The sequence below is a fragment of the Podarcis filfolensis genome, assembly GCF_964270895.1.
Source record: "Podarcis filfolensis genome assembly, chromosome: 2".
NCBI classification, from domain to species: Eukaryota; Metazoa; Chordata; class Lepidosauria; order Squamata; family Lacertidae; genus Podarcis; species Podarcis filfolensis.
This window is the reverse complement of record NC_139605.1, coordinates 81,767,867-81,879,607: the sequence shown is the minus strand read 5'-3', so window position 1 is coordinate 81,879,607 and position 111,741 is coordinate 81,767,867. Positions and strand designations below refer to the sequence as shown.

The 111,741-nt window shown below is 45.2% G+C and overlaps 4 protein-coding genes and 1 long non-coding RNA gene across 16 annotated transcripts; 3 read left to right on the top strand and 2 right to left on the bottom strand.

Annotated features, from left to right (window-relative positions):
* Positions 1 to 286: 286 nt before the first annotated feature.
* Positions 287 to 4,666, top strand: DNAJB1 (DnaJ heat shock protein family (Hsp40) member B1). Its single transcript, XM_083597605.1, has 3 exons — positions 287 to 963; positions 2,826 to 3,394; positions 4,038 to 4,666. The coding sequence occupies exons 1-3, from the start codon at positions 753 to 755 to the stop codon at positions 4,266 to 4,268; spliced, it is 1,011 nt and encodes a 336-aa protein (XP_083453731.1). The 5' UTR covers positions 287 to 752; the 3' UTR covers positions 4,269 to 4,666.
* Positions 4,667 to 6,497: 1,831 nt separating this feature from the next.
* On the bottom strand, positions 6,498 to 9,148 carry LOC310755206. The gene is made up of 2 exons (XR_014544227.1): positions 8,130 to 9,148; positions 6,498 to 7,354 (listed from the first exon to the last, which is right to left on the bottom strand). It is a non-coding gene; the product is annotated as an uncharacterized lncRNA (long non-coding RNA).
* Positions 9,149 to 10,115: 967 nt separating this feature from the next.
* GIPC1 (GIPC PDZ domain containing family member 1) lies at positions 10,116 to 40,577 on the top strand. 4 transcript variants are annotated; one of them, XM_083597610.1, is made up of 8 exons: positions 10,350 to 10,556; positions 12,186 to 12,290; positions 19,135 to 19,470; positions 19,769 to 19,954; positions 23,814 to 23,994; positions 37,476 to 37,588; positions 38,184 to 38,265; positions 38,513 to 40,577. In XM_083597610.1, exons 3-8 carry the CDS (start codon positions 19,186 to 19,188, stop codon positions 38,662 to 38,664), a joined length of 999 nt encoding a protein of 332 aa, XP_083453736.1. In that variant the 5' UTR covers positions 10,350 to 10,556; positions 12,186 to 12,290; positions 19,135 to 19,185; the 3' UTR covers positions 38,665 to 40,577. The 4 variants fall into 4 exon arrangements, with proteins under 4 accessions (XP_083453737.1, XP_083453735.1, XP_083453736.1 ...); XM_083597612.1 differs by lacking the exon at positions 12,186 to 12,290 and adding an exon at positions 11,300 to 11,391; XM_083597611.1 differs by lacking the exons at positions 10,350 to 10,556; positions 12,186 to 12,290 and adding an exon at positions 10,116 to 10,269.
* A 25,680-nt stretch (positions 40,578 to 66,257) lies between these two features.
* Positions 66,258 to 85,898, top strand: PTGER1 (prostaglandin E receptor 1). Of its 7 annotated transcripts, XM_083597596.1 has the most exons (7): positions 66,261 to 66,563; positions 70,909 to 71,018; positions 73,817 to 73,886; positions 74,690 to 74,850; positions 77,017 to 77,301; positions 82,390 to 83,245; positions 84,058 to 85,898. In XM_083597596.1, the coding sequence occupies exons 6-7, from the start codon at positions 82,418 to 82,420 to the stop codon at positions 84,340 to 84,342; spliced, it is 1,113 nt and encodes a 370-aa protein (XP_083453722.1). In that variant the 5' UTR covers positions 66,261 to 66,563; positions 70,909 to 71,018; positions 73,817 to 73,886; positions 74,690 to 74,850; positions 77,017 to 77,301; positions 82,390 to 82,417; the 3' UTR covers positions 84,343 to 85,898. The 7 variants fall into 7 exon arrangements, with proteins under 7 accessions (XP_083453728.1, XP_083453722.1, XP_083453725.1 ...); XM_083597602.1 differs by lacking the exon at positions 74,690 to 74,850 and having other exon boundaries at positions 66,258 to 66,563; XM_083597600.1 differs by lacking the exons at positions 66,261 to 66,563; positions 70,909 to 71,018 and adding an exon at positions 72,577 to 73,462.
* Positions 85,899 to 86,334: 436 nt separating this feature from the next.
* On the bottom strand, positions 86,335 to 104,983 carry LOC310755195 (transitional endoplasmic reticulum ATPase-like). 3 transcript variants are annotated; one of them, XM_083597594.1, is made up of 18 exons: positions 104,841 to 104,983; positions 101,590 to 101,701; positions 100,106 to 100,278; positions 99,299 to 99,441; positions 97,929 to 98,059; positions 97,313 to 97,444; positions 96,228 to 96,330; positions 95,775 to 95,908; positions 94,186 to 94,321; positions 93,730 to 93,842; positions 92,702 to 92,866; positions 91,910 to 92,032; positions 91,534 to 91,746; positions 90,481 to 90,659; positions 88,765 to 88,894; positions 88,380 to 88,538; positions 88,004 to 88,155; positions 86,335 to 87,119 (listed from the first exon to the last, which is right to left on the bottom strand). In XM_083597594.1, exons 3-18 carry the CDS (start codon positions 100,270 to 100,272, stop codon positions 87,014 to 87,016), a joined length of 2,286 nt encoding a protein of 761 aa, XP_083453720.1. In that variant the 5' UTR covers positions 100,273 to 100,278; positions 101,590 to 101,701; positions 104,841 to 104,983; the 3' UTR covers positions 86,335 to 87,013. The 3 variants fall into 3 exon arrangements, with proteins under 3 accessions (XP_083453720.1, XP_083453719.1, XP_083453721.1); XM_083597593.1 differs by lacking the exon at positions 104,841 to 104,983 and adding an exon at positions 104,013 to 104,348; XM_083597595.1 differs by lacking the exon at positions 104,841 to 104,983 and adding an exon at positions 103,770 to 104,192.
* Positions 104,984 to 111,741: the final 6,758 nt, after the last annotated feature.

The window sequence follows — 111,741 nt, the reverse complement described above, 5'->3', positions numbered from 1 at the left end:
ACAATTTAAGAAAGGGATCTGCAGGGCTACAGGTCCTACGGGACCTTCACTTCAGCATCTAGGTGTGTTTGGATTACAGCCGCCCTCACTCCTGACAAATGGCCCTACGGTGACCGAGGGACGCAGAATCCTGGCGTCCGACAGGTTCCCTCTCGCTGAATAAGTTATATGAGGGCCCTCTGCGGATTGGCTGGTTTGGATAACAACAAAACGGGGGCGTGGCTTGTGGGCGGAGTTCCTGCTCGCAGGTGATGGCGCACCAGCGAGGGCGGGGCCTCGGCAGGATCGTTTTCATTGGACGGCCCGTAGCTTCTCATCCCGACGCGGGCAACGCGCATCCCGCAGCTTCGCCGGATTCGTCCGCGCCCGGCGAGCGGCCGCCGCGGCATCCAGAACTCTGGAGAATGCGAGCCGTTGGTGTTGTAGAGAATGCTCTTCACCTCCGCAAATAAGGCCGAGGGCCGAGGAGGGGGCGCGAGATCTCGGCAACCGTTACTTTCCCCACCATGTGTGACGCAAACCCCGTTGCCATTGGTGGAGCGTAAGGGGCTGTGGGCCGCGATTGGCGAGGGCAGAAGGGGTGGGCGGGTTTGGGGCGGAGAACGTTGTGGCAAGCTCTGGAAGATTCCTCCGCCCGCCGTATAAATAGGGAGGGGGAAGCGGCTGCCGCCGAGCTATAGCCTGGGCGGCCGAGCGAGGAGAGAGCTAATTGAGCCAGTGACTGTGAGAGCGAGGGCACTCGGCGACTGGCGATGGGGAAGGACTATTACCGGATCTTGGGCCTGACCCGCGGGGCGACTGAGGACGACATTAAGAAGGCGTATCGCAAGCAGGCGCTGCGCTACCACCCGGACAAGAACAAGGACCCGGGCGCCGAGGAGCGCTTCAAAGAGATCGCCGAGGCGTACGACGTGCTGAGCGACCCCAAGAAGCGCGAGATCTTCGACAAGTTCGGCGAGGAGGGTGCGTGCTTGGGGGGCCGTGGAGGGAGAGGATGCTTGGGAGGAACGGGTAGAAGCGGGGCTCTCGGGACCGGAGCGAAATCGGTCCCCCATGCACGTTCACACGGCTCCGAAGTCCCGCAGTGGGCTCGCAGCCGTTTGCTCTAGACCGGGTTCCCGAGTGTCTTATGTATTGTATATACCGCCTCTTAGCTGTTGTCTATTATTCTTTTATATGCGGGAAGAGAATGGGCGAGGAGGTGGAGGGGATCTGCTTGTAGTGTAAAGGACGGGATGCAAAATAAGCCCCGCTTTTTGAGGCGTCATGGAGTCAGGATTAACGCCAAACTGACAGTTTTTCATGTGTTGGAGCAAATGGAAAGTTGAAGTTGAAACCGTGTGGTGTATATAGTTTATACGGTATACAAAAAGCACAGGGCAGTCGAGCCAGCGTCCTTGAATGGGACGAGATCATTAGAATATTATTTTTTTGCACTTACGTAAGCTAAGCGTTTTTTCCTCCCGCAGAAGTTGTTTTGATACCGAAGAGTACAGTCAAATAGTGTCACCCCCCCCGTCGTAACTTTCCTCCTCTCTCCCTCCTGCCCCACCCTTGAGCGATAACATCTTCTAAAAATCTCTGCTTTTATAACTGATCAACTCTGCCATTTAGCGCTGTTAGGAAGGATTTCCCTGTAGAGTGGCTTTTGGAATGACTGTTCAGCAACTAATCTACCAGGACTGGTTTTCCAGGATAGGTGAAGGGAGGGAAAAGTAGGTGAGAAGAAAGAACAAGTTATTTTACTCTGTCCTGGAAACTAGCCAGATGAGTTGCCATCTTTGAATTGTTCATATAGTATTAAGGTCACTCCTTAAAAATCCACCATTACCTTTCAGGTTCTTCCTGTTTGAGAAACCTACTTTGAAACAAAGTGGAAATCATTTAGGCAGGGAAGAAAGTGAAAAAACTTTATGTAGGATTTAGCTCTATTGCTTTTCTGAGGATCTGTCATATTTTCAATAATAAACTTGTTCCAAGTACATGCTTTCCAGCAACTTAGTATGCTTTTTTTGAATTGTTTGATTTTTTTTAGAAGGAACTAACTATTGCCTGCATTCATAGTAAAATGCTTAGCAGTTTCCTGTAACATCGTTGGTAACATGTATTGACAGGATAAATTGGGCTGCATGACAGGCTTTCTAAGATAGGTGGAGCCTTTGCTACAAAAAGTCTTCTAGTACTTGCTAGAAGATTCTAGCATACTCGTCATGCTAACCTTTTCTTTACAAATGTTAGTTTTTATTTGTAGGTCTGTTCCCAATAATATTTATTAATGTCATGTTAAAGACCCATTTGTTTATACAGGCTAAGGTGAAATGCATTCTAAGTGGTGCTGTGTTTGTGTAGCAGCATGGATTCAATTATTGATAATCTCTACAAAGTGTGAAGGTTAGCCAATGTAGGGCCTTCCAGATATTGCTGGATTGCAGTACACATCAGCCCCAACCAGCATGACCAACGTTGAGAGGTGATGGGAGTTATAACATGGTGGAGGACACGGCATTAGCTACTCCTGAATGGTTGAGTTCTCAACACACTGCACTTGAGAAAATGGAGAGAAAGAAGGCTGCAACAGTTCTGATAAAATCTTTACTTGGCATTTCTTTGCTAGCACGTGCTTGGCCTTTTGATACAGGACTTCCTTAGAAGTATTTGATTAAATTCCAGTGGTGTTCTCAGAGTTTAGTAAATTTTCGTATCACAGTAAAAGAGGCACTGAGGAAGACGTTTTGAAGATTAGGAGTCCTAATATAAATCATGAGAGAGCATAGTTCAGTAATTGCTGAAAGAGATTAATTTGTGTGTCCTTGTATGTATTTCAGGACTAAAGGGAGGTGGTCCCAGCAGCAGTGGAGGAGGAGGTCCCAATGGCACTTCATTCACATACACCTTTCATGGAGATCCTCATGCCATGTTTGCAGAATTCTTTGGTGGGAGGAATCCTTTTGATACCTTTTTTGTCCAGAGGAATGGCGATGAAGACATGGATGTTGATGACCCCTTCACAAGCTTTCAGAACTTTGGTAACATTGGCTTTTCCCGTTCTCGTGGGGGCGCTGAACATATACGCAAGAAACAAGACCCACCCATCACTCATGAGTTGAGAGTATCTTTGGAGGAGATTTACTCTGGATGCACCAAGAAAATGAAAATTTCTCATAAACGTCTCAGTCCAGATGGGAAAAGCACACGCAATGAAGATAAGATTCTAACGATTGAAGTCAAACGTGGCTGGAAAGAAGGAACAAAGATTACATTCCCCAAAGAAGGAGACCAGACACCAAACAACATTCCAGCTGATATTGTATTTGTTTTAAAAGACAAGCCACATAACATTTTTAGAAGAGATGGGTCTGATATTGTATATCCAGCCAAAATCAGCCTCCGTGAGGTAAGTGGAAATTCCTGACTTGTTGCTGATTAATGAAGTGGGGAACAAAGGGTTGGATTCACCGAACATGCCCTGTCAGCAGAAGTCCTAGGCAGGGATTTCTATTTGTACAGTGGGGGTTGCCTCTGAAATTGGCTCGGGGGGGGGCATTCAGAGAAGCCCAGAGCTTTGTGGGGAGGAAGGGGGGGTCATTCCATCAGGCGAGCTGTAATTCTTGCACAGATGGATTGTTCATGATAGCACATTGAACTCCATCTGAAGTTTCTAAATTACTAGATTTTGAAATGGGTAAAAATTGAGCATGTTCCAATCTATTTCCTACACATGATTATAGTAAGTGTTGCTATATTGTGGGCAAACTATTAAGAGTATACTTCATCAGAGCCTCATGGGGAGTGCACTGAGGAAGCAGATCATGATACAGTAGCAGCAGCATGATTTCAGGCACAGTGAAATATTATGGGATGCTGACTGTATATGTAGCTTCAATGTTTAGCTCAAGAGTTGTCAGCATTTCCTCCTGTCTTCATGAACTCATCAGTTGTCATAGGCCCACTAAAAATACTTGGGTTCAATGGGAATTACAAGAGGGAACTATTTACTGAAAAAGGTATTAACTTCTCTGGCTTGTGTTTGTGTTTAGGCTCTATGTGGCTGCACTGTGAACACACCAACACTAGATGGTAGGAACATACCAATGGTATTCAAGGACATCATTAAACCTGGAATGAAGCGAAGAATTCCTGGAGAAGGTCTTCCATTCCCCAAGAATCCAAGCCAACGAGGGGATCTTATTATTGAGTTTGATATAAGATTCCCAGACAGAATTCCACAGTCTTCAAAAAGTGTCCTAGAACAAATCTTGCCAATATAGTAAGACAGACAGAACGGGACTGCTGTGCCTTCAAAGCAGAGGAATTGGAACTGGAATCAGGATTTCAGAGTCACTTTTGGCAGTGGGTAGGGAAGTTAACTTCATGTTGCTAAAAGATTTCTGGGAAATCCATTCTTGCAAGATGAACATTGCACTTCTCAGTGACTTTTGGCCCAGGTTGTCATTGCTCAAAACATTTACAGCAATGCTCAGTTACCCAAGAGAAGGAATTGGCAGAACATCTTTTAATTGAACGTGGAAGACGACAACCAATCATAATTCATGCCTTCACTTAGTTGGCTAACCCTACTTGGGCATGTCACATAGGTCCTCCCATAGGAAGGAGGAGATTACAATCTAAACTGGACTTCAGAAGTAAACACCTCCAATCTCTTGTTTTTGCTGTACTGTGTCTTATTGCATTCTGCACTATCTCATTCCCAGGGCGGGGTACCTTTCATGTTCAGTTTTCTAACTTGCTTGTTGCTCTTAAGGGTGCCCTTACTAAGCCATTCTAAAATGGTGCCATGTGTTGAAGCTCCTGGAAGGGAAGGCATCCTGAAACCTGGCCATAAATTGCCCTTTCCGAGAAGGTAAATTGGTGGAGTACGGCCTGCCCTGTTAAGCAAGCAGGATGCTGCCTTATAACTTCTGGAAAGCATGTAAGAAGTTTACAGGTTTTTTCAGTGAAATCTTTGACTTCTTGCCATACACTGTTAATATGTCAGACTTGATCCTGGTTGATTGATTGGACTGGCAGAAAAGATGTAAAATGTTCAGTTGAAGACATTCTTTAATAAATATTTCAGTAGGTGATAACTATTGAAACTGAAAAGAGTAAAGCATTAGTCATTTTTCTTAAAGGTATTGTTTCTAGTAAAGGAACATGTATAGCCTCCTGTAAACATTTTTTTTTAAAAATATAACTAGTGTAAACAAACCTAGATGTGAGTGTTTATTGGTTCATGGTCATGAAATAAGAAACTTGTCATACTGACCTTCTTTCTTCAATGTTCTAGGTTTGAAAAATACCAAATTAATATTAAATAGCTTAGTTTATGGGCTTAAAATTAAAATGGAATGCATTCCAAGCAATGAAGAAATGCTCTTTAGCTACAACATAAATCCACAGCTTCTGCTGGATCCTTGTCACTAAAATCTCTGAACAGGCATTCCACTGTGCTATCTGATCCTAAAGAGGGATTAAATGGAAGGAAAATAACTGATTATTGCAGGCAAAGCTACCCATTTCTTCTAGAAATGCAACCTGTTTAATTTCCTCAGCAAGATTGCTTCTTCATTCCTCTGCGTGATCACAACTAGTCTAATGAATAGCAATTGCAAACCGAAGGGCCTCTGTGTTGCCATATGGTCTTTACATGTTCACTAAAAAATCTCACTGTTACGTCAGAAGTTCTGTACAGTACCCACTGTGTGTCTGATAGACGTGAATTGCAAATAATGGGTCATATACATTATCTCAAACTAAAATTATCTGTCTCTTGTACATAATGATGTGTATGTGCCAAAAATAGCTTGTGAGCACCTTGTTTCTTAATAGGCAAATGTAAGTTTCTACAGGAAAAAGCTAGAGAATTCATCTTCAGGTGGCGGGTTGGGATCTTACGGGCATGCACCAGTAGCATTTCCATCATACGAGTATAAGATTAAGAGATTTAAGATTACTGGGCATGTTGTTTTAATTTGGGTCTCCAGGGAACTGAAATTGGTCACCTTTAGGAGGAAGCAAGCCAGTTACAGAGCTATGTGTGGGAGTGTTCTCCAATTGATGGGATTTTTTCCTTCGGTGCCTGAGCTGTTATTATATTTATACCCTGCATTTCCCCCTGTTGGGGCTCAAGGCAACTTAGAGATAAAAACAATCACTTAAAAACATAAAAACAAACATTAATAGACATAAAACTATACACATATATAAAGTTGGTTTAAAACATACAAATAATTAAAAACAGTACTGCACCAGCCCTTTTTAAAAAAGCAGTCAATTCCCAAAAGCCTGTTGGAACAAGATCTTCACCTGCTGGCAAAAGAACAAGAAGAGAGCCAGTCTAACTTCTCCAGGGAAGATAAAACCTGACATCATTTAGCTGCATCAAATGCAACACTTCTGAATATTCTATCATCAGTGCAGTGCTCTAGAACTGCCACATTGGCTACAGCATCTTTTGATTCACATCAGAAAAGGTGGGAATGAATATTTTTATATGATTTCTTTGTTTTGTTGCTCACTCTAATACGGTTCAAGCAACAGCTTCCACGTAATTCATGTGAATGTGACAACTGATTGCACAGAATCACAATTTTCATTGTTGGTAGCTATATGGGATGCACCCCTAACTTCACTACAGATAGCAAACGAATTCAGGCTACACTACAGATTCTGCAGTTACTTAGCTCTTTATGAAACATATATTCTTCAATTTGGCATACCGGTAGGTAAGCTAAGGAGATTGATCAGGCAGGGCCTGTCTCAACCTCTTCTGTGTTGGAGCTGCTTCAACTGTCCATTTGAAAAGAACCCATGTGTGCCAAATGGCTTGCAACCTATGTGTTTATTACACAGGATGATTGAGTACTATTTCAATGGTTAAGCAGGCGTTCACTATAGCTTCCTATGCATATATCCTAATGCAGGAGCAGTGAGTGTAACATATATAGTTCATGATATTTCCAACACTTAAGTAGTTTGTAGGATTTTTGTCATGATGTCGCTGTCCAAAGACAGGCATCTTACACAGTTGTAATGTCATTAAGTACAAGGGGGGGCGGGACTTCAGATTTTTAAAGTATTGGTTTCCATGATTATGAGATAGCTGGGTTTTTGAATCTAGGTTAACTTTTTTATTAGGCAGACAAAAGTAGTGAGGTATGAGGACCCAAGAAGCAAAATATGACGGATGAAAATGGATGACCTAAGCTTGGATCTTCCTTTATTGTAAATACAAGCAGTAAAGTGAGTGAATTTTTTTTATTGTAAAATAATACATGTGTGGTCTAAGGAGGTGTATCTGCATTCTGGTCAAGACACAGCATTGGTACTATATGCATGTAGTCCAATAGGATTCCTGCAAGAAGTTCAGCAAGAAGATGAAGAGGCTGTTCAACACAATTTTAAGGTATCTGCTGCCGCCTTCATTTTGATGTTTTTTCCTTCTTCCTCTCCATACCATGGATATATTGGCAACAACTCTACCCTAATACACTACTGTTTATGGCTGTGCTTCCTATAGTCTCTCAATACACACAGATTTTTTTCTAGTGACAATTTAAGCTACAGGGAGTAAAGGCTAAGAATGAAAGCAAACCTTCCGAAGTATTGACTGCCAACTGGTATGTGCTATTGCACCAGCCTCATCCAAATAAGAATTCTTACCGTAAACTTTGCTTAAATTTTAAGGTTTTGTTCTGCATTCTAAGAAATCTCTTCATTTGCTTAAACTCAGTATTTAGCTCCCTGTTCCCGAAAGTCCCAAAGGAGCCTAGTCTATGTGTGCAGCAGGAAGAGGCGGGTAGATAAGTATGTGCTGGATCACATTTCTAAATTCTTTGCTATGTGAAGAATTCTCAGTTCTCTACAAGTTGAAAAGCAGCATAACAGAGAGCAACAAGCTGTGCTAGTTTTTAACTTGCTAAATATTTTATATGGGGGCAGGAAGCACATTCCAAAATGTGATCTGACAGCTGAAGCGATTCAGTCTGCTGCATGTGTGAGCCATATGAGCTTGAGCCAAACAAGTTCCAAGAGATTAATTTTAGGAAGCTCAACTAGATAGCAGCCAAGAAGAGTGACAGGGGCTTGATGCTACACATGCAGAATATGGAGGTAAAGTGAACTCTTACCAGTTCAGATGGTAGGCCAGGAATCACATTTTTTTTCTATCTGAAGAAAAGCAGTACAGAACAAGTAGAGCACAGGCTTGAGTTGAACTTCTTTTCCTGGTATGTTAATTCTTAGTGCCTAGCTCATGCGTGGCTCTCCAGATGTTGGCGTCCCACTCCATTGGTCCCAAACAGCACAGCCAAATGGGAGGGACGATGGGAGCTGCAGTCCAATACTATCTGCAGGGCCACAAATTCTCCATTCCTGGCCTAGGCTGCTAATACGGTAATCTGTGGTATGGCCAGGGCTGGGCCTGTCCATACAGACAGGCTGCTGCCTCAGGTGGTAAAACCCAAGGGGTGCCTCTGCAGATGCATGCCCCTGCTATCAGAGAAGCGGCTGTGGCGGTTTCTGGGTTTTAGAAAGATGTTATTTGAACCTGGAAGTTGCAGCTGAACAACCCCAGAAAGCGAGGCTTCAGTGGAGGTGGGCAGTGCATGAAGCATGTGCAAGGTGGCAAAATGGGACAGGCCACACCTGGATATGTCACAGAATAATGGCTGGGTATTTCACAGCCAAACCTATCTGGTACAAATGTTAGGAGTCTACAGGAGTGGACTATGGATGCCATCTTTGGAGGAAGAGCAGGATAATCATGGCTAGCCCAATACATTTTGCTACCTGAAATAAACCAGCAAATCTCTCCCTTAATTTCAAGGTGCACAGCATCACTGAACATGCACAGAACTGAGATTAAATCAACATACCTCCCCAGCAGTACGTAGGTGAAACATAATCAACACTACTATGCTGACTGTCTTCTCATACAACCAAAGATAGCCCCACCCTGCAAATTCAAAGTACTATGGCAGAACCCAGGGCTAGCCCAAGGCATTTTGACACCTGAGATGAACCAGAAAATGGTGTGTCCCTACTAGGGAAGATGGGGAGAGTGAAGATATGTATCAGGAACAAAGGCGGGAGGAGGAGACCAGCAGTGCTTCCTATTCATAGAGAGGCGGGATCTGCTGCCCCTGTGGATCCTGCCACCCAAGGCAGTTGCCTCACCTTGACTTGTGGGTGGGCTAGCCCTGAAAGAGCCACAGCTGTATATTAATATGCAGTGCTTTTTTCTAAAAATAAAAATGAGGGGAACTCTCATTTTCCTACTCCTATTGAAATACTGCCCCTCAATGAAGCCAAACTTAGATTCACAAAATGTTTGGGGGTATGCGGACCCGTGTCCCCCCCCCGGAAAAAAACCACTGATTATATGACACAGGGTATTATTATATGACCTATGCGTTTGCGAGTGCTTTACTGAGCTTCCCTGCTGTCTCGCTTTGCCTAATGGTAGGACTGGCGCTCGGGATACTTACTCAAAGGCAAGCACCATTATGTTCACAATGGGCCGCCCCAACCTATGATAATTCTGTCACGCCCAATTGATTTCAATGGCATTTTAATCCAGATTTCGAAATCACCAAGAATTGGGAGATTCCCTTCGACGCAGTGAAGGAAAAAGTGGGTGTGGGTGTGATGTGCGTCGTGGTGAGCGGATGTTGACACCCCGTTTCTGAAAGTGGGCAAGACGCCCTCCCTCGGTTACCAGTGGGCTGTGACATGTGGGTCCCCCCCCCGGGAGCCTTGGACGCCACCGCTGCCCTCCAAGAACCGCCTCTCCTACGGCCTAAAGTGGAGGGAGAGGCTTTTGCGGGACGAGGAGCGGGGCTGGTTTCGCGTGAAGGCTTTATATGTTTCGATCCTCTCGAATTCACAACAGGTTCCGGGGCGAGGCCGAAGTGGTGAACTCCGGTCCGCCCCTAGCCTAGAGAAAAGGCGTGATCGGAATAGCGCACCTTCCCACCCCGGCACTCGGCTGCTAAGCGCCAGGCACAGACAAGTCTCCCCCTCCCTCCACCCGGGGCAGCTAATTCGCCTCCGGCTCAGGCCGCGCCCGGCCTCCCGCCTTCCCATTGGTTCCAAGCGCGCTGTAGTGACAGAATTGGCCACTAGAAGGCAATGAGAACGCGGACGTGAGCCGGGTGCGGGCGGGGGGAGGAGGAGAGGGCGCTTGGGCGGGTTCAGGGCCGCGGGCAGTTATCCCCAAAGCCCTTCCTGGATGGTTACTATCCACCTCTCCCCCCCACTTCGAGGATGGTATGTTCCACCCGCTCTGCGTTTCTGCTCCGCAACCCCATCCCACCCCTTCCATTGCATCTCGAAGCTGGGGGTGGCGGCGGTTGTGTGGAACTTGATACGAAGAACCCGGGATGTTCTCCTTGCTTTGGGAGGGCAACCTGTGATTAGCCAAGGAAGGAGGCGAAGCGCGCTCCAATTGGCTAGTAGGCGCGGTTTCTAAGTCCCGCCTCCTGCTGAGGGACAGGCCTGGCTGCGCGGGGTTGTAGTTTGGCTGAGGGACGGGCCCGGCGAGGAAAGGGACGCTGGTAAGGAGGAGGAGAAGGGAATGGACGTGCCTTGCCTAAGGAGAGGGGCTCCGGGGGGAGGAGTGTCGGCTGCGCTGCGAGGGAAGGGAGCTGGGGGGGGAGAAGTGGGGGCAGCTCCTAAGAGGAAGCGAGATTTAGGGGTGAGGGGGAACCCAGGAGTCCTGGCATCCAGCGCTCTTCCCCCCAACCCCCACCCGGCGGGAGGGAGCTTCCTGCCCGTTTGCAGATGCAAAAAGCCCCGCCGGGGTTGCCTGGATACAAAACACGTAGGGAAAGTAGTGCCGTTGCCCCTGAGACAGCCTGCTCTTGAGAGGAGTTGCCAGCTGGAGCGGCAGCCCGGACTCCTGGGTTCTCTGAATGGAGCCCCTGGGTGTGTTGTGACTTGGAATTTCAGGGGTTTATTTTCCTGCACATGCTCTTCCCTCACCCTCTGCTCCCTCTTCCATTAGTAAAAGGGGGTAGGCGATTAAATAAACGCCCATGTACGTCCGCTCTGTACTATTAAGTTAGGTGAGGAGTTTTTGAACTATCCTGCTACGTTCAGAGAATATAAAATAAGGTGGTTTAACAAGTGCCTGATAAAGACCCACCTGTTTCAAAGTGTGCTGAGTTCCATGGTTCCTGCTGTTCCTGATGCCAAGTGGGATCAGGAGAGTGTATGGGTCGGTGTCTCTGTGTTATCATTGATGGGAGGATTGAGTTTCACTACCGAAACTGACTTTTCTGTTTTCCTTTTATTGTAGTGTAGGAATTGAGGGAAACTCGGTAGCAACACCCAAATGCCTAGTAGCAGAGGAAACTGGCTTTCCTGTCCATTTAACATCTCTCCAGTGAGGTCAGCACCCCTGCTTTCTCAGGAGACTTGAGAAGCTGGGGGGGGGGGAATGCAGTTTTGTCAGATCTTTCTCCTAAATTGTGTACTATATGCCATTCTCCTGCATTATGGGCTTCCATCTTCCCTAACTGACGGCTCTTTTGCTGAATTTAGAAGGTGTTCCTCTATGCTTTTAATGATTGGCTCAGTGGTATAAGGTGTTGGACTTTTGTCCTTTTGTTGCTGTAGGTAATCTGTTGAGGGTGTTAACGTTTGAGGAAGTTGGAGAAAAAAGATTTGTGCTCTGTAACCTAGGTGCTATTCAACAACTGGCAAAACTGGCAAGTGCTTCCATTTCACTCTTCAGAGGCATTCAAAAGCTTACTACTCCTTATCTAGGTCAAAAGGGATGCACACAGTGTGTTCCATTACCATCCCTTACCATTTTATCAAGGAAGGGGTGGGTAAGTGCTTGGCAGGCATAACCTGTCACCAAAGTTGTGCGAAATCTAGCAATACAGCACCATACACATTTATTCCCTCCTGTGGCCACCATGTTCTGTTCCCCTCCTGCTGACCATTTAAGCCTAATCACTGATTCTCCTCTGGCTTTCTACATTTTGCAAAATACTCCAAATTCTTTGAAATCTTAAATTTTGCAGGTAGAATAATGATGAAAAAGGATTAAATGTGGGTGAATGTGCATAATATGTTCCAATAACAGGATATTGGTGACTTTGTATAATGCATTCAGTATACAGTATATTTCAGTTACTGGTGAGATATGAATTGGCCTTTTCATGCAAATTCCTCAGGCCTGCCAGTTCACACACTCTTCCCCACCTGATGTTAGGGCCCTTCCTTCACTTACTGCCAAGAGGTCACTGGTTCCTGAAGCAGGAAACTGCGCCCACTGTAGGGTGAGGTGCCATTTGTGAGCAGAAGCAGGGAGGAACCCCGATGATTCTGACCATCTTTCCTTTCCAAATACAGTATTCATCAGAAGAGTAAAACAAAATTGCTGAAAGGTCTCCCCACCCACCTCTGTGTTGATGTTGGTGAAGTAACACTGTCGCTCACATGCTTTCCTGCTGTAGGATGTAGCAACTGTCTGGTATAATGTACTTATAGTATTAGAAAAAGTAGGCTAGCTAGGCTCTAGCTCTGCTGATAAGGATTCAATGGTAATTGTGGATCACAAATTGAATGTGGTCTGTTGCAAGAATAGCAAAGGATTTTCTGTGATGCACAAAGTATTCCGTCCAAGTCATTTGAAATAATACTGTGCCTTCATTTTGATCCTGTTAACATGCAGGAGTAATAGTAAATACAACCCTCTCCCACCTGCCCTTTGCTACTTTCTTCCTGTTATCTCCCTTCATCTTTGTCCTCCCAGTCTTACATAGTAAGCCATCTGGGCAGGAGCGGCTTTTACACGTGAGGTCAGTGCAGTGTCTCACATAGACAATAAAAAAGGTTAAATAGTAGTGATGGTAATAACAGCTAGTGAGGCTGCTGGTAATGAGATGCACTTCAAAGGGAAATACTTCAACTGCAATCCTAACATGGGAGAAAATCCTCTTGGACTCAAGGGGATACCGATGATGATGATGAAATTTGTACCCCACCTATCTGCCTGGGTTGCCCCAGCTAAGTAAACGTACACACAGTACTGGAGAACCTGGGGGATAGGTGATGACAGAAATAAATATGTTTAAGTTATAGGGTGTGCAAGCACATGGATTTTGATGTTAAAACGAACAATTAACAGGTGGAAGTCAACCAGTAGTGTTTCTAACAGCAGGAAACAAAGGCTTTGTTAAAAAATTAGAAAGCAAATCCTTAGCTGTAAAAGCAGCAGAGATAGGAGGCTAGTTAGCTAGTGAATTCACGGCCATCTTCACTGGAGAGTTTAAGAGGAGGTTTGGCAAGCCTCCTCTTGATTGTTTAGGCCTAGGTGAAATAATTCCTATCTTAATACAGAGGCATTACCACAAAAATCCATTTGAGGCCTCCAGTTATTCAAGGCTTAGCATTTGAACGCCTATCCTAGTCAGCTGCAAAGAAATCTCTAGTTCAGTATGGAATGTCAACAAAACTTGAGTAGGATTTATGGAGCAGATCTCTGAAGTTATTTGGCCCTCCCCAAAACTATACATTGTGCTTTAAATTTTGAAATCCTTAGGATGCTTCATGCTAGTTTAAGTTTAGATGTGTCAGTATTTCAAAATGATTTGTTTTATAGGTAAAGATTATAGCTTTAGGGCTTTCAGCCTTTTGCCTTCTGCATTTCTGCCAAGATGGGGCCTTGTCAGCACTTTGTCTCCTGTATGTCTGCTGTCTAGACAAATTAAAATTCAGCACCCATGAGGAGTCTTGTTTAGAGCTAATTCCATGACCTGTAAATGCCTATAGTCTTGATGGGTTTACGCTCTGGAGTGTGTGATTATATTTTTCATAATTGCTTGAAATGAGAATATTGTGAATCAGGAAGACTGGGGAGGCCCCCATTCAAATCAACGTTGAACTGTGAAGCTTCCTGGGTCAGCTTGGGCAAATCATCATCTTGCAGCCTGACATACCTCAAATGGGTGCTGAGAATAAAAGAGGGAGGGGAGGAATACCAGGGCTTTTTTAGGGGGAACTCAGAGAAACTCAGTTCCGGCACCTCTCAGGTGGGTTCCGGGCTGCCACCTCTCAGGTGGATGCCATTGCCATTCTAAGAGAATGAGGGAGGTTTTCATGGTGAGTTCCAGCACCCCTTTTTCTAGAAAAATAGCACAGGGGACCATGTTTATCTCAGTGAGCCCCTTGGAGGAAAGACGGGATATGAATGTATTACTGAAACAGGGATAAGATCTTATTCTCTGGCAGACTTTGGGAGAGAAGTCAAGGGAGCCAGATGCAAGTGCAGAATAGTGTAATGATCGCTGGGAGCTGAAAATGATGGGACAAGCCAGACCTCAGTGGAACTTGCAGCATAAAAGGAGACAAAATATTGCTTTGAAAATAGTTACTTTTGGCAGTGTTTGAAGGGGAAGTGTTGTTGGCAGTAGTGTTCTGGCAATGCTGAAGGCTGTGCTTAGAATGTGGAATGCCTTGCCCTGTAGTTTGCTTTAGCTGTTCTTCAGTGTGGAGCACTCACAGGTTTGGCTGCGTTCCCTTGCTGTCCCACCCTCTAGGGAACACCCTGTAGCCTGTTTCTCTGCTCTGAATCAACTTGCAAAGGCCTGCTCCACCCTGATCCCAGAACAGAGGCGTCAGAGGCTTGCTCCTGCTGCGCCAGTCCCAACACTTGCATGTTCCCAAGGACTGGTTTGGAGATGCACATACCAGTAAATTAGCAGAAAGGTTAGGATCTTGTGTCCTGCTGTATTACTCAAGGGCCTTTTCCTTTAGGAGAGAGTCATGTTGTTGGACCCAAAGACTATTTTAGGGTATCTTTGTTATGTGATTTGTCTGCATTATGCACAGTTTTTAACTTGGAGCAATAATTTGTCTCCTGTTAATACACACAGACACTTCTAAACCGAAGTCTTGACAGTTTGACTTTTTCTTCCTAGTTATTTCTAATCTTTGGTTTACTGTATTTAAATCTTAATCTGATAGTGTTTACCTACTGGTGGTTCTTGTTACAATTAGTTGTTAACTTCCTACAGAAAGGACTTGGGTACTTGTATTATTCATTATAAACTTTTGTAACCCACACAAATGTGTACCTGTGTGTTATGGAGCGATGAGCAGTACTGAACATGAACCCAGACCTGAGATTTGACAGTGGCTTCTTGTACTGAATCCAGCTTTGAAATGCCCATTTCATAGCTGAAAGAGAGCAAAGCATGCTCACCTATCAGAGTTATCATTGACTATTAATCATGGTTGCTGTATATTACCCTCCAGGATCAGAGGAAATATACCTCTGAGTACAAGTTGCTGAGGAGCAAGCATAGAAGAGGGCTAGTGCCCTCATACGCTCATATCCTGTTTGTGGGTTTCCCAAAGGCATCTAGCTGGCCACTGTTGAAAACGATACGTTGGACTTGATCACTCTTTGGTCTGATCCATCAGGGCTCTTCTTGTGGTCACAGCCATTGTAACTGCTGTGTTGGAATATCATGTGAGCATTTCAGGTGCCTGTTGGATATAGCCTGTGGGGAGAAAGATGAGAGACAACACCCCTCTTTTTGCCCCACCTCTAAACAAACCTGGCCTGTACTGTTGTGTGGCCTTGTCATTCGATTTTAAAAAACACATTTTAGTGGTGAACTGCTCCCTAGTGTACTGCTTCAACATGGGAACATTGTCTTGCCTTTTAAAAGTGGTGAATGTTAGGATGCTTAATCTCCCACTGTTTGCTTTTACTTCATTTTCCTTCATTCTGAGGATGTGCTCTTCCTCTCTTGAGTGCTGCAAGTGTGTTTTGCTGGGAGTTGAGGTTTAACAGCAGCAAATGGCTGTGCAACTAGACTGCTGCCCAGAGCCCGATCTCTACAACCTTAGTAGTTCATGGCAGATAATTAATATGTCCCAATTCCATTTCATAGATAAAAACCTCTTTAGGCTTATGGAGGCAGTTAAACAAGTACGCATATACAAACAGCTAAAAGGTGTTTGGCCAGTATTCACCTCTGGACAATCATGGAGTGATAAAATCCAGGTGATGAAACATCGACGTCATCTATCTAAAACGGGATTTATTTTCTACTCATTAACCCCTTTCCCTGGTTAATAGAAAATGTGCATCATCTCTGTGAACATTTTCTGGAGTAAGCGACATATGCAGTGGTTGACCAAGGCATCTTTAAATTACAGTTTCAATGTTAAAACAAAAAACCCAATTCATATATAGCCTCAGTGCAGCCTGTCACTGGTAACTTCGAACAACTGGAATGTTCTCTCTTCAGCAGACAGCAAAATCTTGTCTCTGTGATGCAGCCTCCCAACTTGAATTCAACAATAGGCTTTCTGTGTTTCACAACATTTCAGGATCTTATAAGCCTTTCAGCAAGCAAAACTAGAAACCTCTCGCTTCAGGTGAAGCTCAGAAGTCAGGAGATAAAGTCAGATATAACATGGCAAAGGGATTAAAGTCTAGATCCATGCTCCTATATTCCCCATTTTGTTTCCTGTGTGTGTGTCCACTCACCAAATAGAGTTCCTGTAGTCAGACAACCACAAACAGAATAGGCATACGTATCTAGAAAGCTTGAGCTAACTGTGACTTACTGAGATGCAGGGCAGAAAATCTTGCAAAATGGAGAACTTTCCTGTGATATGCTTCTCTGTGGAAAAATTTCCATTTCATAAGTTCATTTGTGACAACTAATGGATGTCAGTTGCAAGTAAATATTAGGTAAGATTGGCAATATCAGAGTTTGTAGCTTCATTTATTAAATACAAGTTAAGCAAACATGCTAATTAGATCATTCTCTAGGGAAAATTTCCTGATGCAAACTGAAATTTCCCTATGCAAATTTGCATAGGAAAAACCACTGGAAAATTTCCAATACAATTTTTTTTTAAAAAAACTTGCATTGTGACTGAGTTAATTGTACATGTTAGGAGTATGTTAGTAATTCTTCTTGTTTGGCGATCACTCATAGCCAAGTAAGATTGTCTTCCATGAACACGGTCTTAACAGTGAGTCTGTTGGTGACTGTGGAGGTCAATTCTGGATCCACACATCCTTCCACAGTGGGGATATAGGTTTCCAGGCAGGAGTTTATCATGGTGAGGATTTCCCAAACATGCCTTCCTCTTAGCTTGTTTCTCCCTTTTGTCCAGAGATTGTGCTTCTTCAAAGTCCATTACACCTTAGGTAAAGGCTGTTCTCGAATTGGAGTGCTTACAGGCCAGTGTTTCCCAGTTATCAGTGCTTATACTACATTTTTAAAGATTTGCCTTGAGAGTGTCTTTAAACTTCTTTTGTTGTCTACCGGTATTTCGCTTTCCATTATTATGTTGGGAATAGAGTAGTTGCTTTGGAAGACGATAATCAGGCATCCAAACAGCATGACCAGTCTAACAAAGTTGATGTTGAAGAATCATTGCTTTGACACTGGTGATCTTTGCTTCTTCCAGTACACTGACATTAGTTAGCCTGTCTTCCCAAGTGATGTGTAAAATTTTTCAGAAACAGTGTTGATGTAATCTTTTGAGGAGTTGGAGATGGTGTTTATAAGTAGTCCACGTTTAACAAACGTACAGTAAAGTTGGTAGTATGATAGCTTTGTAAACAAGCAATTTGGTTTCCCTGAGAATGTCCCGGTCCTCAAACACTATGCGCTTCAATTGGGAGAAAGCTGCGCTCACATAGCTCAGGCGATGCTGGATTTCGGCATCAGTGTTGGCCCTTGTGGAAAGAGAACTGCCCAGGTAGGAAAAGTGATTGACATTTTCCAACATTACACCATTAAGTTGAATTTGTGGTGCTGCAAAGGGGTTGTTTTGTGCTTGTTGGTGCAGCACTTTGGTTTTTTTGATGTAGAGCGATAGGCCAAGCTTTCCATAAGATTCTGTGAATATATTTAGGATGGTTTGGAGGTCATCCTCTGAGTGTGCGCACACTACTTTGTCATCAGCATACTGAAGCTCTATGACGGAAGTTATTGTAACCTTACTTTTTGCTTTCAGCCTACTCAGATTAAAGAGCTTTTCATTCATTTGATATATGATTTCTACTCTGGTGGGGAGTTTCCCTTTGACAATGTGTAGGATCATGGCGATGAAAATAATAGAGTTGGGGCAATAACACAACCCTTATTCATATGTGTGTGTTGTATGCCAATTATAAAAAGGAACTGTACAAATTAATGGTATCATAGCTGGCCTGTTTGTTGTTGTCTGGTTCAATGGATATTGTTGTTTTACATGCTGTACTTCCATAATAGAGTTAACTGTGACAGCTGGTCTGGCTGTTACATTTCCACAGGAACATAGGAAGCCACCTCCTACAAAGTCATGCCATTGGTCTAGCTCAGTAATTTCTATGCTGAATGACAGCAGCACTATGGGGTTTCAAGCTGCGAGTCTTTCCCATCCCTGCCTTTAGACAGCAGTGATAGAACTAGGGTCCTTCCACATATAGAGCAGATGCTCTGCCACTGAGCTACAGCCGTCCCTTTTTCCCAAGCAAAGCCCAGTGGGATACAGAACTCCCACGGTAGTTGTTTTCCGTCTCGTGCCTATGAGTTGGAACTTGTGGCGCTTCTGTGCAAAAGCCATGATGTGATTGGGATCTGTGTACATACATAGATTGCCTGGATAAAACCCTAGTTTCCACAACAAGGCAAAATGTCCCCAAGAAACACATATCCCAAAGCCATTTGCCAAACTGAGAAATCATAGAATCGTAGAGTTGGAATGGAGCCAAAGGGTCTTCTAGTTGAACTCTCTGCTGCGCAGGAATATTGAAATGCTTATAAATGGGGGAAAGCTTTGTTTCCTTCCTTGCTCTTCACTCTTTTCAGGCTACCACAAGGGGCTACCGTAGATAGGTGTGAGCAGGCAAGCCAGTAAGATTTTGTTGTGATCTTATTTGCAAGACTACTTTACTTACAAACTGTGTCTACCCGACCTGATGGCACAAACAGAGAACTGCTGTTGTCTAGTGATATTAAGTTCTATACCTGTTTCTGGTCCGGCTTCCTTTCTTCCTTGTTGGAAAAGTGCTCCCTAGAATTCAAGATAATGCGTCTTTCCAGAGGCTTGCCTGTCCTTTTCCATTTCCTCCTTTTCACCTTGTGCTCTCCTTTGTGCCCCTAGGTCCATACCTTGGGCGACTGACCCTCGCTGCTGACTGGCCACATCTCCCTCATGCCGCTTGGACTAGGCCGACGGAAGAAGGCCCCACCGCTGGTGGAGAATGAGGAAGCCGAGCCCATTCGCAGTGGCCTGGGCGGACTGGGGGTAGGCAGCGTTGGTGTGGTTGGCGGGGCACTTCAGCCTGGCCTCCCCCCACCCCCTGCCAGTCTCCGCCCTCGACTTGTGTTCCACACCCAGCTGGCCCACGGAAGCCCCACTGGCCGGATTGAGGGCTTTACCAATGTCAAAGAACTGTACAGTAAAATTGCCGAGGCCTTTAAAATCTCACCAGCCGAGGTAGGCGCAATCATCATGTTTTCCTGGGTGGGAATGCCCGTTTAGTGTTGGGAATGGCATGGCTAACTCAGCTTGGGTGGGGCAGGTGCCAGGGTCAACCACAGTTTGGATTGGCATGAGGCTGTGTTTTAGTAAATATCTGGGAGCTGATGCTGGAGGTCTGTCACCAAAAGCTTCCAGGTCTCTTACCTCTCGAACTGAAGGAGCAGACCCCACTGGTGCACTTTGAGTACTATCTCTAAAAGCAGTCAGGATGCCTGTAACGTCAAGTGCTCATGCCTCCTTTCCCATTATCTAGGTGATGTTCTGCACCTTAAATACCCACAAAGTGGACATGGAAAAACTGTTGGGTGGCCAGATTGGCCTAGAGGATTTCATCTTCGCCCACACAAAGGGCCAGAGGAAGGAGGTTGAGGTGTTCAAATCGGAGGAAGCCTTGGGCCTGACCATCACGGACAACGGAGCTGGCTATGCTTTTATCAAGGTATCTTTGGGTAGGCTCAGCTTGTGCTGCTCTCCTACTGAATTCTTGCTGCTGTTGAAGGAGGGTGTATGGTGCTTCCATTTTGTGGGTGTGGTTTTTTGTTTGGTCCACTGTGTTGCTTGCATTGTTCTTTCTAATCTATCAGCTTCAGGGAGGCTATTTTAACTTTCAGAGGTTTCTTTCCAAGAAGCCACTAAGCCCAGTGCTTACCCTAATCCTCATACTGTGAGCTATGAATCTTCCTTGATCTGAACCTTTCTGGGAGCTAATGTGTCTTATGGGAACTAGGGAGTCCAACCCACCCATTCCTAACAATTACCCTTTTTTCCTTCCCACTCTGGCTGAGAATGTATTCTTTTACCAAGTGATTGGTAAAAGCTCCCTAATACACCTGCTGGCCTTTTCTACGTGAAACATGATAACCAGGTTATCTATCTTCTAGGGTCTGAACAGAAAAATCCTGATAAACCAAGTAGTCTAGAAATGCTAAGCATTTGGGGTGGGGGTTTTTTAAGGGAAAAAAGATGACCACAGAGCCTAGGGCTTGCCAATCAGAAGGTCAGTGGTTCGAATCCCCACGACGGGGTAAGCTCCCATTGTTCAGTCGCAGTTCCTGCCCACCTAGCAGTTCAAAAGCACATCAAAGTGCAAGTAGATAAATAGGTACCACTCCGGCGGGAAGGTAAACAGTGTTTCCGTGCGCTGCTCTGGTTTGCCAGAAGCAGCTTAATCATGCTGGCCACATGACCCGGAAGCTGTCTGCAGACAAATGCTGGCTCCCTTGGCCTATAGAGCGAGATGAGGGCGCAACCCCAGAGTCATTCGCGACTGGACCTAACAGTCAGGGGTACCTTTACCTTTACCTAAGAAGGATATGATACAGAGATTTTTAGTTATATAAAAGTTTGAGGAAGCAGATAAGAATTTCTTTTATAGATGCTTTGGGGCACTCAGTTGAATTAATTGGAAGTAGATTCAAGTGAGAGAAGAAAATGATACAGATCATTCATTCAGTTTGCTGTCACAAGATAGGCTGATGGCCACTGACTTGGATGGCTTTAAAATGAGATAGGACAACCCAAGTATAATAGCCACAATAGCAAAATGGAACCTCCAGTTACTGAGGCAGTGTATCCCTGAATATCAGTTGATGGAGCTAACAGAGGTTTATTGCTATTATAGTTGGAAAAGAAGTTGTACTAGCTAAATCTTTGCTTTTGTCCAGCATTCGTGTTCTTACTCTCTTTAAAGTCTGTGCTAAAATTATTTGAGTAATATGATAAGAAACCATAAATTATGCTATGTGGAAATATATTCAATCTAACTGAATTACTGTACTTATTTACATAGTGGACAAGTTAGCACATAATGCTTATGGTTTATAAAAGCATGGATTAGCATTATGTGTGAATCCTGTTCAGTGGCTTAACAGTAGTTCATTTACTGCCAACATACCGTGAGCTAGGTGAAACTATAGTTGGGTTGGTTTGGTTTGGTTTGGTTTGGTAACCTTAGTTTGGTCTTTTTTTAAAAAAAAAAATCAGTTTTCAAAAATTTACAAACAGATACACTACAGACACATACATCCAATACAATTACATATTTGACTCCCCCCCCCCTTTTGTGGTTTCTTAATTTTAGTTTTTTACACTGCATTTTCTACTTTGCTCCATTTTTATGATAATCTTCTGTTTTTCCTCAATAATATTTTTAACTGCTTGTTTTAAGTTAATCCTACAAATGAACTTACTTGCATACCTAGATTTTTCAAATATTCAACAAGTTTTCCCCAGTACTACTGAATACAGAAGCTTGTCCACCTGACTACACTAACCCAACCCCACTCCATTTTCTAACTACCAGTAGAATAGTTATTCTGTTCTTTCTTCTTTAAAAGTGCATGTGGTGGTGGTGTTGTTTTTTTGTGTGTGTGATTCCTCAGGTTCTGCAGGAATATTGGATTCCACTTTTCAGGTTATATGTTCCTAGACACTTGGAGCAGAGCTATACCTCTGATACAAGAGCCTCAATCCTCTTTGTACCCTTGCTTATGTTCCCTTCGTACGGTTGGTTCATAAACTAGGGATTAGCTAGTTACATTCTGGAAAATACTGGAGCCTGCTGTACTTTCACAACACTCATTCTCTCCTGGAGTAGATAACTTTAGACCACCTGCCACATGGCCCTGTTCCAGCTTTCTTGTGGAAAATAAGTTGTGGCTCTGCTTGAGATGGGTGTTTTCTCTTGGAGCGGTTGGAACTTCCTGGGAGCGTGGCAACCTGTGCTTTCTCAAGGAGGTGTAAAGGAGCTGTAAGACTAGTGGCAGTTTGGTATCTTTGGACAGAGATGGAAATCTTCACGTGGCATTGGGCAGAGCTGCCACAGTACCTGCCTTGTAGATAATAAACAGTTGCTGTCTCCACCCAGGGTTCATCAGCTTCTCAGTCCTGGAGGAAGTGACTGTGTATTATCACAGGATGATCTGAGGGAGTCCCTGCCCTTTTAAAAACAGCACAACACTGCAGTGTTTGTTTTTAATGTGAAGGTTTGTTGTTGCAGTTCTTTAAGCAGCTTTAAAACAGAAATTTGTTCACCATTACCTAAATACCCTGTGAAACAGTATTCAGAACCTCTCCTTGCCAGTACTGGCCTGCTTCGGTTTCAGAAGCAGTCAAAGTCTGTTCTCCTTAGCAATACTCTCCCTTGTTCTGGTCTCTTCCCCCTTTTCTACTTCTCTTCGGGAGGCTACACTTCCTGATAGGTTCCTTGTATCATAAATCACGTGCAACCCCTCTCCATGCTTAATCCAGAGTGATTCTGCTGCACACTTCCACATGCAGTACAAACATGCACAGGCAGCGTCTCACACTCGGTTTGTAGTTCTGGGCATTCTCCACTCTTGCAAGGCAAAACCTGCAAGCAAAGGAATGCTGCCACCCTGTTGCAGTGCAACGCAGGCCGTCTGTCTAGGAACCATGGATCAGGGAAGAGATAGACTCAGGGTGCTTGTTACTTTCAGGTTTGTGTGAAGAAGGCTCTTATTCCTTGGACTTGATGTGTGGGTTATTTGGTGATCCAGAAGCACTATTCCTTTTTCTAAACTGCTTCCAGAAGTATAACTTTGCTTGGTGAGGTGGGGTTATACCTCTTTCCAAGGTATTTGACAATTGCTTCTGCTGGAAACAGGATGCCAGACTGGTTAGGCTACTGTTTGCATCCACCATGAGTCAATTAAATATATAAGTGTAATTATGAGTCACAATCCTCAGGGAAAAAAGCTGCAGGTTCAGCACTGGAGCAGAATGGAGCAGGGTGAGCATTGTATGTACATAGTTTAGGGCTGTGGTGGATCCCAAGGCTGAAAGGTCATGAGACAGGGGAGTTAAAACATGCTAAACACAAAGTTGGGCTTCTCCTCAGAGGTACGTGGTCTTCTCTACTCGGAGGCCTGACAGTAGAGATTTTCCCACATGCTTAAAAGGCACGTGATGCATGTGGCAAAATACTCTCCAAGGAATTGGTCTTGGCACACTAGTTGTCTGGTCATAACCAGGTGTTAGAAAAACATCAATGAAAATTATTCTGCCATTGGCTTGCTTTATTATCAGCTTCACTCTTCCTCTCTCTCACTAACTTGCTTCCTTCCCTGTAGAAATGCAGACAATTGTCCATCATAAAGGTATGGTTGTGAAGCAAGAATGGATGAGTGAGCCTAGGTCAGCTTAGAGTTAGAGCCTGCCTCTATTGCCGTATAGTCTGTCACTTGATTTCTGGACACAATGTCTTCTTGAGGTGGGAAGTGTCAGGAAATGGTTGGGTCTGTATTTGCATCTTGACTGTTTCCATCTGTTGTTGGCAGAGAATCAAGGAAGGGAGTGTTATTGACCGGATCCAAGTCATCAATGTGGGGGACATGATCGAGTCTATCAATGGACAGAGTCTTATCGGCTGCCGGCATTATGAGGTCGCCAAAATGCTCAAGGACCTGCCCAAAGGCCGCACTTTCACACTGAAGCTTACTGAGCCCCGGAAGGCTTTTGGTAAGTGTATTCTGCACACTCTGAATTGCTGGAAAGTGTGTGGGGGGGGGAGATAAAAATACATCATTCAAGAAATGGGGAGTTGGCAGCGTGCTGTTTCTCAAAGCAACTGTAGCTGAACTTTATTTTCACAAGAAATGGTGGCTTTTGCCCTCTTTTAAACTCTGCCCTTCTGGTCACTGATAGGAGATTCAGTTAGTCCCAGGGGCATGTTTCCATTACAAGCCAATCCACTGGTTAAAGGGGAGGTGAAACTAGGGACTCCGTAATTGCTGGAGGAAAATCTGTGCCTTCCCTTGCTTGAGGACTGCAATTTCTTAGACTGCCTCTAAGTTATAATAACCTGGGGTGGGACATCTTTTTTCGCTCAAGGGTCTCAACATTCCCTCTTGACCAACCCTCTGTATGCCAGCCATGGGTATCACCATCCCACAGACTATTGCATGTAATCTTCCATGCAGGCAGTGCTCAAGCAAAATGTCAAGGGTACTTCAACTAACCTGTTGATGTCTTACTTTACAATAAGGTGGCAGGTGTGGATTAGGCATAGAAAATGAAGCTGCAAGCTAATATCTGGCTTTGCCCTCGGTATTTCATCAAGTTAAAAAGAATTTGATTACCTTTGTACTGGAGCTTTTAAGCCAATTTCCATATCAGATTCCCAGTCAAAAGTAAGGGTATATCTGACTTCGTTTTCAGGAGCACAGCATGAATAACATTTGTACACTTTGGCTAATGACACAGGCTTGTCTTTTGGCTTTCGCTGTGGCAATCAATAATTCTTTCAGTGGCGTACATTCCAAACACTTTCTTTAGGAACTCACACATTGGAGTAGGAAACAGGATCTAAGTTTCTATGATGCACACGTTTAAGAGTAGAAAATTCATCAAAAAGAACCTCTGGTTTCTGTGCACCTTTTATAGGCAGGTTTATAGACTCTTCCTCTAAGGAAGAAGTGTTTTAATACTTGGCAACCACCTGGTGTAATAGGAGAAGGTTGACAAAGGGTGTGTTTGAATTCTCTACTTGCAGCAGGCTGGTTTCCTGTTAGCTTCTAAACTGAACTTTGAGCAAAACATGGTTTACATTTTGCTCATGACATGCAAGACAAAATTGTAAGTTTTGCACCCAATACAGACACACAGAGAAGTTTCCATGATGTGTATGAGCCTAGCTGAGGGAAACACAGAACCTTTCTTCTATTCAAAATGCAGTTTGTTTGTGTCAAAGAATTAGCGAAGAGGCTGGGCTCTGTTTCAGTTGGGAGCAGACTCACCTGAGCTTAAAATTAAGGGAAGTTTGCCCTCTTGCAGTGTGTGCTATTTTTGAAGGTGTACTCTATGTCTGTCTTCAACTTCCTGAGGACCTTTTTAAAAGAAAAAAGGGATAAAAGCAATTTTCTATTTCTTATGGATGGGTGGCTATTCTCAATAATGTGTGGATCACACCTGCTGAAATTTAAATCAAGATAGGTGGCAGAATAAGATTTTGAGTAGCTGTAGAGGACTTTGGTGCCCTGTCTCCTCCTCCTCCTCCTCTTCTCTCTTCCTCCCCTTCCCATCCCCTGCCACTCCAAATGACTATCAAATCCAGAATACATTGTGCAAGATTGCATTATTTATACAGCCCATTTTTCTTGCCACAGAATTTAAATTGTGTGCATGCAGAATTATTTTTCAAGTGCTGTGAGTGTATACAGACCAGAAAATAAGTTTATTTATTTAATATATTTTTTATTAAATTTTCAAATTTTGCATTTCAAATTAAACATCTTTTATTATACCATACATTCATTGACCTCTCTCTCCTTCCAAGGGTCATTTAACTTATCCACCATTCCTGCATATTTTGATCTATGCCTCTAATTCTATTTTCCTATCTTACATTATTTCAATATATATTATACTGTTGAATTTACTTTAATACTGTCAGCGTTTTCAACTGTGCACAATTGTTTTCAATATACTCGACAAAAAATTCCCACTCCTCTTTAAATACCTGTTCTTCTTGCTCCCTTATTCTACTTATTAGACCTACTAACTGCATATTCTATCATCATAAGTTGCTAGTCCTCCTTGCTAAGGACCTCCGTCACTTTCCATTTTGGGGCTAGTAAAATCCGAGCCACTGTTGTTACATATATAAATATGTTTTTCTTGACTCTTGGAAACCTCTGTCTGAACAATTCCTAAGAGAAATGCTTCTGTTTCGAGGGGGGGGCGGGAGTTGTTTTGAACATTTTTTTCATCTCATTATATATCATTTCCCAATATACTTTTAACTTTTTTGCTTGCCCACCACATATGGAAAAAAAGTTCCTTCTCTTTCTTTACATTTCCAACACAAATCGGATTCTGCATTATACATCTTAGCCAATCTACTCAGAGTTAAATACCATCCATGGATCATTTTCATATAGTTCTCTTTCAGTGTGTAGCATGCAGTAAATTTCAAATCATTCTTCCAAAGTTTCTCCCAGAGGTTTAGTTTTATATTGTACCCTATATCCATTCCCCAATGGGTCACTGACGCTTTAACCACCTCGTCTTTTGTTTCCCACTCCAATAATAATTTATACATTTTAGACAGTAGTTTTTCCTTATTCAGCAATAACTCTCTTTCAAATTGTGAGCTTCGGTCCAAAAAGCCATTTTTCTTATCTAATTTAAACATATTGTTTATTTGATGATACTCTACTGTAACCCGATCAGTAACTTGGTTCCTTACTTCTTCCATTGGTTTCAATCTGGGTTCTCTCCCTGAAAAGTCCAACAAGTCTCAAAAGGACTCCCTCTGTCTATCCATATTTATTGTCTTAATTGTAATTGCTTCGGTTGGCTATAGCCATAAGGGTGTTTTTCTTTCCAACAAATTCTTACATTTCTCCCAGACTCTATACAAATTTCTCCCAATGACATGGTTCATGAAACTTTTATATATTTTGGCTTTCCCATACCAGAGACATTCATGCCAGCCAAATTTCATATCGTGAAATATGATAATAAGAAAATAAGTTTATGGCACTGGTTGACAGTTGTGCTGTAACACAGCCAACAGATGTCGCTGGTGCTACAGCACCAGCCTTGCACGGTCTTCAGCAGACTGGACATACTATTTTTGTAGAAAGGACTCTTATTCAAATTAGCTGTGGCCTCATGCCCAGGCAGTTGTTTGTAATTGACCTAATTTGCACATTGGTTTCATGAGCATGGTGAAGGTTCAAGCCACAGCTGAGACATAAATTGCACTGGTTCTGTGCACTGATTTTGTATTAACAAAACAAAACATGGGATACTTTTCAGTAAAGTTCTTCAGAAAATGAGTAAGTTTGGGCTTCATATTGCTCGCCTCCTTTCATCTTTACTTATTTTGAGCAACTACTGTTTTCAAATATCTCTTCCAACTATATTATTATTTATTAGGCTTATATCTTCACCTCCCTCCCAAAGGAACCCAGGGTGGCAAATGTGTCAGTAGTTAAACAATACAGTTAAGAGTTTCTAAAAAATAGTTTAAAACAATCACCTACTCTCGCAGCTCATAATTTCAGGGTTAACACTATCTTTTAGTCATAAAATGCCTGCGTAAAAAGGAACGTTTCAAAAATGCCTCCTGAAAATTAATAATGAAGGAGGCAGATGCACCTTCCTAGGGAGGGTATTCCACAAATGAGGAACCACCACTGAGAAGGCCCAATTACGAGTCTCTGCCAATCCCCACTGGTTTCACTGTTGATCGTAGTCTCAATATGGGTGGTAATTGAAGGTGCTTTTTTAGGTACTTGGGTCCCAAGCTGTTTAGGGTTTTGAATGCTAGTATGTTAGACCTGGTAGTTCACACACAGCCCCATGGTCCCATCAGGCTACCCCACTTACCAACCCAAGAGCCACGTTCTGCATGAGCTGCAGCCTCCAGATCATCTTCAGGGGCTGCCCCACATAGAGCTTATTGCAGTAGTCAAGCAGTTGGTCACCAGAGCATAGCAGCTTCCTAATAATGGATATCTGCAGTTTTCAGGATTCTAACAAGCTTGCACAAATGTGGCACAGGAGCTTCGTTAAGCACCTGCACCATATAATTTACATTATGGTTGAGGGAGTTTTCACATGTGCAGTTCTGGGATTTGGAATGTGCTGGCAAAACCTGGATATACATTTAGTTTAAAATCTCTCTCAGATGCATTAACAAAATATATAGTGCACACAAGTAACTTCAGTATTGGGAGAAAAGCCCTGGAGAGGCAGTCCTCGTTTGAAACTGTGGTGCTGCAGTCTTCTCTCGCCAGCAGAGGTCAGGGTGGCACCAGCTCAATAGCATTCTCTACCCTGAGCCAAATCTCTGCTGGGTGGAAGAAACTCCTTTTACACATCCTCTTCCTAGGCAAGCAGAGAGGGTGGCCCTTGCCATGTAGTAAGGTGGAATAGCTAGCTTTGGGAGAGCAGAACTGGTATCTGAATGGAGCAGCAATTTTTCTCAGTGTTGGCTCAAGTGAGCGCAGAGTGGGGTGGGTTTCCCTTCTCTATCCAGAAGCTTTGCTAGGTCTCTAGAGGAGGGATCCTGCACTTAGTCAGTATAAAATGGGAAGGTTATCCATGATGGGGAAGGAGAAGCAGGATATTCTTAAGTGACCCAGAGGAGAACTGAGGAAGTGAGAGGTTTGTGGAGCAAAACTTGGGCTGGACTTCCCTTGAAAGAAGATGGGCAGGAAGCTCCATGTCGAATACACAAAGCTCAGGTTTTCATTTTATCTCCTGCATGGTGAAGACTCCTGCTCTTAACAACTGTGTTCTGGGTAGGATCCAGCTCCCTTTTGGTCAGAGCCTTGTGCTGTCATTATATTCCTCTGTGGCTGGTGCATTAGGCTGGTTGCCATACAGGATGTCTTTGAATCCTGGTACTAAGTAACCTCCCTGCGCCTGTAGTGTTCTACTTAGCAGAGAGAGCCTAAGATCACATTGCTGGGTAATAACCGCACCTTGGAGTTCTGTGTCTGCGGTGCATCCGCTATGCTTAATGCTTCTTTGTGTTACCCAGAATAGGTCACGAGCAGTTCCAGTTTCTAAATGCATTGCAACCCCTGCTGTGTTTGCAGCACAGCTTATCCATCATTTCAGTCTGCCTCTGCCACTGCAAGTTTCTTCCTCCTTGAGTGACTCACCAGACAGTTCTGGGAAGGATGATTTTCCACTTTCCAAGTTATTCCTTCCTTGGCTGTGGCTGTTGTGTGTGTGTTTGTTCTTCACTTTCATCTCCTCTGCTGGATTAATATTTGTTAGTGCTTCAGGAATGGTTGCACTGATTCCCTCCTCTCCATCATGCAATACTTGGATGTGAATGATGTTCTTTGCTAAGCTGGCTGGCCAGCGGGGGGTGAGGAGAAGAAACACAGAGGAAGAGAGAAACAGAATTAGCACTTTTCCAGTAGAACAATTTTTCCTGTTAATTTTTGGAACCACCAAGTCATCCCCAAATGGGGTTCCATTTATTGCCTAGACACTGGATCATTTTGAAAGCAACCAATGTTGCTCTTTAACCTGCACAGGTATTTCGCAGGTTAGGAGAGCTGAGCTGTGGAATGATTCATTGGTTCCAGAAACAGGGCTTTTGCTTTTGGGATTTGCCAGTGAGACAGCAGCTTGGTTCCAACAACTTGGAACCATAGCGAACAAACCGGTTCTTCTTCCCAGTAAGCCTTGGTGCAAGCCAATACTTGCATAGTCCCTAAAAGAGCCTCATTTGAATGTCTGTTAGCCCCTCTCTCAGTCTGCCTTAGGACAGTGACATTTTATTTTCCTCTTCTTTCTTGCTTTGCTGACCGTTTAGATGAAGAGTTTATGGAGAACTAGAAAATTTGACTGCTATCTTGTGATACTTTGCTTGGCCTAATAAAGGTATTGCCTTAATAAAGATTTTGGAATTTTTCTTCAGTACAGCATTGCTACCTATACTTCTTCGGAGAGAGATATCAGTTACCATTTGAACTCATTTTGTTGTCTGCCTTCACATAACTGTATGAGTTAGGGCATAAACTCTTTGACAACCATCCACATGTCCAGAAAATATATATTTTACAGTAATAACACCAAAGTATTTTTGCTGCAGATAATAAACCGACAGCAAAGTTACTGTCAGGATGGCCTAATAGTATGAATAAGCTCCAACAAAATTTCATATCCTGACATCTTTATAACTTTCCCCCTAATACTTCTGGGATCTACTTGTTTTGAATTTAATGTTGTAAGAGAAATAAACAGGCCACTGACTAGCATTTTGATGTAAAAATAAAATGGCCATTAAAAAAATTATCCAGGTGCCAATTTTTGATGCAGTCGAATGTGTTAGCTGGACCCTTGGTTATGGCTTGGTCTACATTGTGGAATTTTTCATTTCTCTACCAGTATGTGGGACTATACGGTCCTCATGGGCCCACCCTGAAGTAGAGGTCTCTTTCCCAGAAATCCACAAGTGTTCTTTCCACTCATGCCGTAAACCGATTTGAGCTATTGCCTGCTAACTGCCAGGTTCCATCCTTAAACACTTTCATCAATCTCACATCACATATTTGTTTAGACATTGACCCTTTATGTTGGAGCAATGAAAGAATCTCCTGGAGCTGCACTTCCCTTGCTCTTTATCTTTCTAGTTGGTCTTTTTGGTAAAGGCCAATTACTGCAGTCCTCTTGCTATAACAGAGATATGATGGAGGGGGCACTGCTAGAATTGTCCCTAGGCGAATAAAATGGGGGTTCAGGGTGAACAGTCTTAGTCTTGGGAAATCAATACTTTCTCTCCATGCCCTCGTTCTGTGTGTGCACTTTGGTCCTACTGCTTTTCCGTTCCTTTTCATTGGTATTTTAGCTGGCTGTTTAATGCACGGTCTACATTGATGGGCTCCTCTGAATTGCTGTGTGTGTGTCCCCACCCCACCCCTTTCAGATTAGCTATTTCACTGGCTCTCATTGCTCTTCAGAATGAAGGTGATGAAAAGGTTGTTGACGTCTGGACACCTAGCCAAGTCTAAAGGCAGGGGCCAGCCAAGAATACTGTGAGTCTTTGTCGCCCAGTTAGGGTTGTATCATTCCTTGGAATGTCCCCACAATGGAGCTGAAAGGGCAGAGGCAGGAAACCTACAAAGAACAGGGCCAGGAACATCTGGGGATAGTACCCAGCTTCTGGCCAAACACATGTCCCTGCCAGACCAGATAGAACAACCGAGCATTTTATGTGTACTGCTTCTGTCTATGCATTCCCAGCTCCGCCGTAGGGAGCTGTAAGCAGACTCTCAGCAGTTGAGGAGGCCCATGTAGGGTCTGTGTATAACCTCATGCTGGCTGCATGAAGCAGTGGAATTGGACCTGAGTGAATGTTGTTTTTCCCTATTTTGTGTGTGTATGTGTTAGAAACTGTTGCTTATAAATTATGGTTAGGAGAGCAGTCTGTGTAAATCCTTTGCCCTTTCCTTCTTAACCGAGAGCACCTCTTCTCTGTGGCCAAGTGTACTCCTCAGGAAGGGAATGCAAAGCAAGAGCCGCTGCAGCAGAGGAAAACTCATTCTCGTGTCTGTCCCCATGTGAAAGCCAGTGGGCCAGTTTGGAGACCACAGCTCCTGTGCAAGTCTGCCCTAGCATCATAAAACGCAGGGAGGCAGAATATAGAGAGAGGTCCCATTGCTAGGTCTGCATCCTGGTCTTTCCTACAGGCAGCATGTCAGTTCTCAAAGTTGGTGTTCAAGGTTAGCCTTGCCAGTTATTGTCTGTCGCGTGGCTCTTTAATTGTGCCATACGTTTGAGCTCAGCCCAAGCCCATCACAATGTCTAAGGGCAGTCTGCCGCCAAGATTACAGCCTTTTCTGATCTTAAACCTGGCACAGCCGCAGCCCATAATGTGCTAATTTGCACTTGGAGGATAGTGGAATGCTGGAGGGATCTGAGGGTGGGTGTGCTGGAGGCTTGGAGGAGCCAGGCAGCTGCTGCTGGGGATGGTGCCAGGATGTCATGAGCAGGCAGTTGTTTTTCTCTGGATTACTGAACTCTGCAAACCCCAGCTTGCTGGACATGGGGCTCCTCTGTCCTTGTTAACTAGAGAGTGGTTGCCTAGATTGTACAATTTGTACCATGCCTCCTTGCAGCTCTGACATTGGGATTATGTGATAAGGCAAAGGAGAAGGCTGACTTCACTGATGGCAGGGGCAGAGTATTGGGTTCCTCTTCTTGCAGTTTGCCAATTGATCTGTAGAGCCTATTCCCAATCAACATGTCTGTCGATACAATCAAGAAGTGTAGTTTCAGAAAAGCACTATTAATCTGTCTTGCCAGTGCCGCCGCCACCCTAGGGTGGCCGGGCTGATGCACCATGAGGAGCCAAGGCCACTGGAGATGAGGCACCTCAGGAAAATACGTATCAGCCATCTGGCGTTACATGTCTTTAGCTGTCCCTGGAGAAAACTCTGCTTATAATTACAGACAACACCACAGCTGTGTGCACATAAACAAGGAAGGAGCACATGTGTGTGTTGTGGAACAACCTGGCAGGTCCTTGGGAGCAGTGTATTGAAGCACCGGATGAATCACATTGGTGTGACACAAGCACGAAGTGTGCTGATGTATGTGGCAAAAAGGGAGGAGTTACTTTCTCAAAGAGAAGAATACTGGCCTGTGCAATCTTCCTCTAGTTTTAGAGAAGGATCTCAGTTTGGTGGTAGACCACAAGATTTGCATGCTTGGGCATCTCCAGTGAGGGCTGGGAAGGACCCTTGTTTGCAGCCTTGGAGAACCTCCTCTCAGCCTGGATCATGGTGAAGAACCAGCAGCCTGCAGTGCAGATGTTTCCCGTAAAGTCTTTGTGACCACATAGGGGTGTGTGATATTTGAGGAGTTGGTAAGAATGGCTCATTCTGCCTTGCCCATTTATGGCATTTGCCCCCTTGTGTGGCCATTAGGAAGAAAAAGTCCCATGAACACAAATTGGATCTTTTTATAAGCCAAATTCCTATGCAAGGGAAGAGAGAGAAGCATGGAGTGGAGATAGCTCAGGAGGAAGATCTACATGACTGAGTATGGCTGATCAAAAGTAGCTTTGGCTTTGGCTCTGCCAACATTTGGCTTTGGAATGCAGCCCCACAAGATTACCCAAAGGCTGGCTATACAGCCTTTGACCTTAAAAAGGCTCCTTGCTCATGGTGTGGACAATTCTGAGCTAGATAGACCAACCTGCTGCCATCTGTATGTTTTGAACTGCAACTCCCATGGTATGAGCCCTGGCCAGTGGTCAGGGATTATGGGAATTGTAGTCCAAAACATGGAGAGCACCAGTTTAGGGAAGGCTGCCATAGAGTGCTGGCCTGGCCTCTCATGCAAATCAGGAATTGCTCTACCTGTCTGGCTGATAGAAGAATGACTGCACAATCTCTCATTATGAATGCAGGCAATTATAGTGAACTATAGAAAACCTAAGTTGTTCCTTTATAAATGAAGAGCTAGGAGCATGTAGAAGAGGTGCTAAGCTTTTGCTCCAGAGCTGCCTCTCACTGTCTCTTTTGGAATCTCTGTTTCTTACTTATTAAGTGTCTGAGTTACTGCATTGAAAGTATATGTTGCAATGGCTTCTCACGTCGATAACAAAAGCATTTCTTTCTCCTCTGGCAATTAACTAAAGTTTTCTATAGAAGTGACTGTTGAAGCCTGTCCTCCAGTTGGAAAGACCTGCTCTAGCCTGGAACATGAATGTAGTCCTCATTAAATTAATGCGAGACACTCACACACTGCTGCCCAAAGCTTGGCCATTTCTTCTTGATTATGCTTACGCAGAAGCACGTGACCACTCTCGTGCACACATCTGCCTTATAAGCTGGCAGACTAATCTTCATGACAAAGGAAGTCAATGCCTCATCCCAGCGACATTCCTAGAATATTGTGTTCTTCCATTCCCAGCCAGGGCTTTAACCTGCCAGTTACTTTTCCAGGACCACACACTGGATTGGAGGCTGCCTCCCACCAATTAGTTGTGTTGGGCATCTGACTTCAGAGAAAAAAGCAAATTCAAAAGCCTCAGCACTTGTTTTAATTCCTTTTTCAAAGCTGCCCCCGTGTCATTGCACACTTATGTTATGACAGAGATTTTAAGCAATTATTTGAACTAATATGAAGTGCTTTTTAGTTCCTTTGGGCAGGAAATCTGCATGGACTTTTGAGCTTATTCAACTAGGCCAGTGTATACCACAGAATATACAGGGGGAAAATAGCTTTGCAGAAGTTTTCCATTTCTAAGCACTGCTTTCCTGCTGATAGACTCAGATCATATGCTGGGTTTGGGAGGATATCGCTGCAGTTCTGTATTCTTTTGCACCATTCATCACCCTTCCATTAACTGGTTGTGAAAAAGAGTGGTGCTTCCATTCCATGAAAGCCTTCCCCAATCTAGTGCCCTCAAGATATCTTGGACAAAATCCCCTATTTTCCCCAGCCAGTTTAGTTGGCTAATCCTATTAAGTGCTTCATTAAAGAATTGATACTTTCCATGTCCCTCCATAAAGTGCCCCATGTTAATGTCATCAGATTAACACATCTGCCACAGACCCTCTGTTCATGTAGTTCAACACAATGTTCTGTGGGCAAAAATGCAAAGTGTCTGAGATAAAATATTATCTCGTGCATTTCCACTGTAAACTATACAGAAAGGCCCACTATATGCAGTGGCCTTCCTGTTACTGCTTGTAAGTGGCGAGAGTGCTTTGGATAATGTTGCTTGGAGGTTAGAGAATACCGTATTTTTCGCTCTATAACACGCACCCGACCATAACACGCACGCAGTTTTTAGAGGAGGAAAATCCGTAGGCATGCCACCCGTAGGCATACCCTCCATAACACGCACAGACATTTCCCCTTACTTTCTAGGAGGAAAAAAGTGAGTGTTATGGTGCAAAAAATACGGTAAGTTTACAAGTGGTATGAACATAAACTACAGGGAAGGAAGCATCCAGATCAGCAACAGGCCAGACAGTTGCAGCTGTTTAAAGAACTGCTCAGTCAGCCAACCCTCCTTATCAGGTACTCGATGAACCACCACAAACCAGTGATGGCAACAGGGGCCCAAAGCAATTGCAGAAGTCGGGAAATGGCAAGGAGATTAGGACATTGTGGCTGATGGTTTCACCACCCTCATACACTGTTCAGAGGAAGTGAGCAAAGACTGCTTTCTCAAGCTTGCAGAATTTGTACGAAACCTTGGCAGAGGTAAAATACTGGCGGGGAAAGAAATGCCCATCCTGTTTGTACTGCGGTTGGGTGCACAGGGTGTGAGCCACCTAACAGGTCCCATCAGCAGAAGCCCTGTGCTAGGACTTCGGCTTGGCAGAGGGGCTTTCCCCTCTCTTCTCCCCGCATAGCCTCTTCAGTTGGCTTGAGGAGGAGGTCAGGAGAACCCCCAGAACTGTGTGTAGGGGGAGGAGAGGAGGGACTCATTCCACTTGCCAGCTATGATGCTTGTGCCAATAGAATGATCAGCTCAGGCAGTGCTGAATTCTTCCACAGTGTCCACTACAGGCTGCTGAGGGACTGGAGCTGAGGGTGTGTGAGAGAAAGACAGGTGACTGCCTTGTGGTTTTCCTTTCCATGTTTCCAGGTATAATGTGAAGAGAACAGTCTGTATTTTGGATTAGGAGCTCACAGATCTCCTTGTAGGAAGTTGTAGAACTTGTGCCCCTCTGCCTGCTGCTGCCCTGCAATCCCCATCAGCCATGGCCAGTGTGAGCAGTGGTCAGGGATAGGGACCAGTGAGAGTTGTAATCCATCAACCTCTGGAAAGCTATAGGTCCCCTGCCCCTGCCATAGGCAGTATGTTCAACAATAACCTGAAAGCGTGGAAAGGTCCACTTGACACACTGGTACAAACCCTGAATTAACTGCTCTTCTGCTCCATGTGAAATGGCCCTCTGCATCTCCTCTGCCCAACATAGCTCTGTTATCACTATCTTGTTTTTGATTATGCTTACCTTGTTGGGGTAGAGTTCTTGTAAGTTTGCTCCCCCTGCTACTGTTCTTGCCCCGCATCTCTCCCTTGGTGTTGACACAGCTGGCTTCTTCCAACATCACTCTTTCTATTCTTGCCTTTAGAAAGAATGTCTAATTCAGACTGTCCTCCATTGCTAGACTTTACCCCCCTCCACTTCCCCTTTCCCTTTTCCTCTATCTGGGAACTCGGTGCTGCAGAGGCGTTGACCCCTTGGCAGGCCATGGATCTAACAGGACAAATTCCCTCTCCCTAGGGGCTTTAATTGATTTTTCGGCTGAACTTAACAGTGCCTCAAGAGGCACGTAGACTCAGAAGGTGCAGTTCTGGCAAGGGCTATGGAAATATGACATCTGCAGGCATGGGAGCTGCTGCTGAGAAGATGTCTTTTTTGTTTTATTTGAGCATTGGGATGTGAGAAGGAAATGGGCCTGATGTGTTTTGGGGATGGATATATATATATATATATATATATATATATATATATATATATATGTCTTCAGCTACGTAGAATGGCATTTCCTAAGCTTGCTTCACAGTGGTCTCCTTGCCATCACTCCCCTGTTAGCTTCCACTGTGGAAGGATGGTCCTTACCATTGCTCTTGCCTACACCATTTCTTGAATGCCTCTCTCAATCTCTGCCCTTTCTTTCTTTCTTTGGTTGGTTGGTGCATGTTGCCCCACACATCATATCCTCCCCAGTTCCACTGACATCCCGCTTACCTATCTGTGCACTTGGCATACTAAAATGTGTTTCTTCCTAGAGTTCTCCTTTTTGAATTATTCCCCCCACCAAACCATTGCTTTTTAAAGTCGTATCATTCTTGTACAGTGGTACCTTGGGTTAAGTACTTAATTCGTTCCAGAGGTCCGTACTTAACCTGAAACTGTTCTTAACCTGAAGCACCACTTTAGCTAATGGGGCCTCCTGCTGCTGCCGTGCCGCCAGAGCACGATTTCTGTTCTCATCCTGAAGCAAAGTTCTTAACCTGAAGCACTATTTCTGGGTTAGCGGAGTCTGTAACCTGAAGTGTATGTAACCTGAAGCGTATGTAACCCGAGGTACCACTGTACTTTGACAGTCAGTGATACTGGCTGGGTGTCACTTGCTTGGAATTGGACTTGGGCAAATTGGTCTTCTCTAGATATGCCAACGGCTTCATGACCGCTTCACAGTGTGTGGTAGTCGTGGAAAACATTTTTCCCTTTTGATTCTGAGCTTGAAGCACTTCTATGTGAACTTCCCGTACATGCATGGACCTTCACCTCTGTGCTTTTGGCACGTGACTGCAAACCGCCTTAAAATGTGGGTCAGTATTAACATGCTGAAAACTGTGTGTTTCTTTTTCATGTTTCTTTTCATGCAGTCACTTCATATGGAAAACATTCTGTTGGGCTTGTTTCTAAGCTGGGACCACCAGCATGCAGACTCTGCAAAAAAGCTCACCAAGCTTTTTTCTTGCTCTGTTCCAGATATGATCAGTCAGCGGTCTGCAGGAGGCAAACACAGCGGGAGCGCTCAGCTTGGCACAGGAAGGGGCACCCTGCGGCTTCGGGCCAAAGGACCAGCTACTGTGGAGGAACAGGTATGTGTTCAGCAAGCTCAGAAATGTAGAGCAGAAGGATCAGCAGCTCTGCTCTGCTCCACTTTTTTCCAAGAGTGGTTTAGAGCAGGTGTCCACAAATCCATCCCCCTCTGGTGAGAGGGATGCCCAGCAGCATATTTTCCCCTGCCCCTGAGCTCTTCCTTGTGGCATGGTTTTAGAGGAAGGGGGAGAAGGAGCAGCCATCTCTCCTGTTTCTCTCATCTCCTCCTCCCTGCTTCTCCTTCAAGTTATTGTGCCGACCAGAGAAGTAAAGGGATGTTATGATGGTATTGGTGGCAAGAAGGATAGTCCAGCTGATACACGCAGCCCTGGGTTGGTACTCTTCCTCACAGCCTTCATGCCTCTTCTGAAGACAGAGTCACATGTGGTCCCCGGATAACCAGCTCTAGAGTCTCCCACTCTCCAATCTCTACCAAAATTCTTCAGCCACATTGCAGCCATTTTGTTCTGCATTAGACCCACTGGCCCTGTCAGCTGGTAGCCGTAGCCAAGTCGCAGCTGGCACCCCCCAAGTTAATAGAGAGGAAAACAGACATTGTTGCTGCTTCAGTCGTTGTGTTCTTCCCCTTCACAGCCATCTGCATTTGAGGAAAAGGCCATCGAGAAGGTTGATGATCTTTTGGAGAGTTACATGGGCATCCGTGACACAGAGCTAGGTGAGTTGCCGCTACCTTTCCTCTTTTAATCTGGAAATAAACCACCCAAAGCAAACTAGTTAAGAGACTGGAGCCTCCCTGTAGATGCTGGCATCACCCCTTGATTTGCACACCTTTCCAATGCTGGAATGGGAGCCAGTGTGAAGCTCTGCCTGTGCCTCTGTCTCAGTTGTTGTGTAGGCTTGTGAGCTGTTTGGGGTGTGGAGGAGATGCTCACCTCTGGCTTTCTTTCCTTTCCCCCACATAGCTGCTACCATGGTGGAGCTGGGAAAGGACAAACGGAATCCTGACGAATTTGCTGAGTCCCTGGACGAGCAGCTGGGGGACTTTGCCTTCCCCGATGAGTTTGTCTTCGACGTCTGGGGAGCGATTGGCGATGCCAAGGTTGGGCGCTACTAGGACTCTGCGCCCTCTGCTGGACCCTGCAGGCAGGACTACTAGGCAGGCCACTGGTGGGCCTGGCACACCACTGTGCCCTCACTTCGATGCTGGGCCACACCTGCCTCCTTTCCCTAGGGGCTGGAGAGGCCCTCAAGCAATAAGTCACCTGCATTAATGACTGGAGTGTAATGTGAATGGGGGCCAGAATCACTGCTGCTGACCACCTCTTTGTGCATGAGGCTCCCTCAGACCTGAACACAGTCTGCTAGGAGTCCCTTGCTGCCAGTTCTTGGCTTCTGCCACTCTGCTCATACAGTTTGCTGTTCTCAGGGAGATGCAGCTGCTCCTTGCTGGTTTCCAGGCCTATCCTTGAACGAGGATATGCAGGCATCCTGATAGGCAGTTAGTCTGGGGGGAATCTCACAGGCACTCTCGGGTGACGGATGAGGCTGGGGTGAGTTCGGATGGGTTTGGACAGCCCTGACACAACCATTTGGGTGGGTGGGCAGGTGCGGCAAAAGCTCCTCACTGTGCATATCTGCACTGCGTAGGCCAAGAGGGTACACACATGCATCCCTCTTATTCCAGCAGGAACATCTTCCGCTGGTCCAGCTCCAATCCATTTTGGTACAATATGCACTGGGAAGCTGCTTCTCTTGCCACAGGTGGACCTCATTTCATAGCTGCTCTCTCTTGCTTGATCCTCATAGCTTGGCTTTGGGTAGTAAATGCGAGAGAGGCACTCAGAAATCAGAGAGCATCAGATTACAAGGTAAAAAAAAAACTGGTGGAGGAAATAAAGTCCCAGACCCCAATCTTGTTTTCTAGAGAGGTCCTTTCCTTCCATGTGGCTAGGCAGTCCTTCCAGCTGAGTTTCAGCTGCTGGTCCTACCCTGCCTAAGAAAGCCTGCCTCTGCTTCCCGGCCCCATCGCCAGCTGTTGAACTTGAATCCATTTTGAGTGGCAGTCTCAAGCTTCCTTTGGTTGGGCATGGCTGAGAACAGCTGGCAGCAGAGACACAAGGCTGTATAGGCAGCCACTCCCCCTTCCCCTGAATGGGTCTGGCTTGTCCTGCCCCCAACCACTTCCCCAGAGGGAAGCGTGGTTTCAAGGCCCACCTCCTCTTTAACCGCCACCCCCCATCTGCAGCTGAGCTTCTTGCCCCCAGTTACTCACTTTGTGGATAGTACAAAGATTGTCGTCCCATGTGACTCACTGGCGATGAGCCATTGCTGAGCCTGTCACACCAGTGGCATTCCCCCATCCCAATTACTGCTGGGAATATTCCCTTACTGGACTGGTTCTGGGGAACTCCTCTGCTCAGGGTGCTGCTGCTTGGCACTGGGGATGTTCCCAGAGGGCAGCAAAACCACAAGCAGCAACAGCAGTAGGTTCTCCTTGCGGTCTGGGTTTGGGCATGTCCTTGTCGAGATCTGTCTTTGACTAACCTGTCCAACTTTGTCATACTGACCTACCTCCTAGGGTGGCCCAGTTAATAATGCCTGAAAAGCTGCCTCTGTTAAATTATTGATATTCTCTCACTGACACTACACGCGCGCACACACACACACACACACACCCAAATGTTGGGCCTCTTCCCTGTACTGTATCCCAATACTGTAGTTCAGGCACTGTCTGGTCACCCTAGGAGCCATGAAGGCCCCCTCCCTCTTCAATTACACCTCACAGCCCCAATCCACCTACTGTATCTCTTTAAGACACTAACCCCAAGTAGGATGTGGAGCCTAGTTGCCCTCGGGACCCACACCTCATGCTCAGAGTGGGTGAGGTTTCTGCCAAGCCTTGCTGCCTTCCTGTGCCCTGGCACTGGAAGCCTTGTGGGTAGACCAGGCACCACATTCTCCTTGGGCATATTTTTGTATTCTATGTGTAAAGCATCTTTAAGATAAAAATATATTGACATTACTAAATTGTTTTTTGCCTGCATGTGTGTTTAAGGGGTGTGTTGTGGGGAGGTGAGGTACAGAGTGCCCACAAGTGGAGTTCTGGCTTATCCCATCTCTTGGCCGACACAGACAAAAATTAAAACTTCCTCTGTGGAGGAAATGGGAGGAGTTGGGACCCAGCCAGTTAGGGTGGTGTTGCAGATCTGGGTAAGCAAGACGGTTCTCTGGTTGCTGCTAAGGGAGAAGTGAGCAAGTGCGTGTAGCAATTACCTCAAAAGAGAGGTTGCAGGTGGCACATTGGGAAAAAGGAAACTACCCAGAGAATTACCCAGTAAAACAACTGCAGTACCCTAACTTCATGGCCAGGTGCAACCTTTTCCTGGGGGGTTTCTATGCTTGAGCCCTGTCAGAGCAACAACATAAAAATAATGTGTCTCGTTTGCTAGGGGTCTGCCTCTGGAGTGAGAGCAAATAACCTCAAAGAAGTCGTTCGATTTCTGCCCTGTGATATTTGTGTTTCCTTGGCTCAAATATTTCTAAATCTCCCTGCTTGGAGCAGTCCAAATATTAAACGGGTTGGTGAGGGCTGGGTTGGAAATGGCCCTGCATGTGAAGTGGAACCAGATGCTGCACTGTGTGCAGCCAGCAATTTCATTTTAATGGGCACTCTGAGATTCTACAGCTCCTAGTAAGCTGTGTAGGCCCTTGAATGCTCTGGTCATGTGGTATTGGAAGGAGTTGCTTCCCCCTTCCCAGGTACATACCAATTCTCCCCCCACCTTAGAATCAAATTAGCAGGGATGTGTCAGATGCCCGCCCTTTGATGGGCCGCAGTGTTGCTTATGGCAGTCTTGTCTTCCAGTCTTCTTGCTGCAACCACTGTACCAGGCCATGCTTAGTCAACAAGATGGAGCTTGAGCTTTCTGTCTCCGCTGCTGGAAGAAGCATCGGGTAGGACTATTGTGGCTATGTTTCTGAGAAGCAACAAGCAGGAACAAACACGCCATCCTGCCGGCTGATTGGGGGCTGGGAAATGGGATGGCTTCCCCCCATGGGAGGCAAGGCGCAAACAATGAGGGGGAAAAGGCCAACTTGTTCATCCCCTGTCAGGATGCACAAGACAATTAGCTGGGCCATACAGGTCTAAACAGGGATTCAGCAAGCCATTGTAGTAACTGATCTGCATTTTCATACATCATGAAACTGGTTCTATACAGGGTGTCTGGGAGCACTCTAGCTGTGATGGTGTTAAGGGTCCAAGTTTGCTCCTAAAATACTGAGAGCAAAGTTACTTGCCCATCCATTCCTTAGCTGCAGCCCTGCTGCCGACATTTTAGTGCAATTCACCCCTGGGAGTGCCTGCATTGAGCTGAATGTGCCACACAAAAGCAATTGGAAGGATGCTTGTTTTGAAGCCTGCATGACGTATATTGCCGTCTGTGTTTTATTTACCTTTTGGTAGTTGGACTTGGACCTGTTCCATCCCTTAAAGTTGTTTTAAAGAGCACAGTAAGAAATAATAGGATGTCTCCCAGAGAAAACCAAGACTCCACCCTTGTAAACAGCTGCTTCTCCATGTAGGATGATGATGCCCTGGAGAAGCTACTCTCCTCATTCCACTCCACCTCACCCCAGAAGCACTTGTAGTCTGCTCTCTCCTACACCCACACACTGTTCTGTGGGTTCCCCTGGTGCATGTGCACACACCCCGAGTCAATTTATTTTTTTTGGGGGGGGGAGCCTTGCTCTGCTAGTGGGAACCCTTGTGTGGGCTTCCATTAGTGGAACTCATTATCTGAATCCTGCTCTGTGTGTTGTTCTGGCTTTTTGGGTGGCTTATTTCAGATGTCCAACCTAGCAACTTTATTTCCTGGTATTAAAAACACACTTCTCTGGACCGAGCACTCAGAAGTAGTGCAAAATCCTATTCCCCGTATATCTTTGGGGGAGGTAATTTTGTACATGCTGCAGAAGGGGAGAGTGGGAGAGAATTGGGTGCAAATGCCTTGCTAAATGGTGTGAGAGTCTTCAGGGACCGCTATTACATTGCAGCTGTTAGAGGAGTTTTTTAAGACCAGCTTGGCAATCCTGTTGGAATGGTGCAGCAGGGACTACTTAGCCTTTGACTTGAATAGGGAAGGGAGAAAAGACACATGCTGCCTTTCAAGAATATAAGAAAAAGATTTGTAGATAAGAACAAAACTCCATCTGGTCTGGTCCCAGCATGATTTCTTTGGAAATTCCAGCAGGACGTGGAGGCAACAGCCTTCCTTTGTGCGTTTTCAGTATGAGGTACTCCAAAGGATGCTTTAGGGATAGGCGACCTGTGGCCCTCCAGATGTTGTTAGACTACAGTACATCTCTCATAATCCTTGACCATTGGCTATGCTGGGCTGATGGAAGTTGGAGTCCAACAACTTCTGGGGGGGGGGTCACAGATTCCCCATCCCTGGTGGCTTGGCTTTCTTTGCACTCAGGTGGTGGAGCTACCATGGCCTTCGTAAAGCAATCAAGAGATAGCAGCCAGCAGTGCTTTGTGGGGGAATGAATTCCACAGATTAATTCTGCATTGTGTGAAGAAGTTCCTTTCATTTAACCTCCGAGGACTGCTTTTACCAATGGTACAAGCAAGGGTAAAAAGAGTATGTGAGGAAGTGTGTTGCATGTAATGATTTGTCATAGTCATGCAGCCCTCAATCAAAATAGGACTTACAAGCATTGGTAGACCTGCTGGTGCAGGAGAGAAGGTGGCTGGGCAGATGGGATGGGGCAAGTGTATGATTGGGGAGACAAGGACTCGCCTTTTTCCCACAGCTTGAATTTGCTCTTGGAGCACTCGAGTGAAAATATTTCCTTGCAGTCAACACGCTAGCTTGGAAGGTGTTGTCTGGCAATTGAGTCACATTCCTGCTGTAAGCAAGCAAGCAAACAAAAACCCTTTTATTTGGATAAATTTGATGAGCAGCCAGATAGAGCACATAGTATTCAAACATTTATGAGAACTAATTTGACACTTCACCCAGCCATAAGAGTCAGCTTTTTCCAGTCCAGTAGTGCTAGGAAGCTGGCCTACAGATGTTCTTGGCTAGCAGCCTCCCTCTTTACCCAGAACTGGTTAATGGTCTGTCTAACTATGATCACCCCCTGTTCTGCTAAACAGGTTCCCATTCTCAACATCTCCCTTGGCTCCTGCTGTCTGTAGGGCCCAGTACCGTGGTACCTCTAGTTATGTACTCGATCCGTTCCGGGGTGCCGTTTGCACCCCGAAAAGTCCGCAACTAGAGTGCCGCTTCTGTGCATGTGTGAGGTGTGCAGAGCTCTTCTGCACATGTGCGCAGGGTAAAACCTGGAAGACTGATGTAACGAGGTACAACTGTACACACAAGTCCTAGGTATGCACTCAAGTGGAGAGATGTTGTCTGTGGGCCTGAAGATCACTCAAATAGGCAGCAACCAAATTATAGTTCAAACTACTTGCCAAATGTGGAAAAGTGGCCCCGAGCCTTCATCCTTCAGAGTAGCTGGCTCCTGCTTGATCTCTCTGTGTCAGGGTATTATAAAGATAGCAGGAAGCTGGGTGTTGCCAAAGTGGGAAAACTTGCAGCACAGGCAAGACATCCATTGCAGTAGGTGATACAAAAAGAGGTATCCCAAAACACAGTGCTTGTGGCAGCACGCCAGCCTGTCATGCACTCAAAGGGCTGGTATAACTCACCTGCTCCACTTGTGTTCTTGCCTTATAAGCATAACCTGCAATGAACTAGAAAAACTTGTCTCCATGTCAAAGCACCCAGTGTTCTGAGGAGCTGGTCAACATCAACGTAATACCTTGGTAGACCTTCAACCATCAGCATGTCGAGAGCTCCAAGATCCTCAGCAGTACTGGTGGGAGAACCAGCCTATACATCTGCTGTGAACTCACAGCCAGCTTTACAAAGAGCAAAGTGGCTTTGTGAATCCTTTCTGCGGACAGAGACCAACACCATGCCTCAATCCGCCTCAGAAATGTGGGCAGTGATGTGCCAGATGGTAATCTGTGGATAGGATTAATGGTTCAGGTGACCAGTTTGTCATGAGCAGGGTTCTATGCAAGACTTAAGGGGGGTGTTCTGGCCTGAAGTGTGGGTTGTGCCATTTGCTAAAAAGCAGCACTAGCACTTTCATAACCACCATAAACACTGGCCAATAGGTCATGCATGCACCATGCATGCCTCAAAGCTCCTTACTCAAGAGTAAAGCAGCAAGACACTTAAAAGAAAGTTATGAAGCAAAATGTGCAGGTACGCTTCTAAGCGATTTACACAAAATGAGCCAGCCTAGTTGCTCCTGCTTATCAGTGTTTTTAGCTGATCAGTGAAGTGAGTTGCTTGGACACCAGCTATAGGAATCCCTAGGGTCCTAAAGAACTATGGCATTTCCATTCCCTTTTATCACACTTTCCCTGCTTCTGTTTTATTTTCTTGGAAATGCCATAGTTCGCCATTCATTTTTTCCTACCAAGCAATGTGCATATTTTGTTATGTGGTTTCAGCCTGAATCCACATGCATGTCCACCCCGCCACCCCCGTACCCCTACACACATTCCCAATAGGTTTGGCATATTTTACCAGAATCAGTACATGTGACTATTTATGAATATATGTTTTGGCTCTTAACCTTATGCCTGATAAGTTCACCCCAGAGGAATAAAGAAATGTTGTTTTATTATATGAAATAAAGGAGGCAGAATATATAGATGGTGCTTCAGGCAGCCAAGTTACATATATGTGATCAGAAAATCACACAGTACATACACACCTCGATCTTAAAGATAAACAGATCCCCAGCTACCCAAAAGCAATGACAAATTGCCACAGTACACACATTAAGAGAAGAAATGAATGGAAAATATACATGCCCCAAAGCAAGCGGTACCGAAGTTTGGGGTCAGAGATTTGTGTCAATCGTGTGAGAGTTAAGCTTTCCCCATTGGCATCCTATACCTGGCTTCCCATGGTAAGTATGAGCTTGTCCAGGGGAAGGAGGAGCAATGATTGTACTCTAATTTATTTTACAACACATTGTGTTATGCCTTGCCCCCATGGGAGCCATTTTGTGACTGGAGCCCACAGCACACTCTCAAAATTTAAAATGTGCCCACTGGTCCAAAAAGGTTAGTGACCTCTGCTCTAGGGTGTGAAGATCAGTGGCTAAGTTGGCTAGGGCTGATGGTAATTGCCATCTGCTAACTGAAGGTCAGCACAACAGTTTCCCCTGGGGTAGAACATTGATGGCTCGGAGAAGGGCCTTCACAGTTGTGGCCTCCAAGTAAAAGACAGTAGGTATGCAGTTCAATTACTTTTAGCAATATTTTTTTCTGAATGCAATCAGTTCCAGCCATAGCAAGATAAAACAGATGACTCTTAAAGAGGCCCTATTTTGTTAGAATTTCCTCTCTGTAGTCAAGCTTGTTGTGCAGTTCATGGCTAGTAAAACTAGACTATGTGTCAATGACGCAAGAAACAATTACGTATCAAGACCTACTTGGACCACTATCTGTGTCTCTGGCATAGACTGGCTTTTAAACCCATTCCCCGACCTTTTCAGGATCTACCACATATATGTTATCTGATTCTCTACTTGAGAAGTAGCAGAATGATGCAATTGTGCCACTTTCATGTGTAGCCAGAAATAGCTGCATGTCAGGATCTCACACACAGAACACCACCTGCCTCTCTTGCCATGCTTTATGTACTCTGAGATATGGCCTCTGGCCAAATACAATATGATGGCTACATGGTTAACTGGAGCCCCACAGCATGACTTCTTTGTTGTTGTTTAGTCATTTAGTCGTGCCCGACTCTTCGTGACCCCATGGACTAGAGCACACCAGGCACTCCTGTCTTCCGCTGCCTCCCGCAGTTTGGTCAAACTCATGTTCGTAGCTTCGAGAACACTGTCCAACCATCTCGTCCTCTGTCGTCCCCTTCTCCTCCTCCATCTTTCCCAACATCAGGGTCTTTTCCAGGGAGTCTTCTCTTCTCATGAGATGGCCAAAGTATTGGAGCCTCAGCTTCAGGATCTGTCCTTCCAGTGAGCAGTCAGGGCTGATTTCCTTCAGAATGGAGAGGTCTGATCTTCTTGCAGTCCACGGGACTCTCAAGAGTCTCCTCCAGCACCATAATTCAAAAGCATCAATTCTTCGGCGATCAGCCTTCTTTATGGTCCAGTTCTCACTTCCATACATCACTACTGGGAAAACCATAGCATGACTTCTACTGGGGGAAAAAAGAATATTCAAACCAATAAATTCTACCCTCCTCCAAATCTTCCCCTCTGGCCTGCTGGCAAAGTAAGATTGCTGGCTTTCAAAATGCTCAATTTCTTAGGATATACAGCTTCTCATTCTCCCTTGCTGAAGCAGTGAAGTAAAATGATGCATGGTGGTGTTGCACCAGCTTTGTGCATTGTGATAAATTACAGCAAGTCAGGAATGCAAATCTGGAATGATTATAACAAACTTTGTTTATGTACCTCTTGACCTTCCCAAAGCCAAGACTGTCTTGGAATTTTCTTCTCTTCCCACTTGGTGTGGCTTTTGCTTGCCCACCACTTTTTTAGATCTCCTTGAAGGACACACACAAACACACACACACACACACCCTCAACAGAGCGATGGAGCACCATTGCACAAACGCAAGTGTTCTGCATCTATTGCTCTTGAGAGCAGGATAGAGCGTGGGGCAGATTTAGTAGCAGCTACTTGGTTTATCAAACGTAAAAAAAAAATCGTAGCAAAGGCTAGCAAAGAGCAAAAGCTAAAGAACTTTTCTGCTGTGCCAAACTCTGCCTGGGGCTGCCATCTGTAAGCTGCAGCCAGTACAGAATGTGGCAGCCTGCCCGCCTCTCAAAGAAAAATATTTTATAAAGTTTATATTGGAATACACTGGGAGGTGAATGGTGAGAATCAATTCCCCCAGTCTCTTTGGATGCTATAAAAGAGAAAGAACTGACCTATGAGCTCAATACTTTGTGTTGCAATGAGATAGGGTGGGTGAAAAGGGTGTGTTGGGAGGAAATAAGGATCCCATTCCATTCGAGCCCTTCCTTTTCATCCCATTCTATTTCTTTGCAATTCATGGACTCAGAGGCCATTCTATAGCAGGCAAGCAAGCAGACATTCTTTGTGTTTGCTTCTTCTGAATCAGGGGGTTTCTTGGAGGGGATCTAGGGGGCCTGAGCCCCAGATTGCCTGTCCCTTCCCCCCCCCTCCATGTTTTTGTATTATTAACAGTCTGTTAGAAATTTCCCATTACATAAAAATATACCACTCTCAGCCTTACACCTTCAATAAAGCCCACCTACCCATCTTTGCCCCTTCCCCCAAACATATAAGTTCCCCTGCCCATTGAAACATTAGAGGAATTTTGAAATCTTTACAGCGTAAATAAACAGTCAAACACAAGAGAGAGAAAGCATTAAGACAAGAATGAATCAACAAGCATAATACCAATAATAATTATACAATACGTACTAATCCTAAGGTCAACATGTGCATCTGACACCTACATTGTACATGTTTTTGGTGACACGCCAAAGCACGCCTTTCCATCCAGGCTTTTGGGAATGGTTGAACGTGAGTTTCCCCTTCTGTATCGTAAAGTGACTTTCCCTATGAAAAGCAGCCAGAAATTGTGTCCGCACGTATAAATTAGCACCTGCAAATGGCATGCATTTTTTTTTGGTCATTGGTCTGTGCCCTTTGTCTTTTAAAGATCTAGCAGTGCCTCTCTGCTCCAAGCAACAGCCCAGCTCGTGATCCTCTGTTGTGGGCTGATGCTGGCCCTGCCTAGATCTGTTTAGCATCATTACAGAGAAGCCACGAGAGGGAAACAGCCAGAGCAGTGAGGTGCTGCCTTCCATCAGCTGAGGCCAGGCAGAGCAGAAGCGGCAGGAGAATGATGCAGCGCATAGGTCACCTGCCAGGTTTTTAAAACTTTATTATGGTTGCATTGACTGTTTTGACTAATCTGATGGTTTGTATACTGCTTTGTGAGGTGGTTGTCCTGCAAAACAGCATGGGAGTCTTTAAAATGCATAAATAAATTTTAGAAATCGGGCATTTGGAGCAGCCTGTTCTTTCTACCGGGAGAGGAAAAGTTGAAAGATAAGGATGTGCTCTGCCCACCCCTTCATACCTTTCTTAAAAGATCTGCTCCAGAGACAACCCAATGGCTTGGTTCAATGATTCCGAGACCTGTTCCTCATCAAGACTGACAGCTCTGGGCTCGTTGAACCATTCGTCTGATTTATAAAGCCTCTCCTATAGCCTCGATGAGGAACATTGCAACATCCTCCCACACTGCCTTGTACTAGAGTCAGATAACAATATATGGGAACACCTGTAGCTTGGTTCAGGGCCTGGGGTGGGGAATGACTACAGACCGAAGAGAGAAAGGCTATGCTCACATCAGCAGCTTGTGAGGTTATTCCACCACCACCACCACCCCAGCTGCATTTCCATGTCACTTTCTTGCTTCTCACACCAGAGCAGGGGGGTAGATGTCTTCACCAGATGATTCAATGCCCCCACTATGCCAAACTCCAATCCAGTGAGGCTTCTGTTTGCACATGCGCCATCGTCTGCACATGTGCAAAAGCTGCCCAAACTGTTCACACCACAATGGAACTGTGGTTTCCATTTTCAAATCCTATGGAAATTGGGTTGAGATAGACCGCATCAAGGAAGAGTATTTCTCTAAAAGCTTCAGAATACATACAGATTGTGGCTAACGGCATATGAGCCCACCTTTAAAAACCAGCAGTGGAGTGCACTGGAGCTGCAGTAAATGGTAATGTGAGCACATCCTTAAGTTCCTGGCACAAAGGGGCAGCACCAGAAATAACAGCTTCCCATTATAGCAGCTGACCCTTGCTTGCCCCATAATTGCTCAGGGAGATGTCTCTCTCCACGGTGAATTCCTAGTGTAGTCTCAGCTCCGCTTCAGTGACAGTCCCAGAGAGAAAAAGAACAACTTTTCCATCCCAAATAGGAAGAAAATCTGCGCCATGGGTGCTGGAATGGACTTGGCTCTTTTGACAGACCTCGACCTTTGACGATCTGTCAGCTGTTCTTGTTCAGAGAGGGCCATGGTGTTAGGACTAGCCCAAGACATTTGATGGCCTCAGGCAAGCAAGAAGAGGACAATTCTGCTCACTTTTCACAGAAACTGACCGGCCTGGCAGCTGACTCTTAGTTCAACACTGATGCTTCAACATCATCCTCCAGTATTCCTTTGGGAGGAAGAGTGGGATATAATTTGCATTAAAATAAAAGATAAATAAATACTGAAGCATGGCCTAAAATGGTCTTGGTTGAACTTAATATAAATTTAGGAATAAGATTCTCCCTGGTGAATTCCAGCAGTAGACATTGCAGTGTTTTTGAGCATAGAGTTTTCCTCCAAAGCGGTCAGGGATAATCTTGCTAATAGAGCTTTTTACCATCCTCAACTCCTGTGCCTCAACAGTAACTTCATCTGCAGAAATTAGGAGCTGGGGTGTTGCTGTGAGTATCTCTACCTACTCTATTTTGTAGGTGCAGGAAGAAGCCAGACTGTTTGCTTGCTATTTTTTTGCTGTCCTCCCCATGATTCCAGGGAACCCTGAATTAGCTGGAAATCATCTGGATTTTCCAGTTTGTTCTAAATCAATAGTAAGAACAGTTGTGACATTGTTTCCTGAAAAAAGCGTTATCTTCTTAGCTCAGCATTAGCATTAGGCATCTTATCACAAGTGAGCCACAGGCCTCTGCTCAGTTCCAGGTAATGGCAGTGAATGCCGCTGAGGCTATGTCTACAAAGGTAAGCAAAGCAAAACCTAATCTTCAGTGACAATTGTGTCAGATTTTCTTGGTGGAATTTCTGCATGTACAAACAGCTATTTTCAGTCATCAGTAGTCACCCAAAGTTAAGAGCTGGTTCCCACATTCATTTTAAGATAAGATATTGGTTGAGTTCATGTAGTGTGAGAGATTTTTACTTTATGACTAGAAAAATTATCACATATATGTATATATGTCTACATTCTGCATTTTGCTGCCTTGTTCAACATATTTTCCATATCCTGGTGATGGTACAGGGCACAAAAATTCATTTATTCATGGCATGTGCAGAAGCAATCATACACCCACCAGTTATATTTCCAGCCATTGTCCTGGGGCCTGATCCATAAAAGTCTCCTAAGGACACCAGCGGCTGGGCTGTTGATTATCATACATCAGGAATTACTGGCAACAGGCCCAAATGTATTTCCTTTCTGGCTATGAGGTCCAGTAGCATATTGTGTGTGGCAGCCCTTAAGAATGCTGGAGAAGCTCTGCAGGATCCAGGCAACATTCCACTGAATCCAGCCATGTCACACCAGAAGCATCTGGGATCTTCAAGAGCAGAATCATTAGGGGCTCTAGTGCAATGTGCTATAAATGCCACAGAAGATAGCCATTTTACTAGCTTGGCATCTATGCTTTCAAACAGCAGCACAACATGCTGGTTCCTAGTAGGTAGAGTATTCCTCAGCAAGGAGATGAATTAACAGGTAAAGGGTAACAGCTTCATCTCTGCATATCAAGTTAAAGGTATAAAGACAGCAACAAAAAATATTATTTATTAAATTTGTATACTGCCCTTCATTGCTGCTCTGTTCTTGAACAGAGCTGTCTTAAAAATTGGTGTTTATTTATTCATGTTATTTCTTAGTCACTTTTCAGGGCCAAGCCCTCACAACTCAAAAGAGAGAGGAGACATTTAGAACATCCAAATGTGAAGAAGCAGTGAGTGAATTATCAATGAAAATATGTGCGAATTAGAGCACCATGCTAAACTCTCTCAAGGAACGGCAACAGTGAAAATGTAAGGTTTTAAAGGCTTCTTGAATGCAAGGACTGCAGGAGCCAAGGAAATGCTTATTGGAAGAGAGTTCTGCAGCTATTAGGCCACCAGCAAAAAATCCCTGTTACGTATTGTCTCACCTGGTTCACACAAGCAGGAACTCAGATGAAGACCTCAAATTACGGGCATGGTCATATGGGTGCAAGCAGTCCTTTAGGTAGCCAGATTTAGGGCCTAAGAGGCCCAAATAAAAAAGACTGCTAGCCCAGGGCCTAGGCAGTGGGACAGCCACCGCTGGGGCAGTTAAGAGCAGCAATGAGGTACTGAAGGACAGATCTGTGTGTGCCCTACAGCCTGCCCTTTATTACGCTGGCCTGTTGCTCTTAGGTACAGTGCGGAGATGCTATCCTATCACCATGCTGAAAGAAGATTAGATTGGCAGTCCAGTTAGGGTCTGTACATGGAATAGGGCTGGGGTGCCATCTTGTCCTTAACATCAGGCAGCAAAATGTCTTGAGCCAGCACCGTGATAGCCAGTGCAATTCATATGGAGTCTCTCAGTGAGCAGCTGGGGTGTCACGCATTCAGATCTCCTGGCCCCCATTAGCTGCGTTTTGCACTAGCTGAAGTTTCTGAACCATCTTCAAAGGTAGCAGCACCTGAAGCATATTTCAGTAATCCAGTCTCGTAGTTCCAGTTGCCACCTTGCCCACCTTTGACAGAGGTTCTGCGCCTTTAACATCTCTACAGAAAGCCAACAGAGGTAGATTGTTCTGACATGCTATGCTAATGAAGGGGAAACCACACCTGCTAATTGTTTTATTGTATTTTATTTTCATAGGAGCTGCTAAAGGCACTGAGGCGTAAAACCTCAGGCAGAGAAATAGTTGCCTACTTTTGCAGCAGCAACCAGAGAGATGTCTACATTCACGTGCACATCCGCCTCTGTACATACCAAACATGCAACTGTTGTGAGCTATTTAGCAGGCTCCTTATGTGTGTCAGTAACAGAACAGGCCCGTTTTCTCGTTGCCCTGTGAACGTCTGGTTCTGTGCTAATTCTCAGGCAGAGAAGGGAGCTCTCCGGAAGAGGGAGGCACTGTTTCTTCAGAAAGAGCAACGTGATTGAAAACAACCCAAAAAAGGCTTGCGGGGCCAGTACAAAGCATATTTTCCTAGTAAAGGAATCCACTTTGTGTTATTTGCTGGAAGAGCTTAGAACATATGCCCTGCACGGTCCTCCCACCCACGTACAAGCACACGCCACATCCACATACATATGAAGTCTCTCAGTGCCTGGTTTTGTTTGTAGAGATGATCATTGCTTCTGCATATTAGCAGACATCAGGTCCTGATATGCCAAATATGGTTTGGCACAAGCATTCACTCTTTACAGCTGAAACCACATTGGATGTGCTTCTGTAACTTCAGAATTCACGCTTGCTGCCTCTGTAGTGGTTTGGTTGTCAGGTCAATCATGCACCCTTGTCACTAACAGTTCTGATAGTAATTTATTTTTCTTTTTTTAATTTTTCTTTTTGCACTTTTTAAATATCCATTATACATAAATTTTTCTATCATATACAGACTTCCCGAACAATCTGTCATTGACATCCTATTACACATTCTTTAGTTTGCTACATCTCCACTGATTATCAATTCTTTTCTCCTTCCATTCATGATCCTTTCTTTTGTCTGCAGAAAAAATTGTTCTGCCAGCAATTTCAAGCGTTATTCTGGAATTTTGACTTAGGACTTCTATTTTTCCATGCTGAAATACTTGGCTGGGTTCCAAAGCATCCTTGACAAACATACATATGTATGCATACCTACACCAACTTCAAGGAAGTACCATACCTACAAATTAAGGATGTAAATCCAAACAAAAGTAAGCACATTAAAATCTGAATGAGCCCAGTAGAAGAGATTTAAGCATGCGATTAAATAAATGGAACTTAAGTGCTTTAACTTCAGCTAGATCAAGCATAGGCAAACTCGGCCCTCCAGATGTTTTTGGACTACAACCCCCATCATCCCTAGCAGTGGTCAGGGATGATGGGAGTTGTAGTCCCAAAACATCTGGAGGGCCAAGCTTGCCTATGCCTGAGCTAGATTGTGCCTAAATGGGGGTTCCCTGAACAATAAATAGAAGACCAAATGAATATAAGGTAGGAATCTATATTGAATAAATATACAGAAAAACAGATTATTGTTAACAAATACAGAGGGTGATAGCCAATGTAACTTTTTAAAAGTCTATTAATTCTGAGTATGCCTTAGCTGGAACTCCCCCAGATAATCTCTCTCTCTCTCTCTCGTTCTCTTGTGCTGTATTCTTCCACAGTTTATCACTCCTCACAAAATTATGGCTGCAGCCAGCCTAGATCCATTTTATGTATCGCGTACATTTTTTTCAATTAACTCTTTCTCCTGAATTCTATAGCTACAATTTTATTCACACTTATCTAGGAACAAGCCGTGCTGAACACAGTGGGATTTACTTCTGAATTAACATACCCAGGCAACTGATGTGGCTTGCCGGGAGGTTAAGGTGAGGCAGTGGTCTCCAAATGGTGAATCTGGGACTCTCTTAATGGCAGGAGACAGCAACCCAGATGTTCTCTCAGACTGAAAGAACCACTGAAATCAATGGGAGCTAACCAAAAAGTTCTAGCATAGATCCTGCTCATTTCTACAAAGCTTGCACAAGAGAGCTCCCTAGTGGATTATGTTGTGTGTGTGTGTATGTGTGTGTGTGTGTGTGTGTGTGTGTGTGTGTGTGTTTTGTTTGGATTTCCTGCTTCCTAGCTCTACCCAGAGAGGAAAACATGCTAGCAATCCAACAGACTGCATTTATATGGATTTACCTGATGGTGTGAAATTGAATGTGAACAAAGAAGAAAGCAGGGAGGGAGTCAGAGAAGGGTGGTACCCCAGAATCTAATCTGGCACATGGCCACCTTTTGCCTACTTCTGCTTCCAGGTACAGATTGCTTGCGGGGTGTCTATAAACAAAATATACAAACTGAGTTACTGTCTTTCGTTGGCTGATACTCCTGATTCTGCTCAGTTCTCAAACCTTTGAACTTGCTCAGCATAACACAGAAGCCCCGTCTATAGCTGACCTTTTGCTTATTGGCGAACCACCATTTCCTTGCATTGCAAAAGATTCTGACTATATGGCTTGTGCTGAGGTATCTCCAGAGGTTGCAAGAGACTCCTTGCCAGAAAGAATCATTCTAAGGAGTAGCCAACATGGTGTCCTCCAAATGGTGTGGACTACAACTCCCTTCATCCTTGACCTCTGACCATGCTGGGTGTAGTTGTAGTCTACAACATCTGGAGGCAGTGGCGTAGCGTGGGGGGTGCAGGGGGGGCCGGCCGCACCGGGCGCAACATCTGGGGGTTAGGGTTAGGGGGTGCAAATCCACGGGTTAGGGGGCGCAAATCCACGGGTTAGGGGGCGTAAATTACTTGCCTTGCCCCGGGTGCTGACAACCCACGCTACGCCACTGTCTGGAGGGCACCTGTGCATTAGGACATTGCTCACAAACAATACGCCTGGACAATATTGGCAATGCTATTATTCAGAGAGCTTTATTTCAATGGCCCAAAATGCTTACAAAATATTTAGAGCTCATATAAGCTTAAGCGCATATGATAGAAGGAGGTAATTTGGAGAGAGCAGGGGAAACGCAAGCTTGTATTAGTTATTAAAAACCTTTGTGGCTATTTTAACTACATAGTCTTCATCAATCACAGGAATAAAAATGCAATAAAATTACATCTTGGGATATATTCATGCATAAACTTTTATGATAGAAGGAGGTAATTTGGAGAGAACAAGGGAAACAGGAACATTTAATTGACTAATTAGTAATTAAAACCTTTGTGGGTATCTGAACTGCATAGTCTTCACCAATCACAGAAGTAAAAATACAATAAAATAGAATAAAGTCTTGGAATATAGCCACACTTTAGAAATCCCACTGTGTTCAATGAGATTCTTAAGTAAGCATGCATTAGAGTGCAACTGTAGACTAGCACAGGTCTGGGCCAGGCCAGCATTTTCAAGCCCATCAGGGGTAAAGATGAAAATGTTAAATATGCAGTGTGGAAATATAATAAGCAGGGGAATGAACATAAGCCATTTCACCCTCGCTCCATTTGGATCTCACTCAACCCCTGTGTAAGGCAGAGATTGGACAGTGGCAAAGCCATATTATTATAGGTGCTACGTACCTGGGTGTGGAGAAACAACATATACCACACGAGATCTTGCACTGAAACATCTGCCCCAAAGAGGCAATCTGCTTTTAAACAACTGAACAGTAGCAAACCTCTTCAGCAGTGGTAGCTGTTGTGGTGTTTGCCAGATTCCATGTCTACATTACATCTCACTTCTGGTGTGTGCATTCTGCAGACAATGGACCAATGATCAGCAGTTCTGCCATAATTCATGCAGATGATGAGTTCTGTTGTGAAGCTGGAAGGAAGCAGCTGGGTAGTCTTACATTACATTGGTCCTCACCCTGCATAGTTTGTTGTGTTTACAGTCAAATTACAGAATTTGGGTTTTTAGGCTATAGGATTTTTGAGATGGAGCAGACATCACTGTATGATCAGTCTACTCAAGCAAATAGTGTAATGTGGTCAGAGAGAAGTCTTGAAAGACCGTACCTCCTCCTCCAGGGTTAGAAAACCGGCATCTTGTGAGCAGACTAGACTACTTGCGCTAACAATTCTTGTAGCAGGCAAGCTAGCTGTACTGACAGCTTCTCTAGCTCTTGGTTTCTTGGTTCACTGAGAGCAAGTGCCTCTGCTCATAAGCAATATAGCCTGGTTCTCTAATCTCCAGAGGACACCACACAGCATAAACCTTAGGTTGAGAGAATGTGTTTCTGTTTATTTTCCTTTGATGTACTATATATACAACTACTGCAATAAAGCCAGTTTTGTTTAAGCCAGTACAAAGCCTGACTTGTGAGGGTTCACGAGGGTGGCAGTATTCCATGCCAAAGCCTCTCCAAGTGAAAGATGAACATATTTTCCCATTCCCTTACCACAGCTCTTGTGACCCACAGTTCTTCCTACTAGTTTTTCCAGTAGAATTCCCTAGTGGTGTTTCCATACATTTCCAAGGAATCATGATTCCAAGGTTTGTGGTGCATTTCCTTCAAATCAACCCTTTATCGTACACGTTTCCTAGGTTTATTTTTAGCATAAATCATGTCTGTGTTTTTCCCAAGAATATCACGTTAAATTAAAAACAGGCTCTGGCCAGTCTCCTTTTGCCCCTAAGCTTAGCTCTTGCATTTGGAGGGGTGAGAATCGCTTGGAGTATAGAATGTTAAGGTTGGTGGAAGTTGAAGCAGGTGTGGAATGACTGCTGGGGTGTGTGTTTTTTGAAGGTGACAACTGAGGATTAGCTGAGCAGAAAAAGCCTGATGCTGGTATTTGTCAGGATGTTGTTGTTTAGTCGTTGAGTCATGTCCACTCTTCGTGACCCCATGGACCAGAGCACGCCAGGATACATGCAGGTAAAAATGGGGAGGGGGCACACCCCAACATCTCCACACAAACTGGCTTCAGATTCTATTATCAGGAACTCTGTCTTATCAAGAGTTCCTGATTGCAAAAGGAACTAGGCACACACACATCCTGATGTGCTTAGAACCCCACTTCAGAACTTCCTTCTTAGCATGGAAAGATCTGAAGTGGAATTGGCGCATGCAGGCTAATGCATTTAGGAGATTACGCATGAGTTTGGCACCCATTCATTTCAGTTTATTGCAAATTTGTTTTCACTGTTGCTCAAATAAACTTTCAGTTTTATCCAGCAGTTATGCTGATATTGCAAGGCTCTCCATCTGTTTGATAGGACTCCCTTTCCTCTTTCCTTGTCCTGCCCCCACCAAATCTGCTCCAGAGGGTTGGAGAACCCCAGAACATATGTGAGGGGTGTTGGGGGAGCATGCAGGAAGAGGGGAAGAAGTCTCATTGTGCAGGCAGAGGTCCTTGTGCTTGTGGGGCAACTTTGTTGGATATTGCCTTATTAACATTGGGTAAATTCCAATGTATCCTCTATTCTGCCCTTCATCAGAATTAAGCCTATTTTGACAACCAGCTGAGGTGCTAGGTACTTATTGCTGAGTGGTAAGTAACCAAAGCATGACATACATTTCATACAACCCATAAGAGAACCATGTGAGGTGGTGAACATGACCATTGGAACTGAGTGGCCCAATTGTCCTCATAATATTGACAATATCAAAAGGACAAAGAGTAGTAATGTGAAGGAGCACATTTGTTTTAAACAAATGGTTTCTGGGGTTAGATAGCAATCATATAGCACAACCCTAATCATGTATTCTCAGAAGCCAGTCCTATTCAATTCAACAGGGCTTACTCCCAGGTATGTTGCGTTAGGATTTTAGCCATCATGCTGGTCCTTCAGAAATCCACACATTTCTGGCCAAAATACCATGAAATGCACCTATGAGGTATTACTGCTGAAGATTCATACCACAACCCCATCAGTCATTTACAGACACCGTTTTTTGTGCCAGTCTTACTGCTTCAAGGATGACTCATAATCCTTGCCAATAATGTGCGCATTGGTCCCACATCTGAAAGAGGATTTTGTGTATTCCGGCCTGGGCTTTTTTTCAGCCGGAACTTGCCCAACTCAGTTCTGTCACCTCTCAGGTGGGGCCATTGCCATTCTAAGAGACCAAGGGAGGTGTTCATGCTGAATTCCGGAACCTCTTTTTCTAGAAAAATAGCACTGGGCTCAGGTATTCAACCATTGTTTATAAATGCTGTCCCTTTCTTTTTGCTGCAGAGAGACCACCTTTTTCTGGTCTTGTGGAGCTCTGGACTAGAGAAGAGGACTTCCGGGTTGGTGCCACTGTTTAATGGCGGATTCCCTCCGAGCTCCGGAGGGAATCGGCTCCGTAGCGTCTGGGTCTGGCCGCTGCGGCGAAGCGGGGACCCTTAAAATCACAGGCGCGGATGCCTGTGAACACAGAGACTCGGCGGGCACCATTTGCGCCCCCCCAATCCGCGACGGAGCCTTTTTAAAGGCTTCGGAACGGAGGCAGGGTAAGGCGTGGTGCTGAGAGTACTCCCTCGTCTACGGAGTGAAGCCGCAAGCCATTGACAGAGAGCGCCAACTTCTTCTAAGAGTGATTGGATCCTAAAACATCAACCCGTGAGTAATACGGAGATTGGAACTTTAAAAAATTTCTTATCTTGGATTTGGAACGAGCGGGAAGGGGCTAAAAAGGAAGTCCACCCCCCCCTCTTTGTAAACAACTTAAAGCAAAGGACTGGGCAGCTAAGGTCGAGAGAATCTGTTTCTTGCTTTTTTTTAACAAAAGATCCTGACCTCACGGTTTGGACATTATAAGAAGATATTCTGGAGGATAAAAAGAATTTTGGGAGCTGAAACTACACCCCCCCCTAGACCCGGGAACGTCCGATGAGAAAGCCTGTTGCACGGAAGATTTTGACAGCTGTCAAGTGAGCTGCTAGTCAGCTAGTTGTCAGCTGGAAAAAGAGAACATTGTTTCTGCTGTTTTTGCTGGTTTATTCGGGATAACTTGTTGAAAATAAGGTTGATACAAAATAACTGGACTTTTGGTTTTTGAGCTGAAAGGAAGATCAAGGAATTAAATCCCCCTAGAGGGGTAACAAGGATACTACATTACAAAAATGGCTGGAGTGTCTAAATTCCAAGCAGAATTGGACAGAGCACTGGTTCTCTTGGGAAACTTACAAGATGAGTACGATGCTTTGTCTACAGAGGTATCGCTATTACACTGGACAGTAAACAACAGCTTGGAGTCTGATAAGGTTTTGAAACAGGAAGCCTATTCAACTGAACAAATAAATGAAACCGAAAGCGTAGACACGATGGAGCAATATGTTCTTTTTGAAGAAAACGAAGGAGGAGATGGAGGTTTGCAGGAGTCAAAGGAGAGCTACAATATGAGGCCTGACATGATGATAAAAAAGGACAATAAAAACTGGATGCGGAAAGCCTGGTTTGATTGGGAATTTGGAAAATGGAGAGATCCTCTTTTGAGGAGATCTGAAGACCTGAGGATTATAAATTTGTTGAAGGTGGAAGCTGGAGCTGTGGGGACATTTGGATTTGAAAGAAATTTGAAACAAGAGTTGGAATACCCCATAGGCTTTGCTTTTGCTTTTAAGTATGGAGGACTGGCTAGAAGCAACACCGATTCTGTTGGGCCGGAGCCCCTCCGAGACCTGGGGCTTAACATCAAGGTTTACCAAAGAGACCGGCAGAAAGGAACTGAGAGAGACATAAGGGCCTCGGACCTGAGATCTCCAGGCTAAATAAATAATATAAAGACTGATGGATATTGGTTGGGGACTGGAACCGGGAGAAGGGTGGGTGGAGGTTGGGAATCCAAAGGGTACATAAGGATAATTTGCATTGCTTTGTTTGTTTTATATTTTGTTAGTGGTAAGGAAATTGGGTAAACCGTGGAAGGGAAATTTTGGTCGACCTTAGGAAAAAGGTTTAAGAATAAATTAATGAGGTATAAGTATTGATGTGTAATTTTAATAAGGTGAAATTGGTTTTTTTTCTCTTTTTTTTTAAATTAAGTGAAAATAAGGCTGTTAAAAATAAATGGAGGAAATGGAAAAAAGAAGTAAAGTAAAATAACAGTATGCTAGAATAAATGTTTAAGTTAAGGTGAAGAAATAAGTTAAGGACTTGCTGAATTGACAATTTAAATTGGAATACAAGAAGGGGAGGTGTGAGGAGGTCTGAGAAACAAGGTTGAGGAAAATAAGTATTAGAAACTGTATGTGTTTTTTCTATTTTTCTGTTTAGTTTCGAATATGCTTTTTTGTGTTGTTTTTATTTTGTTTATTTTTTTGTTTTTGTTTGTTGTGTGTTTTGTGAAAATACCAATAAATATTTAATTAAAAAAAAAAAAAAAGAGAAGAGAGTGGCTGCTCAAGAGCAAGGTGCTTGGACACTGTGGTGGCCGCCAGCCTTTTGTGTTGAGATCCATAAACCTTCACCACCCTGTTGATAGATCCCATGCCTCAGGGGTTGGCTGTTGCCCAGGCAGACACGTCTGGCATCTGTTATGTTTGAGGGAGGGAAGGAAGGAAGAACCCTGGATCCATTCCAAAGGAAAAACCCTGTGCACTGCTTCCTTTCCCTGTCATTCAGGCTGCTTCACTCATATGAAAGAAACAGGGCCTACTGCACCAGATTGGTCTCCTTGTGATGGAATTATAACAATTCTGAATGTGTTCCTTTCTTCCTGGCAAAAAGGCAATGAACAGGAGGTTCATCCTGTGGCTGCACAACTCCCAGGATTATCACTCTGTTTCCAGAAATCCACACTGGCTTCTTGTTCTTGGAGTCTGTATTGTTTCCCTTTCTCTACATATCTGAGTATCCCTGCTTCGGACATTTTACCCTGAGCTCCTATAGAAAATGACAAAATTTGTTGGCAGGACAAGGACCTAAGACTGGCCCCATGGTGTGGATTATTCCATTATTCCTTGTAATGATTGAGAGAGAAAAAGATGCATTGAAAGAAACTCACCTAAACTCACACCGGAGGTCTGTGACTGAGCCTGATAAGACCTCATGAATCCTCTTTACCATGCAATGCACCACATTGCGATCTTGATGATTAAAATGGCCTGGAACTTAGCCAAAACTGTAGAGGGACCAAAGCTCAGTGGCAGAACACATGGTTTTCATGAAGAAGGTTCCAGGTTCAATCCCTGGCATCTTCAGCTAGAAGGAGCAGACAGCATGTGATGTGGAGTCCCTTTGCTGGAGTCCCTGCAGAGCTGTTACCAGTCAAAGTGGCCAATAGTGACACAGATGGATAAATAGTTTTATTTAGTGTAAGGCAGATTCCTGAGTTGCTTAAAACTCTCCCCCGCCCCCATCTGAAACTATAAGGTCGGCACGCATCTTTCTGCAATGTACCTGCTCTCTGCTTCTGGTACACAGAATTGTGGATTACATGGGGGTGGTCATATTTTTGTTTCCTTCCAATCCCATGGTTCCATAAACACATTTACTTGCCAAATACCACTGTCCAAGACTTTGCCCTGACACTGAGGTTCTCAAGCAAGTCACAACTATTTTTTTAATAGGTTTCCCATAGAAGATATTAGCAACCCCCTTGTTTCAAATTTAGGTGCTAGGCAAAAACATGGTGGCTTTCCCACTTGAAGCAATATCAGTGGGGGGAAAGAAGATGAGAGGGGGCTGGGTGACATATAAGGATTTATTAAAAGAAAAAGACCGTGAACTTATATTAAAGAGGTTTGAAGAGTTAGGTCAACAAATAACAGAGTGGTTACAATATTTTCAACTCAATGAAGTCTTTAAGGAAGATAAAAAGGATTGATTTTTCCATATCAAACCTCGCAATTTGAGAATTACTAGGGAATAACAACAAAGTAAGTTCCAGAATGTATAAATTGTTATTAGAATGGGAAACGAAAGACGAGCAGGTGAAGTTGGTGATGATTCACCGGGCAGCTCCTCATTCCTGATGTAGAAGGTTAGCTATAGCATGGATATATAAAGCTGTTGCCTTACACAGAGTCCTGCTATTACTCCTAGTGCTAGCTCGCCGGGATCTTGGCAAAGATCTTTCCTTGTCTGTAACAGGGAATGCTGGGGCTTGCTCCAGAGGTCTTCTACATGCAACACATAGGCTCTGTTGCTGAGCTACAGCTCCTGCCCTTGCTACAACTGTCAAATCTGTCTTTAAAATATATTAGATGATCCACTTAGGACACAGCAGCACAAGGAATCAGGTAGGTCTGGCAGTGATGCACTGAATGAAGACAAACAACAGCCAGTGCAGCCCTTTATAAGACATTTAAGAAATGATTACATGGAACCACATGACTTACCAAGAGTGTCTTGTTTACACTCTCTTTCATGCTAGGCATTGCTTTATTCTCTACTCTACACAAATGTGATAAGGAAGCCTGTCTAGGGTATCTCAAACCCTTCTGTGATTCTCACTCTTCCAAACAGTATATAATTCACCTGCTGTCTATCAAGCTGCTAACACAGCCAGAAAAGACATTAACTATGTATTAATTCTTGAAATCCACAGGGAAACATCAACATTTCTAGTATGTACTAAATGAAGCTGCGAGGATTAAGCTGTGGAGTTGGGAAGGAAACAGAGGAAGGGCTGTTTATGGGGAAATGAAAGTTTGAGCAAAGATTTGCACTGTTGAGCATCACGTCTGTTCAGTAGTATTAGTTTTCAGAACTAATATATAAATTAAGAATAAGGAGCTGGTGGTCTTTTCAGCTGGAGTTATGGCAGTTGGGGTCCAGCAATGTCTAGAAGGCCACAGGTTCCCACTCCTGGTCTAAAACTGTATATATGCTATGCATATGTGGTATGTTTGATAAGGCTCTGGATCCTCAGTAACTATGTATGGCTCAGTCAAAAAATCCTGTGTACAAAATAGCTCTGCGCATTCACATCTGCCTCAGGATGGAGCTATGCATTTGTCCTGACTATTATTTGGAGAGCTGGTCTTGGAGAACAGACCTAGCCAATGATCTGGGATTATGGGAGTTGTAGTCAGTCCAGCAATATGTGGAAGCCCAGAGGTTTTCCTTTCCTTAGGGAACTACATACAACAAGGCTATGGACAGGCCCATGCAGAGGTGGGAGGCAGCTGGGTACACTTGCCATGGGCCTTGGAGGGCTAAGCTGGCTAAGAGGCTCTGCCAGGGGCCTGCTGGACTTATACTGTCATGCCAAGAAGGCCCCGAGCCTCCCAGGATACGGATATTCTCCTTTAAGGCAAATGGCTACTTTGCAACAGCATAAAGGAATTTCAGTTTCTTCCTCTCTCTCTCTTTTTTAATGTGCAGCCTTCAGCGGCTGATTGTGTGCAATCAAATATAGCTCTACTCAGAAACTCAAGGAACAACCCAATAACCTTGAGAGGAGGAAGTACCTACGTAAGCAAATCTCTGAAAGCATGCTCCACCACAGGTCAACAATGTGCAAAGAAACAGATAGTTAAAGATTGTAACAGGGAGTGCTGCTGCTGCAAACAGAACTTTACTCTGGAATGTAATGGATGGAATGATCTTTCCTAACCACCGTTTGTCCGAGTTTCCATGAAGATCAATATATTATCATGGGGGTGGCTGTGATTTCCTGCTGCCTCCAATTCCATTTCACCATTAGTTGCCCATCCTTCCGCCTTTTGCTGTTTTCACTTTCTCTCAGTTTTTAAGGTCTTGATTAATATTGATATACTCATTCTTTTTTTAAAAAAAGTTGTAATTGATTAGCCTATAACTTCATCAAGCCTTGCTGCAGCAACCCTACTCATTCCCACTTTTGGGTGCTGCATGAGGGGTGGCCATTTATAAATCACCAGAAAACAAGACAAAAGAGGTGGCGATTTGCATAAAATTTTTATAGATGCAAATTTAGAAATAATTGCTATAAATTAAATATAACACAATATATCTGATCATAGTGGGGAAGGCTGTGAGAAAGACCCGTGTGCGTGATTAGTCTGCTGTCTGAGGGGCTTGATGGGCAATTTCATGTTCCCTTCCTAGGGTTCTTGGACTGGACAGCACTTCAAATAGAGGACACTATTCCACAGAGGACTGCCCTCTGTCTGTCCTTCAAATAGTGGACTGTCTTTTGTAAAGGAGGACACATGGCCACCCTAGGCTATATTAGTGCTATAGTGAGTAGATACTAACAGCAATCAAGAAATCAAAGCAAACATCTATAGAGATCAAGAGGTTAAAAGTCTCTAGTCTAGAGGATTCCCAGAGGCATCTGGTTAGCTACTGTGAGAACAGGATGCTGGACTTAGATGGGCCATTGGCCTGATCCAGCAGGCTCTTTTCTATGTCCTTATGTTATTTTAGTTGGGGGCTAAATGAAGGATTGCTGCACCAGTGGTAAAAACTTCTCTTAGCAAAGGATTCCTGTACAAAAAAGAAAAGAAAAGAAAGAAAGGTGCCTGGCCTTTACTCTAATTCCTTCCTCTCTTCCGAGCCAGATTTCATGATGGGGCCAGGGATTGCCTGCAGCACAATGTTTATGTGGCATCAGCTCTGAAGTGCCCTTGACAGAAGCAAATAAAGCTTGCATTAATGGACCCCTGGAATACGTTCAGAGCTGGCACTCTTGGCACAAAAGTAAATTAGAGAATAATTTTGCCTCATTCCTGGATGGGATTCAAGTACTGCACGGAAGAGAAAACAGCATGAAGCCTGCTCAGGAAAACCTATAATGTAGAAGAAGGATTTTTATTCTGTTGTGCTGGGAATCCTATCCCGCTTCCCCAACCTCCCAAATAATCGCTGTCCTCAATTGCCAGAAGGACCAAGGAGTTTTGTTGGAATGAAACACAATACAAATCACTGCCAAGATGCAGAAGCAGAAAGGCAAATTTTGCCCTATGCTGGGTCCTGAGAGAAATGGAATTCCTGCCTAGGCCCGGCCCTCTGAAGAGGCAAGGTGAGGCATCTGCCTCGAACAGCAGAAGCCCAAGAAGCAGCACCCACATTGCCTCTGCTGCACCTTCCTGCTCCCTGCTGCATCTGCTGCCAGTGGAAAAGTGGCACTGGTTTCCGATGAAATCTTGCCTGAAGCTGGTGCTTTGTGGGCACTGCTGCATCATGCAGGTAAGAGAGCTGTGGCGCCAGCGGCGGGGGAGCAGGAGCAGCAAAATGGGATGTGCTGTTCCTGTTCCTGCCCTTAGTTATTCTCACAGAATTGGAAGGCCATGATGAAGTTGTGAATATTCCCTTTATCTAATCCTTTTCAAACCTCCCCACCACACTGTCTGGCCTGCTGCTGTATGAACACAGAAACAACCCTCTTCAGAATAGCTGGCTGGTGGTAGCAAAGGCTGTGTGAAATCAGGAAAGGGACTCATGTTTTCCCCTCCTTTTACATGCTCTCTGTTCCCTGTGTTTGTTCCACATGCCAACACGATTCCTCAGGCCCAGGAAGAGGTATGCTGTCTCTAGGAGGATTTTAGCTGCTTTGTTCCCTTGGGAGAAGGATGATGCTTTCTCACTGTCCTGTCAACACAACAGGGGCACAGGAGAAAGTGTTTGCACAAGCTTCTTGTTAAGCAATGTATAAGCCTCTTTCGTTGCAAATTGCCTCACAGACCCAACAGAAACAAAACAGTCTTGGTTAGCTCCTCTGAGTGGACGTTGAAGGAAGGGAAGGATTGAAATACAGATTTTTGGGTTGGTGGTGCCCAGGCTATCGCTTTACTATAATATTAGAAGACCAAACCAAATATTAACTAGCATTAACCAGCCCTCCGCAGAATGGACGTTGAAGGTGGGGGGAATGTTTTTGTGGCTGTGCATGATATTGGGCTGGCAATATCCTTGAGCACAGATAGTAGCGCTTTGTGTTTCAAGATAGGCAAGTGAACTGGCAGTACCTATCAGCTCAGGGCACATAAATACCTAGACCTTAAAAAAAAATACACAAAGATCCTCTGGGACAAAGCAGTAATGAAGAATATCAAACACAAAGGGCCCCAAGAGGAGTCAGGCCCATTCCTACCATTAGGAAGAGGGAGATGACTGCCTCAGGCAGCTATTTTGGTTGTCATGAAAAGGCAGCAAAATGTGAGGTGTTTAAATGATTATTATTGTATTTTTACTCCCAGGGAGAAGCGCTTGTGAGTTTTTCTACTTCGGGTGCCACAATAACTTGGCCAGCCGTGTATACTATGCCGTGAGTCTTTTCAGAGAGGAATCAGTTCCACATTGAGGTCCCTGGGATGGCTGGGGAGGGGGGCATTTGAAAAGTGCTGAAGATCAGTATTATTGCTAATCCAATAAAGCAGGGGTCAGCAACGTGGCACATGCAGGTGTACGTGTGTCCAACGGTACCTGCTATGGTGCCCGTGAAAGTCTTAGTAAACATTCCATGAAAAATCCACAGTGTATGAGAAACTGTTTTCCTACTCAGCTCCTGTTTGCACTGGCTCAGTTTCTCCTACATTAAACATGCCCTCTTCAACATGCCCACATTTGACTGGATGCCAGAACTGAATACCCACCCATGCATCTGTTCTGAACCAAGAGGTGAAAAGAGCTTCTCTCTGTGAGTGAACATGGCTGGTGTAGGTGCCTTCCCCCACTGATGTCTGCACTTAGGGTTGCCATATTTCAAGAAGTGAAAATCTGGGCACAAAAGTTGAGCTTTTCTTTGCAAAATCTTGAGGGGAGAATTTAGTTTGTAAGCTATTTTTTTAGGAGATTCACCAAAATCTACACTTCCAACATGGGCTGCCATACATCTGGATTCACCCACACATTTTAAAAGCAATTCTGCCCTGTTTCTGATGGCCAAATCCCAGCTGTGTCTGATGTATGGCGGCCCTACATTCACTAGTTAGTGTTCCTGTTCCTGCCTCTTTTTCTGTTCTTTTATAAGTGGCAGCCATTTTGTATTATGTCATGGCAGCCATTTTGTGACTGCCACCCAACATTCCAAAAGTACCCACTGGCCCCAAACAGTTGGCAAACCCTGTACTAGAAGGAAGCATTAGGTCTTCTCTGCTAGCAAACAATGAAATTGTGCAATAGAGAGCTTGTTTTATCTGCATGTAGTGAAAAGAGGGTTAGGTTAATATTATTTTATTCATGTTGTGAGAAGCAGAACAGGCAAAACTGAGAGCTCCCAATCTATGACCCACCTCTTTCCCCTGATTCTCCTTCACATTACTGAACAAAAACACACAAAATATTTTATTGGCACGACAAGATTATCCCTGAACAGGCGCCAAAATATAAAGGGTATAAAGGAATGAGCTGCTCTGGTTTCTTTCAAATCTTGACCTACTGCTGTTGGAATACAACAATATGAGGTTTCAAGTTACATCAAACCCTTCATTTTTCAGGTGTCACAGTAAATAATTACACTGTGCTGCAGCTATGTAACCATACACGTTTAATCATCTGTGCATCCACACATTTAGCAAAAATTCACTGCAGTCTGTGTACAAAACCACAGTGCTTGATTACTAGGGAAGATACAAAATATATGCAAATATTTCCACACATAAGTACATCCGTAGAGCAAACAGTTCGGAAAAAGTTAAACATCGGGTGCTTGCCATTGTTTTAATGATTCATGAAGCTAAGAATCTCTTGTTAATCCACTGTTGTTTAAATCTGGTCCTGAATTTCAGTTCTTAGGACTTGTGTTGAATATAACTGCGAACGTTTGCATATACTGATACCTTTAGCTGAAACACCCAAAATATATTGCAGTATCTTATCCTCTCTCTCACTTTCTAGTCTGTACCCCGTAAGGAAATTGGCAGGTTGTTCCTAGTCTTGTAGAAACAGGGGCAGGGAGTCAACTCTTAACTGCTGAAGGGATCCATGGGTGAGGAGTGCAGAACTCTCCCCCTACTTGCCACTTTCCTCCTGTCAGCACTGGATGTCAACTGAGGATAAAAGTGCTGTGTGTGTGTGTGTGTGTGTGTGTGTGCGTGCGTACGTTAAGGTTGTCATATTCCTAAAAAGGCGGTGGGGATTCCCAAAGTTGTTGAACTTTTTTTTGCAAAATCTCAGAAAAACTCAATTTCTGCCCAGATGCTATTTACAAGGGCTGAATACCAGCTATGTCTGGGAAATTCCAGACATATGGCAACCCTAGTTTGTGCAAATTCTGAATCTATAAACTGTGGGCTGACTGCTACTAACAATAGGCTCCTCTTACTATAAACATGGAAATTTGCTATAATCAGGCCTAGTTTATCTATTACTGTAGAACTGGGAATATAGGGACAAAATTTGTGTGTGTGTGCTCAAGTTTCCCAAACTTCTGAGTTTATTTAAAGTCGTCATTAACACAACCCAAATTCTTAGGAATGTACATTAAATAAAGTCAAGAAACAGGAATATATAATTAACAACCACCATTCCTAGGAACCGTAACATGTAAAAAGCAAGGAAGAAAACCAAGAGAAAATAATATTGATACCATACGCATCTATATATGTCCATGCCTTTTATTTCTAAGGTTCCTAGTTCCTAGTTGTTGGCGTGTGTTTTTGCACTATACCTTGTAAATTTATTTTCCACCCAAGGCCTGCTTTGATTCCCAAGTCTTTATTCACTCCCTGCACAGTCCCATCAATCCCAATGGGTCAGTATTGACCACTTTGGAAACCAGCTGGTTTCTGCATGCATGGTCACCCCTGGAGGATTGCAGCATCAGGTGGTGACTTGCCTAATATCACAGTTAGAACTTTATTTTCACCTTATATCACACTTTGCCTTTCAGCAGAGTAACTTCATACAAGCAGCTGTGTTATCTAATCTTGAGTAATTAAGTTAAATACATGTAAGCAGTGCTTATGGATGTGCTATGGATATACCAGTGAGCACTCTCCTCTCTCTCTCTCTCTCTCTCTCTCTCTCTCTCTCTCTCTCTCTCTCTCTCTCACACACACACACACACACGTATGTGTGAATGAGCCCTGTGTAAGAGATGTCTTAAGAGGGAGTGGGTAATACAGTTTGTTGTGCCTGCTCTATTGCACTTGCTTTCGATATCAGAGAAGTCACCATGTTTGATGAACAGTGAAAAGAGGCAATAATATATGCGTCGTAAAAAAGGCATGGTAATAGAAGTCACCTGTGGTTAGCAGGAATTTCTTCAAGGTACCTAGCCCAAAGGGACGCGGGTGGCGCTGTGGGTTAAACCACAGAGCCTAGGACTGGCTGACCAGAAGGTCAGCGATTCGAATCCCCACAACGAGGTGAGCTCCCATTGCTCGGTCCCTGCTCCTGCCCACCTAGCAGTTTGAAAGCACGTCAAAGTGCAAGAAGATGAATAGGTACCGCTCTGGCGGGAAGGTAAACGGTGTTTCCGTGCGCTGCTCTGGTTTGCCAGAAGCGGCTTAGTCATGCTGGCCACTTGACCTGGAAGCTATACGCCGGCTCCCTCTGCCAATAAAGCGAGATGAGCGCCACAACCCCAGAGTCAGTCACGACTGGACCTAATGGTCAGGGGTCCCTTTACCTTTTACCTAGCCCAAAACATTTTGCTGCCGGTAGTAAAGGAGGGCACCCATCAATCCATGGATGGAATTGAACTGGACTAGCATTTGAATCTTAATTCAACACTGGTAATGGAACAGCATCGTCCACAGCATCTGATGGGCTAGCTTAGGGGGTGGCACACATCAATCTACCTCCCCGCATCTCACTGCTGCTGCCTGCCTCTCAGCATCTGCTGCCTGACCTCACTCTGCCTAACAATAGGGCCAGTCTTGCAACCTAGTGGGGAAATTCTGTAAACTGGGTCTGTGTTTTGTTCTTACCTCTTGGAATACCTGTAGGCCAAGAATTTGTGGGGGTTGGTGGTGGTTGTAAATCATCTCTTACATGGCAAGTCTTTAGCACAAGCAGTTTTGAGAGAAATGGTTAAACATCAGGAATGTAAAGATTTAATGATTCATGAAGCAAAGTATCACTGCCTGCCTGCCCCAATGCATTTGCTTTCCACTTTGATTCTTTAGTGATAGAGGTCTGGCCTGGAACCCAATACCATATTATGTTGTTTGGTTTGTGTCTGAGGCAGTTTATTATTAATAATATAAACAAACCAATTCTGCCTGCAACCTTAGTTGCTAAGCGGAGGAGTGTTTTGTCTGGAGATGAATAAAAGGCCAGGAAAAAAACAAGAGGGTGAGGGCCAAGAGGAGAGTGGGCCTTAAGGAGTGCTTAGCTGGTGTACTTAGCTGGAGGCCAAGGCCTCGGAAAAAGGAACTGTCAAACGGGTGTTCCTGACCAGGCAAATGGCACTCTCTTTGGGTCATGAAGAAATGGTACTCAAGAGCACTAGACTGGAGACAGCAACTCCTCACTGCTCCCCCCTTCCTCAAGAGATAAGCCAGAAGTGGGGAATTTGCCATCCCCCCTCCCCCCGCCCAATGTTGCCAGATTGGGGACCCATCACCTCCGACCATTGGCCATACTGACAGGGGCTGATGGAAGCTGGAATCCAGTGGCATCAAAGAAGGCCACAGGTTCCCCACTCCTGCAGTGGGAAGATCCATAGGCACTCCTATGAGGGACAATTTCTTGTTAGAAGAAAGTACTGGAGTATTATGCTGCTTTTGTATTAAATCTGTAAGTTTAGAATGAAGGCAAGCTCTCGTCCAAATAGACATGACTAGTCTTTCGTTTTGTTTCTATTTTGCTGGTAAAACTAGTTATTTTCAATAGTTACAGATTGTGAAATACAGTAACAATGCAAAAAATACAAAAATGTACAGTATTTATAAACACATATACCATTGCAAAGGATATATATGGTTTGAAGTCTGTGTCATATTGCATCTTCTTAAAATGGATGTAAAGAGAAAAAGCTCCCAAATAAAATGGCACCTTTTTTCTATCTTGCTTTAAGGCAGGAATGAACGGGATCCTGTTCGCAGGGTGAATTCAAAAATCCCTCACCCACATGGGTCAGCTTTGACAGATGTCAGGACCACCCACTTGTTAATCACCAGAGATCAGGTTAGTGACACCTGTCAAAGTTCAAAGGAGGTAACTGTAACTGCTGAGCAGCTAACTGGAGGTTACAACAACCTCCTTTGAAGATGCACTTTCAGCATTAGTCAGCTGACTGGAGGCATTTGTCTTTAAGAGGCTTGCTATAACTGATCTGTGGCTACAGAGAACCCCTTGGAAGCATCTGCAGAAGGGGAAATGCTTCATTTTTCATGGGATGCTGCACTTTGAATCAAAACCGCTTCATCTGGAGAGGAAAAATGCTCTATTTAATATTTTTTTTAATTCAAATTCAGAATGAGGCACTTTTTGTTTTTACAGTAACTTTTTATTGCTTCTTCATCCCAGAATCCTAGAAGTAACCTAATACCTACAAGCACCTAGAAGACTAAATTCAGTCTACAATCTCCATCTATAGACTAGGGCTTGTGCTACGAGTGGAGAAAGTGGGAGACATGTCCTCTTGCCTTATCCTGTTTCTCTCCCTCAATGGCCATAGGGAATCCCTGTGCCTCTAGAAGGAAGGCAGGAGTCATTGAGAGAAAGGGCTTGCCCAATTTCTGTCACTCTTGAGTTCCAGGAAAGCCTTTAACAACTCCTGGGAAGCTCGCCATTGCTCTCCTGCTGCTAGGGGGAATGAGGCCAGAGAGCTGCACTCCCCAAAACCCTGTCATGTTCTTGACGGAGAACTGTTGATGGAGAGACTTCATTGCCAAAGCACAAAAATAACACATCATCATCATCAAACCATTTATTGGCATCACAAACAACATCCAAACAAATCAGTACAGAATTACCACTTCCCCAGTGGCACAAAACATTTGCTAAAAGAAAGGAGGCAGAGCAGTCTATCATCACAAAAAATAACACAACCACAAATATATTAAACCACAAGTGTAATACAACTTCTTAAATTGTATGTTATTTATATATTTTCTTTATGTATGTATTTATTTTTAAATATTTGTACATGGAGTTTTTTATTGATCTATAAGTCACTTTGAGATTTTTTTTGTATGGCTCAGGCTGCAATATATGTGGAGTTAGAGGCAGGGCTGAGGGGCACTGGAAGAGCTGGCAAATTTTATCCTTGTTCTGCTTCCTCTTCAGAGAGCGGAGGGGTGGGTGCTGGGAACACACCCTAGAGGCCTTCCACAGTCAACCACAATCCCATTATTAAAGCACTCAGCAGCTATGGAGCCATTATCGCTAATGGTGCCACAAAGGACTGGGTTCTGGTGGTAAAGTGGGGGTGGGAAGAGCTGGAGTTAATTCTCAACTGAACAGGAGAGGTAGTTGCATATGCTGAGCAGTTCAAGCAGCCAAAAGTTCCTTCATCAGAGAGTAGTTGAGTTTCCCTTCCCGCAATGACCTTTGGCAGGGTAGCTATGTATCAGCATTGCTGAGCTAGGAGTGTGTTTCTAATGTGCTGCTGCATGGAAGCTCATCTTCCTCCATTGTGATTCTTAGGCAAGAATCCCATACTACCTGGAGCCTGTGGCTCTATAACAAGGGCTGTCTGGTCGTGACTTGGAAGTGGAGGTCTCCAACCTTGGGCAAGAGAGGGTGCTGCCATCTGTCCCATTGCTCCACTAATCAATTCCCCCACCCCCTCTCTTCCCAGTAATAACTACATTCATACCACACTGTTTCTCCAAGGAGCTCAAGGTGGCATGTGTAGTTCTCACCCCTGTCTGTTTTATCCTTGCAAAAACCTGTGAGGTAGGTTAGGCTGAGAGACAATGGCTGTGTACACCTTACTGGCTTAAAACGCAGCTAGGTCATTCTTTATCTCAATTCAGATCGAAGCTAGTTTGGGGGAAAATGCATCACAGTATTTACTAAATAATTTTGAGTATAGATATGGATTATGGCTAATGTGTACCATGATTCCTGGTGGGGGGCACACTGGATGCAGAGTAAACAGTACTGTGTACTGTGGCCCAACATCACTTAGCAAACTTCATGGCTAAGTAATTGGACCACAACACCACACCAGGGTGACAGAAGACCAGTGAGAATATGGGCAAAGATTAAAAGACAGGTGGATGGGCGTAGCCAGGATTTTTGTTGGGGGAGCAGGACTTTTGGGGGGGCAGAACCAATGTGATTGGTCAGTTAGTTAAGTATTTCTATTGTTTTATGGCCATGGACAGGTGGTGGGAAAGGGCAGGAGGTCCATCAGCTGTCTGAGTATTCTTTTTCTGTCTTCAAAAAAAGGTTCTGCTTCCGAGTTGGCACACCTTTCATGTAATACTAATAATGTTTATTGTATATAAAGTCCTTCAACAAGCTAGGTCCTGCCCAGTATGAAAGAAATGGGCTCTGCCTGCTATCAAGCTTATTATCTACATGTCAACACCTTGAGGACAGGTGAAAGAACAGAAAAGGAATGGCGGGGGAGAGGAAAGGAGAGGCAGAGACTGAAGGACAAAGGCTCAAGGGAAGAGGTGCATTTTCATATGTAGTGTAAACAAGGACAAGAAAGGAAAATGGCAGATGTGAGGGAGGCAGTGAGTGTCAGAGAAAAGGGGCAGCCAGAGAGAAAGAACAAGAAGAGTGTGACATAGAGGAAGCAAACTGGGGCAGAGGTGATGGAGAGAGTAAATAGACAGAAAGAGAAGATGTAGATAAAGGGAAGGACAAAGAGATTTGTAAACAAAAACTATAGTAGCTTAAACAAGGCCCCACAAGGAAACAAAAGCCAAAGCAAGAAGTGCAGCAAAGAAGAAATGTAGGCAAAGGAAGATATAGCACAAACATATACAGTGATATAAATTCACGTGTTGTTTTAATCCTTACAGCAACCCTGTAGGATAAGTCATGAGACGGAGAGAGATTTTCCAAAGGCCATGCAGTGACTTAATGGCAGAGGTGAGATTTGAATCAGGGTGTCACTCTACTTAGATTTATTATTACAAGTTTTTATTTCATTTATGGCTGCAAGGTCCCCAACCCTGCACAAAGCTAGAATTGACAAAACTCAATTCTTTATTTAAAACTGTGATCAGCAGCATAGCTATCTCTACCCACGCCCAAGCAGGAAGGCTATCCTGCATTAGTTACACCACCAGGAGTGTGGCTTGGAGCTAGCTGGAGCATTGTGTTCTATCTATAATGTGGTTTGAACATACGTATTTCATGACTTGTTTTGTTTGTGCTGAATGCTCCTAAGTAGAGGAAGCTAGCAAGGAGCCTTCTTGTCCTGACCACCCTCACAATGTGTTCCCATTGCCTTTCTCCTCTGGATTCCAACTGAATCTCCTGCCCATCCCTCAAACCTTGTCACCAGCTTTGCTTTGAGCTTGGAAGGGAGGCCCACAAGGTGGATTTTGTTCTAAGAGCATGACTGTAAGAACATAAAAATAGCCCTGCTGGATCAGGCCAAAGGCCCCTCTAGTCCAACATCCCCTTTCCCACAGCAGCCAGCCAGATGCCTCTGGGAAGCCCCTAATTTGGATGTGAGTGCCCATCACCCTCTCCTGCTGTTGCTTCCCAGAAGCTGGAATCCGGAGACAGACAACCTCTGATACTGGAGGAGGGAGTACAGAGCCATCACAACTAGTAGCCATTAATAACTTTACTCTTCATGAATTTGTCTAGTAGCTACGCTGTGCAGATGGGAGGAAATGTTTTCTCTTCCGTTCCCTGTCGTATCTCTTCACCCTCCCCAACAGTCCTGCTGCTTTTCTGGGATATGAAATTCTGGGATATGTAAACACTTGAAGCTGCACTTCAAAGAAAGGTCATGGCGTTTCAGCCAGTAGATGAGAGAGCCATATGCCAACACCAGCGCCGTCTTGGAGAATGCCAGGTTAGCGGTCGCCAAGTTCCTCCGGTGAGCACTGAGCATTGCCAGAGCAGGAAACTTGTTCTAGGCCCTTCCTGTCCTGCTCATGCTCATGTTTTTATTTACCCTAACCTTGCCTCCTTATCAGATCTCTCTCCCTGCTCTCGCAATCCTCTTAACTACTCAATAGGAACAAGACAAAACAGAAAACACTGGGGTATCGTGGCTGCTAGAGACTTCCTCTCCTGCTCCACATGCAACTCATAGTTGGGCAGCTAGCCAGGCGATGTCACATGGAAAAAGAAGGTCCCCATCACCACCTGCCTTTCTTCCTTACGAGGGTGTGGTATCTGCCTATTGTCTTGCTGTACCACTTCCCACTGGTGGGCAAAGAGCTGGGTAGAGTCTATTCCTGGCTGTGACATTCAGCTAATTCCTTCACTGTCTGCATCTCAGTTCCTACGAGGAATTCAGGATGTTAAATCTGTTCTTTTTGCTGGGTGGCGCAGATTAACTGTGCCCCTGCCACACACAATATGCTGGATGGAACGAAGAGATTCCCTCTGCCCATTCTAATGCACTTACATGATCTCACTGCCTGAGTCCAGCTTTCTGTGCACAAGCTGAAATGAGATAACAGGCTCTTCTGTGGTTCTTGCTTTCTTGGGGGTCCTAGTAGAAACGCCCCCCCCCCTCAGAAAGCAAAGGCTAAACTTGTTGGTGTGTGCTTTTTAAACCCACTCACCCTTTTTCAACCTTCTTCCCATACAGCATGTTAGAGGCTGGCTGAGCCATTGGGTAACCTTCTCATAAGTGCTGCGTAGAACACAATGTCCCCTTTCAACATTCTGAGGGTTTCATAATTTCTTGGTGAAGAAAAAGTGGCAATGAAGCCTCAGCAGGGGCCCTCTCAGGTGGCAGGCTCCATGGGGGCAGCAGATCCTGATATAGTTATTCATTATTCCTTTGTTCCTGGTGTAGATCTTCACTCACCCCTTCTTCCCTGGTGGGGAGGAGCACCCTTTGGTGGCTTGCCTCAGGTGCCAAATTGTCTTGGGCCAGCTGTGGGCCCTCTTATGGCTTCTGTGCATGAACTAGATTTCCTACATAAAAGTCAGACCTTGCAGGAATCCAGCATCTAGTTCGCTCAGGGACAAACACATATATGTCTGTGAATATGTCTGTGAATGTTTGCTGCGTGTAAGATGTATATCACAGGAGACGTCCATAACTTCTCTTTAGAAAACATCATTTTGTGTAATGCAGCCCCTAGGCTCCAAACAATGTGACACTTTGCTAGGTCAAGGCAAAATAGTCCTTCAGCCATTGCTGTCTTCAGGTGCCAAGACAGGGTTCCCAGACAGGCAGCTTTGTTCTGTCATTGCCTTCACAACCACCTTCCATCTGAATCTAAGGAAGTGCTCAGACTGCCTGGTTTGAAGCTGGCCATCGTAGAGTCACGATGGGTGTTGCTGTGCTTTGGCTGATAGCAGGCCTACAAGGCTAATTGATTGGAAGAGTCAGCTATGGAAGAGTTGGAGAGGAGGGGAAGGGGTGCTGAGTTTCATCACAATGGTTCCGTCTTGGGGCCCTTCCATACTGGTGGTGCTTTTTGTGAGAGTATTCAGCAGCATGTCACCACTACAGTAATAGTGGTGGATTTATACTGGACTGCCCACACATCAATTCTGCTTTATTAGTTCTGAGATGCTTCCCCAATGTCACCACATTATTGCCATCTGGGAGGACAAGTCTCACTCACCTCAAAAAGTTGCAGAAAGTTACGGTACAGGCACCCATTAGAAATGAAGCCGTATGTCTGCCTTTAAACTTTCGTAGGTGCAAGTGGTATTGAAATTGCAACCACATCTAACCGGCCCAATAACATCATGACCACAAATCAGGATAACTGTCCCAGGTGAGTGTGGTCGGCACCAGGGTAGACATGGCAGAAAGTATCCCACCCGGCAGGTGCTGGAAGGGCGATGTGTGCATGTAGGAATACTTAAGAGGAATCATGACTTCCTGTGCCAGTAAGTTCTATTCACAATGATGATGATGAAAGAGTATTTAAACCGGATTCCCTCCTCTCCTCCAAACTTTTCCATGCACTTTGAGAGTCTCATACTGCATCAGCAATAGAGGATTTGCGAGTTTCTTATGATCGTGAACTTGTGTCTAGAGCTACAAAACATAACTTTTTTTTTCATGCAGGAGAGTTTTGCTGCGGCGGCTCGTGCGGAACAAATCCTTCTTTGGAAGGCGACCGAGGAGGAGGAGGAGCAGCAGAAGTAGTTCATAGCGTCCCCTAGTGGCAGAAGAGGGCGGTGCCCGTCCTATAAACTCGCACATGAGCGGGGAAGGGCGAGGCAAAAGCGAGCCGAATCAAGTGTACTTCGGACTGAAGTCAGGGCAGCATCGGCGCCGGGCTCTTCCGTGTCGCCGGACGCAACCGAAGGTGAGACTCGGACGCGTCGGAAGCGCGCAGCCCTGAAGAAGGTGAGTCTTCTGCGCAGCTCCAAGCTCTTACTTAATCCCGCCAACTTCGACGGGACGGGAAGAAGGCGCAGAGCTGGAGAGAGAAGGGAGCAGCACGAGTCGGGGCAAGGGGAAGGTGTGCAGGCTGAAGACCATCAGGGGCTGCTGGGGAGAAATCTGGGACTGCACGTGTCCCCTCCCGACTTGAGATAAGCGAATCTCGGGAGGACTCCGATGTGTTGAGAAGGGGCTCTCTTAAGGGGTAGCACTCCCAACACCTCTAAACACAGATTTGCTGCGCTACGCAACCACTCTGGTGCACTGACAGCCAGAACGGCTGCAGACAGCACCAGGGTGTGTTGGGGTATCATCGACTTCTTCTGTGTGTACATTTAGACGTAAGGAGAAGGGAGTAACAAGAATATGGGAGTAACAAGCAGTAGCTGGCAAATTATTAGAGGTAAGGAAAATAGCGTGATCGTGAATAAGGATCTTGCACCAGAGGCAAATACAGCTTGGCTCGCCTACACAAAATAACTGAGCGCCTGTTACTTCCCGGTAAACACAGCTTAAACTGCTCTGTTATAGTCACACTTAGGATGGGATTTTCACCCCTGTTTGGCATGCTTGCTGATGGGAGCTTGGAGTGGGGATCCTAACCCTTGTAGACTGTTGTGAATGCTGGTAGTTAGTATTCAATAATTAATTGATTCTGGAGCAAAAGGGTGTGGTGGTGGTCTTACTCTCCTGCGTCTGACAATAGCGCCTTGGGAGGCAGCTGGCTCTGAAGAGGGCCTGTCTAAATGTGGAAGAGGTCTTCATTCTCTACCATGGAAGGGATGAAAATGAATGGACTATTGGATTCTCTTCTGTGTTCCAAAGCGGAGTGTTTGCATTAGATAAAGGGTACCAGGATCCTGGTACCACATATTGACTACTGTACACGATCATAGATGATTATTTATATGAGTCTTAGTTGATTGATTAAATTTGGATAAGTTGCATACAGCTAAAAGCAATATTTCTGAAGCAAGATGCATCCTCAGTTTTCAGATAATGTGCACACTTTGGATGACAGTCATCAATTCTGAAGGGGCATTCCTTTCTCTACCAGCCTTCTGAAAGAAAAGGTTGAATGCTTCTTTTACAGAGACACTTATCAACTTATATTAGATATCGTGGGATGGAGTCAGTCAAGTTCAGAATCGACCTATTGAAAACAGTGGAACTTTTTAGTCGTGGCTAATATGAGTTCCCTTGATTCCAAGGGGTCTACTCTAAGCATGACTAAATATGGACCCATCAACATCCACTGTCTGATTAATCCAGGACAGCTTTTTAGTCAATGAAATAGTCTTCTAACGGATTAACCAGTTAATCAAACTTTACAGCCCTTTTATACCCCACATTAATTAACTACTTCTAATGTAGTAAACAAATAGAACTAATTTCCCCCCTGATTGTGATTGTGCCCCTCAAATGTTTATTGAAAGAATTAATATATTACCTCCCTTTTACTAACATTATCCTCCTGTTAATACTACTGGGCAGTTAAAGGATGTTAAGGGAGGGGTAAGCAAAACAATTGCTCATTAAGTGTACCTCTCTGGATGCTGTTTCTCATTCACAGAGACAAATGGGAGCTATAGTATATTAGAAGTTATGACTCACTCAATCATCCGGTTCTGAATATAGCCCTAGGTTAGTTGAGCCAGACAATAGGAATAAAACAAAAATAAAGCAGAGTGATTCAGTTATGCTACATATGATTACTACAGAAAGCTCTTGATTTAAACACACACACCCCTCTGCTGTAAGTGGCAATGATGGCTATAGCTTAATAATAAAACTTGCTTCTGGTACTAGTATTTTATACCGCTACGCCCCATCCATCATAAGAAAGCATGTTTCTCTTTCAGACTGTATGCAAATGTTAGGTACATGTGCTGAACTATTAGGAAAAATCTAAAATCCACAGCTGCACAATACTTTTATTAGGACCAACTAAAGTATCGCAAAAAGTGAGCAAGCTTTCTAGTTCCCAGCAATTTTTTCTCAGGCTAGATGTAAATGGTGAGAGGGGAGTCAAAGAGAAAGCTCTTCTGTTGAAGACTTGAAGTCTGCAGTTGGTGTGCAGTCCTACACATACTTCTTATGAGTAAGTTCAACTCAATGCTGTGCTAGGTGATAAACTCATTTTCAGTTACATACACACAGAGAGACACACCCCATTTTAAGACTGTTATATAACATCAGAAGAACCCTGCTGTATCAGGCCAATCTGGTCCACCTTATCCATCTTCCTCTTCTCACAATGACCAATCAGATGCCTGTGAGAAATCAGCAAACAGCATCTGAGCACAAAACACTCTCCCCTCCTGTGGTTTTCAGCAACCAGTATTCAGAAGCATAATGCCTCTGACCGTACATGGTACATGAAGGTAGAGCATAGCCTCCATTGTGGCTAGTAGCCATTTATAGACTTATCCCCCATTAAATAGTTTAATGCTCCAGGTTGGTGACCATCACTGCCTCCTGCAGGAATCAGCACTTTCTTTTACCTGTCCTGAATCTTCCAATGTTCAGCTTTATTGAATGTCCACGAGTTCTTCTGTTATGAGACAAGGATAAATTATGCATCTGTGCCATGCATACTGTAATGTTATAAAATCATGTCACCTCTTACTTGCTTTCCCCTTAAACTAAGAAAACCCAAATACCACAACCTTTCCTCATAGGGGAGTTTGATTACTTTGGTTGCCTTTCTGTGAACCTTTTCCAACTCTACAATATCCTTTTTGAGGTGAAGTGATCAGAACTGTACACAGCATTCCAAATGCTGTCGCACCATAGATTTGTGTAATGACGTTATGATGCCAGCAGTTTTATTTTCCTTTCCTATTGATTCCTAACATGGAATTTGCCATTTTCACTGCTGCTACACTCTGGGTTGACATCTTAATTGAGCTATATACAGTGGTACCTCGGGTTACATACGCTTCAGGTTACAGACTCCACTAACCCAGAAATAGTGTTTCAGGTTAAGAACTTTGCTTCAGGATGAGAACAGAAATCGTGCTCTGGCAGCACGGCAGAAGCAGGAGGCCCCATTAGCTAAAGTGGTGCTTCAGGTTAAGAATGGACCTCCGGAATGAATTAAATACTTAACCCGAGGTACCACTGTACTTATGAGACCAAGGTGTCATTCCTGGACAGTCACTAATGCTGCAAACCCCATGAACGTATACAAAAAATGAAGTTTTTTTTGTCCCAACATTCATCACTTTACGCTTGTTTCCACTGAATTACATCTGCTGTTTTACCAACCATTCACTGCATTTGTATAGGTCTTTTGAGAGGTTTTCGCAATCTCCTTTTGTTTTTAATTACTCTGGACAATTTAATATAATCAGCCACTTCACTGTTCACCCCTACCTCTAGATCATTCATGACCAGGTTAAAAAACACAGGTCCTTGGGGGACTCCACTTTCTACATCCCTCCAGTGGAAGCAGTGGCGTAGCGTGGGGGGTGCGGGGGGGGGGCCGGCCGCACCGGGCGCAACACTTGGGGGTTAGGGTTAGGGGGCGCAAATCCATGGGTTAGGGGGCGCAAATCCACGGGTTAGGGGGTGCAAATTACTTGCCTTGCCCCGGGTGCTGACAACCCACGCTACGCCACTGGGTGGAAGAACTGTCTGTTTATTCCTACTCTCTGCTTTATGCTACTTAACTAATTCCTGTTAAATAAATGGAACTCTCTTCTTTTGCCATGACTGCTAAACTTACTCAGGAGTCTTTGGTGATAGCTTTTTGAAAGTCCAAACACACTATGTCATCCAGATCACCTTTATTTATATGCTTGCTTAGACTCTCAAAGAATTCTAATAGGTTTATGAGACAGGACTTGTGTTTGCAGAAGCCATGCTGGCTCTGCTTCAACAAGGCTTGTTCTTCTATGTGCTTAGTTACTTTAATAATACTTTCTACCAGTTTTCCCAGGGCGGACATTAAATTAACTGGCCTGCAGTCCCCAGGTTTCCACCCCGGATTCCTTATTACAAATTACAGGCTTTTCTGTTTTGTTTTCAGAAAGTTTGAGACCTGATGACCGTTGACAGAGTAGCTGCCAGTTCCCAGGAACAGACCCAAATTGTCCTCATCATGTTTTGCTTTTTTGTTTAATTTTGTGATGACGTACAATCCAAAAACTTGATAAAGAATGTGTCACAGGCTTTGTGTTTGTTATATTAAGCTAAACATGTTTACATGTAAAATGATAATGTAACAAACTAACCAGCATTCCATTTATATTTCTTAGCTGGCAAAAATGTGGTGGGAGAAACAGTAACTTTAAATGACATTTCGAAAAATGTTACTGTTAAAATGAGATGCAGTATTATAATTCTCCCAATTAGTATTCCCCAATTTTTCCTCTCATGTGTGAGTCTCCATTCTGATCCATCCCTGATCCAAAACTGCTGGGGGAAGGACCAACCAAGTGTATTCCTCCACAAAAAGGCCAAGAGTGCTCTAGTTCCTCAGCACTGTAGGAGCAGCACCTTAACTTTCAGTTGCTAAAGTCTTTCAAGGTCTCTCCCTCCCTCCCCCAGGCTCCTTCCTTATCACTACCATCACCATTTAATTAAAGTATCTAAAATGCACATAGTTCTGTCCAGCATTTCCTTGCAAATTTGAGGACATGAAACACAAGGAATGGGAAGGTGGAAAGTCAGGGAAAATCCATCAGATTATATGGCAAGACGAAAGAGGATTTAAGGAGAATCAGTTTGATAGTCAGAAAAGTAATTACTGAGGGGACAGGATAAAAACCAGCTTCTTCTTGCTTTGGATTCTGCAGGAGCTGGGAAGGAACAGCAATTCTCATCGGCTGGATTTGTAGCTCCCAACGGAAGATTCTGGTGGGCAGGAAGTGCACTTTCAACCTCCTCAGGCATGCTTCTTTCCTCTGCTCCAGAGCAGAATCCAGGGCAAAGGAGAATTTTTTTAGGGAAATGTGCTGGGTTCCCTAAACAAATGTTTTTAGAGAGACTTCTTACCTTTTAAGGACCTCCTCAGGTTAGTTTCTGACACCTCTTTTCCCCTTGCAGATGCCTGCACCTGGAGGTGGCCATTGACATGATGTCCGGCATCCCCTCTCCCAATGCTTCGCAGGCTTCACCTGTGAACCACTCCTCATGCTGCACAGAGCCCACAAAGATCCAGAGCTCTGCAAGGGCATCTTCGCCTGCCGCCCCCATTTTCTCTATGACCTTGGGTGCTGTCTCCAATGTGGTGGCTTTGGCTATCCTGGTGCAGTCTTACACCCGCTTCCGGCGCCGCTCCAAGGCCACCTTTCTGCTGTACGCTAGCAGCCTGGTTATCACCGACCTCGCAGGCCACGTCATTCCAGGCTCCTTCGTGCTGCGTCTTTATGCCACACAGAGCAACTGGGAAAAGATGGACCCTTCCAAATCCCTCTGCCAGTTCTTTGGAGCCTCAATGGTATTCTTTGGACTGTGCCCGCTCTTCCTGGGCTGCATCATGGCAGTGGAGCGCTGTGTGGGCATCACTCGTCCTTTGTTGCATGCTTCCTTGGTGACGCCTGGCCGGACTAAACTTTCCTTGCTGGGACTGTGGGGCACTGCCCTCGCCATTGCCCTGCTGCCTCTCTGCAGCTTCGGGAGCTATGTCGTCCAGGCCCAAGGCACCTGGTGTTTCATCAAGGTGCGAGAGGCAGAAGCTTGGCCTGACGTGGGCTTTGCCCTGCTCTTCTCCGCACTGGGCTTGGCCTCGCTGGTGGCCTCCCTCTTCTGCAACACCTTCAGTGGACTCAACCTGGTGCGGGCCCGGCTCCGCAGTCAGCGCAAGTGTGGGCACCGGCGGGCCAAAGCCCATGACATTGAGATGGTTGTGCAGCTGGTGGGGATCATGGTAGTTTCCTGCATCTGCTGGAGCCCCTTACTGGTGAGTGGGGTGGGGTGGGAGGGGAGATTAGTGGAAATCATAGTCCTGCTTTTGCATCCAACTTGTCGTTGTGAGAACAGGATGCTGGTCTAGGTGGACCATTGGGTTCTTAAATGCTGGAATGTTTAAGAGGCAGCGGGGAGGGAGGAGTAGCAGCAATAGAATGAAAGCAGGGCATTCATGTGCTGGTGAGCATCAGTGAAGTCTCCAGCATGGGTGGATAGAATCTTGCGGGGGGGGTGCAGCGCCTTGATGAGGAATGGGATTCAGTTCGCCCAAACTGCACGGCAGTGGCGTGTTGGACAGGGGACTTTTCCATCCCTACTTGAAGATAGCAGAGATTGAGCTTGGAACCTTTCACATCTAAAGCTATGGCCCTTCACCAAAGTTCTAATGGCACTGATGTAATGTGACTCTGATCCACAGAGGTGCCTTCCTGGGGAAAATTATAACTGGAAGATTTCTGGAGGTCAATACCACCAGGAGGCCAAAGCATCAGCTAATCAAACTATTATGGTGCATGGGCCTCCATGAAGCAGATTTGGTAGGTCCTTTCTTCTCTTAAAGTCCAGGCAGCAAACTAAGCAGCCGTCCCCCTTAATGAGTCCATGGAGACTGGGAAGCTCTTATCAGGGAACAAATGTAGGCATGTTGAGTGAGGATGGCGCAATGACTATACTGTCAGTTTGGTGTGTGCATAGTTCCTATTCCTCCGTTTCCAATTTTCGTTAGGATCACTGAGAGAGTAAGATACAAGGCTGCAGCAGAATTACTGTCCTCTTAACTGCTATTCTTGCCTCTTTCTGTTCCAGGTCTTTGTCATCTTGTCAGTGACCAACTCCCATGGAGACCTTAATTATAAGGAGCTGCTATTCCTGGGTGTGCGACTAGCCTCCTGGAACCAGATCCTAGACCCCTGGGTATATATCCTGCTTCGGCGTGCTGTGCTACGCAAGCTGCTTGCTCTAGTTATTCGGCGCCCTTATTTCAAGGGAGTCCGCTTTGACCGCTGGGAAGCCAGCTCCTTCCAAAGCTCTGAGCGCAGCATAGGGCTGGCGGGAGCAAGCAGGAGAACCTCTACTCTGAAGACCCCCTAAGGAGCACGTTTTGCACATTCTCCGTTGTTTGCAGAATTATCTCCCCTGGGATTCAGCCAGCATCCAGGGCCCTTGGATGGTAGTGCTGTATGCAAGGAGCCGATATGGCATTCTCAGTTTACCCTCTCGGCCAAAAGAGCGATGGGATTCAAGATTGTGGAGAAGAGCATGCTGCTGGGCCCAGTTCCCTACCTAGTTGGGACTTTATGGTGGACAAGGGGCACTGGATCTTTTTTTGGAGATTTGTGAAGGAATTGTGATCATCTTTTCTTGGCGGGGTGTGTGTTTGTGTGTGTGTGCCCCACAGCAGTGTTTACAAAAGTGTCTTGGGTTCAATTCCTGGCACCACCCGTTCTGCAGGGCTGAAGAACTGTGGCTCAGATCCAGGAGTTTCCAGTACTCAAGGCTAGATGAACCAATGGTCTGACTCAGTATAAAACAGCTTCATATGTTCTGGTAATTTTGTTGATGACAGGGAGGAAAGCCATGATTAATGCGTTCTGAGTGTACCCAACACTTTCTTGGTACAGGCTATGTGGTATGAATGGAAACCTTGACTTGTTATTAGTGTTCTAGTCCAAAGTGGTGAGTTGTCAGTGCTTCAGAGCACAATGGCATCCGTGAATGCCCCCCCCCCATTCCATATTTCAATGATAACCTCTCAGGGGCATAAAGCTTGCTTGTGGATTCATTACTAGGCAAGGAGACAACTTCTGCAATGATAAAAATAGAGGGGGAGACCTTTGGCATCCTTTCTTGGATAATTTGGTTTACGCATTTTATTATCCAGCTGCAGTTGATATACAGCATTATGTTTAATCCGCGGTGACCTGGACACTCTGGGCCCACAATGTTCTTTCCACATCCCACTCTAGAGGCTGCAGCGGTTCAGTCCCATGCAAAGGAACACATACATAAATCGGCACCCTTCCTCAGAGGCAGCAGCATATCTGTCCAAGAAAAAACATAATCCCTGCATAATGTCCTTTCCTAAAACAGGAGAGCAGAACTAGGGCACAGGGTAATGATGACTCAGGACAGCATTTAATTTAGAGATAAACTTGGTCATTCCAGGGAACCCCTGCATGCAAATGGGGATGCTCAATGGGGTGAGAGGGCTGGAAATGTGATAACCCAAAGCTCTTCCACACAGCTTCCCACCCTCCATGGGAAACGAGGAAGCTCCTCCTGGAACTGAGCACTTATAAGGGAGCTACTTCCATAGACAGGAAAGAGTTGGCGGAGCACCAGGCAGATGGAAGCCTATCTGGCTTACCATGAATTCCAATTAGGTGGGCCCTGCAGTGTAGTCTACTATACTGGAGAGGTAGGTGGAACTAGCCAACAGACGATAAGTGGGGTGCCTCCAGCTGCTGTTATGCTCTGGACTTAGGATGATGGTCCTCCAGGGACTTTCAGGGGACAGTGGAAAAATCCTGAGAAGCTTGTTCTGCAGGGATCATGCAGGCAGGGGATCTAGGCTACTGCTTGCTGGTGCTCTGGCCTGAGAAAGCTGTTGATTGGCGCTGACCATTCTACAATAAAGTATTTTTGTGGAGCATTCTGTCCTATTGCACTTTATTGTCTTCATGCCACTGACTAAATCCCAGCATTCCTGCTGTCAGCTGCCTCTGTCAGCCCTACTAATCTGGTAGGCAGAGTTCTCCATTTATCTCAGTGTGTGTTTACTCTTTTCCCACTCTGTGATTTCTCTGCTCTGCCTGTCATTGCCTCTTCCTAGAACTAGTTGATGACTATGGGGCATGTGTGATTGGGCCTCTGGAAACCTGGATGAAATATGGCAAATGTGCACAACAGGAGAAGGGAAAGTTTAACATTTTCCCAGCATAGATGGGAATTAGTAGCAGAATCAAAGGTCTCTCTCTCTCTCTCCAACATGCCCTGCCTGTTCAAATCTGGAGCTTGCTGCCCCAAGCCATCCCAGACCCTGCAGATGTGAAGTCTGCACACACAAGACATTACACTTCAGGCTTTTATAAAATTCCTCCCAGTATAAGGGGCATGCACTTTCAGTTTATTAAGACATCCAGAAATCTCTGTCAACTGGTATCACAAACTGGAGTTCATTGGCTTCATGCATAACTGCAGGCTTCAAAAGCTGTCTCTGCTGTGGAATAAGAAAGGACTAATGGGAGCAGGCTGGGCCGGCTTGCAAAAGGATCCTCCTGTTCCCTGGTTTCTAAAAAAGTGGGAGCCATCAATACATATGCTACAAGGAGCAGGCACCAGCTTGGGACAGTTTGAGATGAGATCAAGGGATAAGTGGGCAGCTTTACACCCTGTGAGGCATCTGGCTGGTTGGTGGAAACAGAATGCCAGACTAGATGGACCTTTGCCTCTGATCCAGCAGCTGCTTAGGCTTTTGCTGCCCTCTGGTGACTTCCATGGGTATTGCCTTGGACACCCAACAAACGCAAGGGCTGTCAGTGCCATGAGGTTCCTGGTAGTGGCCGAGACAGGCACAAACACTGAAAGAGGCATCTTTCCCCCAAATCAGGGACGAGGAGTTTGCCTCTGGTAGCTCAGATACCACATACAAGGATGAGGGTAGGAGTTGGAGCTCAAGCACCAGCCCTGACATTAAAGAGCACAATAACTATGAGAATACAGGGCAAATGATGCCAGCAAAAAGGAGGCATTTCCTGCACAATCAGTTGTAAAGATCATCATCGCCCTCCTCTTGGAAGAGGCTTCCTTGGCCACTGCTGCTTCCACTGTTTCCCTCTCCACTGGTGCTCTGCTTTCCAGCTGGAAACCTGTGGAGATAAAGAATGGCCTTGGTTTCATGCAAGAGAAAGTTGGGTTATTCTGTTTTATGAATGTGTGCACTGATCTGGTTGTACTCTACATAAACAAGGTGTTAAAATAATGTGGATGTGATACACATCCCAATGCAGATAAAAACCCGTCCCATTTAAAGTAATGCAGTATGGAGGGACTGTATCCTCACTCAGGTGCTAATTCTAATGTGCATCTGAATGCACATCTAATTTATACCTGCAATTCAGAGTCTGCAGGTACTGCCTGTGGATCTCCATAGCTGGGTCAGGGCAATGCTGTTTTTAATGGTCTTTTGTTTATTTTAGCTAGTGTGTGTGTGTTTAATTCTATTGCACTTATTTTGAATGGTACCCTTCATTTTGTATATGGAATTTAACATCTTAAACTAACTTGAGAGCCCTCACTGGGTCATATATTTAATAATAAGAATAAAAACTGTTATTTTCAGTTGCTTGGGATGACGGAATGCAACCCTCGGAAATCTTAATAGTACTGTTATTATTTAATTTATTTAATTTGTTAGTCACTTTATCTTGCCCAAGGCAACCCAAAGCAACTTACAAAAGTTAGCAGAGAGTCAAGCTAGACAGTAGAGAGTCAAGCTACATAGTAGAGTCAAGCTGAGGTTCCTGTATCTTGTTTCAAAAAAAGAACAAATTTCCCCCTATCCTAGGAAAGGGGAACCTAGGAATGTTGTTGGACTTCAGTCTCCATTAATCCCAGCTAAAATGGCCAATGACAAGGGATGATGGGAGTTCTGGTCAAACAACATCTGTGGGGCCAAGTTCCTCACCCAGGCCCTGTCTGAAGTGAAACTCTAGCTTTGGGGCAGAGGAAGCAAAAGGTTCTCCAACATTACCTGAAGTTGCCAAAGCCACGGCTTTGCTGTAACGTTTGGGCAAACATCTCATACTTGCGTATGTCATTATCACTGACAGAGCGGCGTGCAAAGCGCATTGCTTCCTCAAAGTGATCGCGTCGGATCTCTGGCACAGGGTCATAATCGTCATCCTATCACAAAAGGGGGGGAAATGTTGTCGAGTTACATCCTTACAAGCTCCAAAGCCCTGTGAGATCAATGCAATCAAGGACACTGTGGCCCCACGATGGGGGGTGGCCATAAAGTTCCCAGAATACTATGCAGAATATGTTACTGAGGGGAAGAGCAGGGCATGAGGCAATGGAAGGAATCCTGCCTGGCCCTGTTGGGATGTGAGGAAGTCTCACTACCATACCATGGCGGCACATTTATGACGCTGACGCTCCCGTTCTGCCTTGATCTCCATCTCGATGGCCTCACGGATGGCCAGTTTGCAGGCACGCTGGCATATTTCAGTGAGGTCAGCACCTGAGAAGCCATGTGTGATCTTGGCCAAGTAATTCAAATCCACATCCTGTTGGAGAAAGATAACATGGGCTTACTGGAAAGGTCCTGCCAACACAGAAAAAACATTCCTTGTTTGAAGAAACATACCTTTCGTGCAATACATCCTCCTCTGTTGGAAGACTGTGGCGGTGGAGGCCAGGATGTGGTCTCAGAATCCTATCCCCATTTCTACAATCTACTTCCCATGCTGTTTCACCTCCCCTCCCCTGTGTTCAGTCCTGGCTTTCACTGACCTTGGCGATAGGTGACTTTCGCAAGTTGGCTTGGAGAATAGCTATGCGAGACTTGTCATCGGGCAAGGGGATGTAGATGAGCTGATCCAGGCGTCCTGGACGAAGGATGGCTGGGTCAATGATGTCTGGTCTGGAGGCCAAAGAGACAGAGAATATATTCAAGGTATATTGGCTGCTTCACCCTAGATAAGGCACGCCACATCTCAGCTCAGCTCAGCAACAGCACAGAAGGGGGTATCCATTCACAGGTGTCAAGGCAGGGAAAGGGAATATTTTTCACCCAGAGATACACATTCCTTTGGAGCAAAGCAGGGTCTGCATACCAACAATCACTCTTGTTAAAGGTTTCCTCACTTAGCTTCCCTGCTGTGGGCTGAAAAAGGAATATGGATTCACTATGGTCAACAGGAATAAAGAGCCATCCCCTTAGAGAACTGTGTTTCTTGATTCCCCCAAGGCAGCGACACATGGCTCTCCTCACTCAAGCTCTTAGTTTCATCGGTAACCAAGCTTAAAGCAAAGAGCAGATTCTATAGTAGTGACGGATAAGAATTAGCAAGGAAGGAGATGTAACTTTGCATGAAGGGAAGCTGTGAGACAGAACATTCTCCTTCCAAAGGCTGCTTCTATGGAGGCATGGAGCTCTAACTTTCAGTGCCTGGCAAATGTACACACTGGTGAGCACATGGCCACATAAAGAATGTAGCATTGCTAGCGTTAGTGAAAAGGGCTGCTGATGGCCTACTGGAATGTGCCATGATCTGTAAATGAGTGGGGAAATGTTGAGATTCATAAGCTAGGACTATGTAGGCTTTGATCTACTGGGCACTGGTGGGACCCATTCTCCTCACCTAGTGAAGTTGGATGGAACAAGACAAAAGACTGTTGGGGTTTCTACAAGTCTCCATCCTCTGAATTTAAGTTTTCCATGCCTTTCTAGCATCCAGTTTATGCCAGGTACACTCTCTGGGGTGTTGAGGGTGAGGTTAAAAGGAGTGTAGGGTTAATTCATGCAGCCTGTGTGGAAAGGTGAATTGATATAAAGGGCAGGCAAAATACTAAAAATAAACCTGAGCACAAAGGCAGAAAAGTGGAAGAGATAAGGAAAATGATAAGAGGAAGCGATAAAGAAAATATGTCTGACTTGGGTGAAAACTAAAATGAAGTGTGAGTGAGTAGAGGCTATACGAAACTTCAAGCCACATGCCCTTGCCACAGCGAATCAAGAAACAACAGTTTAAGTGAATACCTCCCATGCCAACCTGAGAAGAGGGTTCCCTTTCTCAGCATGAAGCAGGGAAATGAAGCCTCCCTCTCATTCCTTAGTGAGAGACAGAGACACTACTTGGAGTGTCATCAGGTGGTGACATGGCCTGAGGAAGGCTGTGTGCCTGGAGATATAACTGCAGTCTGCATTTGGAAGCCTTGAGATCGAGATCCAGTCAAGAGGTCCCTCCTCACTGCCCTAAGGACTCACCTCTAATGACCTGGTTCTGATTTAACTCTTTTCCAAAAAAAAGGCCTCCTTGCATTCCACCCCAATGAGGGTAAAACGGAATAGAATCTGGGGGTCAAGTGGCTGAGTTTGCACTGGGATAAACAGTCTGGTGTTGATCATATGTCAACAGAGCAGCTTTCTTTGAGAGGAGACCCCAGCACAGTTCTTATGCATGACTTGGCCACCCAACTGTACCCTCCCTTCCCCACCCTCTTTACCTGTTGGTGGCACCTATGATGAAAACTGTCTTCTTGTTGGTCATGCCATCCATCTCTGTAAGGATCTGGTTGATGACACGGTCAGCTGCACCTCCACCGTCTCCTGCACCACCACCACGGGACTTGGCAATGGAGTCCAGCTCATCGAAGAAGAGGATGCAGGGAGCAGCCTGCCTGGCCTGGGGGATGCAAGGTACCAGTGTGAGATGGATGATATGGGACTGGCCAGGGTTGCATCTAGAGCTCAAAGGCTCCGCGTCTACCCTGTGTAGTGCATCTCCAGCAGTGGGTACACCAGCTGCCTGTCCCTATTTATAGAGTGAAGGTGGTGAACTGAGGGCTGCATGGTAGCCACCCACACCTAAGGGCAATGAAGAGCTGGAGGCTCTTAGCTCAGCGGTTCCCAAGTAATATGTTAGGAAGGACCTAGTTGACGCTGGGTGCTTAGTGGGCAGATCTTCAGGCTGCCAATAAGAATGCAGCAGAGAAACAGTGTTCCACAAAGACTATATAGATATCTGCTCCCTGTGGAAGACTGACAGGCAAATCTTTCTTGAACATACCACCAGGGGCCTCCCTTAACAACAACAACAAAGACTCTGGAATCAGTGCCCTAATTTCCTCTGCCATTTTTAAAAATGATAATAAAGTCTGGAGGTTTGCTACAATCTCCTTTGCTTTTGGTTTTTCATATAGGCTACTGGAAAGTAGTTGGAACCTCCAGTTCCTGCCCTCTCATTACTTATTTGCTTATTCACTCAGCCATAAAATATACCGTATATCCTGCGCTTTGTTACAGTATGGCCTCAGGCCCAGTTGCAACTAAGATACATAAAACAATCCAAAAACTACTTACAGAGCTATAGAATACTGCATTTAGAATTCAATATATATCCCCATTCATTTGACAACACTAAAAAATGGCTTGCTGCTGTTTCTCAAGGGCCTGGTAAGAGAGAAATGCCTTTATCTGAAGCTGAAAGCTATCCAGTGTCAGAGCCCGCCTGCTTTCAAATGAGTGTTCATCTGTCCCACCCTGCATCCACTTTGTACCTTGTCAAAAACGTCACGGACGTTGGCCTCACTTTCTCCAAACCACATGGTGAGCAGCTCAGGCCCCTTGATGGAGACAAAATTGGCCTGGCACTCGTTCGCAATGGCCTTGGCCAGGAGGGTCTTGCCACAGCCAGGAGGTCCATAGAAAAGCACACCTCGTGATGGCGTCATTCCAAATTTCAGGAACTTGTCGGGATACTCCACTGGGAACTGTTGAGGGTGAGAGGGCGTGGGGTGTGTGTTAGAGAACTGGGACTGTTCCCCCTTACTGACCATGTAGTCAGGACACTCTTCTGCTGTACCAGTTTTGAAGCAGCACATTAATGCTTCTCTTCCCTATCTGGGGGCCAAACCACACCATGCTGCTACTGACCTGCACCAGCTCTTGTAGCTCACGCTTGACTTCCTGCAGGCCTCCAATATCTTCCCAGCAGACCTGTGGAACCTCCACTACAGTCTCGCGAAGTGCTGACGGGTTGCTCTGTCCAAGGGCCCACTACAAAGCAGAAGAGAGCATGAAGCATTGAAGTTCTGCGCCTCCCTGGACAGAGGCAGCAGGTTCCTTCCTTGCTTCCCATAGAATCCCCCAAGAGCAACCCAGGAACACCAGGGCACTTTGGGCCAAGCAGGCAGGCAGACAACTGAGCAAGTATGTGGGCGACCAAAGTCAGTGAGGAGGAGGAGGGAACCAGAGGTGCACGAAGGCAGGAAGGCACAGTGGAAAAGAGAAGGTCTAAGTCACTCTGCACTGTGGAAGACCGGAGAAAAAAGCCTGCATTTTGAAGTGCCGTCTTCCTTTTCTGGCTTCCCAGCACACCAGCAGTGATGGAGGGAAGAGGGGGAGAGGACAAAGTGGAGAAAGAAGCTTTGCTCTGACACTCACTCACTTTCTCACACACAAACATACACAAAACCTGCTGCAGCTGAAGAAAGCACAAGAAAGAAGCCCACATTTTCAACGCTGGCTTTTTCCTCCTGTCTCAAGCAGCAGCAGCAACAGTGGGATCAACAGGGAGACTGGGGGTGTAAAGGGAGGGGGGTTAGCAAGGGGGAAGTGGGTTTGGTAGGGCCACTGGGGTTGGCGAACAAAGTGAACAGGGGTAACAGCTATATTATATATTTAGCTTAAGAGCTCTTGCTACTGGATTGCCAAGAGCTGGCCCACCTGGAAGTCATCCATAGTGACAGCCATGGAATTGAGGATGTCAGCATCAATCGTGTCGTCCTCCAGGTCAATGACACTCATCTTCTTGCGGATGGCCTGGAGCGCTGCCTCAGAACACAGAGCTGCCAGGTCAGCACCCACGTGCCCGTGCGTTTCGTTGGCCACCTGAAATCACAAACTGTGTGTTGGAGGGGACTTTCCATGGGGTGTCATTCCCTAGGACAGTTCCTTAAGGGTTCCTGAAGCAGCTTCTAAGGAAAGTGAGCCTCTCCTAATGATGCAAAGAGCCTTTCCTCGTAGCTAGAGGTGTAATCAGCTGTCCCAGACAATAAACTGCTGGCAAACCTGCTCTTTTAGCACTGAACAAACACCAATCTGCAGAAAACACGTTTGCCGTCTGCTCCATTTCAGCGCTAAACTGCAGGCTTCCTCAAGGGGAACGCAGTGGGGCAAAAGGAAATGTGGATGAGTCCTCAGTTGACCTCAGGCAAATGTAGAGCACCCTGCATTCTATGGAGAGTACTTTCTGGAACTGCCATTCTACTTCATAGCCAGGCTCTGAGCAAGAATAAGCATGCCCTGACAAGCACACACAGGCAATCCCCAAAGCATGCTGCTGTCTCCTTAGGTTTCCTGCATACCCTGTTATCCACTAGTACCTATGTACCTCAGAACCTGAGAGCTACTATCATTCATGTGCATCACATCTTTGCACCTAGGGCCATGGCTCTTAACCCCCATCCTCCCACCCAATCTGGGTCACATATGAGGTGCGTCACTTGATGTTGAACCTCTTGGTCAGTGTGGGAAGTGGCATCCTTGAAAGGCATGGCTTGAGGAGTGTGAGATGGAGTGTTCCACCTATTGGTGTGTGACCTGTGACAGCTCATTAAGACATGTAGCAGAAATCAAGAGATAAGTGTTCCTGCCTAATGCAGCCCTTACCAAGCTCTAAAGAGCCCATGCATCTCCAAGTGTCCCTTGGATCCACCCTGCCTCCCCATGGGCCTCCACTGCCTGCTCCTCACCCTCTCCAGGTCCACATCGTCAGCCAGTTTCATGTTCTTGGTGTGTATCTGCAGGATTTCCAGCCTTCCCACAGAATCTGGGATCCCAATGTCAATTTCTCGGTCAAAGCGCCCTGCAGAGGGTAAAGGAGCACTGAGCCCAGAACTACCAAAAACGACACTCCTTCATCCTCATAACTATCATATCTTGCAGATGAGGGAACAATGAATGGGAAGTGGGTCTAAGTAGTTAGGATGTGTCCCTGGAGATGGGTTGGCGCCTGGGAAGGTTAAGGCCCCCATGGATTAAACAAGAGAGCTAGAAACTTGTCTCTTGTTACAGCCAGCATCTTTAGGAGCAACTTGTGACAATGGGACTCTGGCATTTTCCTCAATGGATTTAAGGCTCACAACCAAGGGAGGAGGAGGAGGAGAGTTCCTAGGGCAGATGGATGAGAATGCAGGACAGTCTCCTACCAAAACGGCGCAGTGCAGGATCGATGCTGTTGGGCCGATTCGTAGCCGCCATGACTATCACATGTGAGCGCTGCTTCAGGCCATCCATGAGTGTGAGCAGCTGGGACACAATGCGGCGTTCCACTTCTCCATGTGTCTGAAACGGGAGCCCAAAGTTGAAAGAAACGCTGGAACAACAACTGGCTCTCGTACCTTAGCTTAGGAGTCAAACTAATCCATCCTAGGCATAAAATTCTGGACATGGCTACCCCTAGTGGTGGTAGATGTGCACAAGAGCAAACTTGGGAGATACAGTGGAACCTTGACTTACATACGCCTCATCTCGTGGAAGTTCCAAGTTCTTTCTGCGGCAAACCCGGAAGTAAACACCAGGTTTGCCGTGATTCGCGCATGTGCGGAAGCGGCTTCTGCCATCTGTGCATGTGCAGAAGTGCGCTACCACCGAATGCGCATGCGCACAAGAAGCCTCTTCTAGCATACTGTTTCGCCCAGCGGATGGACCTACGGAACGGATTGTGTCCGTAAGTAGAGGTTCCACTGTACAGCAATGTATGGCTGCCTTCAAATGATCAGGATTTTGTGGAAAGGTTCAAGACCTCACAGGAATTTCAAGTTTGCACAGTTAGAGTGGATTAGAGCAATTTAATGCCCTAGCCCAACAAAATCCACTTTATTTTTAAAAAGGGCTTTCTGCAGTTTGGAAAGTAACATGCATTGAAAAGTATGGGATGAATGATTAAAGGGAAGACATGTAAACACCCCATAAGCAAACATCTGGAGGAGGAGCCCAAGGTGAGCACCATAACAGGGCAAAAGATTGAGGTGCATCCCTTGCAGCATCGCCTCTCTTGTACTTGGATCCATAGGACAGGATTTTGCAGCATTCTGAGAAGCAAGAGGAAGGGGGAAGGTATTTGGCAGCACCTTTTCCTCCACCAGCAGTATAATGCCAAGAAAGGATTACTGTATTCTACATTACACAAACTTACCGCCAAGCTGAAGATAACTGTGATGGGAATGGAACTGGGCTCTCTCAGCATGGCTCCTGCTAGTGTCAGGCTGGGAGAGAGTCACTGTTCCTGGTACTGTACAAAACGTAATGATTTCTGTTCCATCACAGCATTAAGCACATCCAGGACTGGGTTTATTCCATTCTGCCATCTCCTCTCTCATTTCATGCTGAACAGCTTTACAGAATGTGCCAGTGCTATCAACAGCCCCAAAGAATATCACACACCAGCATTTCCCAAGTAATACAACTGGGGAAAGAGCAGCACACCTCTGGCTAAATTCAGCCTCTCTCTCTCTCTCTCTCTCTCTCTCTCTCTCTCTCTCTCTCTCTCTCTGCACATGTGTGTGTGTGTGTTGAGGGAAAACGCACAGGCTTCGTTTAAACTAATATTTCACCTAATGGTGAGATATAGTTGCTTTTGACATTTCTGGAGGCAGTTTATTGCATTGAGGATACCTTCCCAACACATCTGAGATGGGAGCAGCCAATCATAGAAGGATCTCAGTTTGAACAGGCAGCTGTCTTTGGGCAAAGTAGGATAACTTCACTATGTGCTCCCAGTAATGCAATCTCTCACCTTCTCCCTCTTAGGGGCAATGGCATCCAGCTCATCAATAAAGATAATGGCTGGAGCATTCTTCTCTGCCTCTTCAAAGGCTTTGCGCAAGTTGCTCTCTGATTCCCCAGCCAGTTTGCTCATGATCTCTGGGCCTGTAGAAGAACAGAAGACAATACTTAGTCTTAGATTATAAAACAGCCTCTTCTATACTTCAGAGTAGCTATAGTTGGAGAATGAAATGGCATGGCATCAAAAATACCATTGCCAGTTCTGCTGTGCCGGCTTTGGTCACAGCCCAGAGTTTATACGTCTCCTGTACACTGGCTTCACTTTAATCATAACCATCATCTATTTCTGGGTGGCAAGAAGGATTAGAGTGGTTGTCCTCAATGGATGAAGAATGGATGGATAGGTTTTGCTAAGATTCCCCCACACAACTTCCCTCCCTCCATTTCACACAGTATTTCTCACCATTGATAAGGAAGAAGAAGGCTCCGGTTTCATTTGCAACAGCACGGGCAACAAGTGTTTTCCCAGTGCCAGGGGGACCATAAAGAAGAATCCCTCGTGGAGGCTAGGGAAAGAAAGGAGGGAAGGCAGAGGAGTCCTATAAGGAGAGTCTGTGCAAAATAATTAGGTCCTCCAACAGTGACAGAGGCAGAACTGGCCCACCCATGAGGCGGGGTGAAGCAGTCGCCTCAGGCAACGGAAGAGGTGAGGGTGGTACCTTGCCACACTGCTCCCACAACAAACCATGTAAAGGAGGCTTCTGCAGCAGGAGAGCGGCAGTGTGTTGCTTGCCGGTCTCCCCTGCCGCTAGGGGTGGAAACAGACCAGCAGCAAAGCCTTGTGGAATGTCCCTACCTGCCAAGAGTCTCGTCGAGAGGGTGGGGTTCCAGTGCACAGTGTTGCACCCCAGCTAAGCCCTTGCAGAGTTTGCACGTGTCCCCGCCCCCCCCCCCCCGCCCCTGGTGGTGAGGCTTCACAAGGGCTTTTCCTTGAAGGGGAGCCCTTGCAGAGCCTCATGAGCCACCCCAATGGTGCCAAAATGTCTCGGGCCATCCCTGGTAAGAGGTCAATGGGCCAGAAAAGATGCTTTGGTCAATGAAGCCAAGAGAGCCTACGATGTGGGAAACAGGAAAAGGGTTCTTGCTTATTTTAGGAGTGGAAGTATGAATGACACAGAAAATTCTGCTTAGAGAGAAAGGTGGTGGGAACAAAGCAGAAGGAATACTCATCCACGTTTTTGAATGTCTGATGTAGATTTTTTCAATTTTGTTGTTCTGTATGGGACAACGGCAATAAAGATTATTGTATCGATTATCGTATCGCAACCTATGGAAGAATGTTGCAACACAGGGATAGCTAGTATGGTGTTGTGAACTACAACTCCCACCAGTCCCAGCCAGCATGGGCAATGCTCAGGGAGTTGAAGTCTCCAGTTCCTAGAGGGCACAACATCGGCTTCCCCTGTTGTCATACGTTTCATGAACAACAGTGAAGAATGGTCCTCTGGAAGCTATTATGCCCTGGCCTTCCCACTTCTCCTGCCGTACCTTCACACCAATAGCTTTGAAGAGCGCTGGGTGTCTCAGGGGCAGCTCCACCATCTCCTTGATCTGAGCCAGCTGTTTACGGCAGCCCCCAATGTCATCGTAGCCGACATCATTGAGGCTTTCCTCTTCATCCTGACAGAGTGGAGGAGTGAGCAGGAAAGTATCTCAACAACAGAGCAACCTGTCCCACAAAGCTTATATGACATAGTTAACATGCTGAGTAAACTGAGGAGGCAGGATTCGTGCCTTAACTCTTCTGTGGGCCCTGCCACATGTTGCTGGACTACAAACTCTCGTCACCCTCAACCACTGGCCATGCAGGAGGTAGCAGTCCAGCAACATTGAGAGGTCAGAAGGCTTCCCTTACGCCTCTCTTCAATTTTGTTGAGGTGCATCTTCCACAGAATTATTTTCTAAAAAATAAAATTTTACTGAGGACCACAGTTATTTGCATGTACCAAACAAACTGGACAGTGCTAATTTTGTACAGCAGATCCCATCCTCAAAATCCTGTGCCTCTACACTATCCAGATGGCTTGAACGGCTCCTACTAATAATCGCCCAACCATAATCCAGCTGCCTGCTCTCCCATCCCTGAAGTGCATCTCTTACACACCTCTCGCTTGATGGGCTCCCCCTCGCAGTGGATGATGGTGTCAGGAGCAACGATGCAGTGGGGGCTGGGGTCAACCTCAACCACCTTGAACTCCACAGCCCTCATCCCGCCTCGCACAAGGAAAATGTCACCTGGGAAGACAAGAGGAAGCACCCTGCTAGCTCCAAAGGTTTCGAATTTGGTATGCTAACCTGAGGACCCACAATAAAGGCTGGGACGTGACAGTTCTGGGGCAAAATAGGAAAAGGCAACACCTGCAAGTAAATAAGAGAACTGGGAATATGAATCCCAGTGGGGTTGCCAAACCCAGCCCCAAACTGTGCTCAGACTGAGAAAACAATCTCCCCCTTGCTTAGAATCAGAACCAGTGCCAAGTTAGAGAGAGCCCTTGGCGTGGTGCCCTCCAGAAGCTCCTCTCCCCAGCACCTTCCTGTCAGCCCTCCCCAAAGTTTTCCAGGGGCAGAAGGGATGGGCAGTGGCACTAGTCCAGCTGGCCAGGTCTGCCTCAGCTCAGTGCTGCAAAGATAAGCTTTGGGTGAGGCAGCTGCAGCAGCCACCATCTTTATTATCTCTAATGCCTCTAGGCTCCACTCCTGAAGTGGCACATGCCAAGGGTGGGGCCCAGAAGTGTAGAGGAGGTGAGTTTGGTGCAGCAGCTAAACTCCTAGACTAGGACCTGGGAGACTGGGGTTCAAATCCCCACTCAGCCACAAAGCTAACTGGGAGATGTTGGGCCACTCACTCTCTCTCTCTCAGCCTAGCCTACCCTATAGGGTTGTTTTGAGGATAAAATGAGGAGGGAGAAAACCATGGGTGCCACCTAGAGCTGCATGGAGGAAAAGTGGGATATAAGGGTAGTAATAAATAAAACACAAATAAATCACCAAGGTAGCATTGGCTTTGGCTACTTAGCCCAGCGCTTTATCTTACAGCAATACAGTGGTACCTCGGGTTAAGAACTTAATTCGTTCCTGAGGTCTGTTCTTAACCTGAAACTGTTCTTAATCTGAAGCACCACTTTAGCTAATGGGGCCTCCTGCTGCCGCTGTGCAGCCACTGAACGATTTCTGTTCTCATCCTGAAGCAAAGTTCTTAACCTGAGGTAATATTTCTGAGTTAGTAGAGTCTGTAACCTGAAGCGTATGTAACCCGAGGTACCACTGTAATGAAATTGTGGGAGAGAGCAAGAACACAAAGACAGGCTGTGGTGGGGTCTCTGGGGCCCATGGAACCTGGCATTTACCCCACCACACTGGGTGCTAATGCTGTCTTCACTGCAGCCCCCTTCACCTCCAGGCCCTCTCTCCAGCACTGCCTCCCTCCCATTTAGCCTTGTTCCTTATGGCAGGCCTAGTGTTGCCCCTCCTCACCTTTGTGCACAGGTCGATATGCCTCGAGGAAATAGGGTTTGAGGTAAACTTCAAAGAGGTTCCCAGTCAAGCCTGCAATGGTGTCGTCAATGGGCAGGACGTGGATCCGCTTTCCGTACTTCACATCCGGACAAGCCTGCACACTAGACAAGGGAAGGCTCAGCTAGCTTCCGTAATGTAGCACACACTCTTCAGGAACAAACTGAATCTACCGGGTATGCAACATACAGGGTGTGCAACACAGCAGCCGTTCCCAAGCTCTAGCATTGTCCCCAATTTTAATAGATTCCAATTTAACAGATTCCATGCTGGACAACTTCAAATAAGTACAGTGGTACCTCGAGTTAAGTACTTAATTCATTCCAGAGGTCCATTCTTAACCTGAAACTGTTCTTAACCTGAAGCACCACTTTAGCTAACAGGGCCTCCTGCTGCTGCAGCACCACCAGAGCACGATTTCTGTTCTCATCCTGAAGCAAAGTTCTTAACCTGAAGCACTATTTCTGGGTTAGCGGAGTCTGTAACCTGAAGCGTATGTAACCTGAAGCATATGTAACCCGAGGTACCACTGTATACATATAGATGAATGTGCACATGCAAATTACCAATAACAAGGGCTGTTTCCCTCCAAAAGCTTAAAATAGCCCCACTATGAGCCTTTGCTGACTGTGTGGCACAGTTTGCCCTCTGGTGCTCCCTGTAGCAGCACACATCTGCGCCTCTCCAGAGATACCCTAGCACACTCACAGCACAACTCCCTTTCCTATGCTTTCTTCCTGCCACTAGTTCCATTCGGACAGGTCTTACCTGACTACGTCTCCGAGGCGCACACGGAGGTTGTTGCGGGTGACGCGGTTCATGCGGATCTTCTCGTTCTGGCAGGAGTCATCCGTAAGGACGATGCAGACTGTCTCCCGGCGCTTCTTCCCCTTCAGCAGCACTGTGTCTCCCCGGAACAAGTGCAGCTCTTCCATCTTGGCCTGCGATGAACCAAGAACAGGACTGAGGCAAGGTCATTTTCCACTAGATGACATGCAGCTGTGTGTGTTTTCATGATGTAGTTCTTGCGGGGTCAAATGTGGCACATCTGTTTGTGCAGGTGGGATGCCTGTGGTGTATTTGCAATGTGTGTTTTGTAAGGCAGTGTGAGAACGGAAATTGTATACTTTTGCATATCCCTTGTGTGTGTTATTGCCTGTCTTTCTGGAGAAAATCAAATCTATGGGGTGTTTTTTTAGTAGTTATTTATTTATTTATTTATACATACATACATACATACCCTGCCCATCTGGCTGGGTTTCCCCAGCCACTCTGGGCAGCTCCCAACAGATTAAAAAATAGAATAAAACATCAAACAGAATAAAACATCATTTAAGTACCTCTGTTGCATATTGGCAAATCTAAGATATGTTTGAATTCAAATCATGTGCCCACATCAGCCTTGGCAAAATTCTGCACACATGGGTTGCTTATGTATATTTCTCAACCGTCTCTGTGTGCTCTTTATGTTAATATTCAAATCACATCATGTTTGTGACACAAAATGTATGCGTGCAGTTCTCAGCTATAGATTAGGAAAGGCAGACGAGCAATCATTTTTGAGTCTAATGGACATAAGCAATATTTCTTTAAGTTATAGGTTAAAATCAGTTAACCGAACCAAACAATTAACAGTTATAACAACAAAGAAATACACACACATGACCCAACCCCAAGCTACCGCTGGTTATTTGGCATTTTATATCTTACCCTTCTTCCCAAAGAGTTAGACAAACACAGAGTGGCTTGACATATTTAGATGTTTCCCCATAAATTTAGTTTGTGAGCTAGAAAGAAAGGGGAGGGATGGCCCAACATAGACTGAGTGCACTCACTGCCTTCCAAGAGCCATGGGACACGGGGGAATGGAGGTGAATGTGGCAGGGGCTGGGGGACTGACCTGCTTGAGCCCCTAACAGCTAAGATTATATTCAAGAAAGGATTATGATCAAGGGATGTGCACCATGAGGCATGCACCCCTTGATCCCAACCTCCTCCCCTTCATTCCACTTCCCTTCCCCACCACTATCTTCCTCCCCATGCTGTACTGCACTATGTTCTTGGCGTTCAGTGAGATGCAGCCATTATATTCACTGGGTCCAGGATTTGAGAAAATAAGACTGCCCAGACTAGCTAAGGAGCAGAGGGCAATGGTCACGAATGAAGCAGCAGTGACGACGGCTAAATTGACTGTGGAACGTGGGGCAAAGGACACTATGGGCAGGAAAGGTGAGCAGTAGTTTTGTAGTTACCTGAGACAGGCTCACAATGCTGTTGTCTTCATTGGCCGCTTCATCTACAATGAGGCGGTTGGGACGATGTTTCTGGCGCAGGATGGCTGTGGAGTAATCCTCTCCCTTGGGGCTACAGGACAGAACATCAAAGAGGTCTCTCAGGTGTGTGGATGCTCACATAGAGATAAGTTTCAGAGAAGAGAGGAGGACTACAATGCGTAGGGGTTTCATCATAGATATTGCAGGAAGATCCAGTAATGTCACTTTACACCAGCCTTTGGTGCAATCCATGTTTTGGGATGCAGCTCCCATCAGTCCCTGTTGGGTTGATAGGAGTCGTAGTCCAAAACATGTGCAGGGCACCAGGTTCAGGAATGCAGCTCCACATCCACTGAGAATCATGGCCATTTGCAGGTTTCCATTTCCACCAGAAACCCAGGCTGTGTGCTACTAGTTTTTCTAGCAACAGGGTTGCAGTTCTCCCTCTCTCCTGATAAGTCATCAATCAGGGTGACCAAGGTTGTTTTCACCCTGAAAACCAGGTTTTTCGTCAGACTCAAATGGATCTAGAAGTTGTTGGGACTTTGACTGCCATCAACCCCAAGCAGTATGGCCAATAATCAGGGATGGTGGGAGATGCAGTTGCACAACAGCTGGAGACGTTCCCCATCCCTCGTTTAAAATGAAATGAGAACTGGTGGAAGAAGGTGTGCTCTTTCAAGTCACGAGTCACAGCAAACTTTAAAGGCCTGGTCTTGGATTCCAGATGGGATTATTAAAATAAATACAAAAAACAACAAAACAATATTATTTTAAGAGCATTTATTGTGGATATTTTTTCTATCTCACAATAATAAATATATAGTTGTTCCTGAAGAATAACGATTGGCAATTATTTTACATCAATAAATAAAGGTACCCTGAAATTGTTGAGGAAGAAAACTGAGCTTCCCTCCCTAAATGACATCCTTGTTGCTGATATTGTAGGCATGACACAAGACGAAACACTTATTTATTGCACCGGAAGCTGTATTTGGTTAGGTGGCCTGAAGGCTGGAGAAATTAGCTATCTAGAGGAAAGGCATCTGAATCCTTTTCAACAAATGAATACTGTAATATTTTTTTTGCACATTTTTGTTGGATGTTTCTTTTGTTTTTAGGAGGGGTAACTTTCTTCATTCACACTGCAATTCCTGCAAGTTGCCTAATCAGAAATATGCCCCATCAACTTCAGTGGCACTTACTCCCAGGTAAGCATGTACAGGACAACAGCCTTCATCAACTTGTACCATTGTCCTCTAGTAGACACAACACTTCTGTGGCAAATTTGGGGTAGTGGGGGTGGTACAGTAGTTACCGAGCCTGATGCAACAAAACCAACCCGAATCTTGTGTCCTCTATTTATTGCACCATGAGAATCCAGACAAAATCTTCTCAGTGATAGATCTGACAAAGTGAGCTCTCTCGCTCCCAAAAAAAGCTCATGCCACAATAAACATTGTGGCCTCTATAGGCTCGCCATACGACAAGAAAATTCCTGACTTGTCCTGGTTTTCGGGTGTAAAAATGGTGTGTGTGAGGGGGAATTTTGGCAAAATGTCTGGGAAAACTCGGTTGTATGGCAACACAACGGAAACAGCAGCGGAAACTGCTCCAAAAGCTTTAAAACACTATTTTGGGGGGAGGTTCCCCAAAAAAAGCTCAACAATTTTGGGGCCTTCCTAACGAAAGCTCAACAACAAATCTGCTGGTGTCAGGAATTGTACTTTTTGAACTATGGCAACCCTAGGCCTTTAAAGGTGCCACCAGACTCTTTGTTGCATTCTGTTGGCACAGCTGATGCTGAGCGACAGAGCAGAAACGCAAATACCTAGGCAGGGCCAGGAAGGGAGAGGGGAGGGGAGGGGGGTCATGTTTTTCCCTCCAGCCTCGCGTCGCGGTCGGATTCCACAACCTATAAATAACCTAGCAACCCTCCCCTCCCCATGCCCATGTGGTGCGATCATTGTCGGATATAAACACCAGCTGCCCCCTAGTCCGGCTTCCCAAAACAACCAACTTGGGAAATACGAGAAGAGCGAAGGGCCCGCTTCTGCCAGGCTTCGGGGACGGGGGACCCCCCCTATTCACACGACACGAGAGTAGCGAGAGACAGGCATTAGCAACACCAAAACAAACACGCCCAAGGCCTTCAGCACCTGCTCAAGCGAGGGAGCGAGCTCCGAACTTGGGGGGAAGTTTCCTCCAAGTGCGAGGCCCAAGGAGAGGCTTCTCCCGCCTGCCTCCCCCCGAGCCCTGCCCCGCTCGGGCCAGAGGTGGGAGACTCCCCCCCGCCCGGCTGCGGCGAGTTGGGAGGAGTGCCGAGCCCGAGCCACCCCTTCGCCGCTCGCTGTCCTCTCGGCGGAGGAGAAGTTGGGTCCTGCCGCGCGAGGCGAACTTACTCCCCTCCGGAGGCGGGCATGCTGGCTGCTCTGCAGGCCCTTGCTGGGGCTTCCCCCGGCCTGGCGTGCCGCTCGCGTCCTCCGCTGCAAGGCCTCGGCTGCTTCGCGTCCCCCGGCTCCCCCGCGGCCACTGCCCGAGTGCCCTGCTTCCCTCCTCGCCGGCCTCGCTCGCGACACTTGGAAAGCCGCCCAGCTCTGCCCCCCGCCCCGCTTGCCGCCTGCCTGCCTGCCTGCCCGTCTGCCTGGCCCGCCCTCTCTCCCCGCACGGCCCTGCCAGGAGTTTCCCAAGCGAAGGAGGCTGCTGCCCGCCTCCCCGCCGGGGCCTCCGCGGAGATAAACAGACAGGCGTTGTTGTTGTTGTTGTTTTGGCGAACGAGGGCAGCTGACACGCTCGTGTGGCTCCACACAACCGGAGTCGTTAGTGGAGGGGTCCCCTCCCTCGTTCACACACTCGTGTCTGCGGCTCGCTCGTTCTTGCTTAATGGATAACAGAAGCAGGGGTGCCAATTGGAATAATTATTTTTGGGGGGCAGGTAAGCCCCGCCCTGCGTCATCGACCACACGCACTCTATTTGAATGGCAATGCCTATTAACTTTGGGGGGGGCTCAAATATTATAGGGGGGGCGAAGGGACCTCAGCCCCTAGGAGTTGGCTGCTATGAACAGAAGAAAGGGTGAGAGTTGATTCCGGACACGCATCTCTCAACCGGTTGTCTGCACAGAGAGAGAGAGAGAGACCAATGAATTTTAGGGACGGTGATAAACTTGCAAGTAACGACGGATAAACCCCCAATCCTCCTGCATTTGCCGTTTTCTCTGTTCCCTCACCAGGGCTGCTTTTGACTTGACCGCTATGAATTTTTTGACAGGCGAGATGTTCGTGCATGATGCAGCACAGGAAACCAGGAAGAGAGGCCACCCTCCTTCCCATTCCCAGCAGCAGTTTAGCGTAATTCGATCATGTTGTCGTTAGAACGGAGCCTTGTTTTGCGCCCACTCTCTACGAGCCCTGCAGGTGGCGCTATGCTCTGTATAAACACGGCTGCTTGTCTTGCTCCGCCCCGAAGGCTTGCGCTTTGGTGGCCTTATGCTTCCCTTATATTTGCGAGGTGTGTGTTGCTTCGCTTTAATCTTGGACCTCTCTTTCTCTAGAATTTAGTAAGCGTGTCGGATGAAAGCCTATATCCCGTAATAACAAACTGTGAGGGATACCTATTTTGCTCTGGCTCTTAGTACGGGCGATGGCCAAGCGGGGGCAGAGGGGCAGCTGCCTTCTCCAGATCAAGTAAAACAATAGAAATACTTAACTGACAGTCGGTCCTGCCTCCCTAACAAAAATCCTGGCTACGCCCATAGCTCTTAGCAGCATATACTGTGAAAACCTAAGATACCTCCGTGTATTTTAACAGTTTGCTGTGCAAATTCGACCCATAATATATAGGTAAAAAGAAAGAAAGTTTCATCTCTTGGCTCAGTCTTGGTCAACAGAACTTCCAGCCTATGTAAAGTTTTTTAATGCTTCCGGTTTGGACTTTGAGCATCCAGGTGGAAGGAGTTCCAGACCTACCAGTCAGCCACGCGAGCTAATGTTATGGTTATGAATTATTCAGAAATAAGACCCCTTTTATGTCTTGTTTGGGAATAGGTTTCAGAAAGCAGAAATCACACAGAACCCTCCTGTCCTGTGCCATAGAATCCTCATGCTTCGTGGGATCAACTCTGATTCTGTTGGGTTACTATCTCTACCAAAAACAACAAATTCTTGTGGCACCTTGAAAACTAACAGATTTATTGTGGCATAAGTTTTCGTAGATTACAGTTCACATAATCAGGTGCACTCAGTGTTGCTCTTAGTTGCAGAGACGGTTGGTGTGGGTTGTAAACAGTGAGGTCAGAAGGAAATGAAATGTGAAAAGTAGAGATGGTGATAATTACCTTATTAACAGTTGTGTTGTTAACAGAAGCTCTGGCACTGGTAAATCAATTAGCATATATTGTGTGATAAAAATCCATTGTGTCCATTCTATCCACAAGTGATAGCACCGAACTTCTTGATGAAGCATAATTTATCTGTTTCATGTAGCATTCTCCCTTTGAAGTTCCAATACAGTGGTACCTCGGGTTACATACGCTTCAAGTTACATACGCTTCAGGTTACAGACTCTGCTAACCCAGAAATAGTACCTCAGGTTAAGAACTTTGCTTCAGGATGAGAACAGAAATCATGCTCCGGCAGTGCGGCGGCAGCAGGAGGCCCCATTAGCTAAAGTGGCGCTTCAGGTTAAGAACAGTTTCAGGTTACAAACAGACCTCCGGAACGAATTAAGTACTTAACCCGAGGTACCACTGTATAGCCACCTTAAGGTCAGTTATGGAGTGTCCCGGGAGACTGAAATGTGCTCTTGCTGATTTTCCCAATATTGCCAGTTCTGATGCCAGGATTTCTGTTCATTCATTCTGCTTAGTTTCCAGTGATGTTTTTAATAGTAGCCTTTTTTTGTGGTTCAGTAATGATCTTTTCTCTCCCACCTACCCTTCCTTCCTTTTCTCCTGTGGGGCCAGCCAAAGGTTTGCTGACATTATGTTATCATCTTGTGGTTTGATAACTGATTCCTTCTGCTTACGCTCTGCCATATGCCCAGGATGCCTGCACTGGGGAGGAGGCAGGGGAATGCATCTGGGCACTTGGCACTGAGCACAGCCAGATGGAATCCCACAAAAGAAGCTGCGCTGAGGAGGCAGCCAAGCCAGCAAGGGCTGCTGAAGATCCTTGTAGCTCCCAGAAACAAGCTGCAGAAGCCCAGGATGAAAATCGGCACAGGTGAACTGGGAACTCACTGCCTTGGAACGGTGTGACTTCAGGAAGTAATATGCCATCTGAAATGTTTATAAGATGTGCCAGTTCTGGGGAAATGACTTTGCTTCCTGTTATGGTCTATTGCAGTACTATTCACTGGCAAACGGGGGATAATACCATCTATCTTGCCGGCATCAGCACAGATTTCAGGATTGCAAGTGCTCATACAAAGTGGCACTTGCTATTGAAATCTTCTGTGAGTACTGTTCTAACATGGGGCTGCTGCTTGTACTAAGTGTTTTGCCTGTGCACGTTACAAACATGAGTTGTTTTATAATTATACAGTGTTGTAAAATACATGTACCATGGCTGCAAGAGAGCTATGATTGGCCAGGACGTTGGTCTCTTATAATGTGTGAAGCAGAGCACATGGTAGCTGCTGAAACTAGGAAGTGCTGTGGTACCAGGCAGTGTTGCAGAAAGCACAGTATATAGCATGCCCCTTTTGACAGTGCCACTACATAAGATGCTGTATACTTGTTTGTCAGCTGACATCAACAGCCTAGATTGGTTTTCTTTCCACCCCGTACTCAAGGCCAGATTAAGGTGGTTGAGGACCTCTGGTGCAGTTCCCAAAATTGGAACCACCTTCCTCTCAAAAGGATCAAATAAGATACCACTAAATAAAGTAATATTTTATGGCACAAGAAAGGTTTTGAGCATGTGTAGTTTTATAACTCTTTTGTTTGCAAAAAAAAATATTTTGCCAGCTTTGATAAATAATAAAATAATAAATAAATACACTCTGAGCATGTGCAGTTTCACATTATAAACTTGCTTAATTCATCCTTGCTTTTGCTCAGTTTCTACCTTGTGCCAGTCACCAACTCTCAGCCTAAACTAGCTCACATGGCTGTTCAGAGACTATAGGAGGCAGTATACAATAGCTGCCAAAGGGGATTAAGTGCTTGCATCATAGGCATAAAAGCGTGGTTCCTTTAACCAGAATAAAGCATCTTTGTACTATAAAGGACCATGTTATTCTGCATTTCCCCAGCAAATCAGCACAGCTCCAAGGCTTCCACCAATCTCTATTTGACCTGATTATTGCGTGTTTTAGATGCATAAATTCCACTTAAGTTCCACTGAGTCTACTCCCAGGTTAGTGTGCATAAGTGATTGATTCCTAAGAGGAGTTATCTTAGGCCTGTAGCCTAAGATAACAAAGTAATATTTCATTTTACAAGTGATTTCAAAAAAACCCATTTAATAGGTAAAATAGTAAGGGAAAGCATACCATCATCATTTTTCCTAACTGAGCAGTGAAAAAAATAAAAACTGCTCTCCCTTTCCAATGTTCTGCACCAGTGACAAAACTACTAAGATAACCAACAGCCTTTTAAAATGTTATAGAATAATCCTATATTAACTTAGCTGGAAGTAAGCCACGTTTATTGTATAGTAGTATTTGCAGAAATTAACTTCTAGGAAGAACTTGATAGCGGATCAACTCATCTTAGGAAAGATGCATCCTAGTTGCTAGGAAATATTATTATTATTATTATTATTTAAATTTCTGTGCTGCCCTTCTGAGGATCACAGGGCATTTTACGAAAATATACCACAGAAACAAACAATAGCCCTCCCCAATTTAAAGGGCCATAGGTTTGTTTAATTAGCCATCGGCTTGGGAGAAGAGGAATGTTTTTGACTGGTACCTAAGGATATGTAATGAAGGTGCCAGGCGAGCCTCCCTTGGGGAGAACATTCCACAAACAGGAAGCCACCACAAAAAAGGCCTGTTTTCGTGTTACTGCCCTCTGGACTTCTTGCAAAAGAGGCACACAAAGAACAGCCTCTGTTGAGGATTCAGGTCAGTTCATATGGGGAGAAGCAGTTCTTGAGGTTTAGCAGTCCTGAGCCTATAACCTTAGGCTATAGTTACTTTGGCGCTAGAACTGGCAAGCTGTAGTTTGAGCTTAGCCCCCGCCCCCGCCCCCCCGATAGGATTTCAGCACCATACCATGGTAGTTTGCAGTATTAGCTTGGAAGGCAAGTGCAAGCCAGTTTTCTGCTTCAGCTGTAATGACAAACTGAGGTTTGAACTGAAAAAGTAGTAACTAATTGAAATGGAGCAGTCAAAGAGAGGAGGCAGTACATGAGCACAAGACTTTCTCACAATCTGAAATCAGTGTTTCTGAGGGATAAATTCCAATTTCTGGTAACTGAAGTTGTGAAGAAGTTGAGGACTACTTGAATCTAATCCATTCTAACTATTATTATTTTTTAAAAAATCATATTGTAACAGAAGAAATTAACTTGGGAAATGCTCACACCACTTTTCAAGACCATAGCAGTAGGATGTGGCCATTAGGGGGCGCTACCACACAAAGAGAAGCTGGAACAATCTCCTTGGCTGTTTTCCAAGGGTTATTAGCCTCTGCCCCAATGAGCCTCCTTAAGGACTCCTTCCCATATTGGTACATTTGGATCTCAATATAAGCCATTGTTACTAACCTACTATGAATGTGTTGATGGCACCTACTTTGCTGCTCTCTGCTAGCATATGGAAGAAAGAAGCCATGCTCCCTGACTTAATATTAGCATTCAAACTGGGAAACATGGTTTGTTTGAACCATAACTAGTAAGCCAATAACAAGCCTTTGCTACAGATTATTTGGACCAGGGTTTGTAATCCCTGTGCCTCTTGCTAGTAGGAAAGGAGACCCCGATGAGTACAATATCATATTAACATGTTCCATGTTTTCAAAAGGACCCAAATTGGCTAAAAGGAATCATAAGGGGTCCTCCTGTGGATCAGAAATTGCTTAAGTAGCAGCAAGCAGAGAGCAGGAATAAATGGATAGTTCTCCGAAGGGAGAGATGTCAATAGTGAAGTCCCCCAAGGATTAGTTTGGGACCTGTGCTTTTTAACTTGTTCCTAAAAGATGTAGAGCTAGAGGTGAGCATTGCGCTGAAGAGATGCAGGGTTATGATTGAACTACCAGAAGGGAAGGTGCTGTGATTCTTCCCTGTACCGTCAAGAGGTCTGAATAGATGGGGTGATTTTATTATGGAATAGAAAAGATAGTTGGCATGCTCAGAAACTGAAACGAAGAGCTTTCTTCTACCAACCCCTATTTGTTATTTTTAAATCAACCATCATCTTTGTGCTCCCCACGCCATGCTACCTCACAAAATTAATCTCCTTTAACTCTTAGGATAAGTAGGCAACGATGGAAATGAGCCTGAGGGAAATGTATTTCTTTGTTAACCATAGATTTGGAAAAAAGGAAAACTTATTGCATACGTACAACAAAAACAGAAAGAACCTCACGCAGTGGAAACTCTTTTAGCAGCTCAAGAGTGCAGGTGAAGGAAGGTGATGCTAACCCTTGACTTCCTAACCAACAATACTTCCGCCACCTCTGCGCTCCTGAAGTTCTAAATTTACTGTTACACCACCAGCTTGTTTTCACTGGATAGTAACTATGACCATTAGGAGAAATGTAATGTAGTGCTTAGGAGATTTCTGCTTGCTTGATGGAACAATCTCCCCTCTCCACATGATGTTATTGGGGTCCCCTGAACTCCACCAGCCAATTTGGGAGGGGTGGGGTAGAGAAGCCCTATTGTGCTGGCTGAAGTCCTTGGATAGGTTTCTGCTAAGGAGACTGGTTAGTTGAATCTGGCCTACTGTCTTCATGTGATCAAATAATATCAGTGGTGTCCTTTTATGTAATGGTTACAGCATATGCAGCTTCAGGGGTAATTGCAGAAGTGGCTTTGGAATAGAATATAATGTTGTTGGCTGGGTGGGTATCCTGCAATTCTCCCCGTGCCTGATTTTATTTGGTTGGAAGAGGGCTTGATTATGACCACTTCTGGTGTTTAACATGTTTTAAGTTACTTATAAGGCATTGTGTGAAGGCATAGATTTGTATGCCTCTAGTACACTGATGAAATCCAGAGCTAAGCATTTGGTCTGGGGCTTATTGGGTTGACTTACAAAGATGCCAGCCTGCATGACATTAGCTTCTGCCCAGATGATTCCTGATTAGAACAAGCAATGGGCCACTGATTGCTGCACACAGATATCTTGTACATATACGAGTATGCAGAAGCTTTTAAAGTGCATTTAAAAAAGGAAGACTACTCAAACATCTGCAGTGGTAGTTCCAAATAAGAAACTGTCCTTGGCAGACTGTTGCCTTTTATCAGGGCTGCTCTTCAAGGGTAAAATGAGACAAATTGCTTTCAAAAATGGGTATTTGCCTAGGGACACTTTGAACAAAGCTATTTTTATTCTGAAGGTAGGCTAATATTCTAGTTGTTCTTTGCTCCCCTGTGTGGGGCTTTTAACCTCAATAGTTTTGAAATGGTAGCAGTAGCCATATGATGAAAAAAATAAAATAAAATCAGATCTGCAGTCTCTGATAAACTAGATATTTTCAGAAGCTGGATATATGGTATCCCCTTTAATCTTTCCATACCTCTGACTAGGAAAGATGGATAGCTACCCCTCTGCTTTTCTTTCTTTACAGATAGAAAGGTGGGGAATCTTTCCTTTCAGAAATATGTGAAGTACTGTCCTTCATCTCAAGGGGCTGAAGATCTTTAACCTTGCAGTTGTTTCATACCACAAGCCCCTTCTCACCTCTTTTATGCACCCCAAATACTGAACATGTGGTGAAACATGGAGCAAGGCATTGTATGTTGAATGCAATGTCTGAGCAGTTTCACATGGGAGGAGGTGGTCATTCAGATGACAAGGTTATAAGCTATTAAGGATTTTATAGAAAATAACCCGCACTATTGAATTGTACTAGGAAATTAAATGGGAGCCAGCACAGATGAAAAAGAACTGGTGCAATGTGTTCTGAAAATCAAGGACTGTCAGAAACCACTCTGTCAGCTGCATTTTACACCTGG

Excerpts from the sequence above, each read along its gene's own strand:
- LOC310755195 (XM_083597593.1), bottom strand. The coding sequence starts at position 104,032 with ATGCCCGCCTCCGGAGGGGA. Across the intron at positions 92,033-92,701 it reads TCACTATGGATGACTTCCAG|TGGGCCCTTGGACAGAGCAA; the intron begins GTGGGCCAGCTC and ends TCTGCTTTGTAG. Across the intron at positions 88,156-88,379 it reads GTCATAAATGTGCCGCCATG|GATGACGATTATGACCCTGT; the intron begins GTATGGTAGTGA and ends CTTTTGTGATAG.
- PTGER1 (XM_083597602.1), top strand. The coding sequence starts at position 82,418 with ATGATGTCCGGCATCCCCTCTCCCAATGCTTCGCAGGCTTCACCTGTG. Across the intron at positions 83,246-84,057 it reads TCTGCTGGAGCCCCTTACTG|GTCTTTGTCATCTTGTCAGT; the intron begins GTGAGTGGGGTG and ends TTTCTGTTCCAG.
- GIPC1 (XM_083597611.1), top strand. The coding sequence starts at position 19,186 with ATGCCGCTTGGACTAGGCCGACGGAAGAAGGCCCCACCGCTGGTGGAG. Across the intron at positions 19,471-19,768 it reads TTAAAATCTCACCAGCCGAG|GTGATGTTCTGCACCTTAAA; the intron begins GTAGGCGCAATC and ends CCCATTATCTAG. Across the intron at positions 38,266-38,512 it reads CATCCGTGACACAGAGCTAG|CTGCTACCATGGTGGAGCTG; the intron begins GTGAGTTGCCGC and ends TCCCCCACATAG.
- DNAJB1 (XM_083597605.1), top strand. The coding sequence starts at position 753 with ATGGGGAAGGACTATTACCGGATCTTGGGCCTGACCCGCGGGGCGACT. Across the intron at positions 964-2,825 it reads CGACAAGTTCGGCGAGGAGG|GACTAAAGGGAGGTGGTCCC; the intron begins GTGCGTGCTTGG and ends TATGTATTTCAG. Across the intron at positions 3,395-4,037 it reads CCAAAATCAGCCTCCGTGAG|GCTCTATGTGGCTGCACTGT; the intron begins GTAAGTGGAAAT and ends GTTTGTGTTTAG.